At 36.4% G+C, this 144,179-nt stretch overlaps 1 protein-coding gene, 1 non-coding gene and 4 pseudogenes across 2 annotated transcripts; 3 read left to right on the forward strand and 3 right to left on the reverse strand.

Moving 5' to 3' along the window:
• Positions 1-8,778: 8,778 nt before the first annotated feature.
• On the reverse strand, positions 8,779-8,886 carry LOC112762000 (small nucleolar RNA R71). Its single transcript, XR_003182363.1, has one exon. It is a non-coding gene; the product is annotated as a small nucleolar RNA R71 (small nucleolar RNA).
• Positions 8,887-18,037: 9,151 nt separating this feature from the next.
• LOC112757965 (proline transporter 1-like) lies at positions 18,038-20,489 on the forward strand (annotated as a pseudogene).
• A 4,875-nt stretch (positions 20,490-25,364) lies between these two features.
• Positions 25,365-58,653, reverse strand: LOC112756971 (organic cation/carnitine transporter 4-like; annotated as a pseudogene).
• A 4,243-nt stretch (positions 58,654-62,896) lies between these two features.
• Positions 62,897-66,895, forward strand: LOC112756972 (proline transporter 1-like; annotated as a pseudogene).
• A 1,441-nt stretch (positions 66,896-68,336) lies between these two features.
• On the reverse strand, positions 68,337-75,209 carry LOC112756973 (organic cation/carnitine transporter 4-like; annotated as a pseudogene).
• A 57,837-nt stretch (positions 75,210-133,046) lies between these two features.
• On the forward strand, positions 133,047-135,154 carry LOC112758979 (protein CANDIDATE G-PROTEIN COUPLED RECEPTOR 7). The gene has a single exon (XM_025807776.3). It carries the CDS (start codon positions 133,450-133,452, stop codon positions 134,782-134,784), a length of 1,335 nt encoding a protein of 444 aa, XP_025663561.1. The 5' UTR covers positions 133,047-133,449; the 3' UTR covers positions 134,785-135,154.
• The last annotated feature ends 9,025 nt before the right edge of the window (positions 135,155-144,179 follow it).

Consider the following 144,179-nt stretch of genomic DNA (forward strand, 5'->3'; position numbering starts at 1 on the left):
CAAGAATTCATAACTATTCAAAATCAGCCTCACATAATTCCAGTTATTTTAGAGTTATCTATTCATTAGCAAAGTTACTATTTTGTTGTGAAACTCATATTTTAAGAAAACAATTCAATAATCAAACTTCAATCAGTCACCAACCAAGTCCACTACCATCACAGTACATCGAATAACCAGCTCATCAACAGCCAATTCAATATAATTCATCAAATATCAGAATTTCAATCCATTCTCAACCATCAAGCAAACCAACCTATAGCAACCAGCTCAACATAATCAAATAACAAGATTCTCTACAATTCCAAACAATAAAAAAAACTGGTAACAGTCACAGCCTCAAACCAATATCAATATCACCAACTAATCACTCACAGCAATAAAATCAATCACAATTCAAACTTAATTCATCAATTATCAACATGTCAATTTTTCAATAATTAACTCAACATATTTCAATTTAGCAAATAATACCAGTTTAATCACCATTTACAACCGCATTTAATTCGAATCATAACTCAGAATAATCACAATAGCTAACTATTCTCAAACACATTTCAAGCTATTCACATTAATCAATTAATTCTTAACCACTATTAACCATTTTCAATTATTCAATTAACTTTGTAGGCATTCTAAAATTAAAAACATTTATCTTAAAAAATAAATTCCCTACCTCAATTAGCCGAAATTGAAGAATTTAAATACGGCAAAACCCAATTTTACAAATCCACAGCAGTAGCAACACTCCGTTAGATTCCAGCACCTATTCTCAGTTTCAGTGGTGACTCAGCAGCAGCCTCCAAACAAAGCTGGCAGCTACCTCCAGTAACGGCAGCGGCAAGTTAATTTACAATAACCACAAAATAGTAGCGATTCTAACGGTGGTTTCTGACAGCTCGACGGCGTGCAGCTCGATGGCAGACCACACCCACAGCAGCAACGACAGTCATAGTACTGTCACCGTAGTAATATCATAAGTCCTACGTGTAAGAATCGAGTTTTTCACGAATAAAATAATTTAAATGCGAAAATTAAGTTCTGGAAAGTTAGAATGAGAATTTGGGGATTTAAATATAATTTTTGGACTCAGTAGGTCTTTCTGAGTTAGAAAATGTGTTTTCTACGAAAAATCGTGAAAAACTGCGAACCAGCAGTTGAACCGGTTGAACTGGTTTAAGTATACCCGGTTCTGTGCGAGAAAAAGTGAGAACAGTCGAAAACCTTAGAAAAATATTAGGAATGGAAAACCGGGCGTTGGTATTAAAGATTTGGCCCAAAGTTGGGTCGAACGGGCTAAAAATGCTAACGGGTTGGACCGGGCCCAAGTTGGGCCCAAGCCCAACTTATATAAGTCTCCTTTAATGAGCTTTCAGCTCATTTTTCATTAAAGAGAGAGAGAGAGAGAGAGAGAGTTTGGTTATCAGAGAAGAGAGAAGAGAAGCCATGGGAGTACTATTCGTCCTCCACTTCCGGGAGCCATAACTTGAGCTACGGACCTCCGATTGACAAGTCGTTTGCAGCCACGCGAAGCTCTTGACAAGATCTTCCTTTCTATCTAAAGAAATCTGGTAAGAGCTCGCATCTCACTCCCCAGTTTTGTGCCCTAAGTTTCTGCGCGTTTTAGGTTTGGTTTTTGAGCAAGTTTTGTGGTTTTGCTTGTTTAGGTAATCTCTAGTAGCGGGTAATTGTTGGATTTTACCCCTAATCATGTTGGGTAAGGTAAGGTTTCACTAAACCCTTGTGTTTAGTTATTTTGTGTATATTAGGTTTTGATGTTGGTATATATATGTGTTGTTAGTTTGAGCTTTGGTGTTTGTTGGAGTTGGTTGAGACTTTGGATCAAGTTTGGTGGTTTCGTTTTGGTGTTTGGAGCGTTTGGGAATCGGCCAAGGTATGGTTCCGATTTCCTTTGTGTAATATGTAATGTTCTTGGACACTTAGGCTAGTGGCCCATAGGATATGATTGAATTGAATATGTGGTTGTTGTGGCATATGTAGATGATGGTAATTGTTGAGGATTATTGGTGCTAATGATGTATTATGATGTTGGTTAATGTTAGTTATTATATGGTGATGAATTGTTGGAATTGATGAGGATTTATAGTGGTTGTTGATATTGGTTGGTTGATGATGCTTGATGAATGGATGTTGTGAATGTTGTTAAATAATGATATTGAGGTATGAGGTATATTGAATTTTGAATGAATGTATATTATTGATTATTGGTACAAAGCATGAATGAGGTTGTTGATGAAGATTGATAGTGAAAGAATGATGATTGGTGAAGGTGTTGGTGGAAGATTGATTATAGTATATTATATTGATGTTTGGATTGATGAGTGTTGAAGGGGTTGATAATTTGAGATATTAAATGTTGGATGTGGTATAGTTGAATAATGATGGAAGTGGTGAGAAGTCACGTTGATAATAATAAGGTTAATGGATATTTGGAAAATGTGAATTAGGTTGGATTTAGAATTGTTGAATGGTTAGAAGGTTGTGTGAATGAGAAAATGGTTGAGGTAGTGTTTGTATGAATTCTGGGTTGTTTTGGTTTGGTTGATATGTGATTGATTGGTATTGGATTGAGGTTTGGTTAAATTGGAGGTTATGTGATTTTTAGGTAAAAATAGATTTTTGGTGAACTTTGTCTGATCATAATTTTTGCCTCGATTTTCAAAATTTGTTGAATTTAGTTTATATTTGAAGATTATTGAAAACCCTTCGATTTGATATAAAGTTTGCAAAATTTGGGATTTTGTAAAGGAATTTATGATCATTTAAAGTTGGTGTTGAAAATCTGAAATTCTGCAAAGTTGCAGAATTTCAGGATTTCTGATATGTGCACACGCACAGCCTTGTGCGCATGTACAACCCTGCAAAAATGTTATTCTGTGTGGACGCAAAAATCTGTGCGTACGCACAGGCAGGGAAAAGGGCTCTGGTAACAACGCTAGCATAGGTTATGCGCACGCACATCAATGAAGATTTACGACCTGTGCAGACGCACAGCCCTATGTGCACGCACAAGTCGGGAAGGGTCGTCTATTGGGGGCGCTCGCACAGCTTGTGCGAGTGAACAGACTTTATAAATTTTAGTACCTGTGCATACGCACACCCCTATGCGCATGCACACTTTCAAAATCTTCCTGGGTGTGCGCACTCACACCCCTGTGCGGACGCACATGCCCTGTTTCATAATTTTAAACTTTGTTTTCAACTATTTCACCTTCCCAACAAGGTTATAAGCTTCTATAACACCATTTTAAGGCTTTTGGGCATAATTTTGAGTATGGGAATATGAGAGATAAGCTAAGAGTTTTAGTTGGTGATTATTTTGAAAAGTTAGTAGACAGAGGTCTAGGTTTCTGGGGTATGGAGGATGAGTGTGGTTGAGAGAGAAGGAAGAGTAGTGAACTTGGTGAGTACTGACAATGAATTGAGAAATTGAGGAACTAATGAGTTCGGAATGGAATTAAGAACTGATGATGGGTATTATGAGCTTGATGTTTATCGAGGTAAAGTGTGCCAAGCACTATATCCTTGGAATGTTTAAAATGGATAATTGAAGGAGATGTGAGATGAGGAATGGTAATGACTGGTGATGATTTGGGGTTGTTGATGGATTTGTTGAATGTGGAAAGTGTGCCAGGCACTATATCCTTGGGATGATGATCTTGTTAAATAATGAGAGTGTGCCAGGCACTATATCCTTGGGTTGAGTATGACAGTGTGCAGGGAATTATGTCCCTGAGATTGACTTATGATTGAATATCTTTTCTGCTGCAAGAGTGTGCCAAGCACTATATCCTTGGGTTATGCATGCAAGTGTTCCCGGCACTATATCCGTGGGTGAATAGCGTGTGCCCGACACTATATCCGTGGGTCAATAGAGTGTGCCCGACACTATATTCGTGGGTGCGGCAGAAAAGCGACATCTGAAAGGATGTGTCGGGTTGGCATTTATGGACCGACAAGTGATATCACTAGCCAATAGGATAGACATTCATCATATGCATTTTCTATCTATTTGTATGCTTTGCCGACTTGTAATTGTATGCCCAAATGAATAACATGCCTATTTGCTTACTTGAACTACTTGCTCTATATGCTTCTACTTGTGTTTTACTTGCTTGCATTTCTTTTGTGATTGTCTGGTGCTGAGGAGGTTAGGTAGGCAGTGGCGATGGGATCGCACGGAGGTAAGATTGGCGAAGGCTGTGGGATACAGCGGTGTGATTAGTGTTAGTTAGAATCCCCCTAAGTTTAGATAAGGTTTAATTACTCTGTTGGTCCCTGTAGTTTCACCAAATTTTTAATTAGGTCCCTATACTTTTTTTTCTTTCAATTGGGTCCTTACACTGCTTTAATTTTATAATTAAGTCCTTTCTAGTATAAAAATTATTAGAGTTAACTGAATATTTCTTTGCAAATTGAAGGTATTTATAATTAAAAACTTAATTAAATCTTTGATCGCATGTATTTTGGTAAAAATATTATGTTAATTTTATCATTTTTAACATGAAAAGGACGTGATTACAAAATTAAAAGTAGTATAGGGACCCAATTGAAAGGAAAAAAAGTATAAGGACCTAATTAAAAATTTGGTGAAACTATAGGGACCAACAGAGTAATTAAACCTTTAGATAACCCGGTTATGGTTTAAGTTCTTTGAATATTTATTTATTTTGTTCCAAGCTTGAATATCAGTATGTGAAGTGAAGTTATAGGATTGCCTTCGGCGTCCCGGGGCCTTACATCTTACATTATTGGGCACTATTACCATACTAAGAACCTCCGGTTCTCATTCCATACGCTGTTGTTATTTTTCAGATGCAGGTCGCAACCCACCACAGTGAGTTGGGTGATGATAGCAGAGCGGAAGATCTTATTCTATTTTGTTTTCATCTTGGTTATTTTAACTTGTACTCTCACTTTTATATTTTGTTTTGTCTAGAGGATTTTATTTGAGGGAACAAAACTTGTATAAGCCCTTTGGAACTACAGTCTTCTAATTGTCGGTATATATGGCTAGCCGGCTGATGAGCGGATAATTTATACGCTTTTTGGCATTGTTTTTAGTATGTTTTTAGTATATTTTAGTTAGTTTTTATTATGTTTTTATTAGTTTTTAAATAAAAATCACATTTCTGGACTTTAATATGAGTTTGTGTATTTTTCTGTGATTTCAGGTATTTTCTGGCTGAAATAGAGAGACCTGAGCAAAAATCTAATTTAGAGGCTGAAAAAGGACTGCAGATGCTGTTGGATTCTGACCTCCCTGCACTCGAAGTAAATTTTCTAGAGCTACAGAAGCCCAATTGGCACGCTCTCAATTGCGTTGGAAAGTAGACATCATGGGCTTTCCAGCAATATATAATAGTCTATACTTTGCCCAAGATTTGATGGCCCAAACCGGCATTCCAAGTCAGCTTGAGAATTCTGGCGTCAAAACGCCAGAACTGGCACAAAAGCTGGAGTTAAACGCCCAAAGTGGCACAAAAGCTGGCGTTTAACTCCAAGAAAAGTCTCTACACATGAAAGCTTAAATTCTCAGTCCAAGCACACACCAAGTGGGCCCGGAAGAAGATTTCTGCATTAATTACCTATTTCTGTAACCCTAGGCTACTAGTTTTCTATAAATAGGACCTTTTGCTATTGTATTTTCATACTTTTACAAAAAGACTTTGATAGACCTTTTCACGTTTGGGGGCTGGCCTCACGGCCATGCCTAGACCTTGTTCTTATGTATTTTCAACGGTGGAGTTTCTACACACCATAGATTAAGGTGTGGAGCTCTACTGTTCTTCATGAATTAATGCAAAGTACTATTGTTTTTCTATTCAACTCACGTCTATTTCTTCTCCAAGATATTCATTCGCACCCAAGAACATGATGAATGTGATGATTATGTCACACTCATCACCATTCTCACCTATGAATGCGTGCCTGACAACCACTTCCGTTCTACATGCAAACAAGCTTGAATGCGTATCTCTTGGGTTTCTAATCTAAGATTAGAACCTTCGTGGTATAGGCTAGAATTATTGGCGGCCATTCCTGAGATCCGGAACGTCTAAACCTTGTCTGTGGTATTCTGAGTAGGATCTGGAAAGTGATGACTGTGATGAGCTTCAAACTCGCGAGTGTTGGGCGTGTGACAGACGCAAAAGGATCAATGGATCCTATTCCAACATGATCGAGAACCGACAGATGATTAGCCGTGCGGTGACAGCGTACGTAGAATATTTTCACTGAGAGGACGGGAAGTAGCTATTGAAAATGGTGATGCCCAACATAAAGCTTGCCATGGAAAGGAGTATGAATGATTGGAAGAAGGCAATAGGAAAGTAGAGGTTCAGGAGGAACAAAGCATCTTCATACGCTTATCTGAAATTCTTACCAATGAATTAAATAAGTATCTCTATCTCTATCTTTATTTTATGTTTTATTTATCTTTAATTATCAATCCTCCATAACCATTTGAATCTGCTTGACTGAAATTTACAAGATGACCATAGCTTGCTTCAAGCCGACAGTCTCCGTGGGATCGACCCTTACTCACGTAAGGTATTACTTGGACGACCCAGTGCACTTGCTGGTTAGTTGTGCGGAATTGTGACAAAGTGTGATTCACGTTTGAGAGCTCCAAGTCTTTGGCGGCATTGTTGATGATCACAATTTCGTGCACCAAGTTTTTGGCGCCGTTGCCGGGGATTGTTCGAGTATGGACAACTGACGGTTCATCTTGTTGCTTAGATTAGGTAATTTTATTTTATGTTCATGTCTAGTGTTTTGGACCGGAGCTTTCATTGAAAGCTTGGCTGGCTAGTAAGCCATGTCTAATTCCTGGACCGGAGTCTTAGACTAGCACTGCAATGATTCCTGGAACTCTTATTAAAAATTTTGAATCCCTTTATTTTCTTTTCCACTCAATTTTCAAAAAATCACAAAAATTTTTATAAAACCATAAAAATCAAAAATATTTTATGTTTCTTGTTTGAGTCTAGTATCAATTTTTAAGTTTGGTGTCAATTTCATGTCTTTATTCTTCTTGCATTTTTCGAATATATGCATTATGTTCTTCATTGATCTTCAAATTGTTCTTGATAATTTCAGTGCTTTGATCTTTAATTTCTCTTATTTTGTGTCTTTTGTTGTTTCTTATATGCATTTTCAAATTGTTATAGTCCTTAGTATACAAACTTCTAAGTTTGGTGTCTTGCATGCATTGTTTATTTGATCCTAGTTGCATTTTTTTTGTTTCTCATCATTAAAAATTCAAAAAAAAATTTCAAAATTGTGTCTTTTCAAGTCAATAATACAGAGAATTGAAGATTCAGAACATTCAGCAGAGGAATTAAACAGAAAAAGCTGGGCGTTCAAAACGCCCAGTGAAGAAGGAAAACTGGCGTTTAAACACTAGCCAGGGTACCTGGCTGGGCGTTAAACGCCCAAAAAGGTAGGATTTTGGGCGTTAAACACCAGAATGGATGCCATTCTGGGCGTTTAACGCCAGGATGACACTAAAGGGAAGATTTTGTTTTTAATTTAAATCTTTTCCAAATTTTCATAATTTTTCAAAATCAAATCTTTTTCAAATCATATATTTTCAATCATATCTTTTCAAAATCAATTTCTTTTCAATTTTTTTATTTATTACTATTTTCGAAAATCCTTGCTACAATTAGTGATTTAATTCAAAATTTTCAAGTTGTTACTTGCCTATTAAGAAAGGATCAAATTTTAAATTCTAGAATCATATCTTCTAATTTCTTGTTAGTCAAGTAATCAACTTTAATTTTAAAACTTTCTCTTTGTAATTTGATTTTCAATCATATCTTCTCAATCATATCTTTTCAATCACATCTTTTTCAAAATTAATTTTCAATCATATCTTTTTTATTTCTAATTTCAAAATCTTTTCAAAAATCACTTAATTTCTTTCCCAATCTTAGTTTTCAAAAATCATCAATCAAATTTTCAAAATTTCTTTTAATTATTTCAAAATCTTTTACTTTAATTTCGAAAATTCTTCCCCTCTTCTCACATCCTTCTATTTAAGGACTAACACTCCTCCACTATCAACAATTCGAACTATATCCCTCTTGATAAGTTCGAATTCTTCTCTTTCTACCTTCTCCTTCTATTCTTATTTTCCTCTGACACTTCAAGGAATCTCTATACTGTAACATAGAGGATTCCATACTTTCTTGTTCTCTTCTCTTTCATATGAGCAAGAGCAAAGACAAAGGCATCCTTGTTAAAGCTGATCCTGAACCTGAAAGGACCTTGAAGCGAAAGCTAAGAGAAGCTAAAGTACAACTCTCTGTAGAGGACCTAACAGAGCTTTTCAAACAAGAAGAAGCCATGGCAGCCGAAAACAACAACAATGCCAACAATACAAGGAAGGTGCTTGGTGACTTTACTGCACCTACTCCCGACTTCTATGGGAGAAGTATCTCAATCCCTGCCATTGGAGCAAACAACTTTAAGCTTAAGTCTCAATTAGTTTCTCTAATGCAACAGAATTGCAAGTTTCATGGACTTCTATTGGAAGATCCTCATCAGTTCTTAGCTGAATTCTTGCAAATTTGTGACACTGTCAAGACCAATGGGGTTGATCCTGAGGTCTACAGACTTATGCTCTTCCCTTTTGCTGTAAGAGATAGAGCTAGGACATGGTTGGATTCACAACCCAAAGAAAGCCTGAACTCTTGGGAAAAGCTAGTAAATGCCTTCTTGGCAAAGTTCTTTCCACCTCAAAAATTGAACAAGCTTAGAGTGGAAGTCCAAACCTTCAGACAGAAGGAAGGAGAATCCCTCTATGAAGCTTGGGAAAGATACAAGCAATTGATCAGAAGGTGTCCTTCTGACATGCTTTCTGATTGGAGCATCATAGGTATCTTCTATGATGGTCTGTCTGAACTGTCCAAGATGTCATTGGACAGCTCTACTGGAGGATCTCGTCATCTGAAGAAGACGCCTGCAGAAGCTCAGGAACTCATTGAGATGGTTTCAAATAACCAATTCATGTACACTTCTGAAAGGAACCCTGTGAATAATGGGACAAATCAAAAGAAAGGAGTTCTTGAGATTGATACTCTGAATACCATACTGGCTTAGAATAAAATATTGACTCAGCAAGTCAATATGATTTCTCAAAGTCTGTCTGGAATGCAAGCTGCACTAGGCAGTACTAAGGAAGCTTCCTCTAAAAAAGAAGCTTATGATCCTGAGAACCTAGCAATGGAAGAGGTGAATTACATGGGAGATTCCTATGGAAACACCTATAATTTTTCATGGAGAAATCATCCAAATCTCTCATGGAAAGGCCAACAGAGGCCTCAACAAGGCTTCAATAATAATAATGGTGGAAGAAACAGGTTTAGCAATAGCAAGCCTTTTCCATCATCTTCTCAGCAACAGACAGAGGATTCTAAGCAGAGCCACTCTGACTTAGCAACCATAGTCTCTGATCTAGTTAAAACCACTCAAAGTTTCATGACTGAAACAAGGTCCTCCATTAGAAATTTGGAGGTACAAGTGGGTCAGCTGAGTAAAAAAGTTACTGTACTCCCTCCTAGTACTCTCCCAAGCAATACAGAAGAGAATCCAAAGAGAGAGTGCAAGGCCATAAACACGTCTCACATGGCCGAACCTGGAGAGGAGGAAGAGGCAGTGATCTCCACTGAAGAAGACCTCAATGGACGTCCACTGGCCTCCATGGAATTCCCTGATGAGAAACCATGGGAATCTAAGGCTCACACAGAGACCATAGAGATTCTATTGAATTTACTCCTGCCATTCATGAGCTCTGATGAGTATTCTTCCTCTGAAGAGGATGAAGATATTACTGAAGAACAAGTTGCTAAGTACCTTGGAGCAATTATAAAGCTAAATGCCAAGTTATTTGGTAATGAGACTTGGGAGGATGAACCCCCCTTGCTCACCAAAGAACTAGATGACTTGACTAGGCAGAGATTACTTCAAAAGAGACAAGATCCTGGGATGTTCTCAATACCTTGTACCATAGGCACCATGACCTTTGAGAATGCTCTGTGTGACCTAGGGTCAAGTATAAACCTCATGCCTCTCTCTATACTGGAGAAGTTAGGGATCATTGAGGTACAAGCTGCAAGAATCTCACTAGAGATGGCAGACAATTCAAGGAAACAGGCTTATGGACTTGTAGAGGATGTCTTGGTAAAGGTTGAAGACCACTACATCCCTGCTGATTTCATAATCCTAGAGACTAGGAAGTGTGTGGATGAATCCATCATCCTTGGCAGACCCTTCCTAGCCACAGCAAAAGCTGTAATTGATGTTGACAGAGGAGAATTGATCATTCAAGTGAATGAAGACTCCCTTGTGTTTAAAGCTCAAGGATATCCCTCTGTAACCATGGAGAGGAAGCATGAAGAGCTTCTCTCAATACAGAGTCAGACAGAGCCCCCACAGTCAAACTCTAAGTTTGGTGTTGGAGGCCACAACCAAACTTTAAGTTTGGTGTTGAACCCCCACATTCAAACTCTAAGTTTGGTGTTGGGAGGTTCCAACATTGCTCTGAACATCTGTGAGGCTCCATGAGAGTCCACTGTCAAGCTATAGACATTAAAGAAGTGCTTGTTGGGAGGCAACCCAATCTTTAATTATCTATGTTACATTTCTATTTTCTTTTATTATTTTATATTTTTTGTAGGTTGATGATCATGTGAAGTCACAAAAACAATTGAAAAAGAAAAAACAGACTAAAAAACAGAATAAAAAACAGAACACCCTGGAGGAGAAACTTACTGGCGTTTAAACACCAGTAAGGGTAGCAGAATGGGCGTTAAACGCCCAGTCTGGCACCATTCTGGGCGTTTAACGCCAGAAATGGGCACCAGACTGGCGTTTAACGCCAGGAATGGGCAAGAAGCTGGTGTTAAACGCCAAAAATGGGCAGCAGCCTGGCGTTTAATGCCAGGATTGGCAGAAAGGGGCATTTTTGCACGCCATTTGGTGCAGGGATGAGATATCCTTGACACCTCAGGATCTGTGGACCTCACAGGATCTCCACCTACCCCACCTCTCTCTCTCTTCTTCACCCATTCACCAATCACCTCAATACCTCCTCCCCAAAAACTCCTCACCTATCAAATCCCACCATTCTCTTCACCACTCACATCCATCCTTCATAAAACCCCACCTACCTCACCATTCAAATTCAAACCACTTTCCCACCCAAACCCACCCATAATGGCCGAACCATACCCCCCTCTCCACTCCTATATAAACCCATCTTCACTCCTTCATTTTCACACAACATACACACTACTTCTCCCCCTTGGCTGAAACACTAAGCCCTCTCCATCTCCTCTATTTCTTCTTCTTCTACTCTCTTCTTTCTTCTTTTGCTCGAGGACGAGCAAACCTTCTAAGTTTGGTGTGGTAAAAGCGTTGCTTTTTATTTTTCCATAACCATTTATGGCACCTAAGGTCGGAGAAACCTCTAGAAAGAGGAAAGGGAAGGCAAAAGCTTCCACCTCCGAGTCATGGGAGATGGAGAGATTCATCTCAAGGGTGCACCAAGACCACTTCTATGAGGTTGTGGCCAAGAAGAAGGTGATCCCCGAGGTCCCTTTCAAACTCAAAAAGGGTGAATATCCGGAGATCCGACATGAGATTCGAAGAAGAGGTTGGGAAGTTCTCACCAACCCCATTCAACAAGTCGGAATCTTAATGGTTCAAGAGTTCTATGCCAATGCATGGATCACCAAGAACCATGATCAAAGTGTGAACCCGGAACCAAAGAATTGGCTTACAATGGTTCGGGGGAAATGCTTAGATTTTAGTCCGGAGAATGTAAGGTTGGCATTCAACTTGCCCATGATGCAAGGAAATGCACACCCCTACACTAGAAGGGTCAACTTTGATCAAAGGTTGGACCAAGTCCTCATATACATCTGTGAAGAGGGCGCTCAATGGAAGAGAGATTCAAGAGGGAAGCCGGTTCAACTAAGAAGGCATGACCTCAAGCCCGTGGCTAGGGGATGGTTGGAGTTCATCCAACGCTCAATCATTCCCACTAGCAACCGGTCTGAAGTTACTATAGACCGGGCTATCATGATCCATAGCATCATGATTAGGGAGGAAGTAGAAGTTCATGAAGTTATATCCCAAGAACTCTACAAGATGGCGGACAAGTCCTCTACTTTGGCAAGGTTAGCCTTCCCTCATCTCATTTGTCACCTCTGCAATTCAGTTGGAATTGACATAGAGGAAGACATCCTCATTGATGAGGATAAGCCCATCACTAAGAAAAGGATGGAGCAAACAAGAGATCCCACTCATAGACATGAGGAAATTTCTCACCATGAAATCCCTGAGATGCCTCAAGGGATGCATTTTCCTCCACAAAACTATTGGGAGCAAATCAACACCTCCCTAGGAGAATTAAGTTCCAACATGGGACAACTAAGGGTGGAGCACCAAGAGCATTCCATCCTCCTCCATGAAATTAGAGAAGACCAAAGAATCATGAGAGAGGAGCAACAAAGGCAAGGAAGAGACATTGAGGAGCTCAAGCACTCCATTAGATCTTCAAGAGGAAGAACAAGCCGACATCACTAAGGTGGACCCGTTCTTTAATCTCCTTGTTCTTTATTTTCTGCTTTTCGAATTTTTATGCTTTATGTTTATTTATGATTACATGATCACTAATGTCTAAGTGTCTATGCCTTAAAGGCAATGAAAATGAATCCATCACCTTTCTTAAATGAAAAATATTTTTAATTGAAAAAGAAAAAGAAGCGCATGAATTTCAAATTTTAAAATAGTTTAGTTATTTTAATGTGGTGGCAATACTTTTGTCTTTATGAATGAATGCGTGAACAGTGCATATTTTTGAATTTGTTGTTTAAGAATGTTAAAATTGTTGGCTCTTGAAAGAATGATGGAAAAGGGAGAAATGTTATTGATAATCTGAAAGATCATAAAATTGATTCTTGAAGCAAGAAAAAGCAGTGAATAAAAAGCTTGCAGAAAAAAAAAGAGAAAAAGAAAGAAAAGCAAGCAGAAAAATCCAGTAACCCTTTAAACCAAAAGGCAAGGGTAAAATAAAAAGGATCCAAGGCTTTGAGCATCAGTGGATAGGAGGGCCCACAGGAATAAAATCCTGGCCTAAGCGGCTAAACCAAGTTGTCCCTAACCATGTGCTTGTGGCGTGAAGGTGTCAAGTGAAAACTTGAGACTGAGCGGTTAAAGTCGTGGTCCAAAGCAAAAAGAGTGTGCTTAAGAGCTCTGGACACCTCTAATTGGGGACTCTAGCAAAGCTGAGTCACAATCTGAAAAGGTTCACCCAGTTATGTGTCTGTGGCATTTATGTATCCGGTGGTAATACTGGAAAACAAAATGCTTTGGGTCACGGCCAAGACTCATAAAGTAGCTGTGTTCAAGAATCAACATACTTAACTAGGAGAATCAATAACACTATCTGGATTCTGACTTCCTATAGAAGCCAATCATTCTGAACTTCAAAGGATAAAGTGAAATGCCAAAACTGTTCAGAAGCAAAAAGCTAAAAGTCCCGCTCATCTAATTAATACTGATCTTCATAGATGCTTTTGGAATTCATTGTATATTCTCTTCTTTTTATCCTATTTGATTTTCAGTTGCTTGGGGACAAGCAACAATTTAAGTTTGGTGTTGTGATGAGCGGATAATTTATACGCTTTTTGGCATTGTTTTTAGTATGTTTTTAGTATATTTTAGTTAGTTTTTATTATGTTTTTATTAGTTTTTAAATAAAAATCATATTTCTGGACTTTACTATGAGTTTGTGTGTTTTTCTGTGATTTCAGGTATTTTTTGGCTGAAATTGAGGGACCTGAGCAAAAATCTGATTCAGAGGCTGAAAAAGGACTGCAGATGCTGTTGGATTCTGACCTCCCTGCACTCGAAGTGAATTTTCTGGAGCTACAAAAGCCCAATTGGCGCGCTCTCAATTGCGTTGGAAAGTAGACATCCTGGGCTTTCCAGAAATATATAATAGTCCATACTTTTCCCAAGATTTTATGGCTCAAACCGGCGTTCCAAGTCAGCTTAAGAATTCTGGCGTCAAAACGCCAGAACTGGCACAAAAGCTGGAGTTAAACGCCCAAATTGGCACAAAAGCTGGCGTTTAACTGTAAGAAAAGTCTCTACATATGAAATCTTCAATGCTCAGCCCAAGCACACACCAAGTGGGCCCAGAAGAAGATTTCTGCATTAATTACCTATTTCTGGTAACCCTAGTCTACTAGTTTTCTATAAATAGGACCTTTTGCTATTGTATTTTCATACTTTTACAAAAAGACTTTGATAGACCTTTTCACATTTGGGGGCTGGCCTCACAACCATGCCTAGACCTTGTTCTTATGTATTTTCAACGGTGGAGTTTTTACACACCATAGATTAAGGTGTGGAGCTCTGCTGTTCTTCATGAATTAATGCAAAGTACTATTGTTTTTCTATTCAACTCAAGTCTATTTCTTCTCCAAGATATTCATTTGCACCCAAGAACATGATGAATGTGATGATTATGTGACACTCATCACCATTCTCACCTATGAACGCGTGCCTGACAACCACTTCCGTTCTACATGCAAACAAGCTTTAATGTGTATCTCTTGGGTTTCTAATCTAAGATTAGAACCTTCGTGGTATAGGCTAGAATTATTGGCGGCCATTCCTGAGATCCAGAACGTCTAAACCTTGTCTGTGGTATTCTGAGTAGGATCTGGGAAGGGATGACTGTGATGAGCTTCAAACTCGCGAGTGTTGGGCGTGTGACAGACACAAAAGGATCAATGGATCCTATTCCAACATGATCGAGAACCGACAGATGATTAGCCGTGCGGTGACAGCATGCGTAGAACATTTTTACTGAGAGGAAGGGAAGTAGCCATTGACAACAGTGATGCCCAACATAAAGCTTGCCATGGAAAGGAGTATGAATGATTGGATGAAGGCAATAGGAAAGCAGAGGTTCAGGAGGAACAAAGCATCTTCATACGCTTATCTGAAATTCCTACCAATGAATTACATAAGTATCTCTATCTCTATCTTTACTTTATGTTTTATTTATCTTTAATTATCAATCCTCCATAACCATTTAAATCTGCCTGACTGAGATTTACAAGATGACCATAGCTTGCTTCAAGCCGACAGTCTCCGTGGGATCGACCCTTACTCACGTAAGGTATTACTTGGACGACCCAGTGCACTTGCTGGTTAGTTGTGCGAAATTGTGACAAAGTGTGATTCACGTTTGAGAGCTCCAAGTCTTTGGCGCTATTGTTGATTATCACAATTTCGTGCACCACCAGCTTAAACTCTCCGAGTCGTGGCTAGATCCTTATGACATTATACTATGATATTTTGATATAAATTGTATCTATTTCTTGTGCTTTAAGTTAGTTGCTCCATTTATGCGTTTTGCGCTTTTCTTACCCTAACTTTGAGCTTTATTCCTTCATCAGACTTCTAGATTATATTATTCTTTCTATATAAATATGTATAAGCCTTAGAATTTTCGTAACCTTTGGTTAACCCTTGCTTTACGGCTAAAGGTAAGGCTTGGGTTAATTGGGGTGTTACACTACGAGTATATGTAAACGTTATTATCATGAATCTAATTACAAAAGAGATGAGGTTATTTACAACTTAATTAATCATTTAATATTATTCGTAAAGATATGATAATAAGCAATGTTATTTCATTTGATTTATACTAATTCATTACAAGAACAAAAATGGTTTGTTATTCTAGGGATATGACTTTAGTTATTTCACTTATTTCCTGCCAAAGAAAATTGATATTTGTAAAACTAAATTGTTGTTTACTTTTGCATATTTAATGTACAAGGTAACTATTAATTCTATAAAAAATTTTAGTTATCTAAAATTAAATTTAGATTAATATCTCAAATATATATAAATTTAAGTTGAAAATAATAGTTGACATTTGACATATCATTTTCTATCAAGCGAGTATTTTCTATTTTGTGTTCCTCTTTTTTAAGCCAACCAGCATTATGTTTGACTAATTTATTTATGAAAAGCTTTTCGTTTATTGATTGATATCGAATACCTACTTTTATTTTATAAAAATAATAATAGGCTAAGTGGCTAAATGTCCAAAGTAGTAAAAAAAGTTTCATGCTGGAACAAAAAAGGAGGTGATTCTAAATTGAAAAAAGTGATTGGCTGGTTGGAAGTGAACAGTTTGAATGGAGTCATGGACAGAATAAGAGACTGTAGTTTTAGGGGAGGTTGGTATTAGGTAACATATTAGTTCAATACATATAATTAGCATCTATATATACTAGTGGTTCGTTAGATGAGTTTACAACATTTTTAGCAAGATAGTATGTTAACATTGTACTTGAATATATATAGTATACAAGACCCAAGGGAATAAGTTGCATTTGAATGACTCTATATACTTAAATAGTGAAAGGTTCTATATAAATGAATTGCATGAAATGACTCATACCTATGACTATATAACTTGATTTTAAGATTTAACTAATGATAAAATATAATAAAATAATATATTTATATATAATATATATAATCTTTTTATCTAATTTTTTATCAGAATTTTTAAACATAAAATTCCAACTTCTTCAATTGATTTACCAATTTCTTTTACAATTTTGTTTTAACCATTAAATCTAAACAATTTTGTGTGTGAGTTGTTCAATCTAAATATATATATATATATATATATATGATAAAATTATTAATGAAATAAGTTTATTTTAGCAATTTAATTATGTGAGATATAAGATATTATTCACTAATTGGTGTGAGTTATTAATCTCTAAATATATAAACAACACGATGAAATTATTAATGAAATAAGTCTATTTTAGTAATCTAATCATATAAGATATAAAATGTTAGGTTTAAATTATCTATTTTCAAATATAGATAAACAATAAGATGAGATTCCTAATAAAATATAAATCTATATAGATAAACAATAAGAAGGAAGCTTAGCAAAAAGAGAGAAAAGATAAAACAGAAATAAAAGCAAGGGAATGAAAGTAGAAAGACACGAAGAACGGTAGTCCTGTTTAATTAATTATTGTCATCAAAAGTCCTTCCTAATTAATAAAGTTGCTCCTGCTAAAGAAAATTGATATTTGTAAAACTAAATTGTTGTTTACTTTTGCATATTTAATATATAAGGTAACTATTAGTTCTATAAAAAATTTTAGTTATCTAAAATTAAATTTAGATTAATATCTCAAATAGATATAAATTTAAGTTGGAAATAATATTTGACATTTGACATATCATTTTCTACCAAGCGAGTATTTTTTATTTTGTGCTTCTCATTTTTAAGCTAACCAGCATCAAGTCTAGGGGGCCAGCAACTTTATTAAATTCTGGCCAACATGTAATCAGCAAAAGAAAAGTGAGTAATCCTAGTCATTGGATGAAATCTCACACCATTAAAATCATCATTGATGGCTACAAATCACAAAAGTTTCTGGCCGCCTAGCACTCCTCATTTATGAAAAACTTTTTGTTTATTGATTGATACCGAATACCTACTTTTATTTTATAAAAAATAATAGAAGGCTAAGTGGTTAACTGTCTAAAGTAGTAAAAAAAATTTTGCGCTGGAACAAAAAAGGAAGTGATTCTAAATTGGAAAAAGTGATTGGCTGGTTGGAAGTGAATAGTTTGAATGGAATCATGGACAGAATAAGAGACTGTGGTTTTAGGCGGGGTTGGTATTAGGTAACATATTAGTTCAATACATGTAATTAGTATCTATATATACTAGTGGTTCGTTAGATAAGTTTACAACATTTTTGGCAAGATAGTCTGTTAACAATGTATAGCTGGCACACTGCAATGGATTATTTTAAATCTCAATTTGTTGCAGTAGTTGAGTGTATATATACAGGGTCATTGTTGGAGCTAAGGAGCAGCTTGGCATGATTGTGTTGCTATCTTCTTATGCAATTTAACCGTTGCAATGCCTAACAAAACAATGGGAAAGAACGATAGTAACCATGAAAATCACAAAGATGGTAATGACAACGTTAAAGTGCCGGAAACCATGCACCAGATTAGCAGTGGTTAGTAATAATCAGTTTTACTTATATATCATAAATATTGCTGATTGAGATAGAAGTTAAGCATGCAATTTGTAACCCAATATAGCTGGCACTCCGGGTGTAATTGAAATCAGAACATTTTGAAATATATACATCTTCCTCTGTTCAATCTTATCTCCATAATATTAACTCATAATTTGTTTTCCTTTGGAATTTGTTTGGTGGCAGATTCATGGTTTCAAGTGGCTTTTGTCCTAACCATCGGAATCAACAGTGCTTATGTGCTAGGATATTCCGACACCATCTTGGTGCCACTTGGTCTAGTAATTTTGCTCTATGCAGATGCTCTTGTTGCTATGCTCCATGAGTCTAGGGGGACAAGGCGCATTTGATATAGAGACCTTGCTGAATTCATATACGGTAACAAATACTCATCTTCTACAAATGTTTTCCAATAACATGCAGCTATTTCTTTTTCTCTCATGTTTCATCCCTTTCTTACCGCAGGAAAAAAGGCATATACTCTTACATGGGCTCTACAATACGTCAATCTTTTCATGATCAATACTGGCTACATCATTTTGGCCAGTTCAACCTTGAAAGTAACACAAATTCAATCTCTTCCTCAGTTTAGAATATGTTTCTTTAGATAGTGTATATGTCTAGCCATTCTGTTACATGCATACAAAAAATATATAAAAAAAAACAATATGCATTGGTTAATTTGGTAATTGAATTTCTTTTTTTTTTTTGGTATTTCTAGAGGGTTCTTTTTGTAAATTTCCTTTTTTATTTTTATATGTTCAATGTGGTACAAGCTACTTATCTTCTATTCTGGGATGATCACACAATGAAACTTCCATATTTTATTACTATAGCTGGCTTTGTGTGTGCACTGTTTGCCATTGGAATCCCTACTCTTTCAGCTCTTGGAGTTTGGCTGGGTTTTTCAACTCTCTTGAGTCTAGCTTATATTGTTATAGCATTTGTGATGTCCCTTAAAGATGGTAATATTTCATTTCTGCTATTACGTTATATGTCCCCCCTTTTTTTGTCCACCAAGGTCTTATTGCAAACTTGGTATTCATGTGAATACAAATCTTGCATCTCTATCCGAACTGAGTTAAAAATTTTCATGCATTAAGTTGAAGACACTATTTTTTTTAACTGTCCATTAAACAAGATGATTGTTATTAACATCAGGATTGAATGCACCACCTAGTGATTTCAGTATTCTGGACGATGGCGCTGGTAAAATATTTTCGATCATTGGAACAAGCGCTAATCTCGTGTTCGCATATAACACTGACATGCTTCCCAAAATACAGGTCCCATAAACTTACATTACATGTTATTCAAACATATTTAATGTACAAATAGATACTGATGCACAACATAAATTGATTGAGGTATATAACAGAAAACAATTAAGCAGCCAGTTGTGAAGAACATGATGAAAGCTCTGTATTTTCAGTTTACGGTTGGTGTTCTTCCATTGTACCTGGTTACATTTATAGATTACTGGGCTTATGGAAATTCCACATCAGCATATTTGCTGAACAATGTGAATGGTCCTGTCTGGGTTAAAGCTGTAGCTAACATTACAGCTTTTCTTCAATCAGTCATTGCATTGCATGTACTTACATCTAAACTTGAACTTCTGCTAATATCAATTGTTTTAACCCTGATAAATAATACAGGCCAAAATCATATCTTACAATTTAAGGAAAACAAAGTTGTCTCTCACTAGTTAAAGAAAGATCAACTGGGATTTCAAATCTTGAGAAACTAAGATTTGTTTGGTTAGCATTTTCATTTTCAATAGTTTCTATTTCAAGATTTTGTGAAGAGAAAAGAGAAAACAATAAAAAAAATATCAAAAAAATTGAAAATAAAAGCGCAAACCAAACACATCCTTTATTAGCTCGTGCTTTTCGTCTGGGATGAAATTTGGTTTACTCGAATTGTTTGAGTGTCCTAATGATCCTCTATTTTCACTTCTGCTAGATATTTGCTAGTCCTATGTATGAGTATATGGACACCAAATATGGGATCACCGGAAGTGCCCTAAAAATTAAGAACTTATCATTTAGGTTTTTACTAAGAGGTGGCTACCTCACCTTCAATACATTTGTATCTGCTCTGCTATCATTCCTTGGAGATTTCATGAGCCTCACAGGTGCAATAAGCACATTCCCACTCACATTTGTTCTTGCAAACCATATGTACCTAACGGCAAAGAAGGACAAACAATCATCCATGCAACAACTCTGACACTAGCTCAACATTGTTTTCTTTAGCATCATGTATCTTGTAGCAACAGTTTCGGGCATAAGGCTTATCTTCGTAGACTCCAAAATATACCATCTTTTTGCTGATTTATGATCAAAATCTAAATGTTTTCTTTGCAGATTTTCTTCCATATCTATAATGTAATCTTTTGCTATATATCTCTTTATAGAGATATCGCTTGTTGGATCAAGTCATTTTCATTTGCATGTTTGAAAGAAATTCCCTTTTATTTGCTTGGAATGATGATTCATATCTAGAAATACGAGTCTTTCTTATCTTTAATGGATTGATATGAATAAAGATCATATTCATATTGTGTGTATTTTTTTTAATGAGCCTAATTGTTGATTTTTGTAAAGAATTGATCTGATTTTTTCATATGAATCATATTTTTTTAAATCTTTATTTTGAATGACATTTTTTAGTCTTTTTTTTTTCTTTATTCTTTCAGCCAGTGAACTAATTTTGCTTAGTGCAAGTTCTAAGCTAGCTAAATAAAATGAAATGAAATAAGATATCCAGATTTGAGAGTTAAGATTTAATAATGAGATGAGCATATCAGTAGAGATGAGTTACTTTAGCGGCATCGGTTAGATTAAATTCCAACAATTAAGTAGGCAAGATGTTTATAAAAATAAAATGAAAATTTAAAGGAAAAAGTGATAATCGATATGTAACTTCATAAAAAAAATTGAATATACATGATGTGTGGTAAAGAACATAATTGTGTGGGTGAAAATAATACAAAGACATACATTGATAGGCATTTCTAAAGTAGAATTTGGTAAACTAGGTTGCCTGGAATGCTTTGTTGAAATCTCTAATTAAAGATCTGGAACCTGCAACCATATAAGAAACGGATCTAGGTTAAGACTACATTGTACTAACCACTCGGGCTCATCATAGCCAATGACTTGCATGCTTAATCCAAAACTATACATCTATACGAATTCAGATAACATGATTCTAAATCAAGGCACATTCAATGAGTTACTATCAGTTAAAGGTTTAGTATGTTTTTTGTCTTTAATGTTTTTAAAATTCAATGAGGCTGCAGTGAAAATAATGAAATGAGGGAGTGCAGGGAGAGTGCTTATGGCAGTGGCGGATGTGATGTGATGATTGTGGTGGTGGTGGTGATAGGGAGGTGAAGAGTTGGAGGGGTTAAAATTGGTTAGGATTAGATGAGAGAAGATTAAAATTGAAAAAAGAATTGACTAACTGTGAATTAAATTGTGTTTATAAAGTGTACATGAATATATTACATAACAATATAACATATAGAACAATTGTAACAGCAATCAAGTTTGCCCTGCTAGTTGGGGGCTTTAAGAAAAATAATTTTCAAAAAGCAGGTTTGATCTTAAGTCAACAATTTAACTCAACCATTATCTTAAGTCTTAGAAACACAAGCATCTAATCGGATGACACACACATGTACGGAGCATATCATTTAAATTTTAAACTCTAACAAAGCATTGACATCGCAGCTTGCTTATCATCATCATCTTCCGGACAGAAAATTTACAATAATGAAGATGGTGTTGAGAAGTACTGAGAGGAACTCTCATGTACGAACTTGCATGAATGAGACCTATAATCTGGCCTTTCAAGGACTTTGTCCTCCCAACTGAAATATCTGAGAAGCCCCACCCACTCGGTGCAAGAAACAGATCCTCGTTTGTTATTGCCAGTGCATTTGCAAGGATCAAGAACCCCTCTAGTAGTGTCCACAAACCCATCTCCCTGCACTGCAAACAAGAAATATATCACTATAAGAGATAGAGAACTCATCCAATCCATTAAACATAACACACAGTAGTGAAGTTATCAAATTCTGAAGTTACCTCATAAGAACTTTTCCCAAAATTAAAATTACAAGTTCAGTTTCAAGGTTCAAATTTTGTAGAGTTTAGTCCCAAAATTTGGTAAGTTTGCATTGCAGACACAGACAACAAATAGCAAGTAGTGCCATTTCTAAAAAAATATGCATTTTGTGGAACCAAAATCTCACTAGCAAAGTTACAATCACTTAGACGGCATAAAAAATTCAAATAACAGATTATGAAATTATTTTCTAATTAAATATCATCAAAATTAGGAATGCACCAACAAAAAGTCTCATAAACTTTACCAAAAAAAAAGAATATCCTGAATTAGACTTTGAGCATAGAATATACAAATTTCAGTGCAAACAACTGAAGATACAACTAAAATAAAGTCGGGAGAAACATAAGAGAGAAATAAGTGAAATTTGAAAGAACATTGGAGCGCAAGAGTTAACCTGGTACCGGAATGGCGGGTAGCTTCGGCGAGGACTGGACAGTGGAGGGAAAAGGGTTACACATGGACATCGACACAGACACACTCACCGAGAGATCATGTTCTTTCGTTTCATATCCATGGAAAACTGGGATCAGAAAGAAAAGAAAGCTGACCCATTCTTCTTCTTTTTCTCTAGCAAGTGCACTTGTTCGCTCAAAGCGTCAGGAATTTGAATTCTACCGGACGCATACAGTAATTTATTAGTTTTTAATTAAAAGGTGCCCTATAGAGTTTTGCTACGTGCTCTGCTAGGGCTTTGGAAGGAATCCTAATTTTCAAATTTGAGTGAGTCATTGACTTTGCCTATACTAGTAGACACCAGCAGCAGCATTCTCTGGATGAGGACATTAAAGAAGGGATTGATAAATGCTGATGAAAGTCTAATGGGGAGGGTCATGGCTGATCGGCTCTTTAGTTCACGCAATTTGGGGCCAGTCAGAGGGGTTCAAAGTGCACCATCTCCCTTAAAATTTTCATTATCGATATTAGAAGATGGAAACAAGGAGAAACAGTTGAGGATAAGGATTTTGCAAATGTTCCTATTTGGATATAATTATGGGGTTTACCTGAATATTGTAAGACTAAGGAGCTCGGGCAGAAGATAGGAAGGGCTTATGGTGATGTTGTTGATGCTGACATATTCCAAATATGTGGCAAAGAAGAGAAAATCGTAAAAGTGCACGTTCAGATGGATGTTACCAAGCTACTAATAAGAATAACTCTTAAAATAGTCAGGTCTGATCAGAGTGCAGCCAAGGTACGAGAGAATTGGTACTTTCTGTAATTAGTAATTACTGCGGTTTCATTGGTCATGATAGTAGAACTTGTGACGAACAAGTAAAGGCGGCTATTGTGGGAGAGGTGGTGGGAAAGAGTTAAGGAGAACTGCTACGGATATATCAGGTGGGTAGGAGAATGGGCGAACAAAGAGAATATGGCAGGGCTAGAACCATGAGTAGAGGAATAGGGGGAGGATTTAAAAATACGAACCCAACTCCTATCAATCAGCTCAAAGGTTTGGCTAACCTCTTTGTTAACAAAGAGGGGAGGAGCTGGGAGAAAGAAGAGGAAGAAGTGTAGTTCGTGGCAGCAGCTATAGTAGTTAGGAAGGAAGAAATCAGGGGCAAACAAAAAATTGTCTTGGAGAAGGCTGTTGATAATTTTAATGAGGAGGAATGGGTTACAAAGTCAAAGGAAGGTAGCGAAGGAAGCCTCGAGCAAAACTGTATATCAAGAATACTGGGGATTAAGAAAAGCTCGGAAGGAAAGGTGAAGGAAGCAGGCCTGTAGAAGATGAGCCAAGTTGAGTTGATTGTTATCGAGATGGGAGAGGGTGCCACCCCACAAGAGGCACCAAGATGTCCATGAAGATGATGATGATGACTTGTCGGAGTTTGGGATAACTCTTGACCGTTCACAGCATGTAAGACTTGTGTAAGACTTATTCTCTTGAAGTAGTGTTTCTCTGTAGAACAAAAAATATTACTCTGAATATAGAGAGAATAATGCATAATACTTGCTTTAAGCACCTATACTGTGTTGATCCTAGAGAACGTGTGGAAGGATTGATGGTTGAATGAAAGGAAGACGTGGATTTACAAATAAAGAACCATGAAGGATTTTAAATTCACTTTAGTATGGTAGAACTAAAAGGGAAAATAACCTGGGATTTGATAGGGGTATACTTACATACAGAGGAGAACCAGAGAGAATCAATTTCAAACTATTCTTGGTATCTTGAAAACGGTCTAGGAACATAAATTGGTGATTGGAGACTTCAATGCAATTAAGGTGTTTCATGAGAAAGAGGAGGGATGTATGAAATCCGCATCATTCATTAGAAGTTTCAACGACTTTATTAATGCTGGTGATATGGTTGATTTACGGTATGAAGAGCCAAAATTCACTTGGTCAAGCAGACAGTTCGGAAATAATTGCATTAAAGAGAGGTTGGACCAAATAATGAGCTCAGGTTCTTGGAGATCGGATTACCTAAGAGCTTCGATGGCGTACCTTAATGACATAAGTTTTGATTACAGACCTCTACTGTTGGTGTCTAATTCAGAATCTCCCAAGCCAAAAAGAAAATTTCACTTCCAAAAGAGATGGTATGATAATGAGGAGGTAGTTATGGAAATTGTGGATCGAAAACATTTTAGCAAAAAATGAACTAGGCACGCGTTTAGAATAAATTAGGATTAAATGAAGAATGTGATTTGGAATGCAAAGTAAGATTAAATGAAAGTCTAAACACATCATTTTCTCTCTTACAACTACTAATACGTAAATTAGAAATTTAGAATTGCTCGGTAACCTTGAACTTTACTAAAATTTGATCACTAGAAAACAATATTAATAGAGATAACCATAATTTTTTTTAAAATGGATTGAATAGTCCCAATCATAGACATTACAAATTCATTCACACCATATTCACACACACAATATTTAAGTCATCCATTACTTGGTCTAACCAAGTTTTTAACCATTACAAACTTACCTACACCACACTCATTCATACACACAATATTCAAGAATTTCATCCAAACTTGTTGCAAGACATACATGATCACAATAAGATTAAAGTCTTGCTTGAATATGATACTAAAAAGTTAATCTTAGTGGACTAATAATATAAAAACATCAAACAAGCCCAGCTTCCAACCCAAAGAATGTATCATACAGTGGTTGATTCAAAGTTTTCGGCAAGTAAAATGCAAACATGCCACCCACAATCCCACACACAGCAACACCACGAATGGCAGCTGATGAGTGGATATTTTATACGAAATTGTAAGAGAGTAATGTGAACATTGACATTACAACTTCGTGCACCAAGTTTTTGGCGCCGTTGCCGGGGATTGTTTGAGTTTGAACAACTGACGGTGAATCCTGTTGCATAGATTAGGAAAATTTTGTCTTTTGGGTCAGAGTCTTTTATATTCTTTTCAAAAAAAAAATAAAAATGAAAATAATATTTTTTCTTTGTTATTAAAAATATTTTTCAAAACAAGTGTTACATTTACTGCCCATTTGGCTAGAGCGTTGGTCTGTGTTCTTGGTAAATTGGGTACCTTCTTTTTAAAATTCTTTTTTAAAAATAATTTTTACATTAAATCTTGTGCCAAACTTTAAGTTTGGTGTTTTCTTGTTGATTTTTCTTGGGATTTCGAAAAATCTTATTTTGGTTTTCTAAAAATTTTAAGTTTGGTGTTCTTTCTTCATGTTCTTGTGTTCTTGTGAATCTTCAAAGTGTTCTTGAGTTTTCCTTGTGTCTTGATCTTAAAATTTTTAAGTTTGGTGTTCCTTGGTGTTTTTCCTCCAAAATTTTCGAAAACAAGGAGCATTAGATCTAAAAATTTTAAATCTTGTGCTATCTTATTGTTTTTCTCTCCCCTCTTTAAATTCAAAAATATCTTTTCTCCCTATTTTAAAGCAAATTTTCGACATTTACCTTTAAAATTCAGATTTTTATTTCAAAATTTAAAATTTTTTTCAAAAATCATCATATCCTTTTCAAAACTTCCCAACCACTTTCTCTCTCCTCATTTTTTTCGAAAATCTTCACCCATTTTTATTTATTTTATTTTCACTTTATTTTATTTTCGAAATAAATAAATAAATAAATAAATAAATAAATAAAAATAATTTTTTTATTACATCATCTCCCTTTCTCCATCATGGATCTAAGTGGAAATGAACAGTCCAGAAGGACTCTGGGGTCATATGCTAACCCCTCTACTGCTTCATATGGGAGTAGTATCTGCATACCCTCCATTGGAGTCAGTAGCTTTGAGTTGAATCCTCAGCTCATTATCATGGTGCAGCAAAGCTGCCAGTATTCCGGTCTTCCACAAGAAGAACCTACAAAGTTTCTGGCACAGTTTTTATAAATTACTGACACAGTACATCATAAGGAAGTAGATCAGGATGTCTACAGATTATTACTGTTTCCATTTGCTGTAAAAGACCAAGCCAAGAGGTGGTTAAATAACCAACCTAAGGCTAGCATAAGGACATGGAAACAGCTGACAGAAAAATTCCTGAATCAATACTTTCCTCCAAAACGGATGACACAGCTAAGGCTGGACATCCAAGGCTTTAAACAAGGAGATAATGAATCTCTTTATGATGCCTGGGAGAGATACATAGAGATGCTATGAAAATGCCCCTCTGAAATATTTTCAGAGTGGGTTCAGTTAGACATCTTCTATTATGGGCTTACAGAAAGAGCTCAGATCTCTCTAGATTACTCAACTGGTGGATCTATCCACATGAGAAAGACAATTGAAGAAGCTCAAGAGCTCATTGATACAGTTGCCAGAAATCAGCATATGTACCTAAGCAGTGACCCTTCCATGAAAGAAGAGGCTAAAACAGTAACTGCTGAACTCAGTCTGTAGAACAAGCTGCTGAATTCAATCAGCAATTAGACTTTCTAACACAACAGTTAGCCGAATTCAAAGATAGACTACAAGAGACAAGGGTGGCTAATATAAATATGGAAGAACAATTGAAGCAAACAAAACAACAGCTGTCAAAACAAATAACAGAAGAATGCCAAGCAGTTCAATTAAGAAGTGGGAAAACATTAAATACCCCACCTCAAGGCAGCAGGAAGCCAAGAAATGAGCAAACCACCCAAAATCCATCTGAGGACAGTAAGAGCCCAGGAAAAAATAATTCTGTCGTTAAAACGCCAGAAATTGGGTGGAAGGCTGGCGCTGAACGCCCAGACCATGCTCAAGACTAGCGTTCAACGCCAGAAACAAGCAAGGAACTAGCATTGAACGCCCAAAGGAAGCACAGTTCTGGCGTTCAGACGTCAGGAACAGATGAGAAATTGGCGTCTAACATCACTCCAGCTTCTAACTCTGGCACTCAAATGCCAGAGAGGGATCAGACACACACAAGTGCTAATGACAACCCCTCTAAAAAGGCTTCTTCAACTATTTCTGTAGGAAATAAACCTACAGCAACCAAGGTTGAGGAATATAAAGCCAAGATACCTTATCCTCAAAAACTCTGCCAAGAGGAGCAGGATAAGCAATTTGCTCGCTTTGCAGATTATCTCAGGACTCTTGAAATTAAGATTCCGTTTGCAGAAGCACTTGAGCAAATACCTTCTTATGCCAAGTTCATGAAAGAAATCCTGATTCATAAGAAGGATTGGAGAGAAACTGAAAGAGTTTTCCTCACTGAAGAATGCAGTGCAGTCATTCTGAAAAGCTTTCCTGAAAAGCTTAAAGATCCCGGAAGCTTTCTAATACCATGCACATTAGAGGAAAATTGCACCAGGACAGCTTTATGCGATCTTGGGGCAAGCATCAACCTAATACCTGCATTAACTATCAGAAAGCTTGGTGTAACTGAAGAAGTTAAACCAACCCGGATATGTCTCTAACTTGCTGATGGCTCCATTAAATACCCATCAGGTGTGATTGAGGACATGATTGTCAGGGTTGGGTCATTCGCCTTTCCCACTGACTTCGTAGTGCTGGAGATAGAGGAGCACAAGAGTGCTACTCTCATTCTAGGAAGACCTTTCCTAGCAACTGGACGAACTCTCATTGATGTCCAAAAGGAGGAAGTCACCCTGAGAGTCAATGAAGATGAGTTTAAGTTGAATGCTGTCAATGCCATGCAGCATCCAGACACACCAAAAAACTGCATGAAAGTTGATCTTATTAACTCTTTGGTAGAAGAGATCAACATAGCTGAGAGTCTCGAATCAGAGCTGGAAAACATCCTTAAAGATGTTCCACCTGATCTAGAGGATTCAGAGGAATTGAAAGAGTCTCTAAAATTTCCTCAAGAAGAGGAAAAACCTCCTAAACCCGAGCTCAAACCATTACCACCATCCCTGAAATATGCATTTCTGGGAGAAAGTGATACTTTTCCAGTGATCATAAGCTCTGCTTTAAATCCACAGGAGGAGGAAGCACTAATTCAAGTGCTAAGGACACACAAGACAGCTCTTGGGTGGTCCATAAGTGACCTTAAGGGCATAAGCCCAGCTAGATGCATGCACAAGATCTTATTGGAGGACAATGCTAAGCCAGTGGTTCAACCACAGAGGCGGCTAAATCCAACCATGAAGGAAGTGGTGCAGAAAGAGGTCACTAAATTACTGGAGGCTGGGATTATTTATCCTATTTCAGATAGCCCCTGGGTGAGTCCTATTCAAGTTGTCCCTAAAAAGGGAGGCATGACAGTGGTTCATAATGAAAAAAATGAACTGGTTCCTACAAGAACAGTTACAGGGTGGCGCATGTGTATTGATTACAGAAGGCTCAATACAGCCACCAGAAAGGATCATTTTCCTTTACCATTCATAGACCAGATGCTAGAAAGACTAGCAGGTCATAATTATTACTGCTTTTTGGATGGCTATTCAGGCTACAACTAAATTGCAGTAGATTCCCAGGATCAAGAGAAAACAGCATTCACATGTCTATCTGGAGTATTTGCTTACAGAAGGATGCCTTTTGGGCTGTGTAATGCGCCTGCAACCTTTCAGAGATGTATGCTCTCTATTTTCTCTAATATGGTGGAAAAATTTCTGGAAGTCTTCATGGATGACTTCTCAGTATATGGAGACTCATTAAGCTCCTGTCTTGATTACCTGACACTGGTTTTGAAAAGATGCCAAGAGACCAACCTGGTTTTAAACTGGGAAAAATGTCACTTTATGGTGACTGAAGGGATTGTCCTTGGGCATAAAATTTCAAACAAGGGAATAGAGGTGGATCAAGCTAAAATAGAGGTAATTAAAAAATTACCACCACCTGCCAATGTTAAGGCAATCAGAAGCTTTCTGGGGCATGCAGGATTCTATAGGAGGTTTATAAAGGATTTTTCAAAAATTGCAAAACCTCTGAGCAACCTGCTAGCTGCTGACACGCCATTTGTGTTTGACACAGAGTGTCTGCAGGCGTTTGAAACTCTGAAAGCTAAGCTGGTCACAGCACCAGTTATCTCTGCACCAGACTGGACATTATCGTTCGAATTAATGTGTGATGCCAGTGATCACGCCATTGGTGCAGTACTGGGACAGAGGCATGACAAGCTTCTGCATATCATTTATTATGCTAGCCGTGTTTTGAATGATGCCCAGAAAAATTACACAACCACAGAAAAAGAATTGCTTGCAGTGGTTTATGCCATTGACAAGTTTAGATCATACTTAGTAGGATTAAAAGTGATTGTGTACACAGATCATGCTGCTCTTAAATATCTACTCACAAAGCATGATTCAAAACCCAGACTCATAAGATGGGTGTTGCTTCTGCAAGAGTTTGATATAGAAATAAGAGACAGAAAAGGGACAGAGAACCAAGTGGCTGACCATCTGTCCCGGATAGAACCAATGGAAGGGGCGTCCTCCCCCTCTATTGAGATCTCTGAAACTTTTTCGGATGAGCATTTGTTCGCCATTCAGGAATTACCATGGTTTGCAGATATTGCAAACTACAAAGCTGCAAAGTTCATTCCCAAGGAGTACAGCAGGAAAAAAAATTAATTACTGATGCAAAGTACTACTTGTGGGATGAACCCTATCTCTTTAAGAGATGTGCAGACGGCATAATCCGTAGGTGTGTGCCTAAGGAAGAAGCACAAAGGATCTTATGGCATTGCCATGGGTCACAATATGGAGGTCATTTTGGAGGTGAGCGAACAGCCACCAAGGTTCTCCAATGTGGTTTCTACTGGCCTACACTTTACAGAGATTCCAGAGAGTTTGTACGTAACTGTGACAGTTGCCAAAGAGCTGGTAATTTGCCTTACAGTTACGCCATGCCTCAACAAGGAATCTTAGAGATTGAGTTGTTTGACGTATGGGGTATTGATTTCATGGGACCTTTCCCACCATCATACTCAAACACTTATATTCTGGTGGCGGTTGACTATGTATCAAAGTGGGTAGAGGCCATTGCCACACCTACCAATGATACTAAAGCAGTACTAAAGTTCCTCCAGAAACATATATTCAGCAGGTTTGGTGTCCCTAGGGTACTAATCAGTGATGGGGCACTCACTTCTGCAACAAACAGCTTTACTCTGCCATGGTTCGGTATGGGATTCGCCATAAGGTGGCAACTCCATATCATCCACAGACAAATGGGCAAGCTGAAGTCTCTAACAGAGAACTAAAAAGAATCCTGGAACGGGCTGTAAGTACCAATAGAAAGGATTGGGCACGAAGCTTGGATGATGCTCTGTGGGCTTACAGAACAGCATTCAAGACTCCCATAGGGACCTCTCCTTACCAACTTGTGTATGGTAAGGCTTGTCACCTACCCGTGGAGCTGGAACATAAGGCCTACTGGGCAACCAGATTCCTTAAATTTGATGCCAAATTAGCTGGAGAGAAAAGATTGCTCCAGCTGAATGAGCTAGAAGAATTCAGATTCACTGCTTTCGAAAATGCCAAGCTTTACAAAGAGAAATCAAAAAGGTGGCATGACAGAAAGCTGTCATCTAGAATCTTTGAACCAGAACAAAAGGTTCTGTTGTTTAACTCTAGGCTTAGGCTATTTCCCAGGAAACTGAAGTCCCGGTGGAGAGGACCATATGTGATTACAAGTGTATCACCATATGGTTATGTGGAGCTTTAAGATATTGATTCTGATAAGAAGTTCATTGTTAATGGACAGAGAATCAAGCACTATCTTGAAGGCAATGTTGAGCAAGAGTGCTCAAGGCTGAGGCTAGATTAAAAACTCAGCAAGGTCCAGCTAAAGACAATAAAGAAGCGCTTGCTGGGAGGCAACCCAGCCAGGGGGCATCACTTCCTCTAAGCATTTTGCCCTATTCTTGATTTTATTTGTTTATATAAAATTCATTGATACTAAGGTAAAGAATCAATTGTATAAGTTTACAGGGTTACAGAAGGATTCTGCACACAAAACAGAGAAAAAGAGCTCACTGGCAAGAAAATGCCAGTAAAAGTCTCTTTTGGGCATTCAACGCCCAAAAGAAGCATCCACTGGGCGTTGAACGCCAGTAAGGATAGCCATCTGGGCATTAAATGCCAGAAAGAAGCATCTTCTAGGCGTTGAATGCCAGAAAAAAGCTCCTTCTGGGCGTTTAACACCAGATTTACAGCATCCTGGGCGTTCAGAAAAATGCCCAGTGACAAAGGAGTTCCTGGCGTTCAACGCCAGAAAGAAGCAACAGCTGGGCGTTGAACGCCCAGGAGAAGCAGCAGTTGGGCGTTCAAATGCCAGGATGGTGGGGAGGAGGTAAATTCGTTTTTTCTTCATATTTTTTATTTTAATCTTAATTTTCGTGTTTCAATTCATGATTTCTTGCATAAACATGTTACAAACCCTGATTTCTAAAATCCCTAATTTCTAAAAACCCCACTTTAAAAATATCAAATGTATCTTAATCCATAAGCACAAATCCTTTTTATCCAATTCAACTCTTTTTCAAAATTTTCAAAACAGATCTATCTCTTTTCATTCAAAAATCTTTTCAACTAATCAATATCTTTTTCAAATCTCTATATTATCTTTTTCAAAAAAAAATTCCAAATTTATCTTTTTCAAATATCTTTCATATCGTTTCAATTTTAAATTATATCTTTTCTTATCATACTTATCTCTTTTTAAATTATATCTTCTATCTTATCTTTCTCCCTATTTTCGAAAACCCACCCCCCTCCCTTTTAAAAACACATTCGGCCTCCTTCCTCTCATCCACCATTCAACACTAGCTCTCTTTCTATCCCTCTCCTTTCTTTTCTTTTGCTTGAGGACAAGCAATCCTCTAAGTTTGGTGTGTTTATCCGTGATCACTAAATCATACCCACTAAGATCATGGCTCCTAAAGAAAAACAACCCACTCCAAGAGGCAAGAAAGAGAGTGTTCCAAAACCACTTTGGAATCAAGGGAGGTTCTTAACCAAAGAACATTCAGACCACTACTACAAAATAATGGGTCTAAGATCTGTGATCCCGGAAGTCAAGTTCGATCTGAAAGAAGATGAATATCCGGAGATCCAAGAGCAGATTCGAAACAAGAACTGGGAAGTCCTAGCTAATCCTGAAACGAAAGTGGGAAGGTATATGGTTCAAGAATTCTACGCTAATTTGTGGTAAACAGACAGGCAGAGAATATCTGGAGCTGCCCTCTATGACTACAGGACTGTGGTCAGAGGAAAGATTGTTCACATCCACCCTGACAAAATCAGGGAGATCTTTAAGCTACCTCAGCTGAAAGATGACCCAGACTCCTTCAATAGGAGAATGATGAGAACAAACAAGGGCCTGGATAAGATTCTAGAGGATATATGCATCCCTGGATCCAGGTGGACCACCAGCACGAAGGTGCCCCAAGTCAACTCAAGAGAGAAGATCTCAAACCAGTCGCCAGAGGATGGCTGGACTTCGTTGAGCGTTCTATATTGCCCACCAGCAACCGTTCTGAAGTCAATATTAGAAGAGCAGTGATGATCCATTGCATTATGTTGGGAAAAGAAGTAGAAGTTCATCAACTGATCCCATCTGAATTCTATGTACTTGCCAACAAGAACTCCAAGGATGCTAGGTTGGCTTATCCAAGCCTAATCTCTATGCTCTGCAAAGATGCTAGAGTAAAGATGGGAATAACAGAGTATATCTCAGTGGAGCAACCAATCACTAAAATCACAATGGAAAAACAACAAATGCAGGATGACCCCATCAAGAGGAGGGCGCAAGAATTCCTACCAGAACTCCCTCAATTTGAATACTAGGAGCATCTTGAGGCATCTGTCACTAAGTTGCAAGAAACCATGGACCAATTGAAGGAAGAACAGCAAAATCAAAACAGCATGCTTTGCAAACTGCTCAGAGAACAAGAGGTGCAAGGGCGTGAATTAAGAGAACTAAAGCGTCAGAAACTATCTCTTGAAGGGCCAAGCACCCCACAGACTAAAGAGGCATCCGCTTCCCAAAGTCAAGGTTGTTGAGTTCTGATCTTAACCTTAACCCTGTGATAACTTTTTTTTCTATTATTTGAGTTTCACCTTAGGAGTCATATAATGGCAATTAGCATTTATATTTTGATTTTATCCCCAATTAAGCTATAATTTATTTTTCTCATCATCATTAAACATGAATAAAATAAAAGATTTTCTTTAAAACAAGGAGGCAATAATTTTCGAGTTTTTAATAAAACAAATTCTAATTGTTTACATGTGGTGGCAATGCTTTCTGCCTTCTGAATGAATGCTTGAACAGTGCATATGTCTTTGGAATTTAATGTTCTTGAATGTTAAATATGTTGGCTCTTGAAAGAATGATAAACATGAGATATGTTATTGGTAATCTGAAAAATCATAAAAATGATTCTTGAAGCAAGAAAAAGCAGTGAATACAAAGCTTGCAAAAAAAAGCAAGCAGAAAAAGCCAATAACCCTTAAAACCAAAAGGCAAGGGTAATAAAAAGGATCCAAGGCTTTGAGCATCAGTGGATAGGAGGACCTGAGGGAATCAAATCCTGGTCTAAGCGGCTAAACCAAGCTGTCCCTAACCATGTGCTTGTGGTGTGAAGGTGCCAAGTGAAAACTTGAGACTGAGCGGTTAAAGTCAAGGTCCAAAGCAAAGAGAAGAGTGTGCTTAAGAACCCTGGACACCTCTAATTGGGGGCTTTAGCAAAGCTGAGTCACAATCTGAAAAGGTTCACCCAATTATGTGTCTGTGGCATTTATATATCCGATGGTAATACTGGAAAACAAAGTGCTTAGGGCCACGGCCAAGACTCATAAAAGTAGCTGTGTTCAGAAATCAATATACTGAACTAAGAGAATCAATAACACTATCTAAATTTTTAGTTCCTATAGATGCCAATCATTCTGAGCTTCAATGGATAAAGTGAGATGCCAAAACTGTTTGGAAGCAAAAAGCTACTAGCCCCGCTCATTTAATTAGAATCTGAGCTTCACTCAAAAACTCTGAGATATTATTGTTTCTTGACTCATTTGTATTCTATTTTATTTAACTAGTTGCTTGAGGACAAGCAACAGTTTAAGTTTGGTGTTGTGATGAGCGGATATTTTATATGCTTTTTGGGGTTAATTTCATATAGTTTTTAATATGTTTTAGTTAGTTTTTAGTTTATTTTCATTAGTTTCTAGGCAAAATTCATATTTTTGGACTTTACTATGAGTTTGTGTGTTTTTCTATAATTTCAGGTATTTTCTGGCTGAAATTGAGGGAACTGAGCAAAAATCTGATTCAGGCTGAAAAAGGACTGCTGATGCTGTTGGATCCTGACCTCTCTGCACTCGGAATGGAATTTCTGGAGCTGCAGAAGTTCAATTGATGCGCTTCTAATTGCATTGGAAAGTAGACATCCAGGGCTTTCCAGCAATATATAATAGTTCATACTTTGCTCAAGGATAGACGACATAAACTTGCGTTCAATGCCAGTTCCATGTTGCAGTCTGGCGTCCAGCGCCAGAAACACGTTACAAGTTGGAGTTCAACGCCAGAAACAGGTTACAGCCTGGCGTTGAATGCCCAAAACAGCCCAGGCACGTGAGAAGCTTTAGTCTCAGCCCCAGCAAACACCAAGTGGGCCCCAGAAGTGGATTTCTGCACTATCTATCATAGTTTACTCATTTTCTGTAAACCTAGGTTACTAGTTTAGTATTTAAACAACTTTTAGAGACTTATTTTGTATCTTATGACATTTTAGATCTGAATTTTGTATTCTTTGACGGCATGAGTCTCTAAACTCCATTGTTGGGGGTGAGGAGCTCTGCTGTGTCTCGATGAATTAATGCAAGTATTTTTGTTTTCCATTCAAACATGCGTGTTCCTATCTAAGATATCCATTCGCACTTCAACATGAATGTGATGAACGTGACAATCATCATCATTCCCCCACGAACGCGTGCCTGACAACCACTTCCGTTCCACCATAGAATGAATGAATATCTCTTGGATCTCTAAATAAGAATCTTTGTGGTATAAGCTAGATTGATGGCAGCATTCAAGAGAATCCGAAAAGTCTAAACCTTGTCTGTGGTATTCCGAGTAGGATTCAGGGATTGAATGACTGTGACGAGCTTTAAACTCGCGAGTGCTGGGCATAGTGACAAACGCAAAAGGATAGTAAATCCTATTCCGGTACGATTGAGAATATGCAGATGATTAGCCGTGCGGTGACAGTGCACCTGGACCCTTTTCACTGGAAGGATGGATGGTAGCCATTGACAACGGTGATCCACCAACACACAGCTTGCCATAGGAGGACGTGCGTGCGTGAATCAGAAAACAGAGGAAAGTAAAATTTCAGAAGACAAAGCATCTCCAAAACTCTAACATATTCTCCATTACTGCATACAAGTATAATTTGTGTTCTGCCCTTCTTACTTTTTACAATTCAAATTAAAAATTATTATTGATATTATATCCTGACTAAGATTTACGAGATAACCATAGCTTGCTTCAAGCCAACAATCTCTGTGGGATCGACCCTTACTCACGTAAGGTATTACTTGGACGACCCAGTGCACTTGCTGGTTAGTTGTCCGAAATTGTAAGAGAGTAATGTGAACATTGACATTACAACTTCGTGCACCAGCAGCCTTCCCAAAACCACCACAACTGGCGACAATATCGCCCCTATTTGCCCCGCCTGCATCGTGCACCCTAGTGCGGCGTTCCTCACCACCATGGGGAACAACTCGGCCGTGTAAATAAACAATAAGTTGTAGGTTCCCGCCATCCCAAATATTCCCAAAATACCACACACCATTCTAACTAACATCCACACTCCAACATTCCCCATTAAACTACCCAATAAACAAAACAAACCACTGAACCACATTGTCCCTATTGTCAACGGCTTCCTCCCAAACTTGTCCAACAAAACCGCCGTTATCCCATACGTCGGCATCTCTGCCACCGCGTTCAGCGCCACGTTCATGTAAAGGTTAGTATCAAGATTCACCACGTTCAAACTCAGACCAAAGTACACAATAGCGCAAAAGAAGTTAATTGCCACCATTAGAATCAACCTTATTCTAGTGACTGGGGATCGAAGAAGAGAATGGAGGGGATGGAGGACGCAATGTAAAGCTCGCGCTATGTTTGGAAGAATAGGCAATGGCGAAGAGGATGGCAATGCCTATAGAGAAGAAGTAGAAGGTGGACATTCCGGCGATGCCACGTTTTGTGGGGCTGATGGGCTCGGTGGCAAGAACGAATGCACATAGGCCAACGCCACCGGTGCTAACGCCGGTGAGGAAGCGGAGAATGACGTAGATCCAATAGGCTGGGGAGAATGCTGTGAGGCAACCAAAGATGGCATTTAAGGCACAAATCACCATTAGTGACCCTTTCCTCCAAGAAATGAGTCTGACAGGTGACCAAATATTCCAGCACCTAAAAAATACAAATTAATTCTATGATTAAACAACAATAATAATACTAGTATATAAATTATTTTTTACATTGATATCAAAATTACTTTCATAATTTTGAACCTACATTATTTCTCTTTTTTGTGATTAATTGATTTTTTTATGAGTATTTTGAATATGCAATATATATATATATATATATTAGAGAAGAATATATTTTGGAATTAAACTTTTAGTTTACGAAAATACTTTTAGATTAAGAAAGTGTTCAGAATTATTCAAAAAAAAAATCTAATTATATTACAGTATCTTTTATCTAAATTTAAAAATAAAATATTTTCTATTTTCATTTATTAAAATATTTTATTATTAAATACTATATATAGTCTAAGATAGAAAATATTTATTTTTCTAGTAATGCAAATATTTTATGAAAAATACGTTAAGTTTATACTTTTTAATTTTATAATTGGACTAAGAATAATATTTTTTAATGTTATTAGGACTTAGTATGTTTTATTATGAAATAGAGTTGGATAATTAGATTTAAGGCTTTACAAATCTAAATGTTAGATTTATAGTTTTAATTTTTTAAATATACAAATTTAATCCTTAAATTATGTTCTACTAAATTTTAACACTAATTAAACTTTTCTATTTATGTTATACGAAATTTTAAATTTTGTGAATTAGATTTATTAATTAAATAAAAAAATAACAACCATAATAAAAAAGACATCAGATTATCATTACAGTATAGGAAGATGTTCACGTGTGTCACTCTATTTGCTTGGAATATAATATATCAATTTCTACCCCATTGAGATATATATTAAATAATACATGTGGTCAAGATTTGGTGAATAATAATATTGTGCATATCAATCACGAAAAGTCTAAAAAAATCTGCAACAAATTTTTCTTTTTTTCAGTTTGGAATGCATGAAAATATTCAATCTACCCAATTTAGACTATTTCATTATAATATATAATGAGTCAATCTGTCCATGACTTATGTGAATTATGTCAAGCCATTTTTTTTCAAACAGTTTTTTACAGTGAAATTTTATTTTTTATTTTTTATTTTTTTTAAATTAACTCTTAAATACATATGTTATCATTAATTTTATAGAATTAAAAGTTCATTAAAAAAATCGATAAAAAATAATGCTAGAATATTTAATTTTGCTCATTTTTTCATTTCTCTCAAATTTTTTTTATTTGTGTAAAATCTTAAAATTTATTATTTTATATATCATTTTCATATTTCACTAACAAAATAACAAAATATATATTAAAAGTTTTATTCATATTTTGTAATTTTATATATGAAATATATGTAAATATTTTACCTACATATTTCGCTTCTATATAAGTAAAATATACACAAACTGAACCAAAGAGAAAAAAATATATATATTTTAGATCCTATACTAAAAAAATTGTATTTTTACATTTAATGTATTTTTTATTTTTTATTTTTATCTAAGATATTTTTCAAACATATTTAAATTATCAAATTCCTATTGCTAAATTTTTTAACCATATTCTCTCCTATTTAATTTATTATTTACTTAATTACGCTTTGACCGGGTTTTACATTCTACTCCCGTAATAGAAATTTTCGCCCTCGAAAATTCCATCTGCCACCACGAGTACGTGAGTGTAGTCTGCCTTTATATCCAACGCATAGTAGTCCCAAGGTGTTTTTACTCTGCGCGCTTCCATTGCCACGCTCTGATTCCTCTATCTCCGAGGGTCTCGATCATTCGTCCAACGCCACTACAAGAATTTAACAGATTAGCGACAGATTTTTGCGAGAAAATTTTTTTGTCACTAATTCATCACTAATTAGAGATAAATTAGCAATGCACTAACGACAAACTTAATAAACGGTCACAAAATATCCGAACTTGAGAATAACGACTAATTAGCGAGAGATTTACGAGTAAGTTTGTTTCTCACAAATTGAGTTCTGTAGCTAAAATAAGAGTGGGAAAAATTTTCTCGCTAATTTGTCACAAAATAATTAGCGAGTGACAACGTTCTAGCAAATCAGTCACTTGGGGGTTCAATCGAATAAAAGTAAAGTAGCGAGCGATATGATTGTCACTATTCCGTCGCAAATGTTTGATATACAATTAGCGAGAAACAATTTACGCACTAGTTCGTCACTAAATAAATTTTGTGGGAAAAGGCTAATTAGTGAGGAACAATGTTACTTTCGTCATCTCACCAACTCACATCTTATTAAATCTCAAATCACGTCATCAATAATATTACCATCATCACTAATCATAGTCATCATCCCACATTACTATAATCAACCAAGAATCATCACCATGCCATAATCATACTCCATCACTATCCTCTCTCTCTATCAAGCCAATTACCACTAATCACAGCTCAACTCCGAGCAAAACCTCCAGACTTACTTTCTTATTCCTAAACCCTCAAATTTATATATAAATTTCTGTTTTAAAGTCTTTGACTAATTAATCAAAACTCTCTTCGTTTTGAAAAGTCAAATGAGTTTGAAATAACAAGTTAACAAAATCATAAGAATCCGATTTTCTTTAATAATTTATAAAAGCATTCGAAACATATCTCTTTTGTTAAAATTACTCAAATCAAAAATCATTTTTCAAAATCATAACCAACAATCTTTCAAACTCTTGGGGAAATTTTGACGGCACCTTCCCTAAAAACTGGAGTTTGCCACCCGTCACGGGTTCCTTCAAACCAATCTCAGTACAACATCAGCATTTCAATTTAATGGTTTTTAAATTCGTCTTTCAAAACCAATCATTCTCAATCTAAATCCAAGGTCACCATGACCAAATATCATAGTACTCATCTCTTAAACATGACGACTTACACTCATTCATCATCTAAATCCAATTACGCATCAACGATCATTTCCTCATCCATTTCAGAACCATCCAAGTTCATAGCCACAATTTATCCTAATTATCTAGAATCATTATCTGCATTAGTTCACTAACCGTTTAATTACTCAAAGCATAAAGCATTTCTAATCATACCCTACTATTCCTTATTATTACCATACTATGTTAACGCTCCAGCAAGCTTCTACTGCGCTACTCTAATCATTAACCACCAAGAATCCAATCATGAATCAATGTCATATTCCCTTATCGAATCACAAAATCTAGGTCCACTTTTAAGCTCTCTCAACCAGACAGGAATAATGCTCACGCTCATCGTGAGACTCAATCGCATCCTCTTAAAAATCCTTGATCTCTATACTCACATTACCTAATCGTTTAAAACCTATCATATCCACTGCCTAACAATTTGTCATCCTCCAATTTCTACACAAGTGCTCGATTTTCACAAACTTTCATTCCCATTCAAATCCAACTATTCCAAGGTCATTTACAAGCCCCTTCTGCCCTAAATCATCAGACTCCAATCAACTCAAACCTAATTAAACAAATCGTTCAAGCAACTATCCACCTCTAAGTGTTCCACTCAACAATCTAAAATCAACACACTATTCCCACATATACCACTGCCAAGATTCCTATCATGGCGTTCCCTCACCAGTTCATTCTTGGGAATTCCTCCCCGGTTACTTCATTCAAGTTCATGAGACACCATTCGAATCTTGTCCACACTAGACAAGCGATATTGAGGTGATCAGACTCAATATCTCAAGTTAAGTGCTTCAATTTACCAAAGGTACACTCATGGACTTCATGCTAGATGTATCGGTTAGATACCCTAACTAGCACAGGCACAGACTCAGAGTATGCATTGAAGCATAAGCAGTTCCATCCCTCAGGCTCACAAGGACGAACTGCTCTGATACCATAATGTAGTAAAATTTAAAGGAGTATTAATCGAGAAGCCTAAAAAGAGTAAAAATAATTCGCAAAGTCGTATCACTCACGCATCGACAACTAAAAGATAAAGCGTGAAGTCGAAAGCGATATACAGATAATATATATATATATATATATATATATATATATATATATATATATATATATATATATATATATATAACATAAGTAATTAGCCACTAGTCGTGGCCCGCAGAGTTTAGGCCGGCTAGGGTACAGTATGAAAGTAGTTGATAACAGTATCTCATAATCTCTCCCAAAAGAAACATAAGAGCCTCTGTAGGCAAGTTCAAAAGAGTTCAATACATAATATAAGCTTTTCAAAATAAAGGTGGAGAGATTCTAAGCAAAATATAAAGTAGAGAATGTAAAGATCTTCGCCGTCTCTCAGATGAACCACAGCTCACTTCTGAGCACCTGGATCTGCATCTGAAAAACAAGAGATATATACGGAATGAGAACCCCCGACCCATGGGTTCCCAGTACGGTAAAAGTGCCAAATAAATACAATGCATTGTAATAAAAACTCGCTAAGCATCTTAAACTTCCTTTCACCAAATATTCACCCTATGTTCTTGCTAATCCATAAATAGGCAACTGTCATAAGGGAATGCTAAGTTTGATTCATATTCCTCATGCTTCCCAACTTTCTAACTCTCCGATGATTCACAATCAGAATTATAAACGAAACCATCCCCAGTCATTCTATCTCAACAATTCTATATCGTTACCTCATATCCTCACCTGAAGCAAGTGAAATCACTTCACTGTGTCTACCCAGGGAGCTCAAATTATCTCATTCAATAATCATCATCATTATTCAATTACATCATCAACTCATCTCATCAAGAACAGCCCTCAGCGTCCACCGACACCAGCATAAGGGACCTCTCAGTTGTACAAACACAAGCAATACAGACAAGTAAGACACAATTAAAGTACAAGTGGAACAAGTAGCACATAATCAGGTAACATAGCATATATGATATAGCAATCCAAAACAAATAGGCAAACCCAAACAATTCAAACATATGCAAATAATGTATGCCTGTCCTATGGCTGATGATATCATCTGTCGGTTATATAGCCAATCCGACATGTCTTGGTAGCTAACCATGGACTGAAACACCCATCGCGGAGCAAGTAGGTTTGAGCTACAACCCTCTTGCTACTACCCGCTCAACCCAGAGCCAGTGGAATAACCACTACTACAGCTACTACCCAGGCGGGTGTTTAAAAGCTCAACCTGGAGCGAGTGGAATCACCACTGCTGTCGCTACTTCCCAGGTGTCACAATCTCTGACTTGGAGCAAGTGGGACGAACCACAACCCTCGCTACTACCCAGGTATCACAATCTCTGACCTGGAATAAGTGGGACGAACCACAACCCTTGCTACTACCCAGGATCTCAAAACATACATTCATTCAGTTCAGAATCAATCATTATTGTTATCAAATCTCAAACATTAACCTGAAGCAAGCGGGACAAATCACCACCCTTGTTACTACCCAGGTATCACAAATATACATTTATTCATAATCACCCCTCATTATTATCAATTCTAAGACAATGACCCGGAGCAAGCGGGATGAGCCACGACCTTTGCTACTACCTAGGTATCACAGACATACATTCATTCCAAACACCATAATTAAACTCATTTATCATAATCCTTCTTCCCATCTCATACCCGGAGCAAGTGGACAACGCCACTGCCTACTACCCGGGGTCACACATCACATTCACCATGTTCCACAATTATTCCCTTACCACATTTAGTCATTAATCATATACATATACATACTCAGCCATAATTCAATTCTTATCACAACCATCCGGCTCATACTGTACAGAGTACTTTCACCTTCATCCTTGGCAACTCATAGAATTATCATTACTCATAATTCATCATTGGTTCTCACTTTACTTCATCCACAAGTTACCACATGTCCTATCTTCTTTTCATTACTAGGCATACTATAAAAATTTAGGGCTTAAAGGATGAAAGTGGAGGCTTAGAAGTATGAAATTCGGCTTTAAAACTCAAAAATTAATTTCTGCCGAAAACAAGGTCATGCGTGCGCGTTGCCCACGCACACGCATGGAAGGCTGAAAAAGTAGAGTGACGCATGAGTGTTGCCCATGCACACGCGGGAGAAGTATAGACGTAGGGTGACGCGTAAGCATCAGAGTACGTTTTACCAAAAAATTTACTAAGTTTAAAAAGCTGCAGGATCACATTTTCAAACCCCAAAGTTCCAACACACATAACTTCTTCTACAAAATTCTTTTTTCATCCATTTCTGAACCGTTGGAAAGATCGTTGAATAAACTTTCATAAAAATCTAATTTTGAAGAATTCCAAACTTTGTGGACTGAGTTACGAACCGCCAAAGTTGGTCAAAAAATCAGTTTCTACCCAAAAGTAAAAATCACCAATTTTTCCAATATTCACAAACCAAATTCATTTCCACTCATCCAAATGACTACAACCCAATCACATTCACATAATTACACTCAACCAAATCCAAACCTACCTCATCTATACAATTTCACCCAAAACCATCAAATTTCACACCTCAATTCCTCAAACCTTATTATTCAATAATCAAACCAATTATTCACACATTCAATATCTAAAATCCATCCAGTCTCTTATATCATCACACAATACATACATCAACTTATCTTCTTTATCTCTTTCCGGCCTCCGACCCAATTTCACAATTTAAATGCATATTCCACAAACCAACATTCATTATCCAATTCACCAAATTCTCAACACACCAAACATACAAATTCACACAATTCTCAACTCAATCATTAATTCACATTACATATCAACTATGCATATTAGTACCAACCATTTGCACAATCCAAACTTATCTTAGGGGCATCTAGCCTAGGAATTCTCATCACACCACACGATACTTAAATGAAACTTATTCTTGTAGCCAAAATAATTGAGCTTATTCTTGAGAGTCTCCACCAACCCTTAGCTCCAAGCCTCACCAAGGTCCCATAAGCAATATCAATCTTCAAATTGTGCACCAAAATCACCCAATACTCTAACATAATCAATTTTCACACTTATAATCAACCTAGGATTCATGAAATTGATAAATTACAAGGGTTAGAGAGTTTTTTACCTTAACCCACGAAATTGGTTGATGGAACTCACTAATGGCTCATACTAGAGTACTCCTAAACAACCAAAATCACAAGATTTCCTCAAAACCCAAACCAAATTCGAATTTAAAGAGAAAAACAAAACTGGGCAGAGGACAGTGGAATACTTACCACAAAAATTAGATAAAATTGTAGAAGATGAGAAGGGCAATGCGTGGCCACAAACGGCTCGTCAATCGGAGTTCTGAAGAGAAATTTATGATTATTTGAAGTTTGGAAGGCTAGGTTTCCTTCCTCTCTTCTCTCTATCCGCCCTCCTCATTTTTAGGGTAAATAAGCTGAAATGCTCATAACTAATATTTATATATGTTGGGACTTAGGCTCACTTTGGCCCGGTTCACTTGGTTTAATCCGTTGGCCCAATTTTGGGCCAAAACCTCTAAGATTAGAGTTTTAAATCGTATTTTAAATATTTCTATCTTCCCAAATTATAAATTCTTATTTCTTAAAATTATTCACTTCTAATTAATTTTCTCAGCTACAGTACCGTACAGATCGCAGCCAATACTGCCAGTCAAATTTCCAGTGCACATTTTTATTCAGAAAACTATGTTTTCCGACTCAAAAAAATTCACTGAATCCAAATATCATATTTAAATTATCAAATTCCGATTGCTAAATTTTCTAACCATATTCGCTCCTATTTAATTTATTATTTACTTAATTACGGTTTGACCGAGTTTTACATCTTAAATATTAAAACATGTAATTTCATAAAAAAAATTCTTCAAATTAAAATTTTAAAATAAAAAAATAATATTTAGCTATATCTAATAAATTTTAGTTTTCAATATCACATGTTTATGATTTGTTCAAAGATAGATTATCAAAAAAACTATTTAATAAAATAAAGTAAAATTTTATTATTGAGTTTTGATTGCTTAATTGATATGAAAAAAATAAATTAGAAAAGACTTGAAGTTATTTTATGGTAAAATATTGATATATAACTAAAAGAATTTGCATTCAACTTTCAAGTAATCTTTAAAATAAATTCAAATTCTATTTAGATGATTTATTTGATCAAATCAAACTTTATAATTTTTTTTTTTTTGGTGACATCAAACTTTATAATTTAATTATCAAATAATAATTAAATAATAATTTAACAAATATTAAAATACTTATTAGTATATGATGAACTTATAAATTTTAACACTAAACAGATACTAATGTAACAAATAATAAGTATTGCTATTTAACACTAAATTTAACACTAAATTATTGCTATTTAAATTAGTAATTATTTAAAATAAGTTAAATTAGTAATTATTTAGCACTAACCAGATACTAATTTAACAAATAATAAGTATTGCTATTTAACACTAACTTAATAATAAATTAGTAATTATTTCTATTTAACAATAAATTTAACACTAAATTATTGCTATTTAAATTAGTAATTATTTAAATTAATAATTATTTAAAATTAGTTAAATTAGTAATTATTTAACACTAAACAGATACTAATTTAACAAATAAGCAATTAATGATACCAATTAAGATTGCTATTTAACAATAATTTTCAAAGACATAATAACATGAAGTAATTATCATAATAATTGCACGCCAAAAAAAAAATTAGTACTATTTTATATTTTCTCATTAAAATATCCTATTATTAACAAATATTATATATAATAATTATGACCATAAATAATTATCGTATTGTCAGTCAATTTAATAATTATATTTATATGTATATAATTTAATAAATAAGATATATTAATTTTTTTTTCAATGAAAATTATTATTAATAGCAAACATAATTATTGTATTGAGAATTACATACATAACAATTATACTACTTGTTTAGATAACAAAGTGCGAAAACGTTAATAATTTATACTAACACATTCAGTTAATATTACTATTGTTTCATTAAATTATTATTATTATTTAAATTGAAATTTTAAAAAAATAATTATTCTGATACTTTTCAAAATGTTAGAAAGTAATCATTATTATTTATATATTATTATATAACAAACTGAATTGCATACATATTATTATCGTATCATTTATATCTTTCGATATTATAAAACAGAAAAAATATATACATGAAATATATTTATATTTAATGTGTTTTTAACTTTTTTTAATTTTTTTTATTCAAATTCATTTGGCAGATAAGATGAATCTTGAAAGTAGCAGTTAAAAAGGATTTTATCTGTAACACCCTACCATACAAAGTCTTATGCTTAAGTTATAATTTCGAGATGGCAAGGTATTACGACCTCTAGAAGTAAAATTTAGTACATATAGTAGTATGAATGATTGATTATAACTAGGAGCCTTTGCAGAAAAAGGGGTAAACAAAAACCATAACTCGAAAGCGCAACACTCCGATCGATAACGTAACAAACAGGGATAAGCTAACGCGAGATTATATATATACAAAAGAGTGTCAAAAACGGGAATATCAAAACTCAAATCCGGATGCGAAGATAACCGGTCCGAGCATAGCAATATATACATATAATAAAATAAGGAAACCCCAAAGGAAACCCAAAGGGACACAAAAAACAGAGAACCTAGTCTCCAAAATCTCCTCTAAGAGGAGTCATCACAGTTTTTATTATTCAATGGAGACAAAAGTATCTAAGAGAAATCATAAAATCAAACAGAGTCCCGAGAACAAGGATCTTCGCTAATCCAGAAGTCTCCAGCATGCCTCAACGAGAAGCCTCGCGTCCTGCATCTGAAAACCACAAAATCCGCATGGGTGAGAACCAGAGGTCCCCAACATGGTAACAGTTCCCCATATATAACATGTAATAATAGAGGAAAGCCGAAGGCAATCCTAGGACTTCCTCCAGATAATATCAAAGCTTATAAACAAGTTAAACCATAAGTGGCAACTGACTAAAGATCCTTCAGTCTAACTAATATTTCCCTTTCCAATTTCTTCAGACCTCCCAACCACCAGCAGGAGTATAATGTAGCAATCACAGCTAAATCAAACAAGAGATATACAAATAGGAACAGATAAGGCATTTAGACAATTAGCAAGTAATATGCAGTCAAATAGGCAATCTCAAACAATTCATATAGTAGGAATATGATGAATGCCTATCCCTAGTAGCTGATGATATCATCTGTCGATTATAGAGCCAACCTGACAAGTCCTGGTAGCTAACCATTGGACTGTCCCTCTGTCGTGTCTCCCCAACTCGAGTTATACTCAACAAATCGTGATCATAATCATGATCCATATCCATCACCCTCACTGGTGAATATTTATGGGGGTGAGCTCATCCGGAGCTTTCACAGTGCCCGGCCACCCTGACGACATAGGGTCAAAAGAGCTTTGAGTCTCAACCTGGAGCACGTGGTGGCTAGCCACTGCTTCCTCTCAGGGAAACCCTCATCTCCGATAGTGGAAGTGCAAACATTCACAATTCATTCAACAGCATATATGCATTTATACTTAACCATAATCATGGCTCCGCCGTAACAAGGCAATGATCCAGCCATCCGGCTCACGGTTAAATCCATAACCATCCAATTCATTAACAAATACGGCCCTTCGGCCCATGGCATAACAAGCACTTCTACCGCCATCCTTCACATCTCACATAATCATCTTTGATCCTTATTGATCATTCATTTTTCCCTTGCTTCACTCGCAAGTTACCACATTCACTAGCTCCTTGTCTCATTGCTAGGCATATCATAATGATTTAAGACATTAGTGGTGAGATCGGAGGCTTAGAAGTATGAAATTTGGCCTTTAAAACTCAAAAATCAACTTTGGGATGAAAACAGGACCACGCGTACGCGCACTTCACGCGCACGCGTGGATGGCCACAAAACTCATCGACGTGCAAGCGTCATACGCGCAGACGCGCGGATTGAAAAATAGCCAAACGACGCGCAAGCGTCAGCCACGCGTACACGTGGGTGCTCTTGTGCCCCAGGCACAAAACTGGCACAACTCTGGCACAACTCTCGGGAAAATAGCTGGGCATTTGGTGCAGCGCATCGACGCGCCCGCGCACACCATGCGCACGCGTGGATGGTGCTTTCTTGAAGAACGGCGCGTACGCACCAAGTGAGACTACGCGCGGAGGGTCATTCTGCTAAAAATTTTCTAAGTTAAAAGCTGCATAATTCACAAATTCAACCCCCAATCTTCCGACGGACATAACTTTCTCATTTTAAATCGTTTTCCGCCCGTTCTTCTAGCGGCGTAGACATCCCGGATCCAATTTCATTTTTAAACAAGTTTGGTACAAAACGAGAATCTGTTGTCCAAGTTATGTCCCGTCAAAACATGCCTGAAAACCATATTTTCATACAAAACCACAAGGTGCCATTTTCAAAACAAACTATTTTCAACTCTTTTCAAAATCAACCAAAACATGCCAATTTCACCTTTTTCAAAATCAATCAAAATGTACCAAAATCAACATCAAGCCATCCTCAACTCACACATTGACATTTTACCAAAATTCCCAAACCACCGTCTAACCATTTTAACACTTCTCAATTTAATGGCTACAGGGAAAACACAATATCATATCACACATCCTTCCTCATCCCAATTTCCGATAATACCATTTCCAAATCAAACATCATTATACATAATCATCATCATACTCACCATCAACATGGTACCACCCACCAATTCAACCTCAATCATTCATCAAGCATATAACACAACATGCAGTTTCTCATATATCACACAATCAAGGCATCAATATTCATAATCACTTATATGATGACATCATATATCTCAACCATTCAATAACATCATCAATTCAATGCCTATCTTAGGGCCTCTAGCTTAAGTATTTCCTACCACATTACATATTAGATACGAGAAACCGAGACCATACCTTAGCCGATTTCCCAAGCTCAACCGGAGCACTTCCAAACCACTCGTCCACAAGTCCTCTAGGTCTCAACACCTCCAAGAACAGATTTTTAACACCAAAAATTCCTTTTCAAGCTTTCCAAGGTCTTAATCAAGCCCCAATATTCACATATACACAACCTAAGCCACAATCATCATACCCATACACAACATCTCAATACCCAAACATCATAGAACAACAAATTACACTAGGGTTGAGAATCTTACCACACCCAAGGTCCAAGGAGACAAGATTAATCTTCTCCTTCAAAAGAGTTGGGTCCTATAACATCAAAGAGCCCAAAATCTCAACATTTTTGCTCATGAAACTCGAAATCAAGGCTGGAAATTCGAAGAGAAAAACGTGGATTACCTCAAGATTGATTGTATGGATTTTGTAGAGCTCTCAGCAATGAACGCGTGGCCGCAAGTAGTGCAGCGATCGGAGCTTTAGATCAAAAGTTATGGTGGTTTGAAGATCAAGTGAGAGATAGAAGTTTGAGAGAGTGTTCTTCCCCTCCCTTACTCCATTTCAGCGTGTGTATGTAACAAATAAGGAGAGAGAGTACTAAAAACTAGGGTTTTGGCTTAGTTTAGTTGGGCCAAGGACCCACTTTGGGTCCGGTTGGCCCGATTTGGCCCGTTCGGTCCAATCTTGGTCCGATTTCTATAAAATTGGTACCGAAATTCTCGTCTCAATCTCCTCTATCATCTTTAGCCATAAAAATCACATTTTTGGCTTTCTAGAATAAATTCTCATTTATGGGTTAATTAGTCGTTAATTAACCGGGTTTTACATTCTACCCACCTAATTGGGAATTTTGCCCACAAAATTCAAATTCAATTACCTGAGAATAAGTGCGGATAATCCGATCGCATCTCCGACTCAAGTTCCCAAGTGTGTTCCTCAATACCGCCTCGACTCCATGCCACTTTGACTAATGAAACCTCTTTTCCACGCAACCGTTTGATACTAGTATCATCAATTCTGACTGGAGCCACTGGAAGCGTCAAATCTTCCCTTAACTGAACCGATTCAAGTTCTAACACATGGCTAGCATCAGGAGTGTACTTCCGAAGCTGCGACACATGAAACACGTCGTGCAGGTTTGAAAGATGAAGTGGTAGAGCCATCCGATATGCCACCGGTCCAACCCTTTCCAGGATCTGAAATGGACTGATGTACCGAGGATTCAACTTCTTTGCTATAATCGCCCTACCTACTCCCGTGGTTGGAGTAACCTTAAGGAAAACATGATCTCCTTTCTCAAATTCCAAGGGCTTCCGCCTCTGATCGGCGTAACTCTTCTGGTGACTCTGCGCCATAAGCATCCTATCTCGGATTTTCTTGACTTGTTCAGTGGTCTCAGCTATCATCTCCGGCCCCAACAAGCCTTTCTCTCCAGCTTCATACCAACATAGCGGAGATTGACATTTTCTCCCATACAAAGCCTCATACGGAGCCATTCCGATACTCGCATGGTAACTATTATTGTATGCAAACTCCACTAACGGCATATATCGATCCCAACTCGCCGGCTGGTCCAGAACACAAGATCTCAACATATCCTCTAGTGTTTGGATCGTCCTCTCGGATTGACCATCTGTTTGAGGATGGTAAGTCGTACTCAAGCTTAGTCGGGTTCCGAAAGCTTTCTAAAATGCACCCCAAAACCTCGAAGTGAAGCGAGGATCTCTATCAGAGATTATAGTATCCGGTACGCCATGAAGTCTCACAATCTCCTTTATGTACAACCGTGCTAGTTCCTCAAGGGTGTAAGTCATCCGAATGGGTAAAAAGTGGGCTGATTTCGTCAGTCGGTCCACAATCACCCAGATAGCATCAAAACCAGTCCTAATCCTTGGCAATCTTGACACAAAGTCCATTGCAATAATTTTCCACTTCCATTGCGGAACCTCTAAAGGTTGCAACATTCCGGAAGGTCTTTGATGTTCAATCTTTACCTTTTGACAGGTTAAGCACTTTGAAACATATTCCGCCACATCATTCTTCATACCCGGCCACCAAAACATCGCCTTTAAATCATGGTACATCTTAGTACTTCCCGGGTGAATGGAGAATCCGCTTTTGTGTGCCTCATTTAAGATATCTTGCCTCAAAGTGCCAATATCCGGCACAATGATCTTACCTTTGAATCTCCATAACCCATATTTTTCTTCCGACACTCTTCACTGTTTCCCTTGCTCAATAGCCGGTAACACCTTCCATAACGCTTCATCATTCTCATGGGCCTTTAGGAGTTCGGACTTAAAGTCACTTGAGATTTCTAATCGGCTCAAACACAAAGTTCCAGATACTTCTTGAGCACCAATTTTTAGACTCTCGAATCCCTTGAGCAACTTCTCCTCTTGAAGCATCATCCAAGCCGCATATAACGACTTCCGACTTAACGCATCCGCCACTACATTCGCCTTTTTCGGATGGTAATTCAACTCAAAATCGTAGTCCTTCAATAATTCCATCCACCTTCTCTGCCTCATATTAAGCTCTTTCTGATCAAAGAGATATTTCAAGCTCTTGTGATCGGAGAAGACTTGGAACTTAACCCCATAGAGATAATGCCTCCACACCTTCAAGGCAAACACGACTGCAGTGAGTTCCAAATCGTGCGTAGGGTAACTAACTTCATGAGGTCTCAACTGTCGTGAGGCATACGCCACCACATTATGATGCTGCATCAGCACGCACCCTAGACCCTTTAATGAGGCATCACAGTACACCTCAAAAGGCTCGTTCGGCTTAGGTAACACTAACACAGGTGCAGTGGTCAACTTTTTTTTCAATGCCTGAAAGCTCTCCTCGCACTCAGGAGTCCAAACAAACGGAGTGTCTTTGCGGGTTAACTTTGTCAACGGCAAGGCTAATTGTGAAAAGCCTTTGATGAACCTTCGATAATAGCCAGCTAAGCCCAGAAAACTCCTTATCTCAGTTACTGTGGTTGGTTGCTTCCAATCTATTACAGCCTCCACCTTAGCTAGATCTACAGCTATCCCCTTCTTACTCACCACATGACCCAAAAACTTCACCTCACTCTTCCAAAACTCACACTTAGACAGTTTCACATAGAGTTTCTTCTCCTTTAGGATCTGCAACATGATCCTCAAGTGTTCCGCATGCTCTTCTTCAGTCTTGGAATAAATTAGTATGTCGTTAATGAAGACAACAACGAATTTATCCAGAAACGGACGGAACACTCTGTTCATATAATCCATGAATACTGCAAGAGCGTTCGTCAACCCAAAAGACATTACAGTGTACTCGTAATGACCATAACGAGTCCTGAAAGCGGTCTTAGGGATATCCTCACCTCTCACCCTTATCTGGTGATAACCGGATCGCAAATCGATCTTGGAGAAAACCCTAGCTCCTTGTAACTGATCCATGAGATCATCAATTCTCGGCAATGGGTACTTATTCTTTATTGTGACCTTGTTCAGCTGCCTGTAATCCACACAGAGCCGCATACTCCCATCTTTCTTCTTTACCAGTAACACTGGAGCACCCCACGGGGAAAGACTTGGTCGGATAAAGTTCTTACCCAACAAATCCTCTAACTGAGACTTTAGCTCGGCCATCTCTAACGGTGACATTCTATAAGGAGCACTTGAGATTGGTCCCGCCCCAGGCACCAATTCAATAGCAAACTCGACCTCTCGGTTAGGTGGAAATTCATCAATGTCATCGGGAAACACTTCCGAAAACTCACACACCACCAGAATCTTTTCCAACCTTTGATCATCACCCGAAACACCCGCGGTTAACAACAGGATACCCTGACATTTGATTCCGGAACAGTTCACCATCATCGAATTCAAGTAATAATTATTCACCACAACCGGTCCTCCTGTATCTTCCGGCATAAAGTATACCGATTTTGTAGAACAATCAAGCAGGACATGGTTCTCAGATAACCAGTCCAATCCCAAGATAAGGTCAAGACCGATTATCGGTAAGCAGATTAAATTATGGACAAAATCACGCTGCTTGAACCTAAACGAAACTTTCGGGCATCCTAGCCTAGTTATCATGGCCTCATGGGTAGCATTATACACTTTTAGGTCATAACCTAAGGTTACGATCTTCAATCCTAACTCATGGGCTTTCTTAAATGCAATGAACGAATGCGATGCTCCCGAATCAAATAAAGCATTTAAAGTTTGACCAGCTATTTCACAGTTACCTCGGATAAGTGCCTCAGATCCCTCAGCATCTATAGCTGAAGTGGTGAACACCCGACCAGTCTGCTGTGCTTTCTCAGCACCTTGTTTCTGCTTCTCCGAAAAATTTACGGCTTTATGCCCCGCCTTTCCACAATTGTAGCACAAACCCCATCCGGCCTTGCATGGTGCTCCCGGATGGTGACTTCCACACCTAGTACAAACTTGATCATTCTGAGGCTGCTTCCCAAACCTTTTCCCTTGGGAGTTGTTGTTGTTAGGCCTCCTAAAAAAACCTCCCCTCTTGAAAGGTGGACCTCTAGGTGCAAAGCTCTTCCCTCGGTTCTGTGGGAATGATCCTTTGTGACTCCCTCTCTCAGCAGTCGCCTTCTTCACGCACTCTTCAGCAACTCTACACTTGTTCACCAACTCAGAGAAAGTTTTGATCTCCATTGGTCCCACTAAGCTGAAAATATCACTCCGGAGTCCTCCTTCATACTTAACGCACTTCCATTCCTCATATTCCACCGGAGTCCCTTAACACATACGAGAGAATCTGAACAGTTCCTCAAACTTGTCAGTATACTCAGATACAGACATAGTACCCTGCTTCAGCTGCAATAATTCAAGCTCCTTGGCCGTCCTAGCAGAAGTAGGAATGTACTTCTTATAGAACTCCTCTTGGAAGACATCCCAGGTGATATAATCGTCACCCTACTGCAGGAGGCATCGGATTCCTTGCCACCAATGCGACGCTTCCCCAGTGAGCAAATAGGTAACAAACTCCATACGCTGCCCTTCAGGTACCACCTGCGCTTGCAGTGCTCGTTCCATGGCCTGAAACCATGTATCGGCCTCAGTCGGGCTAGTGGTTCCCTTGAACTTAGGTGGATTAACCTTCAAAAAGTTTGCCAGTGTCATCGGACCCTGAACTCCACCTCCATCATTACCATGGTTGTTCATCTGTTGACCAAGAGCCTCAGTAGTGGCTTGCATAGCAGCAGCCATGTTCTCCATCGCAGTTATAAAGTTCACCGGGTCATTAGGGTTAATCTCTGGCGCACAAGCGTTCGTATGACCTCTCCCACGGCCTCTACCGCGTCCACGAGGTGCCATCTGGTTCCTATACACACCAAACAATCGATATTAAGTTGATCAGTCTCAATATCGGAAGTTTAGTGCTTCAAAGTCCCAAATGCATGCTCATGAACGTTTATGCCAACTATATCAAGTAGATATACTAACAGCACATAACACACATACAGAGGATGCACAGAAGCATAGTCAATCCGTCCCTCAGGCTCTACAGGAACGAACTGCTCTGATACCATAATGTAACACCCTACTATACAGAGTCTTATGCTTAAATCATAATTCCGAGATGGCAAGGTATTACGACCTCTAGAAGTAAAATTTAGTACGTATAGTAGTATGAATGATTGATTATAACTAGGAGCCTTTGCAGAAAAAGGGGTAAACAAAAACCATAACTCGAAAGCGCAACACTCCGATCGATAACATAACGAACAGGGATAAGCTAATGCGAGATTATATATATACAAAAGAGTGTCAAAACGGGAATATCAAAACTCAAATCTGGATGCGAAGATAACTGGTCCGAGCATAGCAATATATACATATAATAAAATAAGGAAACCCCAAAGGAAACCCAAAAAGACACAAAAAACAGAGAACCTAGTCTCCAAAATCCCCTCTAAGAGGAGTCATCACAGTTTTTATTATTCAATGGGGACAAAAGTATCTAAAAGAAATCATAAAATCAAACAGAGTCCCGAGAACAAGGATCTTCGCTAATCCAGAAGTCTCCAGCATGCCTCAACGAGAAGCCTCGCATCCTGCATCTGAAAACCACAAAATCCGCATGGGTGAGAACCAGAGGTCCCCAGCATGGTAACAGTTCCCCATATATAACATGTAATAATAGAGGAAAGCCGAAGGCAATCCTAGGACTTCCTCCAGATAATATCAAAGCTTATAAACAAGTTAAACCATAAGTGGTAACTGACTAAAGATCCTTCAGTCTAACTAATACTTCCCTTTTCAATTCCTTCAGACCTCCCAACCACCAGCAGGAGTATAATGTAGCAAACACAGCTAAATCAAACAAGAGATATACACATAGGAACAGATAAGGCATTTAGACAATTAGCAAGTAATATGCAGTCAAATAGGCAATCTCAAACAATTCATATAGTATGCATATGATGAATGCCTGTCCCTAGTGGCTGATGATATCATCTGTCGGTTATAGAGCCAACCCGACAAGCCCTGGTAGCTAACCATTGGACTGTCCCTCTGTCGTGTCTCCCCAACTCGAGTTATACTCAACAAATCGTGATCATAATCATGATCCATATCCATCACCCTCACTGGTGAATATTTATGAGGGTGAGCTCATCCGGGGCTTTCACAGTGCCCGGCCACCCTGACGACATAGGGTCAAAAGAGCTTCGAGTCTCAACCTGGAGTACGTGGTGGCTAGCCACTGCTTCCTCCAAGGGAAACTCTCATCTCCGATAATGGAAAGTGCAAACATTCACAATTCATTCAACAGCATATATGCATTTATACTTAGCCATAATCATGGCTCCACCGTAACACGGCAATGATCCAGTCATCCGGCTCACGGTTAAATCCATAACCAGCCAATTCATTAACAAATACGGCCCTTCGGCCCATGGCATAACAAGCACTTCCACCGCCATCCTTCACATCTCACATAATCATCTTTGATCCTCATTGATCATTCATTTTTCCCTTGCTTCACTCGCAAGTTACCATATTCACTAGCTCCTTGTCTCATTGCTAGGCATATCATAATGATTTAAGATATAAGTGGTGAGATCGGAGGCTTAGAAGTATGAAATTTGGCCTTTCAAACTCAAAAATCAACTTTGGGATGAAAACAGGGCCACGCGTACGCGCACTCCACGCGCACGTGTAGATGGCCAGAAAACTCATCGACGCGCAAGCGTCATACGCGCGGACGCGCGGATTGAAAAATAGCCAAACGACGCGCAAGCGTCAGCCACGCGTACGTGTGGGTGCTATTGCGCCCCAGGCACAAAACTGGCACAACTCTGGCACAACTCTCAGGAAAATAGCTGGGCATTTGGTGCAGCGCATCGACGCACCCGCACACACCATGCGCACGCATGGATGGTGCTTTCTTGAAGAACGGCGCGTACGCGCCAAGTGCGACTACGCGCGGAGGGTCATTCTGCTAAAAATTTTCTAAGTTAAAAGCTGCATAATTCACAAATTCAACCCCCAATCTTTCGACGGACATAACTTTCTCATTTTAAATCGTTTTCCGCCCGTTCTTCCAGCGGCGTGGACATCCCGGATCCAATTTCATTTCTAAATAAGTTTGGTACAAAACGGGGATCCGTAGTCCAAGTTATGTCCCGTCAAAACATGCCCGAAAACTATGTTTTCATACAAAACCACAAGGTGCCATTTTCAAAACAAACCATTTTCAACTATTTTGAAAATCAACCAAAACATACCAATTTTGCCTTTTTCGAAATCAATCAAAATGTACCAAAATCAACATCATGTCATCCTCAACTCACACATTGACACTTTACCAAAATTCCCAAAACCACCGTCCAACCATTTTAACACTTCTCAATCAAATGGCTACAGGACAAACACAATATCATATCACACATCCTTCCTCATTCCAATTTCCGATAATACCATTTCCAAATCAAACATCATTATACATAATCATCATCATACTCACCATCAACATGGTACCACCCACCAATTCAACCTCAATCATTCATCAAGCATATATCACAACATGCAGTTTCTCATATATCACACAATCAAGGCATCAATATTCATAATCACATATATGATCACATCATATATCTCAACCATTCAACAACATCATCAATTCAATGCCTATCTTAGGGCCTCTAGCCTAAGTATTTCCTACCACATTACATATTAGATACGAGAAACCGAGACCATACCTTAGCCGATTTCCCAAGCTCAACCGGAGCACTTCCAAACCACTCGTCCACAAGTTCTCTAGGTCTCAACACCTTCAAGAACAAATTTTTACCACCAAAAATCCCTTTTCAAGCTTTCCAAGGTCTCAATCAAGCTCCAATATTCACATATACACAACCTAAGCCACAATCATCATACCCATACACAACATCTCAATACCCAAACATCATAGAACAAAAAATTACACTAGGGTTGAGAATCTTACCACACCCAATGTCCAAGGAGACAAGATTAATCTTCTCCTTCAAGAGAGTTGGGTCCTATAACATCAAAGAGCATAAAATCTCAATATTTTTGCTCATGAAACTCGAAATTAAGGCTGGAAATTCGAAGAGAAAAATGTGGATTATCTCAAGATTGATTATATGGGTTTTGTAGAGCTCTCTGCGATGAACGCGTGGCCACAAACGGTGCGGCGATCGGAGCTCTAGATCAAAAGTTATGGTGGTTTGAAGATCAAGTGAGAGATAGAAGTTTGAGAGAGTATTCTTCCCCTCCCTTACTCCATTTCAGCGTGTGTGTGTAACAAATGAGGAGAGAGAGTGCTGAAAACTAGGGTTTTGGCTTAGTTTAGTTGGGCCAAGGGCCCACTTTGGGTCCAGTTGGCCCGGTTTGCCCCGTTCGGTCCAATCTTGGTCCGATTTCTATAAAATTGGTACCGAAATTCTCGTCTCAATCTCCTCTATCATCTTTAGCCATAAAAATCACATTTTTGGCTTTCTAGAATAAATTCTTATTTATGGATTAATTAGCCGTTAATTAACCAGGTTTTATATTACCTGAATCATGAATTACGTTATTCTAGAGATATGGCTTTAGTTATTTCACTTATTTTAGAAAATTGAAGAGGAGGGGGGTATGTAAGGGTGTCAAGGGAATTAGTTGTAATTGAATGAATCTATATACTTAAATAGTGAAAGGTTCTATATAAATGAATTGCATAAAATCACTTATATTTATGACTATATAACTTTATTTTAAGGTTTAACTTTACGTAAAAAAAAAAGAAGTGAAAGTAAAAGTAGCTCACCAATCATACATCCTACAAAGAATAAAGCTTGGACAAGCCCAATTTTAAATTTGTCGCCGCAAATAAGTCCCCACTCCAACACGGTGGCGCTGCCACGTCCAGCAACCCACTCCTACTCCTCCGGCGGGATTCGCAGGTGCTCCCAACCACTCCGCAGGCGGCGGCAGTGCATCGCCACTCCGGCTCGCGGTCGGTGAAGATCATGACCATGGAGTGGCAGGCCTCCAGCTCTCACGCGAGGCTTGTGAAGATGAAGTGTCTCAACTGCCATTTTCCAAACTCTCCGCAATACTTTTGGAGCATTTCATCGATGCAGAGCTTCTCCGTCTCTGCCTCCCTTGCTGTCATCTGCACCAGCAGCGTACTGAGCTCGTGGTTGTTCGAGGACAGCATGGTTGCCATTTTAAAACCCTCTTAGCACAGATGTATGAAACTTGTGTTAATTAGCTAGGGTGTAGGTAAGAGAAGGAGAGGCAGAGAGATTAGAGAGTGGTTGGATTATTATATAGTTTTGGAGGGTGCCATTTAACAGAAGTTTCTGAATGTCTTTGGCTCACGTGGCAGGTTATTTATATATGTATGTCTCTAATCTAATAGAACTTCAATATTGTCCAATAGAAATTGGGAGCTAATAATGTTTTGGAATTCCACTGTACCGTCACCGTAGTAATGTCATAAGTCCTACGAGTATATGTGAACGTTATTATCATGAATCTAACTACAAAAGAGATGAGGTTATTTACAACTCAATTAATCATTTAATATTATTAGTAAAGATTTGATAATAAGCAATGTTATTTCATTTGATTTATACTAATTTATTACAAGAACAGAAATTGTTTGTTATTCTAGGGATATGACTTTAGTTATTTCACTTATTTCCTGCTAAAGAAAATTGATATTTGTAAAACTAAATTGTTGTTTACTTTTGCATATTTAATGTATAAGGTAACTATTAATTCTATAAAAAAAATTTAGTTATCTAAAATTAAATTTAGATTAATATATCAAATAAATATAAATTTAAGTTGAAAATAATAGAAGACTAAGTGGCTAACTGCCCAAAGTAGTAAAAAAAGTTTCGCGCTGGAACAAAAAAGGAAGTGATTCTAAATTGGGAAAAATGATTGGCTGATTGGAAGTGAATGGTTTAAATGGAGTCATGGACAGAATAAGAGACTGTGGTTTTAGGGGAGGTTGGTATTAGATAACATATTAGTTCAATACATATAAATAGTATCTGTATATACTAGTGGTTCGTAAGATGAGTTTACAACATTTTTGACAAGATAGTCTGTTAACATTGTACTTGAATATATATATATAAGACTTAAGGGAATCAGTTGCACTTGAACGACTCTATATACTTAAATAGTGAAAGGTTTTATATAAATAAATTGCATGAAATGACTCGTACCTATGACTATATAACTTGATTTTAAGGTTTAACTAATGATAAAATATAATAAAATAACATATTTATATATAATATATATAATCTTTTTATCTAATTTTTTATTAGAATTTTTAAACATAAAATTCTAACTTATTCAATTGATTTACCAATTTCTTTTACAATTTTGTTTTAACCATTAAATCTAAACAATTTTGTGTGTGAGTTATTCAAAATCTCTCTCTATATATATATATAATGAAATATGATGAAATTGTTTATGAAATAAGTCTATTTTAGTAATCTAATCATATAAGATATAAAATATTAGGTTTATCTATTTTCAAATATAGATAAATAATAAGATGAGATTCCTAATAAAATATAAACCCATTTTGATAAGAGATTAGTCTATTTTGATAAGAGATATAAGAGGTTAGGCTTTCCAAAAAAAAAGATGGAATGCATAGAAAGCTATCCGGTGCGTGGGCTAGAGACTAGGATTTAGGAACACCTAATATTCATCTAAATGTCGAGAGAAATTCAACCTTTATTTAGAAGTCAAAATAAGGATGCATTCATGAATTGAGTGAGTTTTGTAATCAACATGCTTGTTTATTTATATAAAATAGAAATGTGGGTATCTTTTAGATTTATGTAGCTATTTTTTTTTTTTTTTAATTTGAAATCAAGATTAATCATTGATTCCAATACTCATTTTGCATTTGCATTAATCATTGATTCTAATACAAGAAGAAAGCTTAGCAAAAAGAGAGAAAAGATAGAACAGAAATAAAAGCAAGGGAATGAAAGTAGAAAGAGACGAAGAATGGTAGTGCTGTTTAATTAATTATTGTCATCAAAAGTCCTTCCTTATTAATAAAGTTGCTCCTGCTAAAGAAAATTGATATTTGTAAAAATAAATTGTTGTTTACTTTTGCATATTTAATGTATAAGTAACTATTAATTCTATAAAAAATTTTAGTTATCTAAAATTAAATTTAGATTAATATCTCAAATAGATATAAATTTAAGTTGGAAATAATATTTGACATTTGACATATCATTTTCTACCAAGCGAGTATTTTCTATTTTGTGCTCCTCATTTTTTAAGCCAACCAGCTTCAAGTCTAGGGGTCCAGTAACTTTATTAAATTCTGACCAACATGTAACCAGCAAAAGAAAAGTGAGTAATCCTAGTCATTGGATGAAATCTCACACCCTTAAAATCATTATTGATGGCTACAAATCACAAAAGTTGCTTGCCGCCTAGCACTCCTCATTTATGAAAAGCTTTTCGTTTATTGATTGATACCGAATACCTACTTTTATTTTATAAAAAATAATAGAAGGCTGATAAACCACTATTTTATGATTTATCTTGTGCTAATTTGAGTGGTTTTTATCAATTCTTTGCTCACTTATTCTTATAATTTGCATGGTTTTACAAATCCTTCCTAATTTCGTGATATAATTGAAAACATATTTCCTAGGCCTTTAAACTGTCAATTTTAATTATCTTTTATTACCATTCGATGCCGTGATCTGTGTGTTAAGTGTTTTCAGGCTTTATAGGGCAGGAATGGCTTAGAGGATGGAAAGGAAACATGCAAAATTGAAAGGAACACAAGAAAATGAAGTTTTGAGAAGCTGGCAGCGACGCACACGCATAAGCGACGCGTACGCGTGCCTAGCGCAAAAGACGAGCGACGCGTACGCGTGACTGACGCGTACGCGTGACAAGGAATTTCGCCAAACGACGCGCACGCGTGACCTACGCGTACGCGTGACATGCGCCACGTACAGGATTTGCAGAAAGTGCAGGGGGCAATTTCTGGGCTCCTTTTTGGCCCAGTTCCAAGCTCGAAAAACACAGAATAAGAGCTGCAGAATGGGGAAAACACAACACACAACATTCATTCACATAATTTTAGGTTTTAGATGTAGGTTTTAGGATTTCTCTTAGTTTTAGGTTTATTTCTTCTCAATTCCAGGTTCAATGTTCCTTTAATTTAGTTTCTCTTCTACTTTTAATTGTTCTAGAACTTTAGTTTATCTATTTCTCTTGTTGGTCCCAATTTAGCTTTATGAACTCTAATGTTAGATCTGATTTAATATTTAATGCAAATTGGGGTATTTCAGATTTATGCTTGCTTTCTTCTTTTGCAATTATTGATGCTTACAATTGTTGGTTTTAGATTTTACATTTCCCATTACTTTTCTATATTTCTCTGTTATGCCTTCCAAGTATTTAATAAAATGCTTGGGAGAGTTTTAAGTTAGATTTTTATGATCTTGGCTTTGGTTGAGTAATTGGAGACGCTTGAGTTATCAAACTCCTTTGTTGATTGATAATTGTAAGTTGCTGGTTGATTTGGATCCCACTAAAGCTAGTCTTTCCTTAGGAGTTGACTAGGACTTGAGGAATCAAATTGATTAGTCCACTTGACTTTCCTCCATAGTTAGAGGTTAACTAAGTGGGAGCAATGAACAATTGAGGTCACAATTGATAAGGATAACTAGGATAGGATGTCCAATTCTCATACCTTGCCAAGAGCTTTTCTTAGTTATTGATTTAATTCTTGCAATTTACTTTTCTCGTTTCTTATTCAAAACCCCAAAAAGATACTTTTTCCATAGCCAATAACAACTACACCTCCCTGCAATTCTTTGAGAGACGACCTGAGGTTTAAATACTTCGGTTTATTTTTATTGGGTTTGCTTTAGTGACAAACAAATTTTTGTATGAAAGGATTCCTTGTTGGTTTAGAAACTATCCGCAACGAGAATTTATTTGTAAAATTCTTTACCGACGAAAATCCGTTCATCAAAGGCTAAGTGGCTAACTGTCCAAAGTAGTAAAAAAAGTTTCGCACTGGAACAAAAAAAGGAGGTGATTCTAAATTGGGAAAAGTGATTGGCTGGTGGAAGTGAATAGTTTGAATGAAGTCATGGACAGAATAAAAGACTTTGGTTTTAGGCGGGGTTGGTATCAGGTAACATATTAGCTCAATACATGTAATTAGCATCTATATATACTAGTGGTTCATTAGATTAGTTTACAACATTTTTGGCAAGATAGTTTGTTAACATTATACAACTATCACACTGCAATGGATTAGTTTAAATCTCAATTTGTTGCAGTAGTTGAGTGTATATATGCAGGCTCATTATTGGAGCTGAGGAGCAGCTTGGTGTGATTGTGTTGCTATCTTCTTATGCAATTTAACTGTTGCAATGCCTAACAAAATAATGGAAAGGAAAGATAGTAACCATGAAAATCACAAGGATGGTAATGACAACGTTAAAGTGCGGGAAACCACGCACCAGATTAGCAGTGGTTAGTAATAATCGATTTTACTTATATATCATAAATATTGCTGATTGAGATAGAAGTTAAGCATGTAATTTGTAACCCAATATAGCTGGCACTCTAGGTGTAATTGAAATCGGAATTTTGTGAAATATATACATTTTCCTCTGTTCAATCTTATATCCATAATATTAACTCATAATTTGTTTTCCTCTGGAATTTGTTTGGTGGCAGATTCATGGTTTCAAGTGGCTTTTGTCGTAACCACCGGAATCAACATTGCTTATGTGCTGGGATATTCCGGCACCATCATGGTGCCGCTTGGTTAGGTTGGTGGCGTGGTTGGTCTAATCCTGGCCACCGTGTTTTCGTTCTATGCAAATGCTCTTGTTGCTATGTGATGCAAAGAATTGTCATCGGTAAAGAATTTCTCAATAAAATCTCGTTGCAAGTATAGTTCGAACCAACAACAATCCTCAAATCAAATTTTAATATATGGTTGTCACAAAGTCAACCCCAATATAAAGTAACCGAGAGTATTGGTCTCGGGTCGTCCTCAAGTGAATGGGCAAACATGTGCATCAATATTGGTTAGAATTCCGAGGTTGGGAGTCATGAGCAAGAATTTAAACTACTAAACTTAACATGCAAGGAATCTTAAAATGCAAGGAACTAAATCAAGTAACTAAAGCTAAGTATGAGAAATTTTAATCTAGCAAGAGAACATATGAGCTACTTCTATTTTGAGACTAAGTAAACAACTAAACTAGCTACAACAAGAACTAAACAATTGGAATTTTTGGGTTACAAATATGAATGATAAAAGGCACTCTTGGCTAAGCATAGGAATTGGGGTCACCATCCTTGTCCAATAACCATATCTTGACAATTATGAGGAACCAAACTCATTAAGTCTACCTCTATGCTTAATGTACATATAATGTCTACTCTCAAGCTTGAAGTACATTAAATGGCTTGGTCAATTTCAACTCATAAATCCCAATCCAACTACTAATTGACTTAGTAGTAGATTAGTGTCAATGGGTATCAAGTTGACTACAAAGGATTCTCAAATCACCAAATCAATTAGACCCAGTGACTTAAGTTTACCCAGTTCCCTTAGCCTAGGCCAAGAGTAAAGAAAACTACTCCATAATCAAGGAAAACATTTCATCAAACACATGGTGTGCATTAATAAAAGACATATTCAAATTGCAAATTAATTGGAAACTACAAGTAATCACTAACAATTATCAATAGAAAACAACTCAAACAACACTATTAATCATAGAAACATCAATGCATCAATAGAAATTCTAGATCTACAAAGTTCATAAGATGGGAAGAAAAGGGAAAATAATAAGAAAATTCAAACTCAAACACAAGATCTAGACAAAGTGAAAACTAGATAATTCAAATTGAGTAATTAAAACTAAAATTAACAAAATCCAATTCAGAAATTCAACAATGGAAGATCAAATCAAACTAGATCTAGAGAGAAAATAAGAGTTTCTCCCTCTAGAATCTGAGAACCAAAAACTAGCCAAAATGTGTGTAAAGTGTATAATGAATGATCCCCTCCTTTCCCCCTAGAGTTTCTGGGTCTTTTCCATGCAGAATCCAGCTGAATTTGGGCCTGGAGCTCCTCAGAAATCGCCAGCCACGATTTCATTAATGAGGTCACGTGCTGGGCGTCACGCGTGCGCATCGGCCACGCGTGCGCGTTGTCTGAGTTTTGCGAGCCACGCGTACGCGTCAGGCATGCGTACGCGTCAGGCATGCGTATGCGTTGATGGGAGTTTCGCCATTCCATGCGAATGCGTCAACTCTCGCGCGCCATTCCTAACTTCTTGCACCCACGCGTGCGCGTCGGCCACACATGCGCGTCGCAGCCAATTCTCCAAAGCTCAATTCTTCATGTTCCTTCCACTTGTCCATGCTTCCTTTCTCTCTTCTAAGCTATCCTTGTCCTATAAGCTCTGAAATCACTCAACAAACGTATCACAACATCGAATGGTAACAGAAGAGGATCAAAATACGGCATTTTCAAGGCAAAAGAAGCATGTTTTAAATCATGAAGTGAAATTAGGAAGAGAACACAAAATCATACAATTTATATGAATAAGTGTGAAAAATATTGACGAAACCCCCCAAATTCTACACAATATAAACCACAAAATTGGAGTTTAGAATATGTTTCTTTAGATAGTGTGTATGTCTAGCCATTCTGTTACATGCATACAAAAAATATATAAAAACAATATGCATTGGTTAATTTTGTAATTGAATTTTTTTTTTTTTTTGTATTTCCAGAAGGTTCTTTTCTTGAATTCCCTTTTTTATTTTTATGTGTTCAATGTGGTGCAGGCTACTTATCTTCTATTCTAGGATGATCACACAAAGAAACTTCCATATTTTATTGCCATAGCTGGCTTTGTGTGTGCACTGTTTGCCATTGGAATTCCTACTCTTTCAGCTCTTGGAGTTTGGCTGGGTTTTTCAACTCTCTTGAGTCTAGATTATATTATTATAGCATTTGTGCTATCCCTTAAAGATGGTAATATTTTATTTCTGCTATTATGTTATGTGTCCCCTTTTTTTTGTCCACCAAGGTCTTACTGCCAGCTTGGTATTCATGTGAATACAAATCTTGCATCTCTATCCGAACTGAGTTAAAAATTTTCATGCATTAAATTGACGACACTATTTTTTTTAACTGTCCATTAAACAAGATATTTGTTATTAACATCAGGATTGAATGCACCACCTAGAGATTTCAGTATTGCAGGCGATGGCACCGGTAAAATATTTTCGATCATTGGAGCAAGCGCTAATCTCGTGTTCACATATAACACTGACATGCTTCCCGAAATATAGATTCTATAAACTTACATTACATGTTATTCAAACATATTTAATGTACAAATAAATACTGATGCACAACATATTTGATTGATGTATATGACAGGCAACAATTAAGCAGCTAGTTGTGAAGAATATGATGAAAGCCCTGTATTTTTCAGTTCACAATTAGTGTTCTTCCATTGTACCTGGTTACATTTACAGGTTACTAGGCTTATGAAAATTTCACATTAGCATATTTGCTAAACAATGTGAATGGTCCTGTCTGGGTTAAAGCTGTAGTTAACATTACAGCTTTTCTTCAATCAGTCATTGCATTGCATGTACTTACATCTAAACTTGAACTTCTGCTACTATCAATTGTTTTAACCCTGATAAATAATACAGGCCAAAATCATATCTTACAATTTAAGAAAAACAAAGTTGTCTCTCACTGGTTAAAGAAAGATCAACCGGAATTTCAAATCTTGAGAAACTAAGATGTGTTTGGTTTGCATTTTCACTTTCAATAGTTTCTATTTCAAGATTTAGTGAAGAGAAAAGAGAAAACAATAAAAACATAAAATATCAAAAAAATTGAAAATAAAAGTGCAAATCAAACACATCCTTTATTAGCTCGTATTTTTGGTCTGGGATGAAATTTGGTTTACTCGAATTGTTTGAGTGTCCTAATGATTCTTTATTTTCACTTCTGCTAGATATTTGTTAGTCTTATGTATGAGTATGTGGACACCAAATATGGGATCACCGGAAGTGCCCTAAAAATTAAGAACTTATCATTCAGTTTTTTATTAAGAGGTGGCTACCTCACCTTCAATACATTTGTATCTGCTCTGCTACCATTTCTTGGAGATTTGATGAGCCTCACAGGTGCAATAAGCACATTCCCACTAACATTTGTTCTTGCAAACCATATGTACCTAACGGCAAAGAAGGACAAACAATCATCCATGCAACAACTCTAGCACTGGCTCAACATTGTTTTCTTTAGCATCATGTCTCTTGTAGCAATAATTTTGGGCATAAGGCTTATCTTCGTAGACTCCAAAACATACCATCTTTTTTATGATTTATAATCAAAATCTAAATTTTTCTTTACAAATTTTCTTCCATATCTATAATGTAATCTTTTGCTATATATCTCTTTATAGAGATATCGCTTGTTGGATCAAGTCATTTTCGTTTGCATGTTTGAAAGAAATTCTCTTTTATTTGCTTGGAATGATGATTCATATCTAGAAATATGAGTCTTTCTTATCTTTAATGGATTGATATGAATAAAGATCATATTCATATTGTGTGTGTATTTTTTTTAATGAGCCTGATTGTTGGTTTTTGTAAAGAATTTATCTGAATTTTTCATATGAATCACATTTTTTTAAATTTTTATTTTGAATGACATTTTTTTGTCTTTTTTTCTGTATTATTTTAGCCAGTGTACTAATTTTGCTTAGTATATGTTCTAAGCTTGCTAAATAAAATGAAATGAAATAAGATATTCAGAGTTAAGAGTTAAGATTTAATAATAAGATGAGGATATCAGTAGAGATGAGTTACTTTAGTAGCATCAGTTAGATTAAATTCCAACAATTAAGTAGGCAAGATGTTTACAAAAATAAAATGAAAATTTAAAGGAAAAAGTGATAAACGATTTGTAACTTCATAAAAAAATTTGAATATACATGATGTGTGGTAAAAAACATAATTGTGTGGGTGAAAATAATACAAAGACATACATTAATAGGCATTTCTAAAGTAGAATTTGGTAAACTAGGTTGCCTGGAATGCTTTGTAGAAATCTCTAATTAAAGATCTGGAACCTGCAACCATATAAGAAACGAATCTAGGTTAAGACTGCATTGTACTAACCACTCGAGCTCATCATAACCAATGACTTGCATGCTTAATCCAAAACTATACATCTATACAAATTCAGATAACATGATTCTAAATCAATGACCTTACCATGAGAATTGAGAGGAGAGGATTTTAAGTAGGTTTGAGTTGAAATTACGGAAATTGTGGATCGAAAACATTTTAGCAGAAAATGAACTAGGCACGCATTTGGAACAAATTAGGATTAAATAAAGAATGTGATTTGGAATGCAAGGTAAGATTAAATGAAAGTCGAAACGCATCATTTTCTCTCTTACAACTACTAATACGCCAATTAGAAATTTAGAATTGCTCGGTAACCTTGAACTTTACTTAAATTTGATCACTTAATAGAGATAACCATAATTCTTTTTTAAATGGATTGGATAGTCCCAATCATAGACATTACAAATTCATTCACACCATATTCACACACACAATATTTAAAGGTTTCATCCATTACTTGGTCTAACCAAGTTTTTAACCATTACAAACTTACCCACACCACACTCATTCATACACACAATATTCAAGAATTCCATCCACACTTGTTGCAAGACATACATGATCACCAGAAGATTAAAGTCTTGCTTGAAGATGATACTAAAAAGTTAATCTTAGTGGACTAATAATTTAAAAACATCAAACAAGCCCAGCTTCCAACCCAAAGAATGTATCATACAGTGGTTGATTCAAAGTTTCCGGCAAGTAAAATGCAAACATGCCACCCACAATCCCACACACAGCAAACACCACGAATGGCAGCTATCCCAAAACCACCACCACTGGCGATAATATCGCCCCCATTTGCCCCGCCTGCGTCGTGCACCCTAGTGCGGCGTTCTTCACCATTGTGTGAAACAACTCGGCCATGTAAATAAATAATAAGTTGTAGGTTCCCGCCATCCCAAATATCCCCAAAATACCACACAGCATTCTAACTAACTTCCACACTCCAACATTCCCCATTAATTTACCCAATAAACAAAACAAACCACTGAACCACATTGTCCCTATTACCAATGGCTTCCTCCTAAACTTGTCCAACAAAATCGCCATTATCCCATACGTCGGCATCTTCGCCACCGCGTTCAGCACCACATTTGTGTAAAGGTTAGTATCAAGATTCACCACATTCAAGCTCTGACCATAGTACACAATAGCGCAAAAGAAGTTAATTGCCACCATTAGAATCAACCTTATTCTACTGACTAGGGATCGAAGCACGTCAACGATAGAACCACCAACGGCATCTTTGTTTTCCAGAGACTTGTTCTTATAGGTCAAGGTTAGTGCTTCTGTTTTTGCTTCTTCTTCTACTTTGACTTCTTCATCGAGTACAAGAAGAACACCACCAGGGAGGTATTTTCCATTAGTGAAAGCAATGGTGGACATGATTTTCATGGCTTCGGTTACTCTTTCGTGAACAAGATACCATCTTGGAGACTCTGATAAGAAAGGGATGACGAGGATCAAGAGAATGGAGGGGATGGAGGACGCAATGTAAAGCTTGCGCCATATTTGGAAGACATAGGCAACGGCAGAGAGGATGGCAATGCCGATGGAGAAGAAGTAGAAGGTGGACATTCCGGCGATGCCATGTTTTGTTGGGCCGATGGGCTCGGTGGCAAGGACGAATGTACATAGGCCAACGCCACCGGTGCTAAAGCCGGTCAGAAAGCAGAGAATGACGTAGATCCCATAGTTTGGGGAGAATGCTGTGAGGCAACCAAAGATAGCGTTTAAAGCATAAACCACCATTAGTGACCCTTTCCTTCCAAGAAATGAGTCTGACAGGTGACCAAATATTCCGGCACCTAAAAATACAAATTAATTCTATGATTAAACAACAATAATAATACTAGTATATAAATCATTTTTTACATTGATATCAAAATTACTTTCATAATTTTAAACCTACATGTAACACCCTAATATTCAAATCCTTATGCTCGAGTCATAAGTCAATGATATCATGGTGGTACGACTCTCAAGTCGATTTTTAATACACAATTATAAGTATAATTGAAAGAAGTATTAAATGAGAAGCCTGAAAAGAGTAAAAATAAAATTCGCTAGGTCGTAACACTCACGCGTCGACAACTAAAAGATAAAGCGTGAAGTCGAAAGCGTTATAAGGATAAAGGCATAAAGGAGATAAGAGAAGAAGAGTCTATAGATATATAACATAAGTAAATAGCCACTAGTCGCGACCGGCAAAGTTTAGGTTGGCTAGGGTACAGTATAACAGTAGTTGACAACAGAATCTCCTAATCTCTCCCAAAAGAAACATAAGAGCCTCTATAGGCAAGTTCAAAAGAGTTCAATACATAATGTAAGCTTTTCAAGGTAAAGGTGGAGAGATTCTAAGCAAAATATAAAGTAGAGAACATAAAAATCTTTGCCATCTCTCAGATGAACCACAGCCCACTTCTGAGCACCTGAACCTGTATCTAAAAAACAAGAGATATATACAGAATGAGAACTCCCCGACCCATGGGTTCCCAGTACGGTAAAAGTGCCAAATAAATATAATGCATTGTAATAAAAACTCGCTAAGCATCCTAAACTTCCTTTCACCAAACATTCACCCTATGCTCTCGTTAATCCATAAATAGGCAACTGTCATAAGGGAATGCTAAATCTAATTCATCTTCCTCATGCTTCCCAACTTTCTAACTCTCCAACAAATCAGAAATGTAAACAAAATCATCACCAGTTATTCTGTCTCCAGAATTCTATATCAATACATCATATCCTCACCTGGAGCAAGTGAATTCACTTCACTGCGTCAACCCAGGGAGCTCAAATTATCTCATTCAATAATCATCATCATTATTCAATCACATCATCAATTCATCTCATCAAGAACAGCCCTCAACGTCCACCTACACCAGCATGAAGGACCTCTCCATTGTACAAACACGAGCAATACAGGCAAGTAATACACAATTAAAGTACAAGTAGAACAAGTAGCACATAATCAGGTAACATAGCATATATGATATAGCAATCCAAAACAAATAGGCAAACCCAAACAATTCAAACATATGCAAATGATGAATGCCTGCCCTATGACTGATGATATCATCTGTCAGTTATATAGCCAACCCGACAAGTCATGGTAGCTAACCATTGGACTGTCCCTCTGTCGTGCATCCCCAACTCGAGTTATTCTCAATCATAATCATACAACACCCATACTGGTGTTTATCCATACAACACCCACACTGGTGTTTATCCATGGGGGCGAGCTCATCTAAAATTTTCACAGTGTCCGGCCACACTTACGACATAGGGTTAGCAGAGAATCGAGTCTCAACCTAGAGCACGAGGTGGCTAGTCACTTCATCCAGGAAAACTCGTAACTCAGATAATTATTCCACATTCATTCATAACATTCCATAATCATTCATCATGACCATATCGTCATTTATACATCACATGATTGCACATTTATACATCACTCGTCATAACCTGGGGCAAGTGGGGCGGAACCACAACCCTTGCGTCCACCCGGAGAGCTTCTATACTAACCAACATGGAGCAAGAGGGGCGCAACCACAATCCTTACATCTACCCAGGAGGTACGTTCTCATATGCCCAGGAGGAACCAAGGAGGGGATCCTAACCTCACACCATCTTGTTGGGGGCGATTTTACAATACCAGGAGGAACAAGGAAGGGGATCCTCACCTTCCTTCATCTCTCTGGGGTCGCACTTCCGAGAAAGAGAGCTCAAGATAAAACAATTATTCAAAGCCATATTTTCATTTTCAGCCATAAATCAATATTTATCATAGCCATCCGGCTCATGGCATAACCCATAACCAGCAAATAATCATTATCAAATACAGCCCTTTGGCTCACGGTATACACCGCACTTCCATCATCACCCTCAGCAACTCATACAGTCATCATTAATCATTACTCATCATCAATTCTCCTCTTACTTCATCCACAAGTTACCACACCTCTTAGCCTATTCTCATCGCTAGGCATACTATAAGTATTTAGGACATAAAGGGTGAGAATGGAGACTTGGAAGTCTGAAATTCGGCTTTAAAAACTCAAAATCAGCTTTGGGGTGAAAACAGGGTCACGCGTGCGCGTGGGTGATGCGCACGCGTGGAAAGAAGAAAAGTTACAGTGACGCGTACGTGTCGCCCACGCTTACGCGTGGATGGGAGAAAAGTAAAGTGACGCCTACACGTCAGCCACACGTATGCGTGGGTACGTTTTGTGCCCCCTCGCACAAAACCAGCACAATACCCGCACAACTCTCGGAAACTTTGGCTGGGAACTTGAATCGGTACATCAACGTGTACGCGTCAGCCAGGCACACACGTGGGTGTACGAGCTGCCAAAAATTTTATTAAGTTAAAAAGCTGCAGAATTTCGTTTTTAAACCTCAAACTTCCACCACACATAACTTCTTCTACAAATTTCCTTTTTCAACCATTTCTGAACCGTTGGAAAGATCTTTGAATAAAATTTCATAAAATTCATTTTCGAAGAATTACAAACTCCGTGGACCAAGTTACGGACCACCAAAGTTGGTCAAAAATCAGTTTTTACCCAAACATAGAAATCACCAATTTTTCCAATGTTTACAAGCCAAATTCATTTCCACTCATCCAAATGACCACAACTCAACCACATTCACATAATTATACTCAACCAAAACCAAACCTACCTCATCTACACAATTTCACCTAAAACTATCAACTTCCACACCTCCATTCCTCAAACCTTATTATCCAATAACCAAACCAATTATTCACACATTCAATATCTAAAATCCATCCAATCTCTTATATCATCACACAATACACACATCAACTTACCTTCCTTACATCTTTCCGGCATCCGGCCCAAATTCACAATTTAAATGCATATTCCACAAACCAATACTCATTATCCAATTCATCAAATTCTCAACACACCATACATACAATTCACACAATTCTCAACCCAATCATTAATTTATATTACATATCAACTATGCATATTAGTACCAACCATTTACACAATCCAAACTTAATCCTAGGGGCATCTAGCCTAGAAATTCTCATCACACTACACGGTACTTAAATGAAACTTAAATCGTACCTCTTGTAGCCAAAATAATTGAGCTTTGACTTGAGAGTCTCTAACAACCCTTAGCTCCAAGCCTCACCAAGGCCCCACAAGCAATATCAATCTTTCAATTGTGCACCAAAATCACACAATACACTAACATAACCAATTTAACATATATACATTAACCTAGGGTTCATGAAATTGATAAATCACAAGGGTTAGAATACTTCTTAACTCAGCCCATATGAAATAGGGGTAGAACCCACTTAGAATCCATATTAGAGTATCCCTAAATAACCAAAATCACAAGATTTTAACACTAACTACCCAAAAATGCGTAATACTGGAGAATCTCAAAAACTGGGAAGATATGAATAGAATAATCACCACAAAACTTAGATAGAATTTTAGAGGATGAGAAGAGCGACGTGTGGCCATAAATGGCTCGTCAATCGGAGTTCCGTAGCAAAAGTTATGGACATTTGAAGGTGGAGCTAGGATTAGGTTTTCTCCTCTCTTCTATCTTCTCCAAAGCTGCGCCCCTATCCTCTTCCTTTAGAGTAAATGAGCTGAAATGCTCATGACTAATGTTTATATATGTTGGGTCTTGGGCCCACTTGGGCCCGGTTCACTTATTTTAGTCTGTTGGCCCAATTTTGGGCCAAAATCTTTAAGATTAGAGTTTTAAATTACATTTTAAATATTTCTATCTTCCCTAATTATAACTCCTAATTTCTTGGCCTTATTCACTTATAATTAATTTTCTCAGCTACAGTACCAAACAGATCTCAGCCGGTACTGCTGATCAAAATTCCAATGTGCATTTTTACGCAGAAAACTATGTTTTCCGACTCAGAAAAATTCACTGAATCCAAATATCATATTTAAATTATCAAATTTCGATTGCTAAATTTTCTAATCATATTCGCTCCTATTTAATTTATTATTTAATTAATTACGATTTGACCGGGTTTTATATTCTACCCCCCTAACAGAAATTTTCGCCATCGAAAATTCCATCCGCTACTACGAGTATGTGAGCGTGGTCTGCCTTTATATCCAACGCCTAGTAGTTCCAAGGTCTTTTTACTCTGCTCGCTTCCGTTGCTGTGCTCTGATTCCTCTATCTCTGAGGATCTCGATCATTCGTCCAACGCCGACCAACAGCCTCGTTCGTTACTTTCGTCATCTCATCAACTCACATCTTATTAAATCTCAAATCATGTCATCAATAATATTATCATCATCATTAGTCATAGTCGTCATCCTACATCACTATAATCAACCAAAACTCATCACCATACCTTAATCATACTCCACACTATCCTCTCTCTCTCTCTCTGTCAAGCCAATTACCACTAATCGCAGCTCAACTCCGAGCATAACCTCCAGACTTACTTTCTTATTTCCAAACCCTTGATTTTCTATAAAAATTTCTGTTTTAAAGTCTTGACTAATTAATCAAAACTCTCTTCATTTTTTAAAAATCAAATGAGTTTGAAATAACAAGTTAACATAATCATAAGAATCCGATTTTCTTTAATAATTTATAAAAGCATTCGAAACACATCTCTTTTGTTAAAGTTACTCAAATCAAAAGCATTTTCAAAATTATAACCAATACTCTTTCAAATTCTTGGAAAATTTCGACAGTACCTCCCCTAAAAACTGGAGTTTACCACCCATCACGGGTTCCCTCAAACTAATCTCAGTACAACATCAGCATTTTAATTTAATGGTTTTCAAATTTGTCTTTCAAAACCAACCATTATAAATCTCAATCTAAATCTAAGGCTACCATGACCAAATATCATAGGACTCATCTCTCAAACACAACGACTTGCATTCACCCATCATCTAAATCCAATTACGCATCAACGATCATTTTCTCATCCATTTCGGAACCATCAAAGCTCATAGCCATAATTTATCCCAATTATCTAGAATCATTATCTGCATTAGTTCACTAACAATTTAAGTACTCAAAACATAAACCATTTCTAATCATACCCTACTATTCCTTATTATTACCATACTATGCTAACGCTTCAGCAAGCTTCCGCTGCGCCACTCTGATTTCTCGTCTAGTACTAGTCCTATCACTTATTTCCTCAAGCACTAAACCACAACTTAGCATGACTGACATTCACTAGATTTCTATCTATGATAACCAAAACTAAATACCAACTTAATCATACTTTTAACATGTTGTTACCGATCTTTCACTTACCTCTTCCCAAACTGTCGAATCTAGCGGTATCCCCGTCGTCATAGTGAACACACGACCTTGTTGTTGGCTCTTGGCAATATTCTGGTTAACCTTCTCAGGACAGTTCCAGGACATGTGTCCGGCTCCTCCACAACTATAGCAAGGTCCCAATCCAGCTCGACATGGAGTTCCCAGATGGTAGCTTCCACACCGCCTACAAGTCATTTCATTCTGAGGTTGCTTTCCATACCTCCTCCCTTGGTGATTGTTGTTGTTGTTTCTTCGAGAATTGTCTTGAAAAATCTCTCGTATAGGGATTTGGTCTCGTCTTCACTCGCCCCTCAAACGATGAGCAACTAAAGGTTGAATCTGCTCTATTCTCTTTTCTCGCAGTTCACTGTCACTGGATTTCGAACAATAACTCCGTACAGTTCCCAACACTTCTGATCCCTTAGATATAATCCAACTCGCTTCTGCTATATCACTCTTATTCTTAACTTTCAAGAGCCTAGCTACTCCTCTAAGTTAACTAAATATCGCTCCGTTTCAGCAACTAATGGTCCTCGACTAATCGTCGACTTGGACTTTATGATTATCAACACTTGTCATGCATCATGAGCGAATATTAATATTAATGATCTGCAGGGAAGTTAGAAATTCAACTGCTAGTTTATAATTACCTCGGGTATGAGAATCAAATTCAGTTGCATCTCGGCCTTCTCTGTAGGGACAATTCCATGACATATGCCCTGATCTCCCATACTTGTAGCATACACCTAACCCCAATCAGCACGGCCTATTTGGGTGATGACTTTCACATCTCTAACAGCTCGAAACATCTGAAGCAGCCGTTGTCTGTTTTCCCTTACCGTTCCCTTGGAACTCCTCATTCGTTGTAGTTATTCCGTCCTTGGAGAAAAGTGTTATGTGTATCCTCTCTCCTTAAACTCTCGACCCCTTGGTGCGAATCCTTGGTTGTGCTCCCTATGACTTCCTTTCTCTGCAGCCACCTTTTTCACACACTCTTCAGCAACTTTGCTCTTATTCTTCCTTAAGCATAACGCCATAGCCTTACATACTAAGCATCCGATAAACCCCATTTATCATAACTACATGCACATACCAACCAATATCAAACTCAGCCAAGTCCAAGCCTAATTCATACTCTAGCTACCTCAACACTTAACAATTCACCATCTAACTAATGTTATTCCAATTCCTACACAAGTGTTCAATTTTGCAAACTTTTATTCCCATTCAAATCCAACTATTCCAATGTCAATTACAAGCCCCTTCTGCTCTAAATCATTAGATTCCAATCAACTCAAACCTAATTAAACAAATTGTTCGAGCAACCATTCGCCTCCAAGTATTTCACCCAACAACCCAAAATCAACATATCATTCTCACATATATCACTGCCAAGATTTCTATCACGGTGCTCCCTCACCGGTTCGTTCTTGGAAATTCCTCCTCAATTACTTCATTCATGTCCATGAGATACCATTCGGGTCTTGTTCACACTAGACAAGTGATATCGAGGTGATCAGACTCAATATCTCAAGTTAAGTGCTTCAAATTACCAAAAGTATATTCATGAACTTCATGCTAGACGTATCAACTAGATACCCTAACTAGCACAAGCATGGGCTCAAAGTAAGCATTGAAGCATAAGCAGTTCCATCCCTCAGGCTCATGAGGACGAACTGCTCTGATACCATAATGTAACACCCTAATATTCAAATCCTTATGCTCGAGTCATAAGTCAATGATATTACGGTGGTACGACTCTCAGGTGGATTTTTAATATATAATTATAAGTATAATTGAAAGAAGTATTAAACGAGAAGCCTGAAAAGAGTAAAAATAAAATCGCTAGGTCGTAACACTCACGCATCGATAATTAAAAGATAAAGCGTGAAGTCGAAAGCGTTATAAGGATAAAGGCATAAAGGAGATAAGAGAAGAAGAGTCTATAGATACATAACATAAGTAAATATCCACTAGTCGCGACCCGCGAAGTTTAGGTCGGCTAGGGTACAGTATAACAGTAGTTGACAACAGAATCTCCTAATCTCTCCCAAAAGAAACATAAGAGCCTCTATAGGCAAGTTCGAAAGAGTTCAATACATAATGTAAGCTTTTCAAGGTAAAGGTGGAGAGATTCTAAGTAAAATATAAAGTAGAGAACATAAAGATCTTTGCCATCTCTCAGATGAACCACAGCTCACTTCTGAGCACCTAGACCTATATCCAAAAAACGAGAGATATATACGGAATGAGAACCCTCGATCCATAGGTTCTCAGTACGATCAAAGTGCCAAATTAATACAATGCATTGTAATAAAAACTCGCTAAGCATCCTAAACTTCCTTTTGATGACAAGTCATCTTAGCCTATTTTAACTATCCTTTTTCTTTTGTTTTCAATTGAATTATGCACGTTCTTGAGCCATAAGCAAGCCAATTGGGTATATTTTCATGTTTCCCTTGATTGAACCAACCATATATGAATTCATGCCATTTCATGAGGTTTTATGCTATATTTGTTACATATTATGAAAGATTGAATATCTCATGATTTTGAGCATAGCTTTGATGATTTTGGTTGATTAATGATAGGTGAAGAAAGCTTGGAGAAAGGTTGAAGCAAAGAAGGAATGGCTAGGAGTGAAGAGAGAATAATGGAATAAATGAAATTGAACCACGTTAGCCCCAACTTTAGCCCCCTAACTTGGAGGCTAACGTTGGAGCTTGAGAGATTCTCCCTGGGCTCCCCACGTTTGAGCCAACGTTAGCCCCCTAACTTGGAGGCTAACGTTGGCAAGAGAATTTTCCTCCCTGGCCATCCAACGTTTGCGCCAACGTTAGCCCCCTAACTTGGAGGCTAACGTTGGCACATGAAGACATAAGGGAGAAGGGCTAACGTTGGCACATGAATTACAATGGGGAAGGAGCTAACGTTTGCGCCAACGTTAGCCCCCTAACTTGGAGGCTAACGTTGGCGCCACACACCACAAGGCATACAAGGGGTATACTTCCAACAAGAATAACTTGAGTTACAGAGCTCCAAATGAGGTGATTCAAGAAGCATTGGAAAGTAGGAATCAAGAGCTTTCCAAGCATATATGGCACTGCATGGTGAACACTAAAATTGAGGGAGAAAACTGCCCCGCAATGTGCATAAACGAACATGGTGGCAACCTGCAGTGAGGCCAACTGACCTCTGCACCTTCAAAGGAGTATAACTCGAGCTGTAGAGCTCCAAATAATGTGCTCCCAACGGCATTGGAAAGTAGACATCCAGGGCTTTCCAACAATGTATAATAGTATGGGGTGGACAATACATTTGAGCCTCCAGAACTGGCGTTTTCGCCAACGTTTGAGGGCTAACGTTACCTCAAACGCTGCACACCAAAGCCAGCGACCATGCCCTCTTCAAATGATCATAACTTGAGTTGTAGATGTCCAATTGAAGTGATTCCAAGTGGGTTAGAAAGCTGACATTCAGAGCTTTCCAACCATATATGATAGTCTATATTGGGCATAAAATTGGCAACATGACAAGAGGACAAAGTTGGCCCCATAAATGTGCATAAGGGAGGCCAACGTTAGGGTCAAAGTTAGACCCCTAACGTTGGCACCAACGTCCAAACCAGAGAAATATGCTTGCTGCTAGGAAAAGTTAGGGCCAAAGTTAAACCCCTAACTTTGGCTCAAACGTTAGGTCCAACTATGGCTAATTTCAAAACCGGTTCAATTGGTTCAATTCGGTTCCTCTTCAAACTCCAAGAGCAATCAACCAAGGCCTTTATCAACCCAATTCCATCAAGAGCAAGGGCCCAAATGATCATCACTCAAAGGCACAAGAAATAGATAAAATAGGAATTTCATTTAATTGTAATTTGTTTTTAATTTCATTTTCATTTTCATATTTGTGAGGAGGCTGGCTCCACGAGGGAGCATTAGGATTTGAGAGCTCTCTCTTAGTTTTCAATTTCGTTTTAAATCTTGGGTTGAGAATTGAAGAAATTCTGTTTCAATCTCACCTTGAGAATTCTCTCTGTTTACTTGTCAGCATAATTTCAGTGAATTGTGATTTGAATCAAAACTCTCTTTACTGCTTTCTTCTCTATTTTCTTCTGCAATTATTCTTTGTTGGATCAAGGAAGGAATTGAGATCTAGACTTGGTCTCTAGTCTCATCCAACCCCTGAGATCTTCAACCTCTCATTTAGATTTTGCAATTGAGCCAAGTTGCTCTCTGTTTTGATTTTAAAGTGATTTTCCAAATCTGTTGAACCTACTGCATCTTTTACTTCTCTGTTTGATTGTCATTTACACTTCCATGTTTGATTTCATGAATCCTAGTACCTAATTTCTTTTATTCTTCTTGCAATTTAACTTTCCAATTACTTGATTTACTGCTTCTATTTAATTTCCCTGCACCCAATCCCCTTTACTTTCATGCAATTTACATTTCTTGCTCTTTAAGTTTCAATGCAATTTACTTTCTGCACTTTAATTTTCCTTGTCATTTACATTCTGTTGGCTTCAATGGTCACTCAAATCACTCAATGTTAGCTTGACTAAACTAATCACCCACTAAAATTGCTTGATCCATCAATCCCTGTGGGATCGACCTCACTCCCGTGAGTTATTATTACTTGATGCGACCCGGTGCACTTGCCGGTTAGTTTTGGGTGTTTTGGGGGAAATTTATTTTTCACCAAAATACTCATCAAGTTTTTGGCGCCGTTGCCGGGGATTGATTAGATCGACAATGATTATGTGGGTGAGAAGTCTAGATCAAGAATTTTCTTTGTTTTTGTTCTCTGCTCTAAGTTGAAACCAAGGTGTTTGAGTTATTGCCTCACTAAGAAATTCTCATCTCTGATATGAGTAATTTCAATTTTCCTTGGTTGTGTGTTTTACAAAACTCAAATGGAGTTCAACTCATCTTATGATCAAACAAATTCTATGGGATATCACCCACCATCACCAATTTCTAATGATGGATGGGAATATCACCAAGAAACTTCAAATTCTGGGCTCTCCAATTCATGGAGCCATGCTTCAGAACCACAAGATGAGAAAGAAAATCATATTGGACATTTCCCTCCACCACAAAATGATTCAAGTCATTATTCCACTGGTGGCTGGGAGTATTACCAAGAAACTGCAAATTCTGAGCAGTCAACTCACATGAGAGATTGTCCAATCTCACCTCCCATTTCTACATTTGAAAATTCTTCATCACCTAAATATGCCTCAACACAAACTTCCACGAACCTAGGCCTCTCAAAGCTAGAGATCATGTTTGAAAAATATGAGAGGGAGGTGCAAAGATCTTGGAACGAGCAAGAAAATTCATTCAAAAACATGGAAGTGATGGCAGGCCAATTGTTGAATGCAAGGAAGGAGAAAATGGAAAAACAAGAATGCAAGGTCCCTGTGTTAAGTGAAATTGCAAAAAAGGAGGAGGTGGAAGAGCAAAATGAAGATCCACTTCAAAAATCCAGAGAATTGTTGAAAAGACAAGAACAATTCATGAAGGAACAACAACAAGCCTGGAAAAGGGAAGAAAGTCTCTTAAAAAATATGAATGAAGATTTAGAGAAAATAAGGAAACACTTAGAACCACTGAGCAAGAAAAATGAAGGCCAACTGATGGATATGAAGGAGAAAGTGGAAGAGTAAGATAAGGAGGCCACTGCATCAAGTGAACTTTCAATGAAGAATGAGGTGGTTGAACCTGAAACTGCACTTGAGATGACAAGAGAACATGAAGACTCACAACTCTCACAAACCTCCTTGGACCAAAACGCCTCAACATTTGAATCCATGATTGAAAGGTATGACGAGGAGATGAAGAAATGTTGGGAAGATCGACAAACCTCCCCCATGATAGAGCGATTGAAACAAATGTTGGGTGTAAAAGAGGAAGTGGAGGAGCAAGAAAGTGAAGAAGTCATTCCAAACTCAAGTGAGGCAGAGAAGTACATAAAGGAGGAGTTCATGGAACCACCAATACAAAAGGCTCTGGATGAATACAAAACTCCAAAAATCACACAACCACCAAGACTTGGATTCAAAGAAGTGAAGACAATTGACAAAAGCACCGAAAAGAGGATTGCGACCAAACTACCAAGGACAACATTCAAGAGGAGGTCAACCACAAGCAATCCAACCCCTGGACCAATAGCAGGCAAGCTCAATCAAGCCATGTACAACAAAAAGCTTGCTGAGAGGAAACCAAGACAGGGGGCAATAGCTGAATCTTCTCCTCCTTTGAAGTCATTTCTCTTAACAAATTGGAAGAAGAGGAAGAAAGTAAAGAACAGGTAGACAGTAGGTACATTTCTTCTCCTTGCTTTGTTTAAAATTCAATAAATTGGCATATGGTTACATTCTAAGTTTGGTGTTGCCTTGCAACAAATTGTTTTTCAATCTTTTTGGATGATTGCATCAAATTAAAAATGAAAGTGACACACCAAGATTCTAAGCTTGGTGTGCCACCTATTTTTCTATGCAAATCATTCAGCAACACCACTTGTCTGCATAACCATAATGTCTTTGCAGTGTTAATTTTCTTTTGGTTTGATATTTTGTTATTCTGTTTACTTTAGTTAATTCTTTGTTTTTAATGCTTTCATTTTAGTCTGCTTATTTGCTGTGTTTATTAATACATCACCAAGAGAGCTTTATTAATGACAGATTCTTGGCTTAGTGATTGTATTTAATAAAGAACAGTTTCATTTGCTTGGTTTTAACTCAAATAAATGGACATAGGATTGCATTCTAAGTTTGGTGTTGCTATGCAACACAATTTGCTTCAAATCTTGACTGAATACTTGCATTGATTCCAAAGTGAAAGTGTCACACTAAGTATGGTGTGCCACTTATCTTTTATGCAAAGTATTATGCTCACCTTCTTAAGCTTGCAATCACAATGTCTCTGTCTCTTGTGCCTTGATTATTATCTTTAATTTTGCTTGCTTGAAACACATGTACTACTAACATTCCTTGTGAAAGACATTCATGATCCATCTTAGCCCCATAGCCACGGTTCTAATAGTTGCTTGAGGATGAGCAAGCATTCTGAGTTTGGTATGGGAAGGAGGAGAATGGGAGGAAAATGACAACAATAGAGAAGATGAACTACAAGGTTGTAAAGTTCCTTTTCCTCTCATTTGTTTCAAGCACTATGAACTGCATGATTGTCTTTACCTTCTCTGTATGCATGTGTGTATGAAAAGGCATAGTTTGATTTCTAAATTGCAACATGGTGCTATGTCATTATGATTTCCAACTTGAGTTTTGTGAATTCAAAAGCAACAAAAGTATCATGATCATAAACAAACAAGGCATTAAAGAAGATTTTAGCATGTGCATAAAAGTATTGGTAAGCTAGTATGTTTGATTGTTGCTTAATTGCATTAGATTTTATTTAATTGAAGTTTTCATCTAGGACATTTTGTGAAATCTTTTAAAATCATGAAAACCTTGAAGAAGCAAATGCAAAATAAAGCAAGAAAAGAAAAAGGGAAAGAATGAGAAAGCTGAAGGCTCTGAGTACCAATGGCAATTTATTTGCTAAGTACTTGTGGTGTTTATGTATCAAGCCAAATGCTTGAAAACAAAACACTTAGAAGTCAAGGTTAGGCTCAAAGTGCAAAAGCACTCCCTCAAAGCTCAAGGCTCTGAGCATCAATGATTAGAGAGTCAAGAAAAGAAAAGAAAAATGAGCTTAATGAAGTTCTCTAATCAAATGCTTGTGGTGCTTATGTATCAAGTGGTAATACTTGAAAACAAAGCATTTAGAAGTCGTAGCTTTGTTATCAACTCATGGGGCAAAGCACCCAAAAAGGAGAAGCTAATAAGAAAATCAAAAGCTTGTTTCAAGGAAGAAATATAAGAAAAAGATTTCATAAATTGAGCTAGATGGAAGCATCAATCATTTACATTTCTTTTGTGATTGTAGTATGCTTAGAAAACTAGCTTACCATGAACATTGAGTTGCTATTCTTCTTGCCTTGGATTGTCAATCTTTATTGCATGATTCTTTTCTTGCTTGGGGACAAGCAAGCTTTAAGTTTGGTGTTGTGATGACAAGTCATCTTAGCCTATTTTAACTAGCCTTTTTCTTTTGTTTTCAATTGAATTATGCACTTTCTTGAGCCATAAGCAAGCCAATTGGGTAGATTTTCATGTTTCCCTTGATTGAACCAACCATATATGAATTCATGCCATTTCATGAGGTTTTATGCTATATTTGTTACATATTATGAAAGATTGAATATCTCATGATTTTGAGCATAGCTTTGATGAGTTTGGTTGATTAATGATAGGTGAAGAAAGCTTGGAGAAAGGTTGAAGCAAAGAAGGAATGGCTAGGAGTGAAGAGAGAACAATGGAATAAATGAAATTGAACCACGTTAGCCCCAACGTTAGCCCCCTAACTTGGAGGCTAACGTTGGAGCTTGAGAGATTCTCCCTGGGCTCCCCACGTTTGAGCCAATGTTAGCCCCCTAACTTGGAGGCTAACGTTGGCAAGAGAATTTTCCTCCCTGGCCATCCAACGTTTGCGCCAACGTTAGCCCCCTAACTTGGAGGCTAACGTTGGCACATGAAGACATAAGGGAGAAGGGCTAACGTTGGCACATGAATTACAATGGGGAAGGAGCTAACGTTTGCGCCAACGTTAGCCCCCTAACTTGGAGGCTAACGTTGGCGCCACACACCACAAGGCATACAAGGGGTATACTTCCAACAAGAATAACTTGAGCTACAGAGCTCCAAATGAGGTGATTCAAGAAGCATTGGAAAGTAGGAATCAAGAGCTTTCCAAGCATATATGGCACTGCATGGTGAATACTAAAATTGAGGGAGAAAACTGCCCCGCAATGTGCATAAACGAACATGGTGGCAACCTGCAGTGAGGCCAACTGACCTCTGCACCTTCAAAGGAGTATAACTCGAGCTGTAGAGCTCCAAATAATGTGCTCTCAACGGCATTGGAAAGTAGACATCCAGGGCTTTCCAACAATGTATAATAGTATGGGGTGGAAAATACATTTGAGCCTCCAGAACTGGCGTTTTCGCCAACGTTTGAGGGCTAACGTTACCTCAAACGCTGCACACCAAAGCCAGCGACCATGCCCTCTTCAAATGATCATAACTTGAGTTGTAGATGTCCAATTGAAGTGATTCCAAGTGGGTTAGAAAGCTGACATTCAGAGCTTTCCAACCATATATGATAGTCTATATTGAGCATAAAATTGGCAACATGACAAGAGGACAAAGTTGGCCCCATAAATGTGCATAAGGGAGGCCAACGTTAGGGTCAAAGTTAGACCCCTAACGTTGGCACCAACGTCCAAACCAGAGAAATATGCTTGCTGCTAGGAAAAGTTAGGGCCAAAGTTAGACCCCTAACTTTGGCTCAAACGTTAGGTCCAACTATGGCTAATTTCAAAACCGGTTCAATTGGTTCAATTCGGTTCCTCTTCAAACTCCAAGAGCAATCAACCAAGGCCTTTATCAACCCAATTCCATCAAGAGCAAGGGCCCAAATGATCATCACTCAAAAGCACAAGAAATAGATAAAATAGGAATTTCATTTAATTGTAATTTGTTTTTAATTTCATTTTCATTTTCATTTTGTAAAGCCTATATAAGGCATCATTTTCATATTTGTGAGGAGGCTGGCTCCACGAGGGAGCATTAGGATTTGAGAGCTCTCTCTTAGTTTTCAATTTCGTTTTGAATCTTGGGTTGAGAATTGAAGAAATTCTGTTTCAATCTCACCTTGAGAATTCTCTCTATTTACTTGTCAGCATAATTTCAGTGAATTGTGATTTGAATCAAAACTCTCTTTACTGCTTTCTTCTCTATTTTCTTCTGCAATTATTCTCTGTTGGATCAAGGAAGGAATTGAGATCTAGACTTGGTCTCTAGTCTCATCCAACCCCTGAGATCTTCAACCTCTCATTTAGATTTTGCAATTGAGCCAAGTTGCTCTCTGTTTTGATTTTAAAGTGATTTTCCAAATCTGTTGAACCTACTGCATCTTTTACTTCTCTGTTTGATTGTCATTTACACTTCCGTGTTTGATTTCATGAATCCCAGTACCTAATTTCTTTTATTCTTCTTGCAATTTAACTTTCCAATTACTTGATTTACTGCTTCTATTTAATTTCCCTGCACCCAATCCCCTTTACTTTCATGCAATTTACATTTCTTGCTCTTTAAGTTTCAATGCAATTTACTTTCTGCACTTTAATTTTCCTTGTCATTTACATTCTGTTGGCTTCAATGGTCACTCAAATCACTCAATGTTAGCTTGACTAAACTAATCACCCACTAAAATTGCTTGATCCATCAATCCCTGTGGGATCGACCTCACTCCCGTGAGTTATTATTACTTGATGCGACCCGGTGCACTTGCCGGTTAGTTTTGGGTGTTTTGGGGGAAATTTATTTTTCACCAAAATACTCATCACCTTTCACCAAACATTCACCCTATGTTCTCGCTAATCTATAAATAAGCAACTGTCATAAGGGAATGCTAAATCTAATTCATCTTCCTCATGCTTCCCAACTTTCTAACTCTCCAACGAATCAGAAACATAAACAAAATCATCACCAGTTATTCTGTCTCAGCAATTCTATATCAATACATCATATCCTCACCTGGAGCAAGTGAATTCACTTCACTGCGTCTATCCAGGGAGCTCAAATTATCTTATTCAATAATCATCATCATTATTCAATCACATCATCAATTCATCTCATCAAGAACAACCCTCAGCGTCCACCGACACCAGCATGAGGGACCTCTCAGTTGTACAAACACAAGTAATATAGGCAAGTAATACACAATTAAAGTACTAGTTGAACAAGTAGTACATAATCAGGTAACATAGCATATATGGTATAGCAATCCAAAACAAATAGGCAAACCCAAACAATTCAAACATATGCAAATGATGAATGCCTGCCCTATGGCTGATGATATCATCTGTCGGTTATATAGCCAACCCGACATGTCCTGGTAGCTAACCATTGGACTGTCCCTCTGTCGTGCATCCCCAACTCAAGTTATTCTCAATCATAATCATGATCATGATCATAATCATAATCATACAACACCCACACTGGTGTTTATCCACGGGGGCGAGCTCATCCGGAACTTTCACAATGTCTGCCCACACTTACAACATAGGGTCAGCAGAGTATCAAGTCTCAACCTGGAGCACGTGGTGGCTAGTCACTTCTTTCATCCAAGGAAACTCGTATCTCAGATAATCATTCATCATGACCATATCGTCATTTATACATCACATGATTACACATTTATACATCACTCGTCATAACCCGGGGCAAGTGGGGCAGAACCACAATCCTTGCGTCCACCCGGAGAGCCTCTATACTAACCAACCTGGAGCAAGTGGGGCGCAATCACAACCCTTGCATCTACCCAGGAGGTACGTTCTCATATGCCCATGAGGAACCAAGGAGGGGATCCTAACCTCCCAGCATCTCGCTGGGGGCGATTTTACAATACCAGGAGGAACAAGGAAGGGGATCCTCATGTTCCTTCATCTCTCTAGGGTCGCACTTCTGAGAAAGAGAGCTCAAGATAAAACAATCATTCAAAGCCATATTTTCATTTCCAGCCGTAAATCATTATCAAATATAGCCATTTGGCTCACGGCATACACCGCATTTCCATCATCACCCTCAGCAACTCATACAATCATCATTAATCATAACTCATCATCAATTTTCCTCTTACTTCTTCCACAAGGTACCACATCTCCTAGCCTATGCCTATCGCTAGGCATACTATAAGTATTTAGGACATAAAGGGTGAGAATGGAGACTTGGAAGTCTGAAATTTGGCTTTAAAAACTCAAAATCAGCTTTGGAGTGAATACAGGGTTGCTCATGCGCGTCGCCAACGCGCACGCGTGGAAAGCAGAAAATTTACAGTGACGCGTACGCGTCGCCCACAGTTACGCGTGGATGGGAGAAAAGTAAAGTGACTCCTGCGCATCAGCCACGCGTACGCGTGGGTCCATTTTGTGCCCCTCGCACAAAACCAACACAATACCCGCACAACTCTCGGAAACTTTGGCTGGGCACTTGAATCAGTATATCGACGCGTATGCGTCGGCCAGGCACATGCGTGGGGGAGTGAAAATTTGAAAGTGATGTGTGCGCGTCAGCCACGCGTACGCGTGGGAGTACGATCTGCCAAAAATTTTACTAAGTTAAAAAGCTGCAGAATTTTATTTTTAAACCTCAAACTTCCACCACACATAACTTCTTGTACAAAATTTCTTTTTCAACCATTTCTGAACCGTTGGAAATATTTTTGAATAAACTTTCATAAAAATCTATTTTTGAAGAATATCAAACTCTGTGGACCGAGTTACGGACCGCCAAAGTTGGTCAAAAATTAGTTTTTACCCAAACATAGAAATCACCAATTTTTCCAATATTCACAAGCCAAATTCATTTCTATTCATCCAAATGACCACAACCCAACCACATTCACATAATTACACTCAACCAAAATCAAACATATCTCATCTACACAATTTCACCCAAAACTATCAAATTTCACACCTCAATTCCTCAAACCTTATTATTCAATAACCAAACCAATTATTCACATATTCAATATCTAAAATCCATCAAATCTCTTATATCATCACATAATGCACACATCAACTTACCTTCCTTACCTCTTTCCGGCCTCCAGCCCAAAAGCATATTCCACAAACCAATACTCATTACCCAATTCATCAAATTCTCAGCACACTAAACATACAATTCATACAATTCTCAACCCAATTATCAATTTACATTACATATCAACTATGCATATTAGTACCAACTATTTACACAATCCAAACTTAATCATAGGGCCATCTAGCCTAGGAATTCTCATCACACCACACGGTACTTAAATGAAACTTAAACTGTACCTCTTGTAGCCAAAATAATTGAGCTTCGACTTGAGAGTCTCCACCAACCCTTAGCTCCAAGCCTCACCAAGGCCCTACAAGCAATATCAATCTTCCAATTCTGCACCAAAATCACCCAATACACTAACATAACCAATTTCACATATATACATTAACCTAGAGTTTATGAAATTAATAAATCACAAGTGTTAGAATAGAATACTCACCACAAAACTTAAATAGAATTGTAGAGGATGAGAAGAGTGACGCGTGACCTAAAACGGCTTGTCAATTGGAGTTCCGTAGCAAAAGTTATGGACATTTGAAGGTGGAGTTAGGATTAGGTTTTCTCCTCTTTTTCCTCTTCTCCAAAGCTGCGCCCCTACCCTCTTCCTTTAGGGTAAATGAGCTGAAATGCTCATGACTAATGTTTATATATATTGGGTCTTGGCCCACTTGGGCCCGGTTCACTTATTTTAGTCTGTTGGCCCAATTTTAGGCCAAAACCTTTAAGATTAGAGTTTTAAATCGCATTTTAAATATTTCTATCTTCCCTAATTATAACTCATAATTTCTTGGCCTTATTCACTTATAATTAATTTTCTCAGCTGCAGTACCAGACAGATCTCAGCCGGTACTGCTGGTCAAAATTTCAGTGCGTATTTTTACGTAGAAAACTATATTTTCCGACTGAGAAAAATTCACTGAATCCAAATATCATATTTAAATTATCAAATTTTGATTGCTAAATTTTCTAACCATATTCGCTCCTATTTAATTAATTTCGGTTTGACCAGATTTTACACTACATAATTTCTCTTTTTTGTGATTAATTTATTCTTTTTATGAGTATTTTGAATATGCAAAATATATATATATTGGAGAAGAATATATTTTGGAATTAAACTTTTAGTTTACGAAAATACTTTTAGATCAAGAAAGTGTTCAGAATTATTCAAAAAAAAATCTAATTATATTACGGTATCTTTTATGTAAATTTAAAAACAAAATATTTTCTATTTTCATTTATTAAAATATTTTGTTATTAAATATTATATATAGTCTAAGATAGAAAATATTTATTTTTCTAGTAATGCAAATATTTTAAAGAAAATACGATAAATTTATACTTTTTAATTTTAAAATTGGACTAACAATAATATTTTTTAATGTTATTAGGATTTGGTATGTTTTACTGTGAAATAGAGTTGGATAATTAGATTTAAGGTTTTACAAATCTAAATTTTAGATTTATAGTTTTAATTTTTTTAAATATACAAATTTGATCCTTAAATTATGTTCTACTAAATTTTAACACTAATTAAACTTTTCTATTTATGTTATACGAAATTTTAAAATTTGCGAATTAGATTTATTAATTAAATAAAAAAATAACAACCATAATAAAAAAAGACATCAGATTATCATTACAGAATAAGAAACTGTTCACGTGTGTCACTCAACTTGTTTGAAATATAATATTTCAATTTCTACCACCATTGAGATATATATTAAATAATACATGTGCTCGAGATTTGGTGAATAAAAATATTGTGCATATCAATTACGGAATGTCTAAAAAAATTTGCAGCAAATTTTTTTTTCAATTTGGAATGGATGAAAATATCCAATCTACCCAACTTAAACTATTTCATTATAATATATAATGAGTCAATTTGTCCATGACTTATGTGAATTATGTCAAGCCATTTTTTTTCAAACAGTTTTTTACAGTGAAATTTTATTTTTTATTTTTAATTTTTTAAATTAACTCTTAAATACATATTTTATCATTAATTTTATAGAATTAAAAGTTCATTAAAAAAATCGATAAAAAATAATGCTAGAATATTTAATTTTGCTCGTTTTTTCATTTCTCTCAAATTTTTTTTAATTTGTTTAAAATCTTAAAATTTATTATTTTATATATTATTTTCATATTTCACTAACAAAATAACAAAATATATATTAAAAGTTTTAGTCATATTTTATAATTTTATATATGAAAAATATGTAAATATTTTACCTAAATATTTCTTTCTATATAAGTAAAATATACACAAACTGAACCAAAGAAAAAAAATATATATATATTTTAGATCCTATACTAAAAAAATTGTATTTTTATATTTAATGTATTTTTTTTATCTAAGCTATTTCTCAAACATTACATTAAATAGCTTAAAGTTATTGTCTTTTGCACTTTAAGATTGAAATAATTGAGTTATTCTTTTTACCTCGTAAATCTCAATCCTTTTTTACAATTTTTATTAATTATTAAGACTTTTTCACAAGTTTAAACTATTTTTAATATATATCTTGTAATAAATGTTTTTTTTATTTTTGTTTTTAGCATATAAGTTTGTTCACTACAAATAAAGAGTTTATCTTAATTAAAGCGTACGTGTATTTAATATTAACAATTAAATAATATTCTTTTTATATATAATTCTGTTAATCTTTTATCTTTTGAGACTAAATTTATAATTTTTTTTCTTGTAAATTTTGATTTGATATATTCATAATTTGCTTTTACAGATTTTATTTTGTAGAAAATAAAGTTGTTAAATTTTTACAACTTTACGAATTTAGATTAATAAAATAAATTTAATAATTAATAATTTATATTTAAATAAACTAGGATGAATTTGTGTAAATTTCATAAATTCACATAAATATGTATATATTTGATAACTCTCGAATATACTATTTTAAACCTATTTTAGCCTCTAAGTATTAAAACATATAATTTCATAAAAAAATTCTTCAAATTAAAATTTTAAAATAAAAAAATAATATTTAACTATATCTAATAAATTTTAGTTTTCAATATCACATGTTTATGATTTGTTCAAAAGATAAATAATTAGAAAAAAAATATTTAATAAAATAAAGTAAAATTTTATTATTGAGTTTTGATTGCTTAATTGATATGAAAAAAATAAATTAGAAAAGACTTGAAGTTATTTTATGGTAAAATATTGATATATAAGTAAAAGAATTTGCATGTTTCAACTTTCAAGTAATCTTTAAAATAAATTCAAATTCTATTTAGATGATTTATTTGATCAAATCAAACTTTATAATTTAATTATCAAATAATAATTAAATAATAATTCAACAAATATTAAAATACTTATTAGTATATGATGAACTTATAAATTTTAACACTAAACAGATACTAATTTAACAAATAATAAGTATTGCTATTTAACACTAATTTAACACTAAATTAGTAATTATTTCTATTTAACACTAAATTTAACACTAAATTATTGCTATTTAAATTAGTAATTATTTAAAATTAGTTAAATTAGTAATTATTTAACACTAACCAGATACTAATTTAACAAATAATAAGTATTGCTATTTAACACTAAATTTATCACTAAATTATTGCTATTTAAATTAGTAATTATTTAACACTAAACAGATACTAATTTAACAAATAAGCAATTAATGATACCAATTAAGATTGTTATTTAACAATAATTTTCAAAGACATAATAACATGAGGTAATTATCATAATAATTTCACGCCAAAAAAAAATTTAGTACTATTTTGTATTTTCTTATTAAAATATCCTATTAAGCAATGTTATTTCATTTGATTTATACTGATTTATTACAAGAACAGAAATTGTTTATTATTCTAGGATATGACTTTAGTTATTTCACTTATTTCTTGCCAAAGAAAATTGATATTTATAAAATTAAATTGTTGTTTATTTTTGCATATTTAATGTATAAGGTAACTATTAATTCTATAAAAAAATTTAGTTATCTAAAATTAAATTTAGATTAATATCTCAAATAGATATAAATTTATGTTGAAAATAATATTTGATATTTGACATATCATTTTCTATCAAGCGAGTATTTTCTATTTTATGCTCCTCATTTTTTAAGCCAATCAGCATTATGTTTGACTATTTTATTTATGAAAAGCTTTTTGTTTATTAATTGATATCGAATACCTACTTTTATTTTATAAAAAATAATAGAAGACTAAGTGGCTAACTGTCCAAAGTGGTAAAAAAATTTTCGTGCTGGAACAAAAAGGGAGGTAATTCTAAATTGAAAAAAGTGATTGGTTGGTTGGAAGTGAATGGTTTGAATGGAGTCATGAACAGAATAAGAGAGATTGTGGTTTTAGGGGAGGTTGGTATTAGGTAATATATTAGTTCAATACATGTAATTAGCATCTGTATATACTAGTAGTTCATTAGATGAGTGATAAACTACTATTTTATGGTTTATCTTGTGCTAATTTAAGTTGTTTTTATCAACTCTCTACTCACTTATTCATATAATTCGCATGTTTTACACTTTCCTTCCTAATTATGTGCTATGATTGAAAACATGCTTCTTTGGCCTTAAATTACTAATTTTAATCCTCTTTTATTACCATTCGATACCTTGATATGTGTGTTAAGTGATTTCAGGGTTTATAGTGCAGGAATGGCTTAGAGGATGGAAAGGAAGCATGCAAAAGTGGAAGGAATACAAGAAGTTGAAGGAATTGCTAAGCTGTCCAGCCTGACCTCTTCGTACTTAACTGACCATAACTTGAGCTACAAAGATCCAAATGAAGTGTTTCCAGTTGCGTTAGAAAGCTTACATCCGGAACTTTGAAATGATATATAATTTGTCATAGCTACCATGCTGTTAGGTGATGCGCACGCATGGATCACGCGTACACGTGACCTGGTGAAAGTTCAATCCACGCGTACGCGTGGATGACACGTATGCGTGACAAAGCCACGTGCTGGACGTATCAGAAATCACTGGGGGCGATTTATGGGCTGTTTTTGACCCAGTTTTCGGCCCAGAAACGCAGACTAAAACCGGGGGACAAGCAGAGACTCAACACACTTCTCATTATTCACAATTTTAGGTTTTAGATGTAGTTTCTAGAGAGAGAGCCTCTCCTCTCTCTAGGTTTTAGGATTTCTCTTAGTTTTAGGTTTATTCCTTCTCAATTCTAGGTTCAATGTTCCTTTAATTTAGTTTCTCTTCTACTTTTATTTATTCTATCATTCTAGTTTATTTATTTTCCCAATTTGGTTTATGAACTCTTCAGGTTAGAATTGATTTTATATTTAATGCAATTTGAGGTATTTTAGATTTATGATTTTAATTTAGCTTTTTACAATCTTAGCTTGAATTGATTAATTGGAGACGCTTGAGTTATCAAACTCCTTTGTTGACTGATAATTGGAATTTGCTGGTTGATTTGGATCCCTCTAAGCTAGTCTTCTCTTAGGAGTTGACTAGGACTTGAGGAATCAAATTGATTCATCCACTTGACTTTCCTTCATAGTTAGAGATTAACTAAGTGGGAGCAACGAACAATTCTTATCACAATTGATAAGGATAACTAGGATAGGACGTCCAGTTCTCATACCTTGCCAAGAGTTTTCTTAATTATTAATTTACTTTCTTGCAATTTACTTTTCTTGTTCCTTATTCAAAAACCCCAAAAAGATAATCTTCCATAACCAATAATAAATACACCTCCCTGTAATTCCTTGAGAGACGACCCGATGTTTAAATACTTTGGTTTATTTTTATTAGGTTTGCTTTAGTGACAAACAAGTTTTTGTACGAAAGGATTCTTTGTTGGTTTAGAAACTATACTAGCAACGAGAGTTTATTGTGAAGTTCTTTACTAGCAAAAAATTCGATCGTCAAAATGGCGCCGTTGCCAGGGAATTGCAAACGTGTGCCTTATTATTGGTTATTGTAAATAATTTTGCTTTTCGTTTCTCTGTTAGTGTTTTTAGTTTTAAGAGTTTATTTTCATTAATTTTTATTTCTCTTACTACTATGAATTCTCACCCCTTTCGCTATGAATTTGGTTCCAATTATGTTGCAGGGAATGGACGCTATAATGAGAACATGCATCAAGGTCAGAATAATCAAAGACGGGAGGAGCCACGAGGATTTGATCAACCCTTTCGGCAACAACCTCCTCCAATGTTCCATGGACAACGACCGTTCTACAATGCATCTCCAGATAATGGTTATGGTGGACCCTTTCGTGACAACCAACCTCCACCAAATTACCAGGGTCAAGAGCCATTCCAAGAGACATACCCGGACCATGGTTATGAGCCACACTATACCTATGAGCCCCCTCCTCAACATAATTTTGAACCACTATACTCACAAGCCCCCTTACCACCAAACACCCCCATATGACCCTAATCCTTATCCACCATATGAACCATACATAGAACCACCCCAATTCCAAAATAATTGCCCCCCTTCATTCCCCAATGACGAGTTGCTTCACTCTGTTAAGACCATGAAAAGCACACTTACCGATCTGACCTCCGCTATACAAGCCCTCATCTCCCAGATTGGATCATCGAATACCTCCAATATTCAATCCTCAAGCTTTACTGCACCACCATTCCACGTGCAAGAATACCCATATCCATCAATCCAAGAGCAACACGACCCCAATTATGCTAGTGACATGGAACAAGAGAGAATGGATCGTCTTAGGAACGAAATGGATCTCATACTTCACAAGAAGCTAGAGGAGGCCCTAAAGGTAAAGGTAGTAGAGACCCTTGAGAAAAGTTATTATGAAGGGGAAGACATCAAGGAGGAGTCTGATTTTGTACTAGAGCAAGTAGAGAAAGCCGAAATTATAGAAGAAAAGGAAGTGCTTGAAGACTTGGGAGATGCAGAACCTCCATGGGAAAGTCCAGTCATAGAGCCTCCTTCCAAGGTATTTGATGTTGATATTGAGGAGGGTGTACAACCTCCGAAACATATCATGGTTGAAGACTTTGCAGAGGTTGATCAAGAGATGGAGATTAAAGAAGAAGAAGCACAACCTTCCATGCCCTTGGTAAGTAGTGATGAAGAGATTGAACTGGAAGAAAGCTACCAAGAGGAAGAGGTTGAAATGGAAAAAGCTTGCAAAAAGGTGGAAGTTGTCAAGGAAGAGCTCAAGGGAATGGAGCTGGAAATTGTAACACCCTACCATACAGAGTCTTATGCTTAAGTCATAATTCAGAGATGGCAAGGTATTACGACCTCTAAAACAAAAATTTAGTACGTATAGTAGTATGAATAATTGATTATAACTAGGAGCCTTTGTAGAAAAAGGGGGTAAACAAAAACCGTAACTCGAACGCGCAACACTCCGATCGATAACGTAACGAACCGGGATAAGCTATCACGAGATTATATATACAAGAGTGTCAAAAACAGGAATATCAAGACTCAAAATCCGGCCGCGAAGATAACCGGCCTGAGCATAGCAATATATACATATGATAAAATAAGGGGAAACCCCAAAGGAAACCCAAAGGGACACAAATACAGAAAACCTATTCTCCAAAAATCCCCTCTAGAAGGAGTCATCACAGTTTGTATTATTTAATGGAGATAAAAGTATCTAAACAAGATATATAACCCAAAACAGAGTCCCGAGAACAAAGGATCTTCGCTAATCCAGAAGTCTCCAGCATGCCTCAACGAGAAGCCTCGCGTCCTGCATCTGAAAACCACAAAATCCGCATGGGTGAGAACCAGAGGTCCCCAGCACGGTAACAGCTTCCACATATATAATACATAATAATAGAGGAAAGCCGAAGGCAATCCTAGAACTTCCTCCAGATAATATCAAAGCTTATAAACAAGCTAAACCGTAAGTGGCAACTGACTAAAGATTCTTCAGTCTAACTAATACTTCCCTTTCCAATTCCTTCGGACCTCCCAACCACCAGCAGGAGTATAATATAGCAAACACAGTTATATCAGACAAGAGATTTACAAATAGGAACAGATAAGGCATTTAGGCAATTAGCAAGTAATATGCAGTCAAATAGGCAATCTCAAACAATTCATGTAGTATGCTTATGATGCATGCCTGTCCCTAGTGGCTGATGATATCATCTGTCGGTTATAGAGCCAACCCGACAAGTCCTGGTAGCTAACCATTGGACTGTCCCTCTGTCGTGCATCCCCAACTCGAGTTATACTCATCATAAACTTGATCATAATCATGATCAATATCCATCACCCTCACTGGTGAATATTTATCCATCACCATCACTGGTGAATATTTATGGGGGCGAGCTCATCCGGGCCTTTCACAGTGCCCGGCCACACTTACGACATTGGGTTAACAGAGCTTCGAGTCTTAACCTGGAGCACATGGTGGCTAGCCATTGCTACTACCCAGGGAAACCCCATCTCCAATGGTGGAAGTGCCAACATTCACAATTCAATCAACAGCATATATGCATTTATACTTGGCCATAAACATGGCTCCGCCGTAACACGGCAATAATCTAGCCATCCGGCTCACGGTTAAATCCATAACCAGCCAATTCATTAACAATTACGGCCATTCGGCCCATGGCATAACAAGCACTTCCACCGCCATCCTCCACATCTCACATAATCATCTTTGATCCTCATGGATCATTCATTTTTCCCTTGCTTCACTCGCAAGTTACCACATTCACTAGCCCTTTTCCTCATGCTAGGCATATCATAATGATTTAAGACATAAGTGGTGAGATTGGAGGCTTAGAAGTATGAAGTTTGGCTTTTAAAACTCAAAAATCAACTTTGGGATGAAAACAGGGCCACGCGTACGCGCACTCCACGCGCACGCGTGGATGGCCTTAAAACTCATCGACGCGCAAGCGTCATACGCGCGAACGCGTGGGTTAAAAATTAGCCAAACGACGCGCACGCGTCAGCCACGCATACGCGCGAATACATTGTGCCCCAGGCACAAATCTGGCACAACTCTGGCACAACTCTCTGGAAAATGGCTGGGCATTCGATGCAGCGCATCGACGCGCTCGCGCACACCACTCGCACGCGTGGATGGTGCTTTCTCGAAGAACGGCGCGTACGCGCCAAGTGCGCCTACGCGCGGAGGGTCATTCTGCTAAAAATTTTCTAAGTTAAAAGCTGCAGAATTTACAGATTCAACCCCCAATCTTCCGACGGACATAACTTTCTCATTTTAAATCGTTTTTCGCCCGTTCTTCGAACAGCATGGACATCCCGGATCCAATTTCATTTATAAACAGATTTGGTACAAATCAGAGATCCGTAGTCCAAGTTATGTCCCGTCAAAGTATGCCCAAAAACCATATTTTCATACAAAACCACAAAGTGCCATTTTCAAAACAAGCCACTTTCAACTCTTTTCAAAATCAATCAAAACATGCCAATTTCAACCTTTTTCTTTGAAATCATTCAAAATGTACCAAAATCAACAACAAGCCATCCTCAACTCACACATTGACCCTTTACCAAAATTCCCAAAATCACCATCCAACCATTTTAACACTTCTCAATCAAATGGCTAAAGGACAAACATAATATCATGTCATACATCCTTCCTCATTCCAATTTCCAATAATACCATTTCCAATCAACCATCATTATACATAATCATTATCATACTCACCATCAACATGGTACCACCCATCAATTCAACCTCAATCATTCATCAAGCATATATCACAACATGCATTTTCCCATATATCACACAATCAAGGCATCAATATTCATAATCACATATATGATCACATCATATATCTCAACCATTCAACAACATCAACAATTCAATGCCTATCTTAGGGCCTCTAGCCTAAGTATTTCCTACCACATTACATATTAGATACGGGAAACCGAAACCATACCTTAGCCGATTTCCCAAGCTCAACCGGAGCACTTCCAAACCACTTTTCCTCAAGCTCTCAAGGTCTCAACACCTCCAAGAACAGATTTTATCACACAAAACCCTCTTCCAAGCTTTCCAAAATCACCAATCAAGCTCCAATATTCACATATACACAACCTAAGCCACAATCATCATACCCATACACAACATCTCAATGCCCAAACCTCATAGAACAACAAATTACACTAGAGTTGAGAATCTTACCACACCCAAGGTCCAAAGAGACAAGATTAACCTTCTCCTTCAAGAGAGTTGGGTCCTATAACATCAAAGAACCCAAAATCTCAACATTTTTACTCATGAAACTCGAAATCAAGGGCTGGAATTTCGAACAGTAAAACGTGGCTTACCTCAAGATTAATTGTATGGGTTTTGTAGAGCTCTCCGCGGTGAACGCGTGGCCGCAAACGGAGCGGCAATCGGAGCTCTGGATCAAAAGTTATGGTGGTTTGAAGATCAAGTGAGAGATAGAATTTGAGAGAGTGTTCTTCCCTCCATGGCCTCCATTTCAGCGTGTTTAGTGTCTCAAATGAGGAGAGAGAGTGCTGAAAACTAGGGTTTTGGTTTAGTTTAGTTGGGCCAAGGGCCCACTTTGGGTCCGGTTGGCCCGGTTTGGCCCGTTCGGTCCAATCTTGGTCCGATTTCTATAAAATTGGTACCGAAATTCTCGTCTCAATTTCCTCTATCATATTAAGCCATAAAAATAACATTTTTGGCTTTCTAGAATAAATTCTCATTTATGGGTTAATTAGCCGTTAATTAACCGGATCTTACATTCTACCCACCTAATTGGGAATTTTGCCCACAAAATTCAAATTCAAATTCAATTACCTGAGAATAAGTACGGATAATCCGTTCGCATCTCCGACTCAAGTTCCCAAGTGTGTTCCTCAACACCGCCTCGACTCCAAGCCACTGACCAATGAAACCTCCTTTCCACGCAATCGTTTGATACTAGTATCATCAATTCTGACTGGAGCCACTGGAAGCGTCAAATCTTCCCTTAACTGAACCGATTCGGGTTCTAACACATGGCTAGCATCAGGGGTGTACTTCCGAAGCTGCGACACGTGAAACACATCGTGCAGGTTCGAAAGATGAGGCGGTAGAGCCATTCGATACGCCACCGGCCCAATCCTCTCTAGGATCTGAAATGGACCAATGTATCGAGGATTCAACTTCTTTGCTTTAATCGCTCTACCTACTCCTGTGGTCGGAGTAACCTTAAGGAAAACATGATCTCCTGCCTCAAATTCCAATGGCTTCCGCCTCTGATCGGCATAACTCTTCTGACGACTCTGCGCCGTAAGCATCCTATCTCGGATTTTCTTGACTTGTTCAGTGGTCTCAGCTATCATTTCTGGCCCCAACGAGCCTTTCTCTCCAGCTTCATACCAACATAGCGGAGATTGACATTTCCTCCCATACAATGCCTCATACGGAGCCATTCCGATGCTCGCATGGTAACTATTATTGTATGCAAACTCTACTAACGGCATATACCGATCCCAACTCGCCGGTTGGTCCAAAACACAAGCTCTCAACATATCCTCTAGTGTTTGGATCGTCCTCTCGGATTGACCATCTGTTTGAGGATGGTACGCTGTACTCAAGCTTAATCGAGTTCCAAAAGCTTTCTGAAATGCACCCCAGAACCTCGAAGTGAAACGAGGATCTCTATCAGAGATTATAGTAGCAGGTACACCATGGAGTCTCACAATCTCCTTTATGTATAACCGAGCTAGCTCCTCAAGGGTGTAAGTCATCCGAACGGGTAAAAAGTGAGCTGACTTCGTCAGTCGGTCCACGATCACCCAGATAGCATCAAAACCAGTCTTAGTCCTTGGCAATCCCGACACAAAGTCCATTGCAATACTTTCCCACTTTCATTGTGGAACCTCTAAGGGTTGCAACATCCCGGAAGGTCTTTGATGTTCAATCTTTACCTTTTGACAAGTTAAGCACTTTGAAACATATTCCGCCACATCATTCTTCATACCCGGCCACCAAAACATCACCTTTAAATCATGGTACATCTTAGTACTCCCCGGGTGAATGGAGAATCCGCTTTTGTGTGCCTCCTTTAAGATATCTTGCCTCAAAGTGCCAACATCCGGCACAATGATCCTACCCTTGAATCTCCATAACCCATCTTTTTCTTCCGACACTCTCCACTGTTTTCCTTGCTCGATAGCCGGTAACACCTTCCATAACGCTTCATCATTTTCATGAGCCTTTAGGAGTTCGGACTTAAAGTCACTCAAGATTTCTAATCGGCTCAAACACAAGGTTCTAGATACTTCTCGAGCACCAATTTTTAGACTCTCGAATCCCTTGAGCAACTTCTCCTCTTGAAGCATCATCCAAGACGCATATAACGACTTCCGACTTAACGCATCTGCCACTATATTCGCCTTTCCAGGATGGTAATTTAACTCAAAGTCATAGTCTTTCAACAATTTCATCCACCTCCTTTGCCTCATATTAAGCTCTTTCTGATCAAAGAGGTATTTCAAGCTCTTGTGATCGGAGAAGACTTGGAACTTAACCCCATAGAGATAATGCCTCCACACCTTCAAGGCAAACACAACCGCAGCGAGTTCCAAATCGTGCGTAGGATAACTAACTTCGTGAGGTCTCAACTGTCGTGAGGCATACGCCACCACATTATGATGCTGCATCAGCACGCACCCTAGACCCTTTAACGATGCATCACAGTACACATCAAAAGGCTCGTTCGGCTCAGGTAACACTAACACAGGTGCAGTGGTCAACTTTTTCTTCAATGTCTGAAAGCTCTCCTCGCACTCAGGAGTCCAAACAAACGGAGTGTCTTTGCGAGTTAACTTTGTCAATGGCAAAGCTAATTGCGAAAAGCCTTTGATGAACCTTCGGTAATAGCCAGCTAAACCCAGAAAACTCCTTATCTCAGTTACTGTGGTTGGTTGCTTCCAATCCATCACAGCTTCCACCTTAGTTGGATCTACGGCTATTCCCTTCTTACTCACCACGTGACCCAAAAACTTCACCTCGCTCTTCCAGAACTCACACTTAGACAGTTTCGCATAGAGTTTCTTCTCCTTTAAAATCTGCAACATGGTCCGCAAGTGTTCCGCATGCTCTTCTTCAGTCTTGGAGTAAATTAGTATATCGTCAATGAAGACAACAACGAATTTATCCAGAAACGGACGGAACACTCTATTCATGTAATCCATGAATACTGCAGGAGTGTTCATCAACCCAGAGGACATTACAGTGTACTCGTAATGACCATAACGAGTCCTGAAAGCGGTCTTAGGGATATCCTCACCCCTCACCCTTATCTGGTGATAACCGGATCGCAAATCGATCTTAGAGAAAATCCCAGCTCCTTGTAACTGATCCATGAGATCATCAATTCTCGGCAATGGGTACTTATTCCTTATGGTGACCTTGTTCAGCTGCCTGTAATCCACACAGAGTCGCATACTTCCATCTTTCTTCTTTACCAGTAACATTGGAGCACCCCACGGGGAAACACTTGGTCGGATAAAGTTCTTACCCAACAATTCCTCTAACTGAGACTTTAGCTCGGCCATCTCTAATGGTGACATTCTATAAGGAGCACTTGAGATTGGTCCCGCCCTAGGCACCAATTCAATAGCAAACTCAACCTCTCGGTTAGGTGGAAATTCCTCAATATCATCAGGAAACACTTCCGGAAACTCACACACTACCGGAATCTGATCCAACCTTTGATCATCACCCGAAACACCCGCGGTTAACAACAAGATACCCTGACATTCGATTCCGGAATAGTTCACCATCATCGAATTCAAGTAATAATTATTCACCACGACCGGCCCTTCTGTATCTTCCGGCATAAAGTACACCGACTTTGTAGAGCAATCAAGCAGGACATGGTTCTCGGATAACCAGTCCAATCCCAAGATAAGGTCAAGACCGATCATCGGTAAGCAGATTAAATTATGGACAAAATCACGCTGCTTGAACCTAAACGAAACTTTTGGGCATCCTAGCCTAGTTACCATGGCTTCATGGGTAGCATTATACACTTTTAAGTCATAACCTAAGGTTACGATCTTCAACCCTAACTCATGGGCTTTCTCAAATGCAATGAATGAATGCGATGCTCCCGAATCAAATAAAGCATTTAAAGTTTGACCAGCCATTTCACAGTTACCTCGAATGAGTGTCTCAGATCCTTCTGCACCCACAGCTGAGGTGGTGAACACCTAACCAGTCTGTTGTGCTTTCCCAGCACCTTGTTACTGCTTTTCCGGACAATTTGCGGCTCTATGCCCCGCTTTTCCACAATTGTAGCACAAACCCCATCCGGCCTTGCATGGTGCTCCCGGATGGTGACTTCCACACCTAGTACAAACTTGATCATTCTGAGGCTGTTTTCCAAACATTTTTCCTTGGGAGTAGTTGTTGTTGGGCCTCCTAAAGGAACCTCCCTTTTTGAAAGACGGACCTCTAGGTGCAAAGCTCTTCCCTCGGTTTTGTGGAAATGGTCCTTTGTGATTTCCTTTCTCAGCGGCTGCCCTCTTCACACACTCTTCAGCAACCCTACACTTGTTCACCAACTCGGAGAAAGTCCTAATCTCCATTGGTCCCACTGAACTGAAAATATCACTCCGGAGTCCTCCTTCGTACTTAACACACTTCCATTCCTCATATTCCACCGGAGTCCCTTGACACATACGAGAGAATCTGAACAGCTCCTCAAACTTGTCAGTATACTCAGATACGGACATAGTACCCTGCTTCAGCTGCAACAATTCAAGCTCCTTGGCCGTCCTAGCAGAAGTCGGAAAGTACTTCTTATAGAACTCCTCTTGGAAGACGTCACAGGTGATATAATCATCACCCTGCTGCAGGAGGCATCGGATTCCTTGCCACCAATGCGACGCTTCACCAGTGAGCAAATAGGTAGCGAACTCCACACGCTGCCCTTCAGGTACCACCTGCGCTTGCAGTGCTCGTTCCATAGCCTGAAACCATGTATCGGCCTCAGTCGGGCTAGTAGTTCCCTTGAACTTCGGGGGATTAACCTTCAAAAAGTTCGCCAGTGTCATCGGACCCTGAACTCCACCTCCATCATTACCATGGTTGTTCATCTGTTGACCAAGAGCCTCAGCAGTGGCTTGCATAGCAGCAGCCATGTTCTCCAACGCAGTCATAAAGTTCACCGGGTCATTAGGGTTAGTCTCCGGCGCACGAGCATTCGTATATCCTCTCCCAAGACCTCTACCGCGTCCACGAGGCGCCATTTGGTTCCTATACACACCAAACAATCGATATTAAGTTGATCAGTCTCAATATCGAAAGTCTAGTGCTTCAAAGTCCTAAATGCATGCTCATGAACGTTTATGCCACTTATATCAAGCAGATATACTAACAGCACATAACACACACACAGAGAATGCACAGAAGCATAGTCAGTCCATTCCTCAGGCTCTACAGGAACGAACTGCTCTGATACCATAATGTAACACCCTACCATACAGAGTCTTATGCTTAAGTCATAATTCAGAGATGGCAAGGTATTACGACCTCTAAAACAAAAATTTAGTACGTATAGTAGTATGAATAATTGATTATAACTAGGAGCCTTTGTAGAAAAAGGGGGTAAACAAAAACCGTAACTCGAACGCGCAACACTCCGATCGATAACGTAACGAACCGGGATAAGCTATCGCGAGATTATATATACAAGAGTGTCAAAAACAGGAATATCAAGACTCAAAATCCGGCCGCGAAGATAACCGGCCTGAGCATAGCAATATATACATATGATAAAATAAGGGGAAACCCCAAAGGAAACCCAAAGGGACACAAATACAGAAAACCTATTCTCCAAAAATCCCCTCTAGAAGGAGTCATCACAGTTTGTATTATTTAATGGAGATAAAAGTATCTAAACAAGATATATAACCCAAAACAGAGTCCCGAGAACAAAGGATCTTCGCTAATCCAGAAGTCTCCAGCATGCCTCAACGAGAAGCCTCGCGTCCTGCATCTGAAAACCACAAAATCCGCATGGGTGAGAACCAGAGGTCCCCAGCACGGTAACAGCTTCCACATATATAATACATAATAATAGAGGAAAGCCGAAGGCAATCCTAGAACTTCCTCTAGATAATATCAAAGCTTATAAACAAGCTAAACCGTAAGTGGCAACTGACTAAAGATTCTTCAGTCTAACTAATACTTCCCTTTCCAATTCCTTCGGACCTCCCAACCACCAGCAGGAGTATAATATAGCAAACACAGTTATATCAGACAAGAGATTTACAAATAGGAACAGATAAGGCATTTAGGCAATTAGCAAGTAATATGCAGTCAAATAGGCAATCTCAAACAATTCATGTAGTATGCTTATGATGCATGCCTGTCCCTAGTGGCTGATGATATCATCTGTCGGTTATAGAGCCAACCCGACAAGTCCTGGTAGCTAACCATTGGACTGTCCCTCTGTCGTGCATCCCCAACTCGAGTTATACTCATCATAAACTTGATCATAATCATGATCAATATCCATCACCCTCACTGGTGAATATTTATCCATCACCATCACTGGTGAATATTTATGGGGGCGAGCTCATCCGGGCCTTTCACAGTGCCCGGCCACACTTACGACATTGGGTTAACAGAGCTTCGAGTCTTAACCTGGAGCACATGGTGGCTAGCCATTGCTACTACCCAGGGAAACCCCATCTCCAATGGTGGAAGTGCCAACATTCACAATTCAATCAACAGCATATATGCATTTATACTTGGCCATAAACATGGCTCCGCCGTAACACGGCAATAATCTAGCCATCCGGCTCACGGTTAAATCCATAACCAGCCAATTCATTAACAATTACGGCCATTCGGCCCATGGCATAACAAGCACTTCCACCGCCATCCTCCACATCTCACATAATCATCTTTGATCCTCATGGATCATTCATTTTTCCCTTGCTTCACTCGCAAGTTACCACATTCACTAGCCCTTTTCCTCATGCTAGGCATATCATAATGATTTAAGACATAAGTGGTGAGATTGGAGGCTTAGAAGTATGAAGTTTGGCTTTTAAAACTCAAAAATCAACTTTGGGATGAAAACAGGGCCACGCGTACGCGCACTCCACGCGCACGCGTGGATGGCCTTAAAACTCATCGACGCGCAAGCGTCATACGCGCGAACGCGTGGGTTAAAAATTAGCCAAACGACGCGCACGCGTCAGCCACGCATACGCGCGAATACATTGTGCCCCAGGCACAAATCTGGCACAACTCTGGCACAACTCTCTGGAAAATGGCTGGGCATTCGATGCAGCGCATCGACGCGCTCGCGCACACCACTCGCACGCGTGGATGGTGCTTTCTCGAAGAACGGCGCGTACGCGCCAAGTGCGCCTACGCGCGGAGGGTCTTTCTGCTAAAAATTTTCTAAGTTAAAAGCTGCAGAATTTACAGATTCAACCCCCAATCTTCCGACGGACATAACTTTCTCATTTTAAATCGTTTTTCGCCCGTTCTTTGAACGGCATGGACATCCCGGATCCAATTTCATTTATAAACAGATTTGGTACAAATCAGAGATCCGTAGTCCAAGTTATGTCCCGTCAAAGTATGCCCAAAAACCATATTTTCATACAAAACCACAAAGTGCCATTTTCAAAACAAGCCACTTTCAACTCTTTTCAAAATCAATCAAAACATGCCAATTTCAACCTTTTTCTTTGAAATCATTCAAAATGTACCAAAATCAACAACAAGCCATCCTCAACTCACACATTGACCCTTTACCAAAATTCCCAAAATCACCATCCAACCATTTTAACACTTCTCAATCAAATGGCTAAAGGACAAACATAATATCATGTCATACATCCTTCCTCATTCCAATTTCCAATAATACCATTTCCAATCAACCATCATTATACATAATCATTATCATACTCACCATCAACATGGTACCACCCATCAATTCAACCTCAATCATTCATCAAGCATATATCACAACATGCATTTTCCCATATATCACACAATCAAGGCATCAATATTCATAATCACATATATGATCACATCATATATCTCAACCATTCAACAACATCAACAATTCAATGCCTATCTTAGGGCCTCTAGCCTAAGTATTTCCTACCACATTACATATTAGATACGGGAAACCGAAACCATACCTTAGCCGATTTCCCAAGCTCAACCGGAGCACTTCCAAACCACTTTTCCTCAAGCTCTCAAGGTCTCAACACCTCCAAGAACAGATTTTATCACACAAAACCCTCTTCCAAGCTTTCCAAAATCACCAATCAAGCTCCAATATTCACATATACACAACCTAAGCCACAATCATCATACCCATACACAACATCTCAATGCCCAAACCTCATAGAACAACAAATTACACTAGAGTTGAGAATCTTACCACACCCAAGGTCCAAAGAGACAAGATTAACCTTCTCCTTCAAGAGAGTTGGGTCCTATAACATCAAAGAACCCAAAATCTCAACATTTTTACTCATGAAACTCGAAATCAAGGGCTGGAATTTCGAACAGTAAAACGTGGCTTACCTCAAGATTAATTGTATGGGTTTTGTAGAGCTCTCCGCGGTGAACGCGTGGCCGCAAACGGAGCGTCAATCGGAGCTCTGGATCAAAAGTTATGGTGGTTTGAAGATCAAGTGAGAGATAGAATTTGAGAGAGTGTTCTTCCCTCCATGGCCTCCATTTCAGCGTGTTTAGTGTCTCAAATGAGGAGAGAGAGTGCTGAAAACTAGGGTTTTGGTTTAGTTTAGTTGGGCCAAGGGCCCACTTTGGGTCCGGTTGGCCCGGTTTGGCCCGTTCGGTCCAATCTTGGTCCGATTTCTATAAAATTGGTACCGAAATTCTCGTCTCAATTTTCTCTATCATATTAAGCCATAAAAATAACATTTTTGGCTTTCTAGAATAAATTCTCATTTATGGGTTAATTAGCCGTTAATTAACCGGATCTTACAGAAATCACCTTGCTAAAGTTGTTGGAGACCTCTCCCCCAAAGCCATCACCATCACCATCCATTCCTTCATTCAAGTGGGTAAATCTTTCGTCTCTAAGCTTAAATAGCCCACTTGAATATGCTTTGCTCGAAACGGATGGGCAACTTAGAGCTCTTTGTGGCTATAAGAGTAAGAGGGAAATGTTTAGTGGTAAGAGTTATCAAGCAAGGTTCAATACGGTTGCATACTCAAAGTTGAAGTGCAAGGATTGGTGTAGAGCTCGATTGAATGGGTCTAGGAGGTTGTTTGGATATCTCAGTGAGAATTTCAATTGCTCACCACCCAAGTGGAAAAATGATGATCAACAAGAAGACGGGTGTAGAAACAATATTTGGGATCCCGGCATACAAGAGGATCAATTTTGGGAGCTCAAAACTTGTGAAGAACTCCATCAAAGCTTGGGGAATTTACTTGGAGATGTTAGAGATTGTTGGAAGTCCAAGCGTTGGTGGAAGTTTCAGGATGAGTTCAAGCACAAGCCTCCATGACAAGGAGCTCACCAAATATCCAACTTAAGGACAATAACTAAAAGTGTTAGGTGGAAGACAACCCACCATGGTATGATCTTTCATTTTTATTCTTAGTTTTATTTTATTTTATTTTTATTAGTGTTCATTCATAATTTCTGCATATTCATCTACATTTTGCATTTTGCATTCTGCATAAAAAAAAAAAAAAAAGAAGGACAATACACGCGTGCGCATAGGCCACGCGTGGGTGTCGATTCCCAATTTTTCTGTCTCATCCAACGAACAGAAAGTTGTGATGGAATCGTGCGGCTGGTGTGCTCTGCGCATAATTCAAGCCACGCGTACGCATCTACGACATAAAATTCCAACTTATTCAATTGATTTACTAATTTTTTTTACAATTTTATTTTAACCATTAAATCTAAACAATTTTGTGTGTGAGTTATTCAATCTCAATATATATATAATATGATAGAATTATTAATGAAATAAGTTTATTTTAGCAATTTAATTATGTGAGATATAAGATATTATGCACTAATTGGTGTGAGTTATTAATCTCTAAATATATAAACAACATGATGAAATTATTAATGAAATAAGTCTATTTTAGTAATCTAATCATATAAGATATAAAATGTTAGGTTTAAGTTATCTATTTTCAAATATAGATAAACAATAAGATGAGATTCCTAATAAAATATAAATTCATTTTGATAAGAGATTAGTCTATTTTGATAAGAGATATAAGAGGTTAGGCTTTCCAAAAAAAAAAAAAAAAAAGATGGAATGCATAGAAAGCTATATGGTGCGTGGGCTAGAGACTAGGATTTAGGAACACCTAATATTCATCTAAATGTCGAAAGAAATTCAACCTTTATTTAGAAGTCAAAATAAGGATGCATGCATGAATTGAGTGAGTTTTGTAATCAACGTGCTTGTTTATTTATATAAAATAGAAACGTGGGTATCTTTTAGATTTATGTAGCTATTTTTTTTTTAAATTTGAAATCAAGATTAATCATTGATTCCAATACAAGAAGAAAGCTTAGCAAAAAGAAAGAAAAGATAGAACAGAAATAAAAGCAAGGGAATGAAAGTAGAAAGAGACGAAGAACGGTAGTGCTGTTTAATTAATTATTGACATCAAAAGTCCTTCTTAATTGATAAAGTTGCTCCTGCTAAAGAAAATTGATATTTGTAAAACTAAATTGTTGTTTACTTTTGTATATTTAATGTATAAGGTAACTATTAATTCTATAAAAAAATTTAGTTATCTAAAATTAAATTTACTTTAACATCTCAAATAGATATAAATTTAAGTTGAAAATAATATTTGACATTTAACATATCATTTTTTATCAAGAGACTATTTTTTATTTGTTGCTCCTCATTTTTTAAGCCAGTCAGCATTATGTTTGACTATTTTATTTATGAAAAGTTTCTTATTTATTGATTGATATCGAATACCTACTTTTATTTTATAAAAAATAATAGAAGGCTAAGTGGCTAACTGTCCAAAGTAGTAAAAAAAGTTTCGCGCCGAAACAAAAAAGGAGGTGATTCTAAATTGGGAAAAGTGATTGGTTGGTTGGAAGTGAATGGTTTTAATGGAGTCATGGGCAGAATAAGAGACTGTGGTTTTAGGGGAGGTTGGTATTAGGTAACATATTAGTTCAATACATGTAATTAGTATCTGTATATACTAGTGGTTTGTTAGATGAGTTTACAACATTTTTGGCAAGATAGTCTGTAACACCCTACCACACTAAGCTTTACGCTTAAATTGTAAAACAGAGGTGGTGTGGTATTACGACCTCTAAAATAAAATGAGTATATATATAATAGCAGAAGAATTATAATATGTTAGGAGCCTTGAAGAATAGAGAAAATAAAAATCGCAAAATAAAAGCGCAACGCTCAAGGTACGAGTTAACTTACGTGTTAAGAAAATCATAATTATTAAACATAAGATAACAGAAGTAGGAATAGAGTGCCAAAGATACAAAATAACAATCTCCTAACTCAGCTCGCGAAGTCAAGATTGGCCGGAGAATATTTACACATATATACATACATATCCAAAATCCAAAAGTTCATATACATAGTCCTGCCTCTCCATAAACCTCTAAGAAGATCCAAAAAGAACAAATTATGCGGAGAGAAAACTAAGTACATATATATACATCACTGTACAGCAAAACTACCCAGTAACCACTCCGCTTCAAGAGTCCAGATGCCTAACGAGATGCCTCTCGACCTGCATCTGAAAAACAACAACATAGTATGGAATGAGAACCGGAGGTTCTCAGTATGGTAAAGGTGCAACACACATAATATATAAGGTCCTGGGAATGCCAGAGGCAATCCTAGAATGCCGACACTCAGATTATAGAGCTTAAAGTATTAAACAGGAGCCATAAAAGGTGGTTTTCTAAGAATATTTAAACCTAACTTAACTTAACCTTAAATCTAAGTCCCATACTGTCATTCCTCTATACCTCCAACTCCATCATGCATTTTCACAGACAAATAGACAGATAAAGGCAAGCACAAGAAGGTTACAAATACCGCAAGTAACAAATACACATTTAGCATGGCAAGTACATATAGGCACACCCAATTAAAGCACAAGCAAGTAATTCAAGTAATATGCATATGATGCATGCATGTCCTATGGCTGATGAGGCTCATCTGTCAGTTATCCAGCCAACCCGACAAGTCTGAATTGAACTTAGACTGTCCCTTGACGTGCATCCCCAAGAGTCTATGCATAGCTTTTTCTCAAATAATCAATATTGCTCAATGGGGGTAACATTCTCGGAAATTTATATAGTGCCCGGTCACACATACGTCATAGGGTCAACAGAGTATCGAGTTTTTAACCTGGTACACGTGGTTGCAAGCCACGACACTTTATCCAGGGAATTTCGTATCTCAGATTATTCAAATTCATAAGCCATATAAATAATTCAATTATAATTCATCAACATCCACATCATTCTCAATCACATCTCATTCATCATCATACATCAATCATATTCAATCCTTATTCTTCATTATCACACCTCTCATTCCGTCCATCAATAGTTCCAATTCAAAACATAATTCATTCTTTTCTAAATGAATCAAACTTAAAACATACTCATTTTCTTAATAACTCAAAATCAAACCATATAACATTTGAATCTAAATCTTTTTAAATAATCATATAAACAAAATCTCTGATTTTTATAAAATTTCGGCAGCATCTTCTCTAAAACTCGGACTTTGCCACCCTTTTCGGGTCCAGACCTGCATTCTTTTCAATTCAACATACCCTTCCTCATCATCATAACAATCACCACAATAAATCTACCTCAGATCAACAATTAAACTCATACAATATTCAAATCCAACAGCCAAAATTCAACTAAGAATCATAGTTCACAAATCCTAGGCTTTTAACATAAAATACCTCATTATCACAACAACCTCCACAATAGTTATACCTCAAATCAATAATTCACCAAATCACCAGTTAATCAACAAGCACCAAACCAACCATGTTTATCAACAGGATACTAAGTATTAAAAATACATATGCAATCCAACTTATCCTATAGTCATCTAGCCTAAGTTTTCACAGAACATTATATATTAAATACAAGAAACCTAAACCATACCTTAGCCGATTCCCAAGTATTATTCCAAGACAATTTTCATAAAAGAACACATCCCTCAAAACCTCAACTAATCTGCTTCCTCCAAGTTCCAGTATTCACGATTTCGAGCTCCAATTATTTATTTTCAACCTAATACACATTCATAACACATATATATCCAATTTAATACTCAAAGCTCAAATTCAATGAAGCTCCAATTATTTATTTTCAACCTAATACACATTCATAACACATATATATCCAATTTAATACTCAAAGCTCAAATTCAATGAAATTAAAATAGAATTATCGTATCCTCACCTTACCCAAGCTTCACATAAGCAAGAGTGAATATTTTCCTCAAGCTAATTGGATCCTAAAACATCAGAAATCAAAGAAATTCAACATTCCTTCTCAAATTTTAAAAATTAGGGGAAAGAAGAGGCTGAGGTAAAATAACAAGTTACCTATGAAATTGTTCTGGTAGAAACATAGAGTTCGACGCGGTGAACGCGTGGCCGCAAACAGTGGGGCGATTGGAGCTCGGACGGAGAAGTGACGGCGTATAGAAGATTGCCATAAGGGTTCGATAAAGTTTCGTTCGTCCCTCCCCTATGTGTGATTCAATTTCGTTTCTGTTAAAATGAAGGGGACAAAAGGCTTTGGGCTCACTTAAAAGGTCTGGTCCGGTTGGACCAACGGTCTGATTTGGATTCGGTTCAACTAGTTCGGTCCAATCTTGGACCGTTTTCTTCAAAATTAATGTCAAAATTCTTGTTTCGATAAGTTCTATCCTATTTTGATATAATATTCACATTTCTAATCTTCCTTATTAAAATCTAATTTATTGACTAATTATCTACTAATTAATCGGAGTTTACATAGTCTGTTAACATATATATATATATATATATATAGTATACAAGACTCAAGGAAATCAGCTGCACTTGAATGACTCTATATACTTAAATAGTGAAAGGTTCTATATAAATGAATTACATAAAATGACTCATACTTATGACTATATAACTTGATTTTAAGGTTTAACTAATGATAAAATATAATAAAATAATATATTTATATATAATATATATAATTTTTTTATCTAATTTTTTATCAGATTTTTTAAACATAAAATTCTAACTTATTCAATTGATTTACCAATTTCTTTTACAATTTTGTTATACATTTAATTTTTTTTAACCATTAAATGTAAATTATATATATATGATTGAATTATTAATGAAATAAGTTTGTGTGTGAGTTGTTCAATCTCAAAATATATATATATATATATATATATGATAGAATTATTAATGAGATAAGTTTATTTTAACAATTTAATCATGTGAGATATAAGATGCTATGTACTAATTGGTGTGAGTTGTTAACCTCTAAATATATAAACAATATGATGAAATTATTAATAAAATAAATCTATTTTAGTAATTTAATCATATAAGATATAAAATGTTAGGTTTAAGTTATCTATTTTCAAATATATATAAACAATAAGAAGAGATCCCTAATAAAATAAATCCATTTTGATAAGAGGTTAGTCTATTTTGATAAGAGATATAAGAAGTTAGGCTTTTCAAATTTGCTTTCCAAAAAAAAAAAAAAAAAAAAAAAGATGTTATGCAAAACCCACGGTGCCCATAGGCTAGAGATGAAGAACACCTAATTATTCATCTAAATATCGAGAAAATTCAACCTTTATTTAGAAGTTATTAAAAAATAAAAGTTAAATATAAAATAGAAACGTGATATCTTTTAGATTTATGTAGGTATTGTTTTTTTAATTTGAAATCAAGATTAATAAATTGTAGAACTTATTATAGAAAGTTGTAAAATAGAAAATGATAATTTTGGAATTATTAAAAATTAAAACTACTATGGTGTGTGAGGTTTGACCAACTCAGTTATTATTCTCATTATTGTTGAATTATTGTTAAATTTTGTTTACCATAAGAATGTAGCATACACTTTTAACAACAGCTATGCATTACACTTATTACATTAGTATTGCAAATTATCTTTCTAATTTACTTACTTGGATGCTTTGAAAGAGCATACAAGTGCAAAGTGGAGAACAAAAAAGAAAAGTATTTGTTTTCTATTGTAAACTTTGATGAGGTCTAATAATTGTTTCTTCATTAGTTTAAAACAATACAAATCTTTAATAAGACTAGACTAGTCCAAATAAGAATATTGAAAGGTGTGTATGGAGCATAAAATAGTTAGGATTAGGTTAATAAGTTATGATGTATATATATACCTAATAGAAATGATGACATTGTTTTATAAAATATTATATATCTAATATATGTCTTTTTTTATGTAAGAATTTTTATTAATTTTAAATGAAAAGTTGTAGTTATTTTGTTTTGATTATGCTGCAATTTTATTTATAATAATATGAGCAACAAATAAAGACTAAACATTAAATAAATCATTTGGTTATATGAAAAAAGTATGATATTATTATGTTATGAATTATTAATTTTGAAAATTTTAACTAGTTAAGTCGAAGTGTATGAATGCCTCTATATTCAACTAGTTTTAGAATCTTGTTAACTAAATAGTATTCTAAACATATTATTTGCATTTAAAAAATTGAATCAATTATTTAAATTTTAAGATTTTCAATACATTATACTATCTTTTTACATTTAATTAATAGATTATTAGAAACCTTAGCAAATTCCTTAATTTTAAAATAAGATGTGATGATTATAAGATGTGATGATTATGTTTTTTTAAAAGTTTGTGAGTGGATAAGATCAGAAGAGGCAAATGAATGTATATATATATATATATATATATATGTTTTTCTCAAATAAGAGTATTTTTTAATTTGAATTTTTTTAAATTTTTACATAAGTTTTTTTTTATTTTTTAAAAAATTTTAAAGATTGAATTTTAGACATTTCGATTATAAATGATATTATATAATAAAATTATTTCTCTCAAAAAATTAATTAAACTAATAAAATTAGAAGAAGTACATAAATAATTATATATTAACACAAGAAAGATCATATAATAATTAGTATTATAAGTCTAATATCTTTTAACAATATAATTTTCAAAGTATTTATAAGGGCAAAGTACCATTTTTCTCTTAACTTAAAATTACTCAGTTCTAATATAATATTACAATTTATCTAATCAAATCTAATTAGTTCATCCACAAATACTAATTCCTGCAATCAAAATTTTTCACGCCAAATATTCATTTTTCGATGTGCGAGGTGTGTCTCCTTTATGGTAGTAGGCATAGAGAAAAAGAAATTACAATACCACAAGCAATCCTACCTCCAGATTTATTATAGTGAATGGTGTTAGATTTTGTCCAATCTATGAAGCAAAAAAAAAAAAAAGAGTTACTAGAGTAGATTAGATAAAAGATATGTATGAATGGTGCAAAAATTTAGAAGTATGCTAATGCGATGTGATATGAAATTATATATAATATATAGTATTAGATCAGAATGCTTTTGTTCAGATTCATCATCAATTGTGTTGTGGCTTCTGAGGGAGAATACATTATTTTGTGTCTCTTTTTATTTCAACGACACTCAGTGGAGCACAAACACTCTCTGATTTTTTATTTTAATAAATAAAATAAATACAATATTTATCAAAATAAATAATTTTTAAAATATTTATCGGTTTAAATTTTGTTGCCTTATTTCGTTTACAATATAAACGAGATGATAATGCATATATCTTGTTTACCGTGTAAACGAAATAAAGTACGTCAGTGTGACACGTATATATCTCGTTTACACTATATGTCATACTAAATTAATAATATATATCATACCAACCTAGCACAAGAATAACAGAATTTCAAACTAATAATATATATCATACTAACCTAGCACAACTAAATAGAGTTCTAAATTCCTTCCAGAGACCTAACTGCTAACTCATATATATAACTATGTTCTAATTCTTCATAACTACCCTAACAATGGCCCCATCCTAAAATTAAAAAAACATACGAAATCTAACTTCGAAGTCGGCCGCCCCGGCGTAATGCATCGTCTCGTTCAGCCTGTTGGTGTCTCCATCATTTCCCGCCTCGCGCGCCATCATCGATTCAGTCGAAGGTATGGTCAGAAAGGATTAAAAGAAGGGAGAAAAAGGTTGACAAAGTCAAACTGGGGCCTGGAATCAAGCTATAAACGATTTGTATATATAGGCGCGGACAGGCCTTATCTTATTTACAGTATAAACGAGATAAGCCTACGTATCTCGTTTAGACACGTATCATACTAACGTGCCTTATCTCAATTACACTGTAAACAAGATATATGCAATATCATCTCGTTTACACTGTAAACGAGATAAGACAAAAAAATTTAAATCAGTAAATACTTCAAAAATTATTTATTTTAGTTAATATTACATTTATTTTATTTATTAAAATAAAAAATCCAACACTCTCCATACATACAAATTTAATGAATTGACGTGTCTATATATATATATATATATATATATATATATATATATATATATATATATATATATTATAAATTAAATATATAATAATAGATATACATCAGTTAAAATAATAAATATTTTATAAAAAAAATTTAGATTCAAATCTTTGAAATAATAAAAATACTTATTATAAATTATATATAATAGATTTAATTACTCAGGTAAAAAACGTAAATAAGTCAAGAGAGCTCAGAAATTACGCAAATGTGCCAAACTGAAAATTGCTTCATGAATGAGCCAAAGCACTTCTCTATGCAATTCGAACCAGCTTAGTTCGATTTGTACTTGTATATAATTCGAATCGAATCAGTTCGAATTGTTTAGCAAAATTAAGAGTAATTCGAACCAGTTTGGTTCGAACTAAGAACACACATAATTCGAACAAGATGAGTTCGAATTATATAGGATGAGGCTTCTCAAAGTAATTCGAACCAGGTTAGTTCGAATTACATACACAACACGTGTTTCCAAGTAATTCGAATTTGACTGTTAAAAAATTAATAATTTATTAAAAAAATTTAATTAAAAATTTTATTAAAAAAATTAATAATTTAAAAATTAAAAAATATATATTTTTTATTTCATACATTAAAAAAAAACTAACAAAATATTTAATTACGAGACTTCTTTAAAATATTTGTGATCTATCAATTCGAATTCCATACAATACTCTTTTGTCCATTTTTAATAGCTCATGAATATTTTTTGATAAATTTTTTTAATAAATTTATTTAAATTATACTACAAAAAATATTTTATCCTATGCAAAATAATTTAAAAAGAATGGCTTAAAAAATGTTAGGAGTACTATAAAAATTTGTAATGTTCTAATAACTTAGGTAAATACATGTATGTACTCAAATTTTAAATAAAATACTCTACATAGTCAATAATAATTTAAAAATGAAAGAAAATATTTTATTGAATAATTAAAAAATATATTTTATGAAAATAAAATATATTTCATAACATCTTTTAAGCCATTTTTTTAAAAAGAATGGCTTAAAAGATGTTATAAAATATTTTGTATTAGAATAAAATATATCTTTTAAGCCATTTTCATAACATCTTTTAAGCCCATTTTTAAAAAATGGCTTAAAAATGGCTTAAAAGATGTTATGAAATATTTTGTATTAGAATAAAATATATCTTTTAAGCCATTTTCATAACATCTTTTAAAAAATGGCTTAAAAGATGTTATGAAATATATTTTATTCTCACAAAATATATTTTTTAATTGTTTTGTATGGAATAAAATATTTTTTTTCATTTCTAAATTATTATTGACTATGTAGAGTATTTTATTTAAAATTTGAGTACATGTATGTATTTTATAACATCTTTTAAGCCATTTTTAAGCCATTCTTTTTAAAAAAATGGCTTAAAAGATGTTATGAAATATATTTTATTCTCATAAAATATATTTTTTAATTATTTTGTATGGAATAAAATATTTTCTTTCATTTTTAAATTATTATTGACTATGTAGAGTATTTTATTTAAAATTTGAGTACATGCATGTATTTACCTAAGTTATTAGAACATTACAAATTTTGATAGTACTCCTAACATTTTTTAAGCCATTCTTTTTAAATTATTTTGCATAGGATAAAATATTTTTTGTAGTATAATTTAAATAAATTTATTAAAAAATTTTATTAAAAAATATTCATGAGCTATTAAAAATGGACAAAAGAGTATTGTATGGAATTCGAATTGATAGATCACAAATATTTTAAAGAAGTCTCATAATTAAATATTTTGTTAGCTTTTTTTTTTATGTATGAAATAAAATATATATATTTTTTAATTTTTAAATTATTAATTTTTTTAATAAATTTTTTTAATAATTTTTTTTAATAAATTATTAATTTTTTAACAGTCAAATTCGAATTACTTAAAAACGCGTGCTGTGTATGTAATTCGAACTAACCTGGTTCGAATTACTTTGAGAAGCCTCATCCTATATAATTCGAACTCATCTTGTTCGAATTATGTGTGTTCTTAGGTTCGAATTACTCTTAATTTTGCTAAACAACTCGAACTGATTCGGTTCGAATTATATACAAGTACAAATCGAACTAAGCTTGTTCGAATTACATAGAGAAGTGCTTTGGCTCATTCATGAAGCAATTTTCAGTTTGGCGCATTTGCGTAATTTCTGAGCTCCCTTGGCTTATTTACGTTTTTTACCCTAATTACTCTATTAGTCTTTATGATTTTATTAAATTTGTAATTAAATTCTTATATTTTTTTAAGAGAAATGTTGGGGCTAACAAATTTTGTAATTTGTAGCTATCAATCAGTTATCATTAGTATTTTTAATGGTGTGAGATTACTCACTTTTTTTTGCTGGTTAAGTGCTGGCCAAATTTTAATAAAAATGCTGGCCCCTAGACTTTTTCTTTTCTTAATTAAGTTTTTATATTATTTTTAATTTTATAATTAGGTCATTTTTATGTTAAAATATTAAAATTTATAGAATATTTCTCCTAAAAAATATGTTGTCAAAGATCTAATTATTATATTCTTAATTGTGAATACCTTTAATTTGTAGAAAAATATTCAGTTAATTCTAATTTTTTTTTATAATAGAAATGAATTCATTATAAAATTAAAGTAGTGTAAAGATTCAATTAAAAAGTAAAAATATATAATTTAATTATAAACTTGATAAAACTATAAAGATTAACAGAATAATTAAATTTATATAATAAAAAATATTTAAAAAAATTATACACTCTCCTATTATCATATTCCCTTTATATAATTCATACATCCATGCACTTATTATTAAATAAATTCTGAGTTATTTAAGAACAAACGATACAATTTCTTTTATAAAAAAACTCTAAAAAAAAAAATACTTAACTAAATTTAATCAAGTTATTACAACATGTTTCACGTTCACACGCTTTTTCTTCTTCTTTCGTACACCGTTGTTGTTATTTTTTTTTCTCCTCTTTCTCCTTTTTTCTCATCTTTCTCTTTTGTTATTGTCATTGTTGTCGTCATCACTACCACCACCTCTTCCTCCTCTTCCTCCTACTTCCTTTCTCATTTGAATTTCTTCTCTTCATTCCTTTTTCCCATTGTCATTGTCGCCATCATCGTCATCATTATCGTCATCGTCGTCATGCCATTTTCTTCTCATACGTAAATAATAGTGTTCTTTTTTCTTCTTCATTCTAGTTCAAATTTTTGCACATATAAGATTTCAAACCAATAAATATGCATTCAAGTCTAATATGAGAAGTAATATTCCTATAAGACCTAGAACTTTTGAAAAAAGTCTATCATGAGCTAATTTCAAATTCAGTATTTCTGTAGCTTTAATTTCAGAAATTTATTTATTAAAAAAAATTAAAGTAAGTTTCGATTAATTGAATTTGAAATGAATTAAGATTATTATCCAATTTTATAATTATTGAATTATTTTCTATATTCAAATTATAAAGTTGGTAGTTGTGAAATAATAAGGATTTTATATGTTTTGGATTAAATAATTAATATTTTAAATATTAATACTGCTATTTTGGAAAATAAAAAATTAAGTATATTATTTCTAATTTTTGGATTTGAACTTTTTATTGAAAATAAATTGTAAAATTGATAAACAAATAATATTTTCTATATACAATTAGTGTTGGATTTAATTTGGGTTTCAATTATTATATTATCCCCAATTTTATTTAAAACTACCAAATTACTCCTAACCCTAATTTTCAAAATAATGAAACCCTAACCCAATAATCCGTTACCCGATCCGGTTCCCCTTTCCCCCACACTCAGCAGCAGCAGCAGCTAGGGGTGACAATATGTACCCTACCTGCGGGTACCCAACCCGACCCCATTCGATCGGGTAGGGTTGCCAACCCGATCCGCAGCGGGTAGGGTAGGGTGCAGGTAGGGTTCTCGTGCGGGTCAGGTAGGGTGCGGGTTGAGCCTCAACCCTACCCGACCAACCCGCACTCTATATATGTTTATGTTATATACTTATATAAAAATATATTTTAAGTGGATGTTGAATCAAAGACCTCTCATTAAATGCAAAAGATCCTTAACCATTAAAAGAAAATCATTAATTGATAATTTAATATTTTTTTTACATAAAAATCAGTTTTATTTTAAATTATCATCAAGTTATATAATAATGTTGTATAGTTTTTATAATCCACGGGTAAAGTCGCCCACATATTAAGAGCGGATAGAGTTAGGGTTGAGATATTCTCAACCCACGGATAGGATTAGGGTTGGATCTAAACCCTACCCTACCCTGCCCATTGCCACCCCTAGCACAGCAGACCTTTCCCCCCTTTTCTCCAATTCGATGCGCAGCACACACCCACAATGTTTCCCTCACCCAGCAGCAACAGCATGCACAACTTTCCCCTCTTCTTGAATGAAAGAAAGAAATAAAAAGGGAAGGGGAGAAAACACGGGAAACAAAGGAATAGAGCGAAGAGCTGCTGCTTCGCTGCCGCTGTGACTGCCAGAGTCGTCGCGCTCTGCACGCTCGTCGCCGCCGTTCCGTGTAGTCTGCCCTGGTGCCAGTCGAACAGGGGTGAGGGAGAGGTGTCGAGAGTGAGACGCGATGGAGGTGAGAGGGTAGAACTGCCATCACCACCGTCCTATCCGTGGGGTTTGAGATCGCGTCGCCGTCTTGGATCTTCGGTGCCGCCGCAGAGGAGAGTGGAGCAGTCACCACCGCAGGAGGAGTTTTGCGCGTCACCGTGAGCTGCGAACCACTGACCGAGAAGAAGCTCCATCCTCGTTACCGCGCTGGAGTCGTCGCCGCCAGCACCGTGCACCACCGTCGCTGCTGTCGTCGAAGGGAGCTTGCCGTCACAGGTCAGTCGCCATCGAGCCTGAAGGGGAACACCATTGATATCACCTGACAGCAGCTCCCCTGCATTCCCAAACTCCATTCTTGGAACATCGTTGCTTGTTTATCATTCAAAAATGGCATAATTGATACTGAGGCCGTTGTTGTTCTTGCTCTGAGAGATCTGATGCCACAATTGCTGCCGGGTCAATTCGGAGTTTTGGTTGTTTCGTTTTTGTCATTACAGTAAGTACCTTTGTCTCGGAACCCTTGCATTGGTTTTCAGTTGTGTATTATTAAGGTTTTCACGTTGTTAATGTTTAGGATTTAGTTATCGGGGCCACATGCTGCGATTTAAGGTTTCATATGCTGTTGCAAAAGTAACTGGAGTTGTGGTTTGAAGCTGCTCCTGTTTTTGAGGGAGCAGGCAGAGCCGAGGTTTTGATTGCCGGTGATTTTGGGCTGAGCAAAAAGGAGTCGGTTAACGAGTTTGGGTTGTGGTTTCAACGTGTTGAGGTAGGGGCACTTTTCGAAAACTATATTTTATATATTGGAATTATTACATATGAATACTGATGTGAGAAAATGTGTATTTGGTGATTGTATCGGCCTTATGTATTGTTTGATTTGTCTTGAATAATTATGAACGTTTGTTGGTTGGATTGTTGTGCGGCCTTGTGAAACGGAATGTTTTCAAGTTGATTCTTTTAAAGATTTGAGATCAAGTTTAATCCTTTGAGAATTTATTTGAGTTGAGTTAATTGTCTTGATAATGTGAAAAATAGAATACACTTTTGGATTCAGCCTGGTTTACTTTAATTGACTTAGTTTTGATAAATGAATTGTTGTTGAACCGTTTCTTTAAAGCTTTGGAAATGAGTTTAATCGGCTGATAATGAATTGATTTTGAAACGGTTTTCTTGAAATATGAAAATGAGGTGACTGTTGGATTTAGCTTGCCTTTGAACTGATTTTTGGATTTTGGGCTGTTGAAAAGGATTGTGAAACAGTTTAGTTGGGACCCGAACCGGGTGGCAAAGTCCAAGTTTTAGGGGAGGTGCTGCCGAAATTTCTATAAAATCCTAGACTTTGTTTGACAAGTTATTTAGAAAAGTAAAATATTTGAGAAATTGTATTAATTGAGTTATTAAGAAAATATTGATGTTTTTGAGCTTAAGCTATTTAAGTAAACTATATGGCTCGAGTTAGATTTATTTGGAAATGAATTATTTTACCATTTGAATCCCTGAAGGAAAATATTATGTTCTAATATTGGTTTTAATGTAAAAAAGGGCTCTTGCTTTTGGTTATACTTAAGGGCTTTGTTCAGGGGAGCTCTTTGTTAGGGGTGTCCGCGGATCGGATATGGCCAAAATTTCGATCCGATCCGCACTAAAATTATCGAATCGGATCGGATTGGATATGGCCAAAATTTCGATCCGATCCGCACTAAAATTATCGGATCGGATCGGATCCAATATCCACAGTTTTTAAGGTTGGATCCGATCCAATCCGATCCGCACATTTGCGGATCGGATCGGATCGGATATCGGATATATCCGCAACACAAAAATCTTTTTAAAAGCTTATTTTTATTAAAAAAATATCAATAAAATTTATTTTTTCTATTCTTTTAAATATGTTTACTGTTAAAATAATATTAAACATACTTTTCTTGAATAATAAATTAAAATAATTTAACATATATGATAATTATTAGTTAAAATAAAATATAAAAAGAATATTTTACTTATTTATTTCTTTATTTTTACGGATACGCGGATATGCGGATACCAACACAAAATCCGCAATCCGATCCGATCCGAAAGCCTTGCGGATCGGATCCATATCCGCAATTTTCGGATCGGATTCGGATAAACACCGCGGATATGCGGATCGGATCCGATCCATGGACACCCCTACTCTTTGTGATTTTAAAGGAAATGGGACTTTTGATTGAATAATTACGTTTGAGACCTCTTGGAAGAGGTTAGAGAATTGGTTTCAAGAAGAAATTTGAAAGTGGTTTGATTCAAATGGACTGGTTTCGTTTCAAGTGAATGGATTCTTTTGGATTGGGTTGGAACTCGTGATTTTGTATGACTCGGTTTCATAATAAATTCAGTTTTTATTTACTTGAACCGAGAATCCATGATTTTAAGAGTTTCAATGAGTTTCTAAGAAATTGAGATAGGTTGTCCTTCCCTAAAGACTTGAGATTCTGCCGAGGAACTTTTATTATAAAATCTCATTGTTGGATGGGTGATTTTGAATATTTCAAAGAGATCCTTAACTTGCCATGGTTTTGGAAGTTTTGGAAAGAGAATGCCGATGGTGGCTTTGTTTTAAAAAGGGAACTTACTTTGAGTAAAAGTGGCTTATGAGCCTGAGATGATTTGAGAAATGAGATCTTTAAAGCCAAGGATGAAAAGAGTTGAAATTTGATTTCAAAGTGAAATGAATTGAGAAAAAGTGATTTATGCCTTGAATGCCGATTTTATGAATTTGATGATGTTGGATGGTGGAAGTGCTGTTTTGTTATGAGCCGGAATGGCTGTGTATAATTATGAATTTTGGCTGGTTCTAGATTGAACTATGAGCCGGATGGCTAACTATGAGTTATGAATTTAAGTCGGATGGTTGAGATGAATGTTGATTCATGGCTCAGAATGAATGCATATATGCTGAATTATTGATAATTGTGATTTGCACTTCCACTATCAGAGACACAGTTTCCTGGAAGAAAGTAGTGGCTAGCCACCACGTGCTCCAGGTGGAGACTTAAGACTCTGCTGACCCTATGTCGTAAGTGTGGCCGGGCACTGTGAAAGTCCCGGATGAGCTCGCCCCCGTGAATATACACCTGTGAGGGTGTTGGTTATGGATTATGATTATGATCATGATGATGATCGAGAATAACTCGAGTTGGGGATGCGCGACAGAGGGACAGTCCAATGGTTAACTACCAAGACTTGTTGGGTTGGCTCTATAACTGACAGATGATATCATCAGCCACTAGGACAGGCATGCATCATATGCATCTATGTGACATTGTTTGGGTGTGCATATTGTACTTAGTTTGCCTTTGTGACTACTTGTGATGAACTGCTAATTGTTCTACTTGCATTAACTGTTTGTTTGTGCTTGAATCTTCCTATTTATATTTGCGACTGAGACTCTGTTGGACTGTGGTGATTTATTGTTGGTTGGAGTGTTTGGGCCTAGGGCCGTGGTTGAAATGAGATGGACCGATGGCTGGTTTCGGTTTTGTGTTTCTGGTTTGGAAAAATATGAAAGGCTATTTTGGTTCAGCATAGATATTTGTAAACCGTTGTTTTTTAAAAGAGGCATAAGACGGTTATTAATCACTAGTACGGTTTACCTTCACGTATCCTATTACAGTAATTCCCAAAAACCTTCTACTGATAACCCTTTCGAGGATGATGTTCTCACCCCCCCTACAATTTTTCCATTTCAGGATATGGACGCAGAAGTCATAAAAAGCTTATCTAGTTGTTGTCGTGATGTTTATATTGCTTTAGTTATTGTTTACTGCTCCCTCGCCTTTATCTTTATGTATTCTGTAAGAGGGATAGGGATTGTATCGGTTAATGCTTGTAATATTATTTTATGAGGAATTCTAGAGGGCCAGCAACTTTTGTGATTTGTAGCCATCAAATAGCTATCAATGATGATTTTAATGGTGTGAGATTGGTGTGAGATTTCATCGCAATAGCTCACTTTTCTTTGCTAGTTACATGCTGGCCAGAATTTAACAAAGTTGCTGACCTCCTAGACTTTTCCTTATATATATATATATATATATATATATATATATATATATATATATATATATATATATATATATATATATATATATGTACTCTTTGAGAGTTTTTGTAAGTTGTATGGTATGTATGGATGTACGTTACATAATAAAAGTATTTTTGGGAGCGGTATTGCGGTTTAAAGTTTTAAACAGGCTCATATTTTAGTATTAAATAGTATAAAAGTCGTAATGTCCGAGCTATTAGAGTCGCGCAGCCGAAAGCGTGAGTTTTGGTAGTTAGGGTGTTACAACTCCTATAAAAAAAGTAAGAGCAACAGAAAAAAAAAAAAGAAAGAAAGAAAGAAGGAAGGATAAGAAGTAAAAAATACAACATTAAAGAAGAGATTTTTGTGTTTTTGTAGCAAAATTTCAGTGTCAAAATTAATAAATTTCAATGCTATTTTTTGATGGCAAAAATTAAATTCAATAAGTGTAAACCTAAGTTCATTCAACTAAATATGATTGCAATACAGTACAGTACAGATATATTTGTTCAAGTCTAATATGAAAAATAATGATGCTAAAAGAAGTAAGAACAACATAATAGAAAGAAAGAAAGAAAGAAAGAAAGAAGAAGAATAAGAAAAAAATGCAGCACTAAAAAAAATTTTTTTTAAGCAAAATTTCGATGTTAAAATTAAGAAATTTTGGTACTGTTTTTGTTTATGAAAAGAATTCATTCTAATAAGTATAAATTTACATTCATTCAACTAAATAAGATTACATAGTACAGATGTAAACCTCACGTAATTAGTAAATAATTAGCTAATAAATTAATTATTAATCAAAAAAATAAAAATTAAATTTTATAGTTTAATGAGGTAAAATTAATTAAAATATGAATTTTGACACTAATTTTAAAAAATTTGGTCTAAAATTGGAACAAATGGGCCGAACCGGTCAAATCGGGCCCAAAATAGGCCAATGACCCAACCAATCCACTTAATCGTATGAGCTCAGTTTATTTCTTCCTCCTTCCTTACTGTTTCAAGTTGGAAAACACAAGGGAAGAGAAGAAAAGTTCCAAACCCTTGTTTTCAATTCAAATCCATATATCTTGCTACTCCAAGTTTTGATCACCACACCGTTTGCGGCTACGTGACCGTAGCGTCGAGCTCTACAAAGTCTAATACTCAATTAGGTAAGGAAGTCACTTTTCATTTTCAATTCTCTCCTCTCCCAATTTCGAAAATCATATGATTTGGGTGTTGAGATTTTGTTGGTTTTGATGTTTAGGATCAAGCTAACTTAGTGGGCTTGCCGGGTTTTGACCCAATTTTCCGTCCGGAAGGTGAGGATTCTCAAACCCTAGTGAGTTTCTTGATTACTTGTGGTTAAGTATTAAGTTTGTGTATATGTATGTGATAATGTATATTAGGCAGTGAATATGTATTGTGGAACATAATTGAGGTGATTGAAAGCTTGGAAGTGAACATTGGGTGCTGAATTTTGATAATGGAGGCTTGTGGTCTTGAGTATTTGAGGTGTCTTTGGCGTAGGGAGAAATCGGCTAAGGTATAATTTTGGTTTCTCCTATGTAATATATAATGTCTTGTGAAAACTTAGGCTAGAGGACCATAGGATAAGATGAATCATATGTTGGTGTATATGTGGTAGTTTTGATTATTGAATTATGTGTTGTTTGATGTGGGTGTTAGGTATGTTGTTAAATGGATGTGGTGAATGGTTGATGAAATAATGATTATTATGAATAACAATGATATATTAATGATTGAGTATAGATGTGGTGTTGAATGTGAATGATTGGGATTAGAATTGGTGAAATTGTGTATGGGAGTGTTATGATATGAATGTAAAATAATAATATGTGATTTGGTATGTTTTAGAGTTATTCTAGTGTTGATAATGAGATATGATTTTGGTAAAATAGAGGTTGGAGAAGTTTTGTAAAAAACTAAATTTTTGGCTAAACTTCAGTGAGCCATAACTCGGCTTGCAGACCCCTAAACTTTTCCAAACTTATTTTATATAAAAATTGGGTCCGTGAAGTTTACACTGTTTGAAGAATGGATGAAAAATTATTTTTAACTTAAGAGTTATGCACGTCGGAAGTTGGAGATGTAAAATGTGAAATCTGCACTGATAAACCACAATTTTATGATTTATCTTGTATTGAATTTGGTGGATTTTATCAACTTTTCCTACATTTATTCATTAAAATAGTATGGTTTTGTAAATTCTCCCTAAATTTTGCTCAAGAGTAAAACCGTGCTTTTTAGGCCCTTAATTTGCCAAATTTAATTCACTTTAATTCCATTCGATGCCTTGATGTGTTTGTTAAGTGATTTCAGGTTTAGAAGGCAAATATTGGATTGAAGAAATGAAGAAAAAATATGTAAAAGTGGAGAATTCATGAAGAAACAAAATTTTGGAATATTGCCCAGTTACGCGTGTGCATGCCTTGCGCGTAGGCGTGACCTGAGATTTTCGCCATGTCACGCGTATGCATGTCTTCTACGTACGTGTGACACGAAGTACGTGACTCACTTAAGGAAAACGTGGCTGGCGATTTCTGGACCTCTTCAAGCCCAGATCCAACTCATTTTTGAAGTATTTGAGGCCAAATTCAAGAAGAATTGAGGGGAGAGCAATTAGGTTTAGCTTAGATATATGTTTTAGGTTATATTCTCGAGAGAGAAGCTCTCTCTTCTCTCTAGAATTAGGGTAGAATTAGTTTAATTTCCTCTTAGATTTAGATTTTGATGCTTATTTTGATTTAACTTTCTTGCAATTTCTTGCAATTTCATGTTGTTACATCTTTGTTCCCTTAGTTTTACTTGCTATTTTCTTTATTTTGTTGCTTTTGATCTTATGAAATCTTGTTGATTTAGATTTTCATTTAATGCAATTTGAAGTTTCTATGTATATTGTTGCTTAATTGAGTTGTTATTATTGTTATCTTGTATTTGGTAGCTTTAGATTTTACTATTATTGCACTTTTATGATACTTTCATTTTATGCCTCCCAAGTGTTTGATAAAATGCTTGGTTTGATTTTAGAGTAGATTTTAGCACTCTTGGCTTGAGATTGAGGACTTAGGTGCCTTGATGTCATTGATGTCCAGTGTCATTGGCAATTTAAGGTTATTAGTTGGTTTTAGGATCAACTACGTCCACTTGACTTTTTCCTCCGATGTTAAAGGAAAACTAAGTGGAATTAACTCTTTGTGATTACCATGTTGTGGTCAATGATCTAGATAGGAAGCCTTGACTCTTAATCCTTTCCATGAGTGTCTTTTAGCATTTATATTATCTTAGTTTTTAGCTTTATTTTCTTGTAATTTACATTTCTTGCTCATCATACTAAAAACCCCAAAATATCTCATAACCAATAATATGCACACTTCACTATAATTTCTTTGAGAGACGACCCGAGGTTTAAATACTATTGGTTTTTATTGGTTTGTATTGTGACAAACAAAATTAAACTTTGATTGAGGATTAATTGTTGGTTTGGATCTATACTTTAATGGAAATATTTTGTGAAAATTCCGAACCAACGATTTTCCTACGTCATGCACCTTAGCATCTTTTTAAAGAAAATGAAGGGGGTGCGTACGCGGGCTTATGGCTGCGCACGTTGCCATTCGCTCTGTTTGGTGTACTCACACACGCGGGCAAGTGCCGCATGTAACACCCTCACTATTAGAATGTCACGCTTCCGGTTGCGCCACTCTGATAGCAAAAGGTATTACGACGACTTCATATATTTAATAATAAAATATGAGCCTTTGACTTGAAACCGTGTCGCTATTTTATTTGAAAAACCGGAAAAATACTTTTACAATAAAACAAACAAGCATATACATAAACAAAACTACTTACTCAAGTAACTTATACATATTATATACATACAAATCATACAACTCCTATCCCTCTTACAAAAATTATAATATTGATGGCGAGAGAAGAATAATAATAACTAAACTAATACATCCATATCGCATAAGTTAAACTAAAAAAAAAACTCTTCTTAAGCTTCTTCGTCTGTTTCCTTAAAAGAGAAGTCTGTAGGCGGGTGAGAACATCATCCTCGAAAGGGTTCTCAGTAGAGAATTTTTAAGAATTATCGTAAAAAGATATTGTAATTAAAACTATTTTCAAAACATAGTGATTATCAACTTATTATTAAAATCTAAAATTCGTATTTCTCTTACAAAAATTCCATGTGAAATAACATTTTAATCGAAACTTATCACTAATCTAGTCAATCATGGCCTCCGGCCCAAACATAATCAAATCTCGGCATCTGGCCCAAATAAAAACAATTCACCATCGAAACTCAATCTCAACAGAATCAATCACAAACACAAACAAATCTAAGGCAAACATATATACAGAACAGTTACAGCAAGTATCACAGTTACCAGTTAAAAAGAATTCATCAAATAAGCAAACTAAAACACTTAAGCACACCTAAACAAAGCACACAAATGCAACATGATGCATGTCTATCCCTACAAGCGGCATAACCTCTGCAAGGTTCCAAACCTTTGCAGGCGCTGATTCTCTAGCTGAAGCATGTGCTCCTTTCTCCTGGAAGCTACTACATATACACAGGCATCCCCGCTCAACTACTCACACATAAAGCCCATGGCTTAACATTTTCACATTAGCACTTTAACTATTTACTTTTCGTCACCCTCTCGTTACCTTTTAATCATTTCATAATCACACGTGCCATGTTCTCTTTTCTCCTTCTTTCTTCTTATTAACAAACTAAACCCAAATCATAACTTAAAATAAAATCTCTCCTCAAAAGATTGAATTTAAAACATTATACTTTTCTTAATAAATCGAATTGAAAACAAGACTCTTTCAAAAATGTCATACTAAAAGGAGATTTTCTTTGAAAAGACTCAATCCTTCACTTTTAAATCATTTGTTTGACGATTTCAAATCAGATTTATTAATTAACAACCTTGGCAAAGACTCAAGACTCTAGAGAAAATGACCTGCCTCATTTCTTAAATTCTTTAGAAATCCTCGGAATCATAGTTACTTAAATTGAAATAAATTAAAACGAAGATTAAAAGTCAACATCAAGGCATGTAAGCCAAAAAGTCCCGAATCACTTTCAGAACCACTTTCAAAACCAAAGTTATTTAAGCCCAAAAACCAATTTCATTTCATGCTTAAGTTGGAAACCTTTCCAAGGCTCAGAATTGTTAGTCTTGCTAAGTCAAAGATTTAAAGAATACTTCAAAAGCAAAACGAATTTAATTAATCAAGGTTCAATTTCTTTTAAAATCCACTAAAACTGCTCCAAAAGTACTTCTTTAATCAAACTTCAAAACAGGTTCTTTTATATTTAAATCAATCTTAAAACATAAACTTTCCTTAAACGGATTAAACTCAAAACACATCTTCCTTAATAATTCAAGAACCAAATAATAGAACCTTTCAAATTCATTCCCTTTCTAAAAACAGAAGCCATAAATAGGTGGTCACCTAAAGGTTCTCAAACCTAACTACACTTAACTTATACACTAAACTTTATCCCCTTTTCCTCCGTTCCTAACGACACCAGCTCATAGTTCTTTTCATCGTCCCTACTCCCACAAATCCTATGAAACCTCCTAAGCTTCTCACAATACTCTGGATCAGCTACAATAACACACATTAACACTATGGAATCTAACCAGTCAGCCATACCAGCAGGGAGCTTTGTTGACATCTCAACAATATTCTTACGAGAAGACATAAGAAACTACACCTACAGTAAGGAAATAAAAGGAATGTCACCACCAAAACAACTCGGACATAATCAACACAAGCGAAGCAAGCACACAGCAAATGAAAGGGCGCCCCAGAGTTCGCAAGAAACAAGGAAACCATCGCCAAAACCCCGGAATGACCTTTGGAGGCAACAAAGCAGATACAGAAAAGGAAGAACAGGAGGAATCAAAGCCCTAGTCCCTTCACCAAAAAGAAAAAAAGCACGAAAGAAAACTAAAAAACCCAGCGCCGACACTTCCGAAAACAAGCGGCAAAGATAAAGATTTCAACTTCTCTCAGAGAAACAAAAAACATGCAATACCACCAGAAGATCAAATAGAGGGAAGTCACAACCATCAATCAACCAGGAAATACATAAGGCACAAAAAAGAAAGAAAAAGCACCAACCTACGATAAAAAATGTGGTGACCACAACGAATGCACAGCAGAGACACGAACAATCCCCAACGACAACTTCAAAGAAAGTAGGAAGCTTGGGGCAAAATCAATAGAGCAAGAACCGAAGAAAAGAAATTCTTTTTCAGGTATGAAGACGAAGAGCAAGCAGAGATTTCAAACAAAATGTAAAGAGGGAAAAAGAAACGGCCAAAGGGATAAAAGTCCAACTAATAGGCTTTAAAAGCGCTTGTATACTCCCAAGAAAACAACGCTCTTGAGAAATGAGCGCAGCAATAAAGGAGCGAAAGCAAAAGCAAAAAAATGCTTCGCATTTTAAAATAGCATTTAATGACGTGAAACTCACATAAGAAGGAGCAGACCAGACAGATGCTTGAACACGACTTCCTCAAAAGGATCAAAGCTTAGAAGCATGACCTCACGGGGAAGATCGAAGCTCAAGTAGGGGCACTATTCATACCCTGGGCCGAGCTGTAGGGTCCGGGTTGGACCGAAAGCCGGCTGACCTCTTCTAAAAGTTGGTCGATCACCGACCTCACTATGAAAGAGCTCGGACAAACCTAAAAGGCCCAAAGAAGCCCAAGAAAGAAGAGTCACCGCCTGCTAAGAAGGCGGCTGGCCAAAAGATAGGTGATCTCACCCACCAAAGATAAGATAAGATAAAAAACTTATCTCAAGGAAGGTCACTCAAAGCTGCTATAAATACACTGGAGCACCCAGGTATAACTCATACTCCAATTCTACAAAAAACCTGCCTAAAGCCCATACTGACTTAAGCATCGGAGTCTCTTGCAGGTACCTCCCCCCTCCGGTGATGAGGACCAGTAACTTCTCCTCTCCAATAGCTCGGGCATGGCAGTCTCAACCATATCAGAAGGTCTCGTCCGAGACCGATCTCTCTGTTTTAGGTAACCCACAGAACAATACTCATGTATCAAATACTTAAACCATATACATTGATACTCTTGTATATATGTTAGTTTGAAAAAAAAAAGATAATAAAAAGGGGACAAAATGCCTCAAAATAGAATAACAATAACAATGCATATGAGTTGTGATTAAAAAGAAAATGCATGAGTGTTTAAGAAAAGTGAGGAATGGGTAGTTTGGTTTGCTTTGAGTTGTATAGGTTATGTAGGTTAAGTGGGAGCTTAAGTTAGTCAAAGATTCAAATTTGAAGCTCACTCGACCACATATAACCTTACCTAGACACTAGCCCCATTACAACCTATGGAAAAGCCCTCATGATATTTGTATGCATACATTGAATAAGTGTTGATTGTTAGATGAAAGACAAGGCTTAGAAAGCATGATTAGAAGAGAAATGAGTGAATGACCCTATATACTTGAGTGGCTAGAGCGGATACACACCCGACGAGGGTTCGGTTGCTCAGTTACATGTTTTCACCTATGTTTAATTCTTATCTTGCAAGTTTATAAATGCTTTTCAATAACTCTAATCAATTATGGATTTGACTTGGTTAAGATTTCTTTAGCCCTTATATTCATATATTCTTTCTTGGAAATTGATTTATTTTGACTAAGTAGTTGCATTCATTTAGATAGATTGCATGTAGGTAGTCTACTTGCATTGAATAAAAATAATACCCCTTGTTTCTTTCTTGAGTATAGCATGAGGACATGCTATTATTTAAGTGTGGAGATGTAATGAATCCACATTTCATGGTATTTATTTACTCTATTTGGGTGGATTTCATCAACTTTTCTTGCATTTATCCATTGAAATAGCATAGTTTCATGATTTCTTCCTAAATTGTGCTTGAAAGTAAAAACATGCTTTTTAGGCCTTTTAATTGCTAAATTTTATTCACTTTAATCCCATTTGATGCCTTGATGTGTTTGTTGAGTGATTTCAGATTTTCAAGGCAAGTGTGGGCTGAAGAAGTGAGAAAAAGAGCATGCAAATGAGCCAATGAGCTGAGCTTATCCAAACTTAAGTTCGGCACATTTAATTTATGAACTTAATTTTAGAATTAAGCTCGGCTCACCAACTCACGAATTTAGTATATGGAACTATTAACAAGTCAAGCTCAAACTGACTCATGAATTAATTTGACTCACTTCCAATTCTAGACAAAACCAATCAAATTTGGATTAAACCGGATTAGTTGATTCGGTGGATCAATGTCACCCGCGTGCCTTCACAAGTGGACTAACAACACACTGGATCACAATAAGAGCACCAACAAAAAGCCTTCAAAAAGAGCCCACAATGAACCTACGCACACGCCACGCGGGCTTTCTTGCACCTCCAAGCATTACAAATGTTTTTTACTTTCAGATATTGAGCTATTTGGGACTTGTGGGACTTCAAAAAATTTTAAAATTAATTTAAAATATTAGTTATTTTTTATAATATAACGGTATGTAATTATACGATTGTATAAAATATTTTATATTATTAGTATATTAAAATTAATTTTTTAATCAAAAAAATAATAAAATATTGTTTAAATTTAAAACCTTTTATCTAGAGCACGTCACACTTAACACTAAGCCAAATACTGTTAACAATATATTTATTTATTTTTTATTTAAATTTTTATTTTATTATATAACTTTATATATTTATTTAATTATTATTACATTAAATAATTTAATCGGTGATTCATTGGTTGAATCACCGATTCAGTATTTAGTATTTTATCCGAGTCGATTATCGATTCAATCACCGATTCAGTATTCAATATTTTATCTGAGTCGATTATCGATTCAATTTTGATAAATGTGATTGGGTTTTTTTTTTTATCAAATTTAAATAATTTTATTGTATTTTCAAATATTTTATTATACTTTTTTTTAACATAAATCAAAAGTATATTTTTTTTAGCAATTAGATAATTAAAAAATTGTTGTGGTTCATTCTAATATGAAAATGAAATTTCATAGAGTTTCTTTTTTGTCAGAAGATTTCATACAGTTGAGAGAGCACATGAACAATATTGGCAAAAGTAAAGAAGGGCTTGAAAAAGCCCAAATAATCCATTCACCAGAGCAGAATGAACCCAAAAAGGAAACTTAGCCCAGTGAATTTATCACGTCCGCGTAGATGTCACGTCGTCGTTTGGTGACTCTACAACGCGTTTAATTCATTCATTCATTCATTCGTTTATTTTCATTGCTTCCTTCACAAACTATACTCGTTTTGTTGCTTCTTCAGATCTGCATTCTCTAGTTTAGTTATTAGAGTTTGTAGTTTGGATCCCACTTTCACCCATTTCCGATTCCCAATTTCTCCAATTCCCACAAAATGACGAAACCACCCTCGCTGCAGCCGCTCCTCCTCCTCTTCATGTTCCTCCTCCTCTCCGCCCTCACTCCGCCGTCGAGCGCCGAGATCAAGTCCCTCACCATAAAATCCGACACCCGGCCAATGATCCTCTTCGAGAAGTTCGGGTTCACACACAGGGGCCACGTCACCATCGCCGTCTCCTCCGTCTCCGTGGCGGCGCTCTCCTCGGCCGCCCAGCCGGAATCCTCACGCCTAGGGTTCTTCCTCCTGAACGAAGAATCGCTCCTCCAAGTCCTCATCGAGATCCAGCAGAACCCTTCCTTCTGCGTTCTCGACTCTCACTACATCTTCCGCCTCTTCACCTTCCGCGACCTATCGCCACCTCCCTCCGCCTCCTTCAAACGCTCCTACCCGGTTTCCTCGCCAAACGAATACTCTCTCTTCTTCGCCAACTGCGCCCCCGACACCTCCGTGTCCATGGACGTCCGTACAGAGGTCTACAATCTTGAATCCGACGGTTCCCGCGACTACCTCTCCGCCGGTCAGACACAGCTCCCAACACTCTTCACCTTCTTCTCCCTCACATACCTTGTCTTCCTCGGCTTCTGGATCTACACTTGTTACCACAACAAGCGCTCCGTTCACCGAATCCACCTCCTCATGGGTGGACTCCTCCTCATGAAGGCATTGAATCTGATCTGCGCCGCCGTCGACAAGCATTTCATCAAGGTCTCGGGGCTCCCTCATGGCTGGGACGTGTTGTTCTACATCTTTCAGTTTATCCGTGTCGTTTTGCTCTTCACTGTTATCGTTTTGATCGGGACCGGGTGGTCGTTTTTGAAGCCGTTCTTGCAGGACAGGGAGAAGAAGGTGCTCATGATCGTGATCCCGCTTCAGGTTCTGGCGAATTTGGCCTCCGTTGTGATTGGCGAGACAGGTCCCTTCATCAAGGATTGGGTCACCTGGAACCAGGTTTTCTTGCTTGTGGATATTATTTGCTGTTGTGCAATTATTTTCCCGATTGTTTGGTCCATTAGGTCGCTTAGGGAGACTTCGAAAACTGATGGTAAGGCTGCCAGGAACCTTTCAAAGTTGACACTTTTCAGGCAGTTCTACATTGTGGTTATTGGCTACTTGTATTTCACGAGGATTGTGGTCTTTGCTTTGAGGACTATTGCTGCTTATAAGTACCAATGGGTGAGCAATGCGGCCGAGGAGACCGCGAGCCTTGCGTTTTACATGGTGATGTTCTATATGTTTAGGCCTGTGGAGAAGAATGAGTACTTTGTGCTTGATGATGAGGAGGAAGAGGCCGCCGAAATGGCCCTTAGGGAAGAGGAATTTGAGCTTTGAATAGGGAAACTCAATTTGGCTGGCTCTTCTTTTGGTTTTGGTTTAACAGTTGACCCTCTCTATGCCACAGATTTCAGGACGTTCGGTGAAGCTCTTGTGGTTCAGGTCTGCTGGTAGTGAATGCTGTTACTCCCTTTTCTCAGTTTTTTTTTTATATTGTTACCTTTTGTTTCCAACCCCCCCGGTTAGAAATTGTCCATAATGGAATACTGCTTGTATGTTTAGCTTCCTTTTTATTATTTCTTTTATAATTTTGTGTTAATGCTGCTGATGGAAATGCGGGATAGAGAAAGATTTGATCTAGTTCAATCGAAGATCAAACTATATCACTTGAGGATTTTTACTCAGTTATTGCTGAGATGTTCTTTCATTCATCATTCTTCTTTATTTGCATATTCTGCTTGAGTGTATACATTACCAATTCATTGATTAGTTTCTTATATTATCCAAATCTTTTCATACTTGGATATTACATGATTACATAATGTTAGGTCAATTAAATGGCTTACAGTTTCTCTTTGATGAAAGTTTAAAAGACCATCGCGTCTAATCATTCATACTGTTGCTGGTTGCTTACTTTTTTCATTTACATTATCTAGATCTTTTCTATGATCCAAGTTGACTTCTTTGTTGACTTAGTAGAATTCATGTATATATCAAGTGGAGTGCACTTAAATAAAACACCTTTTTTTAGTTGCACGTGAGTGGCTTATAGGCATGACTCAGGCTCCACTTATTTACTAAATGAGCAATTTAGTATTTAGCAAAGCTTCAGTGGTGGGCTCATGAGGTATTCTCCTGATCATAGCACCCAACTATTAACATTTTCTTATTGTTTGGTTGTACTGTGTCTGACCTATGCTTTCTTGTATATTTAGTTGTGAGAAAATGTTCTCTTTGACATTATTGCAAGAGATTGCGAAAGAAAAAGTTTAAGAGTCGCTTTCATATGGGACTTCTAACTGTATTGGGGAGATTAAATACACGAATTCAAGGTGCTTTTAGATAAACCATTTCTGTTTTAGTGTTTCATAATATTATGAATCATTCTCTGCCAAGGAGCAAGTCAATTATGGTTGATAACTTATGTCTGACAACAGCTCATGGTAAATGAGCGCCTTTAACTTGTAAATACTTTACCTTCTTCCTCAGGGGAAATAACTCTGACCCATTAGTTGTTTATGGTGTTAATGGGTGGCAAAGGCATGGAAGGTGGTTTGTAACTGAAGGAGAGAGAATACTTTGATCTAGAGGGAAGGGATTTAGTTATATAGGGAAGGGAAGAGATACTTGGGGGTATCTCAGAATTGGAAAGGATTTGGACTTGGAGAGTAGCTGACTAATACTCAGTAACCTCCTCCATATTTATTAGTACGGAGAAAACACGATGTTTCCATTTTCATCTGCTTCTGATACTAGGTTCCTGTCAGAAATTATGCTGACGTGTGTTTGGTGTAGAAAGGTTTTCAAATGATATTGACCCTACTTTTTCCTCGGATGGACTAGATCTTTAGTTTGCGAGTTTGTAGGAGGGGAAATTCTGAGTTTACGGATGTCTCATAATATGAATGAGATTCTTTAGCTAGGGCCGATATATAAGCTGACAGGAGAAATGTAGTTTTAGTTTGAACTTCGTAATTCTGTTGTCTCACTTCATCTCATTGAGAGACATTATTGGTACGTTGATCGTCGTTCAAACCTAAGATGGGCCAATTAATTTGGGTAACATATTGCTATATGGGTATATCGATAGAATGGTTTGGGTTTGGCGAACAGTATATGTGATTGACAAGGTCTGATTAGGAGTGACAGGGTCGCGCTTCAACAGCCGAGCTGCAGCAGTGTCCGCCTATTCCAACCATCTTTGATGTTTGCTTTGGGGAGTTAGATTCTGGTGTTCAGCGTGTTTGGTGAGAGGGAGAGGTAGTTTGAATTAGGGTGGGTTAGGCTGGGCGGTTTTTGGGGCTCGGGTTGGTTCAGTGTCTGGGCCGGGTTTGTCTGGCCTTCACCAGTCCAAAGAAAAAAACTTTGAAGCATAAAAAATATAATGCAAAAAAAATAATAATAATACAAAAAAAAAAAAAACATAATGCCAGTTTCTTTTTTATTACTTTATTAGCCTTGCATCATTGTTCCTAATTTCCTTTGCTGTTTCTGAAGTTAAAACAAATAATATTTGCTTGGTAAAAAAGCACGTGGCGAGGACATTCTTTTTTCTCTTTGCAGGTAAATATGGAGTAAAATCTCTCGTCAGAATCATAACAAAATCCTGAAATTGTTGTTTCTCCAATAAGTCAGTCTGTGTGGCATGTGATGTTTTATTCCGCAGAATGAGTATTCGCAATGTTCGGATTGTGAGATGTCCAATACAATAAACACAATATTTTATTATTGGAAAATTGTTAAGTTTTCGTACTAGTTTCTTATTCCCGTGATCAACCCTTATCAAACGTGGCTTAGTTGTTTTTTTTTTTTAAATTAACAATAAACGTAATTATAATAAATTTCATGAACACCACCCAAGAAAAATAAAATAGATGAAGTTGGGTGAATGGGTGGTAAAAGGATTACATATTAGTGGTGCTTTTGAAACTAAAAGTTTAAGCTTCCACATGGTATGAGATTTGCTATGCAATACTTTTGATCTTCCATAATTGTGTAAATTAAAAGAATTGTGAAATTTGGTTTTCTTGCCTGTATATGGTTAACATACCTGCTATATTATTTCCTTTATAAAAGTATTGATGTTTGTTATTTTAATTTGATGAAAATTTTATCCTCATGTATATTCACAAAATTTTGTCCTCATGTATAAAGAAATGTTTTAAATTTTTTTATAAATATTTGAAATATGTGACAGTAGAGATATAGAAACGGAAGGAGTTCTTTCTTTTAGAGTGTGTTTGGATGTAGGATGGAAAGTGAAAGGGAAAAAAATGAGAGGAACAAAAATTAGAGGAAAAAAAATAGAAAGAAAAATAGATTTTTTTTTATGTTGTTTGGATGAAGAGAAAATGAACGGAAAAAAATAAAGAGATTTTTTTTTGTTTGGATAGAAAGAAAATTGAGAAGAGAGAAAATAAAAGTAGAGTAAATTTACGTTAATACGCTTTTTATATTATATATAAATTATACATTACTAATGTATTTAAGTCATTTTTTCCAAAAAAATTAGTTATTCAATTTAACTTGTAATATTTTAATATATTACTTTTATGAATAAATTTTTTTTTATAGTTTTCGTTGTTCAATGATTTTTAAATGGCATAAACAAAAAAATCTAGCCATTTTTTTTGCCAAAAACTATATAATAGAATCGTATACAAAAATCATAAACAACTCAAAGGGTATGTAAGTCATTTTGCTATTGACTCTCCTTTTTTCATGGAAAAAATTATCTGGCCCGACACAACTTTTTTCTTTTTCATTCCTTTTTTTTCTATCCAAACGAAGTAAAATCAAGTTTTTCATTTATTTTCCTTTCAAATATTCTCTTTCCTTTCATTTTCAATTGATCCAAACAATGTGTAAAGTTTAAGCTTTCACATTATATGAGACCTGGTATGCAATACTTTCGGTCTCCCATACCTGCGTACATTAAAAGAATTATAAAATTTGATTTTATTGCCTGTGTATGGTTAACAGCCCTGCCATATTACTCCCTGATGTTTGTTATTTTAATTTGATGAAAACTTTGTTCTCATGTATAGTCACAAATTTTTGTCCTCATGTATAAAGAAATATTTTAAATTTTTTTATAAATATTTGAAATATGTGACAGCAAAGATATAGAAGCAGAAGGAGTTCTTTTAGAGTGTATTTGGATGTAGTATGGAAAATGAAAGGAAAAAAAATGAAAGAAAAGAAAATAAGAAGAAAGAAAATAGAAGAAAAAGTAGATTTTTTTTTATGTTATTTGGATGAAAAGAAAATAAATAGAAAGAAAATAGAGAGAAAAATTTCTTTTGTTTGGATAGAAAGAAAATTGAAAAGAGAGAAGATGAAAGTAGAGTAAATTTACGTTAATATCCTTTTTATACTATATATAAATTATACCTTACTAATTCATTTAAGTCATTTTTTTCAAAAAAAAAATTAGTTATTCAATTTAACTTGCAATATTTTAATATATTATTTTTATGAATAAAATTTTTTTATAGTCTTCGTTGTTCAATGATTTTTAAATGCCATAAACAAAAAAAAAATCTAACTATTTTTTTTGTCAAAAACTATATAATAAAATCATATACAAAAATCATAAACAACTTAAAGGGTATATAAGTAATTTTGCTATTGACTCTCCTTTCTTCTTCGGTTTTCTTCGCAGGTCATAGATGAAAAAAATTACCTGGGCCCCACACAACTTTTTTCTTCTTAATTCTCTTTTTTTGTCCCATCCAAACGAAGTAAAAGCAAGTTTTCCATTCATTTTCCTTTCAAAATTTTTCTTTTCTTTTATTTTCAACTGATTTAAACAATGCGTAAAATTTAAGCTTTCACATGGTATGAGACCTGGTATGTAATACTTTTGGTCTCCTATTACTACGTACATTAAAAGAATTATGAAATTTAGTTTTATTGCCTGTGTATAATTAACAGACCTACCATATTACTCCTTTTATAAAAGTATTGATGTTTGTTATTTTAATTTGATAAAAATTTTGTCCTCATGTATAGTCACAAAACTTTGTCCTCGTATATAAAGAAATATTTTAAATCTTTTTATAAATATTTAAAATATGTGACAGCAAAGATATAGAAGTAGAAGGAGTTTCTTAAGAGTAATTTTAATGGAGAGTTTTGGAGCATCATATTTGATACTTTAAGAATTAAATTAGAATTAAATTAGTTTAGATTGAAATTAATAAAATTGATAGATAAAATAAAATCGGTCTCATTTTAGAGAGACGGTATTACTTTAATGAAAAATCGATTAAGTTTTGTTATTTATATAACTATCTTGATGGAATAATTTAAAAATATATAAAATTCTAATTGAATTGAGATTAAGTATTGGAGTGACAAATTTTATTTTTAGTTTTATATTACTATTTCTATAAATACTAATGTATCATTTGTGAGACGTAAAATCAAATTAAACTTAAAATTAGTATTGGAGATGTTTTAAGGTGATGTTGATATGCGAATGCGAATTTGAGAACATCCATGACTAATAATTGGTTATTTTTGCAATTTATAATTATTTTCGCTTCTAAAGTTCTTAATTTTGCAGGAATGATGAACAAGAGAAGGACAGATTGATAAATTCATATTTAGATTTGAATAAATGGTATCATAAAAATTTAAATCTTCATCATGGGAATGCTAATTATGCAGCATTTAAGGAAAATGAGGATTCTCATGGATCAATGGAAATTAACCAAGATGTTGATTCGAATAAAATTGTATCTTATGTTTATGAGGAGCATTAAGACAATAAACTATATGATTATACAAGAGAGGATCATGGGCTAGGAGCAAATAGGCCCAACAAGGGTCTTGGCTGAAGGATAGGACCTATTGGAGTAGAGCCTCCAATAGTCTCCCCAAACGGGTAGGGTATGACCCTTCCTCCATGGTGACCCGACAGGGGATGCAGGATGTGGCTGGTGATGATATGCACACAGAGCCTGCATGTATGAGCAGAGTAGGGGATGCGACATGGCACAGTATGGACGGTAGCGGACAATATCGCGCGGCAGAAGCAGCTGAACTATCTGCCGTGTTGACCTGACAGGGGAGGCAGCCTCTGATCGTAGATGCTACACCTCTGGATATTGAACGTGTGAGTGCCGCAGGGGCTGGGACGCGAAAAAATTTGGAGGATCGTTGCGAACAGCTTCTCTTGGCAGAGGCGAGTTCACGAGAGGCGAATGCTAGGGGGCTTGATGGAAGGAAGAGTGCCGCCGGGGTAGCCACCAATGTGAGAAGGAACGATGCCAGTGGAGACATGAAATGGGCCCAAATACGGAACCAAGATAAGCTCACTTGGTATACAACAGGTTCGAAGATACGAAAAGGATGCGGGTTGTGATGAAGGGTCCGGGGCAGGTGTAGAAGCTGCTGAGCATGGTAAGGTTAATGACATACATAGAATCCACAACGCACAGAACAAAGAATGGCAACTCCAAGGTAGGACAAAATTGAGACTGCAAGAAGGGGAAAGCTTGATGGATGGCTGGGCTTAGGGTAGTGGCAATGGCCAAGAGGAAGAACACTAATTTAGGCACAAAAACGCATGTTTTCACATTTAGGTTCAATTTAGGGATCAAGCACAAAAGTATGCTATTTTGGTGCTTAAGTGTGAGTTTATGTGATGAAATCCATTCAAACCAAGCCAAAATATATCGGAAAATATGGACTCATCAGTGGCCAATGGAGAGACATATGTCAAGTACAAATAAATGAGCAATATGTCAGGCAGAAGATGATTGATGGCCTTGCTATGGAGGTAGGGGATGGTAGGTCCACCAGATTTTGGGAGGATACATGGCTCCAAGTACATATGTCAAGTACAAATCACTTGTTGTCTACTTAGACTTTACCAGAGAAAGGTGGCCCATGGAGAGACATATGTCAAGTACAAATAAAGGAGCAATATGTTAAGAAGAAGATGATTGATGGCCTTGCTATGGAGGTAGGGGATGGTAGGTCCACCAGATTTTGGGAGGATACATGGCTCCAAGTGGGAAAACTGAAAGACTTCTTTCTGAGACTCTTCTTGATTTCAAACCAAAAAGGATCAGTAATTGGAGATTGTGTATTTTGGGATAGGATAGAGTGGGTTTGGTACTTCCAGTCGAGGCGGGAACTCTGCCAATGGGAGACAGATACCTTGGATCAGCTGCTTTATGCCTTGCAATCTGTTAGATTGATAGTAGAAGTGCAAAATAGAGTAGTGTGAAAATTTGACAAGGAAGGTGTTTATTCTACTAACTCATTTGTACAGGTTTTGCAAGAAGCGACTTTGGATGAGGAGAGTTTGAGCTACAGGTTCACAAAAGAAATTTGGAAAAGCCTAGTTCCGCCTCGAGTTGAGTTGTTCACTTGGTTTGCATTGGTAGGCCGAGTCATTACAAAGGACTAGCTGAGTAGGTTGGGAATCATAGAACAAAATGATAATTTGTGCGTGTTATGTAAAAAGAATGTTGAAAACTGATGAGCAGATATTTTATACCCTTTTTGGCATTGTTTTTATATAGTTTTTAGTATGTTTTAGTTACTTTTTAGTATATTTTTATTAGTTTTTATGCAAAAATCACATTTCTGAACTTTACTATGAGTTTGTGGGTTTTTCTGTAATTTCAAGTATTTTCTAGCTGAAATTGAGGGACCTAAGCAAAAATCTTATTAAGAGGCTGAGAAAGGACTGCAGATGTTGTTGGATTCTGACCTTCCTGCACTCAAACGCGTTTTTCTGGAGCTACAGAAGTCCAATTGGCGCGTTCTCAATTGGGCTGGAAAGCTAACAACTTGGACTTTCCAGCAATGTATAATAGTCCATACTTTTCCCGAGATTTGATGGCCCAAACTGGCATTAAACGCCATCTAGAGACCCTTTTCTGGCGTAAAACGCCGGAACTGGCACCAAAACTGGAGTTGAATGCCCAAACTGGCATCTAAGCTGGCATTTAACTCCAAGAATGGCCTATGCACATGAAAGGTTCAAAGCTCAGCCCAAACACTCACCAAGTGGGCCCCGGAAGTGGATTTCTGCACTATCTGCACTTAGTTACTCATTTTCTATAAACCTAAGTTACTAGTTTAGTATAAAAACTACTTTTAGAGATTCATTTTGAGGGGGATGACATTTTACATCTCATATTGTATCTTCTATGGCATGAGTCTCTAAACCCCATAGGTGGGGGTGAGGAGCTCCGCTTTGTCTCATGGATTAATGCAATTACTATTGTTTTCTATTCGATCACGCTTGATTCTGTTCTAAGATACTCACTCGTACTTCAATATAAAGAATATGATGATCCGTGACACTCATCATCTTTCTCAAATTTATAAACGTGTGCTTGACAATCACTCCCATTCTATTTGAGCTCAACGTAGTCATTGGGCGACAGCTTGAGTGCGTATCTCTTGGGTTTCTAATCCACAAGTTTGACTTGCATCTCCTGACAACAGAGTATTCAAACCCATGAGATCAGAATCTTCGTGGTGAAGACTAGAACAAACGAGCTTCAAACTCACAAATTTTGGGCGCAGTGACAGTGTGCAAAAGGTCAGAGAGGTCTTATTCCGACACGAGTGAGAACCGACAGATGATTAGCCGTGCGGTAGCTGTGCCTGGTATTTTTCATCCGAGACGAGAGATCTGACAGATGATTAGCCATACAGAAGCCGTGCCTGGACCATTTTCACTGAGAGGAAGGATGGTAGCCATTGACAACGGTGATCCACCAATATACAGCCGGCCATAGAAGAAGCCATGCGTGTTTGGAGAAGAAGATAGTAGGAAAGCAGAGATTTAGACGACAGAGCATCTCCGGAACCTCAACCTGTTCCTCATTACTGAATCACAAGTATCATTCATTTCATGTTATTTACTTTTCATAAACAAAATCATTCATATCATTTGAATCTCCTGAATAAGATTTACAGGATAACCATAGCTTGCTTCAAGCCGGCAATCTCCGTGGGATCGACCCTTACTCACGTAAGGTATTACTTGGACGACCCAGTGCACTTACTGGTTAGTTGTGCGGAATTGTCACACAAAGTGTCTTGCAGTTTCGTGCACCAAGTTTTTGGCGCCGTTTTCGGGGATTGTTCGAGTTTGGACAACTGACGGTTCATCTTGTTGCTTAGATTAGGAAAAAATTATCTTTTTTGGTTTAGAGTCACTAAATTTGAGTCTTTTATTTTCTTTTCAAAAATCTTATTTTCTTTATTAATCTTTAATTTTCCTTTGAGTCTTTTATTATTGTTTTTGTTGAAATTTTAAAATTCTTGTTTTCTTTTTTCTAGATTTTTTCAAAAATTTTTAATAAATAGATAAAAACCAATAAACTAATAATTGAGTCTTCTGTTTGAGTTTAGTTTCATGTTTAAGTTTGGTGTCAATTGCATGTTTTTATTTTCCTTTAATTTTTCGAATTGCATGTTTTTATTTTTTTTCATATTTTTAATTACATGTTCTTAGTTCTTTCTTGATCTTCAAATTGTTCTTGATAATTTTCCTTATTTGATCTTTAAATTTTCTTGTTTGGTGTCTTTTGTTGTTTATCTTATTCATTTTCGATTTATTAGTGTCCAAAGTATAAAAATTTTTAAGTTTGGTATTTTTTTGTGTCCTTATTTCCTTAAAAATTTTCAAAATTTGTTCTTGATGTTCATCTTGAGTGGACTTAGCTAAGTCGCTGATCAGTTGCCATGTTTCATCT

Source organism: Arachis hypogaea, chromosome 16, assembly GCF_003086295.3.
Source record: "Arachis hypogaea cultivar Tifrunner chromosome 16, arahy.Tifrunner.gnm2.J5K5, whole genome shotgun sequence".
Classification (NCBI taxonomy): domain Eukaryota; kingdom Viridiplantae; phylum Streptophyta; class Magnoliopsida; order Fabales; family Fabaceae; genus Arachis; species Arachis hypogaea.

Bases quoted from the DNA above. Each gene is read 5' to 3' on its own strand.
- LOC112758979 (XM_025807776.3), top strand. From the start codon at position 133,450: ATGACGAAACCACCCTCGCTGCAGCCGCTCCTCCTCCTCTTCATGTTC.